This window comes from Megalops cyprinoides, chromosome 16, assembly GCF_013368585.1.
Source record: "Megalops cyprinoides isolate fMegCyp1 chromosome 16, fMegCyp1.pri, whole genome shotgun sequence".
NCBI classification, from domain to species: Eukaryota; Metazoa; Chordata; class Actinopteri; order Elopiformes; family Megalopidae; genus Megalops; species Megalops cyprinoides.
In genome coordinates, this window is record NC_050598.1 from 698811 (window position 1) to 842989 (window position 144179).

At 44.0% G+C, this 144179-nt stretch overlaps 5 protein-coding genes and 1 long non-coding RNA gene across 12 annotated transcripts in view; 4 read left to right on the forward strand and 2 right to left on the reverse strand.

The window, feature by feature from the left end:
- Positions 1-1055: 1055 nt before the first annotated feature.
- On the forward strand, positions 1056-15273 carry LOC118791478 (kelch repeat-containing protein). Its single transcript, XM_036548847.1, has 12 exons — positions 1056-1134; positions 1772-1933; positions 2089-2173; positions 8044-8296; positions 8409-8540; positions 8656-8843; positions 9287-9483; positions 9765-9856; positions 10714-10768; positions 12066-12163; positions 12891-12985; positions 14639-15273. The coding sequence occupies exons 1-12, from the start codon at positions 1070-1072 to the stop codon at positions 14774-14776; spliced, it is 1560 nt and encodes a 519-aa protein (XP_036404740.1). The 5' UTR covers positions 1056-1069; the 3' UTR covers positions 14777-15273.
- Positions 15274-16647: 1374 nt separating this feature from the next.
- mark2b (MAP/microtubule affinity-regulating kinase 2b) lies at positions 16648-63964 on the forward strand. 5 transcript variants are annotated; one of them, XM_036548494.1, is made up of 18 exons: positions 16648-16844; positions 35756-35929; positions 40218-40271; positions 42395-42443; positions 43272-43337; positions 43595-43665; positions 43932-43988; positions 45874-46110; positions 46234-46353; positions 46541-46640; positions 47013-47125; positions 47306-47441; positions 47551-47696; positions 47797-47891; positions 51261-51401; positions 55867-56130; positions 61576-61614; positions 62695-63964. In XM_036548494.1, the coding sequence occupies exons 1-18, from the start codon at positions 16797-16799 to the stop codon at positions 63149-63151; spliced, it is 2367 nt and encodes a 788-aa protein (XP_036404387.1). In that variant the 5' UTR covers positions 16648-16796; the 3' UTR covers positions 63152-63964. The 5 variants fall into 5 exon arrangements, with proteins under 5 accessions (XP_036404387.1, XP_036404388.1, XP_036404391.1 ...); XM_036548495.1 differs by having other exon boundaries at positions 61579-61614; XM_036548498.1 differs by lacking the exon at positions 62695-63964 and adding an exon at positions 61957-62167.
- A 2362-nt stretch (positions 63965-66326) lies between these two features.
- On the reverse strand, positions 66327-78572 carry rcor2 (REST corepressor 2). Its single transcript, XM_036548622.1, has 13 exons — positions 78504-78572; positions 77441-77567; positions 76721-76777; positions 71121-71201; positions 70898-70950; positions 70270-70431; positions 69722-69846; positions 69055-69121; positions 68508-68750; positions 68339-68416; positions 68052-68109; positions 67544-67779; positions 66327-67349 (listed from the first exon to the last, which is right to left on the reverse strand). Exons 2-13 carry the CDS (start codon positions 77559-77561, stop codon positions 66996-66998), a joined length of 1635 nt encoding a protein of 544 aa, XP_036404515.1. The 5' UTR covers positions 77562-77567; positions 78504-78572; the 3' UTR covers positions 66327-66995.
- Positions 78573-95466: 16894 nt separating this feature from the next.
- On the reverse strand, positions 95467-105685 carry LOC118791310. The gene is made up of 5 exons (XR_005005538.1): positions 105579-105685; positions 105439-105492; positions 105262-105324; positions 104761-104814; positions 95467-96404 (listed from the first exon to the last, which is right to left on the reverse strand). It is a non-coding gene; the product is annotated as an uncharacterized LOC118791310 (long non-coding RNA).
- Positions 105686-134014: 28329 nt separating this feature from the next.
- On the forward strand, positions 134015-139348 carry naa40 (N-alpha-acetyltransferase 40, NatD catalytic subunit). Of its 2 annotated transcripts, none has more exons than XM_036548804.1 (8): positions 134015-134316; positions 135562-135657; positions 135862-135914; positions 136345-136440; positions 136719-136877; positions 136964-137047; positions 137565-137642; positions 138302-139348. In XM_036548804.1, exons 1-8 carry the CDS (start codon positions 134311-134313, stop codon positions 138444-138446), a joined length of 717 nt encoding a protein of 238 aa, XP_036404697.1. In that variant the 5' UTR covers positions 134015-134310; the 3' UTR covers positions 138447-139348. The 2 variants fall into 2 exon arrangements, with proteins under 2 accessions (XP_036404697.1, XP_036404698.1); XM_036548805.1 differs by having other exon boundaries at positions 134032-134079.
- Positions 139349-139664: 316 nt separating this feature from the next.
- b3gat3 (beta-1,3-glucuronyltransferase 3 (glucuronosyltransferase I)) overlaps positions 139665-144179 on the forward strand; it is a 7634-nt gene continuing 3119 nt past the window's right edge. For both annotated transcript variants that reach the window (XM_036548842.1, XM_036548841.1), the window contains exons 1-4: positions 139665-139823; positions 140477-140628; positions 140759-140927; positions 144082-144179. The exon at positions 144082-144179 is cut by the window's right edge. In XM_036548842.1, coding sequence (XP_036404735.1) covers positions 140547-140628; positions 140759-140927; positions 144082-144179 — 349 coding nt within the window. In that variant the 5' untranslated portion in view covers positions 139665-139823; positions 140477-140546. The remainder of the gene's footprint in view (positions 139824-140476; positions 140629-140758; positions 140928-144081) is intronic.

Sequence of the window (144179 nt, forward strand, 5' to 3'; positions counted from 1 at the left end):
ATGAATATGAGCACTGCATTTATATTTAGTCACTCTGTAGACACTCTTGCCAGAGCAACTCACAAAGAAAACAAAGAGAACAGGCAGGACACAGCTGGCCACATTCCAATGGCTTCAAAGCACAACCTGGTAAAGTGTATGCATGGTTGTACATGATTGCAGCTTACAAATGTTTAACAAAATGATCAGGGGCATCACTATGGTGTGGTGGAAAGGAGCAGGGCTCCTAACCCAAAAGAATACTGTTTCACTTCCCCCCAGGGGCACTGCTGTCATACTCTTGGACACAGTACACAAGAATTGTCCAGGATTGCCTCAGTCCAGCTGTATGAATGGATAACATCTAGCAATTGTATATACATTACTCTGGATAAGGGTGTCTGCTAAGCAACTAAATGCAGCAACTAAATGCTAAGCAACGTCAGGGTGGTAATGGATTGGTATTGTGGTAACGTTGCATTCCCATTCCCACACAAGGCATCTTATTTTACACTCTGTATCAGAATATCCAACATTTAACCTTAAATTGGAGAAGCTCTGAAATTTTATTAAATGAATTTATTCATTGATGAAGTGAGTGACACTGGAGTACCACAAACCTTACACGTGATATTAAACACTGTGTTGTAGATGAAGTATTCAGAAAAAATGTAAAACGACAATTACACTTCATATAAAAAAAGATTTTATACAAATCTACGACGCACTTAAAAGCCCTTCCCCAACATCCTAACTTTATTAAAATGCAGGGAAAAAATCCGAATACATACTTGGTCACAAGACCAACTTTTGGGAAAAGCATAAATTTTGCTCCTTGCTACTACTATATCCCGCCCACTCATTCTCGTCATATGACGCAACTAACCCTTGGTTGATTCGGATTGGCTATCAACCCCTCACTTCTCCACCTATGCGTTGGCGCGGTTTTCGGATCGACGTGACATCGGTTGGCGGGAGATAGACACCAGCAGCACTGATATTACTGGCTAAGATTTAAAGCACAGTATTAACTGGGATTTTAGCGAAATCTCATTTAACCTGAGCTTGCATTGCATTTCAGAGCGAATAGATGATGAACAATTTCAGCATTTTTGTGATCTTCGGAGTAAAGGATTTACCCCTTAGACTAGTAAGGTAAGTCTTAGCCTGCTAGACTGAGTATGCTGGAACAAATGACTAGCTAGCAAATGGCTGTGGCTTCTGATTGTCTAGCTGGCAAGCAAGTTTAAACAACATTCGACTTGTGGGCAATGCATTTTTGTCGTTCAGTTGGTCACAGTGCACTGCTTACTGATTTGCAATAGGATTTTTGTATATTGTATAGAGCTGCCAATCTAGCAAGCTAATACTAGCCTTTGCATATAGACCGTGTGGACAAACAAACTCACTAACTGCTGTCATGTTTTATTGGCTAGAAATTTCAGAAAACTGCAACCAAAATGGCTGACAATAAGTAGAAACAGTATTGCGTGTTATTTTTCCGATTTAGCCAGCTGGCTGGGTTACCAGTTTAGTAGCAAGTCAGCTAGCTCTGCATTAATTATACATAAATGCATACACCGCAGAAGACAATGTAATATGCTAACACATTCCCAGTTATAAGGTAATGAACAGTTTGGGTTACGTAGAACCATGTAGCTTGCTATTCAGGTCGACAATCGCAAAGACGTGACGTAACGACCTTCCAATAATACTGTTTCCGGGTCCATGTCTCTACTGCGCTGAAGTGAGCAAGCAATTACACGCTTTTTGCAATAATTTCCCTCCGCAGAGAGAAGGAGCGTGAACAGTACTCCATTGCAGTACCATCTACTGTCCAGCAGGTGGTGGTGTTTTCTCAGGGGAGATGGGAGAAGCGAACTGGAGTGAGGGTGGAATTGGCGGAACCGGGCAATTGCCCCATCATGATAGGGAATTTAACGCCAAACAAGAAGTCAGTAAACCGGTCTTTTTGGGGGGGGGGGGGCTCCTGGTCTGTTTTTTTTCTCAAATGCATAACTTTATTAAGCAATTATTTATTGTAATTATTATTATTAGTAGTAGGCAATTAAGTGTTAATTCTCACAAAATCTGTTATCCCTCTCTTAGGTGTATTTCGTGGGAAAGCTGGGAGGGAGGAGACACATGGAGCGGTGATTTGACTTTAACAGCAAGTGTGGAGGGAGCAAGTATGGTTAGTACCCTAGGCATGAATGCTTAAATGACAGCCAGCTTGCCCATTAAGCTCTATATTGAATTCTGTCAATTTGAAGTTGTTAAATTAATTTTAATTTTCCAGAGTTTGCCTGCCTCTACGATCTGTGTATGATAAGCAAGCTCATAATGCATTGGTTGTTTAACAGGTCAAAGATGAAGTTACTGATATCCCCAACCCCCAGTCTGTGCTCTCCAAGACGGAACGTACTCCTAACGGTACGCTTCCATTGCAGCGAATTTTGCTTCGCTCTCATTCAGAGGGCAATATCAGAGCGAATCCGGCGAAGCAACTTAATTGAGATGGCGAATCCCCAGCTTTATGCAAATGAGAACCACGTGAGAACCAATCAGTTCAGCATATGATGGGTTTGGTACATGACGTTCTCTAGAGAGGCGGGAGTAACAAAAGTCTGACCAAGATGGCGTAGGCTAAAGGCTACATGGAGCATGAAAACATGTATATGATTAAAAGATGTATAGACAACCATTTGTGTCTACAGCAACACGGGTTTACATGTTACATGAACTTAGTCGGGGCCAGAGCGGTAGAAAAAACTCTCAACGGCTCTGGTCAGCGCAAATTGAAAAAACTGTAGAGCTTCATCTGAGCACCTGAACTTTTGAGCTAGCAGACCGGCTAGCTGCTAACGTTATCTGATGGGCTTGCTAGCAAAGTGTGTGCTACCTACCGCTACGTGAAGTGTTTCTTTACAGTCTGGGATATTCAAAAATCCAAGATGGAGGAGAAGCTGATTACCGCCGTTTCTGGTTTCCCTGTGTTGTTCGACACATCGTTGTCCGACTACAAGGACATTTTAAAGAAGAACGAGGCATGGAAGAAGGTCGCGGAGATTGTTGGTGCTCCCGGTGGGTTTGTTGTCCCTATCGTTTTGAACCATGAGAGGTTGCTATAACGTTAGCTGGGTTACCCATTTTCGTAGCTATCATTGTCAGGCCCACTAAAGTTAAGTTTTTGCAGGCCTGAATAAAGTGGCTGTTGTATCCACTTTGGTGTGTTTGAAGGTTAAAAATAAAAGTTTGCCTTCAGTTTGTGTGTGTGTGTAGCCTATACTTGAGGTTGAAGCAGGCTGCAGAAACCGCATGCTTGTGGGGTGTGTGTGGCCAGAGACATTGGTGTGAGGCACTCGCACACTCAAGGGAAGTTTCCCCAGTTATATGCTGTTTGACTTTCTAACAAAAAAGATACATAATTATCTTTTGTAACCCAGAATATAGTGATGACTCATGAGAGTGGAAGACTTTTCCTGTAGTTATGAGGTTGGCGTATGCACTTGCATTGTATTATGGCATCACACAGTTTAGGTCTCCAGCTTATCATGCACTTCTTATTTGGTGATGAGTTTGTTTTTTTTTTTTTTTTTTTTTTTTTTGGAGGAGACCAAGGAGACAAAATAACTACTGTGAGCACACAGGTGCAGGTATGACAAACTCTGGTGCAGGTTACATATTATTTATTGCTTCTCCCATATGCGTGCTTGTTTACCCATAGAGGACGTGTGCACAAAAAAATGGAAAGGCCTCCGGGACACCTACAAAAAGGAAAAAAAATAAAAGGATCAGTCCAGAACTGGTGCGGGGCTGGCTCACCATAGGCCGTGGAAGTTTTTCACGGTCATGGGTTTCCTAGTGCCCTTCCTGGAGTACAGGGAGACGTCAGGGAACTTCAGCCAGCTCCGCACGGGAGGCAGGGAGGGCAGCTCCATGTAGAGCCAGACAGCATCCCCTCAGGCACCTGTCCATGAAGACAGACCCCCTGGACAGCCAGGATCAACTGGACAGCCAGGCTAGGGATAGTGAGGCAGTGGAGGGTAATTCCCCCCTAGCCTCACAAACCCAACAGGTCCCCCCACCCCCAGGTCCCCCCAGCACCCCCTCTGGTCCACCGCGGAAGAGAGTGAGGAAGGAGTGGTTCAGCTCTTTTGAAGAGAGGATGCTCTCTGCTGTTGAGGGGCTCCCACCTCAATCGGCCCCTCCAGATGAGGATGAGCTGTTTTTTAAAAGTCTCACACCAACGCTCAAAAGGTTGCTATTGGCCAAGCGTTCTGAGCTCAAATTCTGTTTTTATAGAATGGTCTGAGGCTGAAAAGGAGGAAGGTCTACGGTAGTCCCAGATGTCAACACATTAAATGTAAAAATAATAGTTATTAATGAAACTTAAATAAATTAATGGAATTAATAAACACTAATACAAAAATGACTTACTATGATTTACTTGTACTATTACTACCACTAAATGTGCAAATTACTGCTTGTCTGAATACTCTTTCCCATGGACCTTAAACTTAAAGTCCTTACAATGCTTGTGCAACATTTGGAAATCGCTTTTCTGTGCGTAATGGGTGGCTCTTAAAAGAGCCTTTGGTTGCTTTCATAGGCTACACCACATGTTGTTGCCAGGGAACAACGCCCTCTGTGTTGAAATATGCAGAGAATGTCTCCCTGACATGGATGGCAACTTTGGCAGCGTTGTAACTGCAGAGTCGGGGCACATCCTGGAGTGCTGCTGTGCCTTCATCCTGCCCTGACAATGCAGCTGGGCTGCTGGTGGTCCTCCTTCCTGGCAGGCGGATGAAATTGTGATTGTGGAGAATGCAGGTAGCCTTCACACATGCCTCTGCCTTTTGCCGGGCTGACACAGATGATGCACTTGTACATCCTCCACTGGCTGGAGAGGATGCCAAAGGCACAGTCCACAGTTAACCTGGCACTCCGTGGTGAGGTTTGAGCCGGGGAAAGGTCACAGCAGGTTCACCCACAGGGGAAAGGCCTTATCCCCCAAAGTTCCACCGCTGAAGGAAACCTGCAGCAATGGCTCTCCAGTCCTGCTTGGTTGGCACTGGCATGAAGTCATCCACAAGGCAGTCCCATTTTGCCTGACAAACATCTCCGACTATGTTGACCACAGTGGAGTGGCCCACTCGGTAGCTGAAGGTGATTGCTTTAAAGTCGCCAGTGGCAAGGTATCTGTAAAAAAAACAATAATAATAATGACCTGAAGTAATGACAATTATGGATGCTATGTAGGAGTAAATTACGAACTTGCACGATCATGTCATGCTGTAACATGATCGTGCAAAAAAAACCATGCTGTAATTCAGATTTTACAAAGTATACTCACTTAAGGCAAATGGCGAGATGTTCCTCTGGCCCAACAAATTTGTGCATTTGAGTGCTCTCCTGGCAATCCGGGGCCCGACTTGGGTCAGCAGATCACCTAACTGCTCCTTGGTGAGCCTAAAATATTGCTGGAAAAGGCCGTCATCCAAGTGCAGCTCTTGTACAAGTCAATGGTACTCGCCATGGGTCTTGCGGGCCTGACAAATGGGATGAACCCAATATCTGTGGTGACTTCGCCGTCTTCTCCGGCAATAAAGGAGGGTGAGTGCCAATATTCTGCGCAGCCGTTCCATGATAACAATGAAGATGACAAGGGGATTGCAAACCCATTTTTATATCCAAGTATTGCTTCCCGAAAAGAACTCGAAATGAGTGCGAAGTAGCCGCATTGGAACATTTTCTTCTGTGCATTATTCTAGAACATATCGATGTGTGCGGATCATAATTTAATTGGCTTAACAAAATTATTTAAAAAAATTATTAAAATTCCTAACACGAACTGGAAAAGAGCGGGAGGTTACCACATTCGTGCATTTTGTTCAGTGTACTGTTCTAGAACATATTGATGTTTGCACAGTATAATTTAATTGGCTTAAGAAAATCATTGTATTCAGAACATGAACAGCAAAAAACAGGAGGTAAACTGGTGGAGAACATACACAACGCAATGTCTATGCCATTTCATCACAGTTGACTGGTTGACTTCACAAGCTAGCTGAATTGCTTGCTACAATAGCTAGCTAGCTTGCCAGCCGGCTATGTCAATGCACCACAGCTACTAACTTGCTACTAACAGAATAGCCAAACTTGCTTGCTTGCTTTTCGCAACCATGCCCCCCAGAGCGAAAAGTCGTAGTGTGAAATTTGCGCGGTGTTTTGCTGTGGGGAAGCCTAGCGTAAGGTTAAGTGCTGTTCTATTCTTTGAATTGTCACTGAGAATAACCATTGGGTAAATACATGTGTAGAGATAAGGTTAATATCACACTTTTGGTCTGTGTCTGAGAGTGCATTATACAGCGGTATTGTGGTACTGGCAAAGCAGACATTAACATCAGGATCATTATGACGCAGACCTCTTGTCTGAGAGAGTTTGGGGTTCTTGCACTCGTTTAAAATCCTTGGAAATGCTGTCCTGAGACAGAGAAAGTTAGAGAAACCTGACAAACATCCCAGCCATGGGAAGGTTGCCAAAGCCTCCTTTAAAGTTCATTCTTATCATTGAATGGTCATACATACAGTCTGGCAATATCAATGTGCTAATACTTCTAGCAGATTGGTTTGCTCGCTGGTTTTTTGCTGCCGTCTGTGTGTATGTCCCTGCAGATGAAAATGTTTTGTAAATAGTACTTCTCAAAAATGACCCCCCTAACAGTTATCTTCAGAGCAGCCAGATATCATTGGAATGTTACTGTTGCAGCAACATATTTCTCGCAATCTAAACATTAATCTCTGAAATGACATTTATGCCCAAAATGAACATTCATGGAAACTGTAAATTGCATTATAGCATGAGCCCTGGAGTCTGATTGGTTTGGCAGCTTGGAATGTAAGTCTACACAGTTAGGAGTATGATGTGGTGTGACTCGCTGATCTCCTCTTGTTGACCAATAAGAAAGGGTAGAGCTGAATAATGCTGGGCCCTGAAGTAAATGCCAGCAAAGGAGAGGTAAATTAAACATTTTTGAAGAAAGATGTCACCTGATCTGCTCCTGTAATGTTGTGTGTCAAGACACTTCCAGGTTTGGTGGGGGAGGGAGGAGGGCTTGCTGAAATGTTTAGTCTTCTGCACTCAACTTGTATTTGCCTGAGGTATCTGAGTAGTCATTGTCCTGTCAGTCACAATTGTCACTGGCCAACGGCAGGGAAAGGCCAAAACAAAAGAAGTTCAACCATTTTGATTGGATGATCGCTCAGAAAATGTCCTATTATGAGTCAGCCATGCCCAGGGGGGACACATTGTGACACCAAACTAAAATGGGACAATTCTTTTCTGAGAAGTAAGTGGTTACACTATATGGCCAAAAGTACAGGGACTCCATATTAATGCCCATGGTTTTGGAATGGGATGTCCAATAAGCTCATATGGGTGTGATGGTCAGGTGTCCACATTCTTTTGGCCATGTAGTGTATCTTTCAGAAGGTAGGTTACCTGATGAGCTAATGTTTGAAAAGATACTAAGCTGGCTAGTTTGGAAATGTTGACTAAATGTAATGTGGATTAACTGAATTCCTGACCTACATTTGTCAAATTATTATGCTGCACAAATGTATATGTTGGTTAGCAACTTATAACTGTTATATAATATTTTGGATGTTTTGCAATGATCTAGAAACAAATTAAGGAAATGGCAGCATGCAGTCAAAAATGAGATCAGCTCTTTCAATCTGTCTTTTGATAATTTGTAGATGTACCCAGTATGTAAAGATATTAATACCTTATATTTATTCTTTCCGTCAACGCATGGTGAATGACACTTTCTTGTATTGTGTGAATTAAAATGCTTATTAGTAAGAGCTCTGAATGGCAGCTACCTGTTGTGCGCTAGCCTTAGGGACACTTCCTAATATGGTGCCCACCTGCTTTCAGTAATTCCACTTTACTTAGAGCCCCCAAAATGGGAGTGAATCTTTCCCTAGGTGGGACACAGCTTGTATTTTAGCTGAGGCTTATGAGGGTTATCTGTGTCATCCTCTCTCTTGGTGTTGCAGTTGAACGTGGTACCCTCTTCAGTCCGAGAGGTGCAAGGTAGGCGGAAAAGAGGACGGGAGCAGGACCAGGAGTTGAGCGGTAGAGGGCAGGAGAACGTGTGCCCAAATGGATTCCTGTCAGAAAGGGTGACCCCTCGCAGAAGGGTGAGAGGCAGTCACCGTGGCAGTAAGGCACATCTGTTCAACCGCAGCGATGAAGAAGCCAGTGCCTCCCTCCCTCAGAGTAACAAGGCCAAAGCCCCCACACAAACCGGTAACTTTTAGCTCATTCACGTGTGTGTATATCGTGATGTTGATGTTGTTCGTTGTAGCCTTGCATCACTATGCAGTATCTTAGGTTGCTTTTTTTTCCCCTTTTTGGGCAGTCTCAACAGTCAACCCTACAGGTCGCTGGGGTCAAACACTCTCCCCAGTTGATCCCAAGACTGCCATTCTCATTGGAGGACAGGGCTTGAGGATGCAGTTCTGCAAGGACCCCATGTGGAAACTCTGTACTGGTAAGCTGCCAAATGAAGCTGCTTTTGCATCGCATTCAGAGGGTTAGCAGTAGTTTCTGTTTGGAATGATATCTGACCATAGTTGTGGCACGACTCCTCCCATGTTCTCCTCTAGAGGACATGTCATGGATGCCAGCTGAGACGATGGCAGAAGGCCCCACCCCAGAGGCTCGGATTGGCCACACAGCGACCTTTGACCCAGAGTCGAGGCGGATTTTCATCTTTGGAGGCTCCAAGAACAAGAAGTGGTTTAACGATGTCTACATCCTGGACACGCAAAGCTGGCGGTGGACCATGGTTGAGGTCAGCCCATTACCCAACCCATCACAATGAAATGTGACTTTTAATAAAATCAGACTTTATGGATAAGATGAAAGTACCCAGAGATGTGGCCCAGAAGTCAATAATATTGCTCATGCATTTTTTCTGCGTTGCATTCTCATGACCGATCTCTGCTGATTCACTGGTTTGCAGCTGTTGTCTCCCTGAGAGCTGGTGGTTTAAAGAAGGCTGCACAGTAAGCTGTGTCACAGTCTGAAGGGGCTGTAGTCTTACATCATTTTACTACTTTTTACTATGGGTAATGTATTCTTGCACTCTAATATTACAGGATTGTTACTGCTGTGTGTTGTTTGTAGGTATGGTCATGTCAGTGGCCTCTGTGTGGTCAGTATTGTTACTGCTGTAGAGTGACTATGAGTAAATAAAATGGGTAAAATGGACCTCTGCCCTCTCTGTTCCTCCAGGCGCAGGGTAAAGTGCCCCCGCTGGCCTACCACAGCTGCAGCCTCTTTCGGGGGGAGCTGTTCGTGCTTGGAGGGGTGTTCCCATGCCCTCACCCAGAGCCGGATGGCTGCAGCGACTCCGTCTACATCTTCAACCCTGAGATGGCCATCTGGTACAAGCCCATTGTCAATGGTGACCGCCCTGCCCCGCGATCAGGGTGAGAGAGTGACAGATGCCAAGACCGACCGGCTTCCCTCGTTCATTCCCCATTTAACGCATCTGTTCCTTTGCTATTTACATTCATTCATTCATTCACTGTGTTCCATCCTTCCTACAGTCCTTCATTCTGTTTTTTCCCCTCCTTCCTTCTGCTCTTCAGCCTTCCATCATGATTGAAGGAAAAATGTTGAAAGGTGCAGAAGACAGTAAAACTTAATGGCAGTGTGTGTGAAATATCAGGCTTTCCCACTGAGTGTCATGACATCTCTCTTTCTCTAGGCACTCTGCCTGCGTGGTACAGGGGAAGATCTACATATTTGGGGGCTGGGACACGCCTGTGTGCTTTAACGACATGCACGCGCTAGACCTGGGTAAGATGCAAGGGGGGGCAGAGGTGCAAAACTGACCAAGCCCCTTCGTCTTCACTCAGGGCAATTTCGTTTCACACCTCACACATCCATGGGTCGTAGCAGGAAAAGCATCACACCCACAGACAAGAGCATTAGTGACTATCATTCTTTCACAAACAAGTGTAAGACATGGTTAATAACAAATTGCAGCTGTTCTCAAAACCTTGTAATCACAGAATACAGAATAAATGTCTTTGAACTTTAACTGCTATTTGTTTTATTTTTGATTTCTGTTGGTCTCTTTCTTTTTTTCCTACTATCAGTCATTTTATACTGGATCTTTACCGGTGTATTATGCAGCAATGCTCACAATAGAGTAACAATCAGTTCATTTGCTGAGAGACTACAGACTACAGAACCTCTCTAAATTTGGCACTGTATCTACTGATGAAATTGCTGATATGTTGCTTATTGTACGCTGTCCCTTGTAGCTCAAGAAGTAAATTGCTTTATAAATAAATACAGTAGGGTGCAGCATCAGTATGCTGTGTTGGTGTTTGTGCCAGTGTTCTGAACTTTGGCTCAAGCTCGCTTCATTTTGTTATTGATGTGACTCCATCTTGGCTCCTTGTGATTTCTGTTGTAACTATACTTTCCTAAATTGCACTGTAATATTTTAAGTGCTACTTACAGTGTTCCCCTAGGTTTGGATATGCATAGCTTGTTTACCTTTGTAAGATTACATTCACTTCATAGCAGTATGAACTCAAACTTTCTTTCTCTCTTATTCCACTGTTGCCTGTTATGATCTTTAAAGGAATTGGTACCTGTTTGTTTTTTAAACTGTGGTTTAGTGCTGTTTTTCTTTCCCATATTAGGGCTAATGGAGTTTTCAGCAGTGGAGACCAGTGGAGTGCCACCTTTACCTCGAAGGTAAAGCTGCACTTGAGTTTATTACATCATCCATTCCACCAATAAGCATTGTTTCAGCACACACGAGTTGCATTACATTTCAGTCTAATCTCAACACACTGCCCATGCCCACAGTCCACAGTCAACTAAATCATTCACGCAGATCCCTTGGGTCCACAGTGTGTCCAGATTTCACTTGCACTCAAGCACTGAATTCAACTTATTAAATAATGATAATCTGTACTAAAACAATAATTTATCAGCAGTATAGTTGAAGTAAATTCTTCACCAGTCCTGGGGGTTGGGGTGTAGCACTGGGAGCACTGTGAAATCAGTTTCCTTTTCCACAGGAATTGCCTAACACTGTTGACTGGGTGCTGTCTCATTATCATGGTAATAACAGTGAAAACGGGAAGTATCCAAAATTGTTGACCATGTGCCCTGTGTTGTCATGATAACAATGGTGTTAACAAGAAATCAGGAAAGGTTTGTGTGTTCGTTTTGTTATTTGATTCTCTGCATTGTTGTATGAAATGAGTGAAGTGAACAGAAGTTCAGCTGTGGAGAAGCAGCTGTCGTAGTCTTGCAGAGGGCAGTGCTTATAGAAATCAGGGCAACCAGTGACACTGAATTTCATCTGTTCTGCGGAGTCCCTCTTTTTCTTTAAGAAACATCTGAAGACACAGCTCTTCCACTCTCACCTGAGCACCTGAAACACTACCACCTAAAGGAATTTCTCATGTCTCAAAACTCTTTCCTACTAAACTAAAAACAAAAAAAATCTAATGGTTAATGCATTTATCTCTACCAGCTAGCTTGTAATTTGGCCATCCATTGAAATCTGGTCATGCTAATGTTGTTGACTCCTTATGGTTTTTTGCTTGTCTTGTACTCTGTCTCACTTGTAAGTCACTTTGGATAAAAGTGTCTCCCAAATGAATAAATGTAAATCGGAAATGGGGGCGAAATGCTAGCCTGTGTTCATGTTCTTGGTCACTGCTAGACAAAGGGGGTGAAAAGGCTCCACACAATCAAGGGATGGACTGCAAGAGTGAAAGGAGTAGGAGCTCATAGCAGGACTGGCAACCTGAAACGGGTAAATAAACGTGTCTGGCCCCCAGGATAGCTAAGCACACCAAGGTGGGTAGTGGGACAAAAAAAGTCCTGTTGCCTTTAAGGAAACTACAGTGGGTCCCTCATGACAGACACACGGACACACTTCAGTTCTGGAGCAGGTGTGCAACCGTGCTACAGGGATTTAGTGTGCACGTGACACGATGCAGGTGTGTCTTCATGCTTGCTTTCCCCTCTTGTGCAGCTGGCATGCCTGCGCGCTGCTCTCGGCCTCCAAGTTCCTGATCCACGGAGGCTATAACGGGAACAACGCCTTGGCAGATGCTTTCATCTTTGATACGGGTAAGCCATGGGGTCAGAACCAGAGCTGGGTTGATGCTAACAATGCTAATAGCCCAGCACTACACCCTGAACGTTTACATGGGGTTTCCATGGATTAGATGAAGGAAAAAAGTGTAAGGTAAATTTTTTAGTATAGGGTGGCCTTAGAGAAGATTTCATACTCTGAGATGTAAGCACTATGGCAACACAGGCCCCAAAGATGTGCTTCAGTCTTTTCCTTCTGAGACTGAGATAGTGATCTAGTAACTTCACTGATATAGCTAATTAGAAATTAGAAATGTCCCTTATCGTTATCTTGCAATTAGTTTGATTTTGAATTGCTTGCTGATTGACATGTAATCAGTATTCATGTAACTATAGCACATGAATTAATCCCAGACAGTCGTGCCTCTGTTTCCACAGAACTGTGGTTATCTATGTATGACAGTGAGCGAGTTCACATCTAACGCAGGTAACATGGGCAGCCTGAATAGAAAGTGTCGATGGTGCAATGCAGAGATGCTGGGGATGGGAGGGGTGGAACGGCTTAAGCCGAGGCCCAATCCGTGGAAGCTAAAAACAAGAGGGGAAAAAATAGATGAAGAAAATTGAAACGATAGCAGTTTTGGCTCCTGTGGGATTGTGGTATTGGAAGCAAGTGTTAAACTCATCATTCATTTTAGGATCAGTGGACATACAGGTAGGTGATTGGGTGTGAGTAATGAGTGTTTCCCCCACTGTTCTGCAGTCTCCAGCAGCTGGACCATGGTGGTCAACACCCAGCTGTCCTCCGTCCCCCGTGCTGGACACTCCATCATCACAATGTCCAGCTCTTGCACTCAGGTAAGTCTCTGATGGATACCCCTATCCCTGAAAGGCTAAAAACTGTGGGGACCCCTGTCAATTATTTTATATTTCTAGGGAGTGCAGTTAATACTAGAAATGGGAACAGCAGCAGAACCATGGATGTAGAATAATCTGACATGTGGAGAGGTCTGTTGGCATGGCCTGCTCTATACAGAGCAATCCTTCTCTCTGCCAGGCACCGTGAACATTGCCACACTATTTGCTACATTGTGGTTTGTTTTATTAGCTACTTTGCTCGCTAGCCCACAAACTTCAGTATTTGTCATACCTGTCTAGCTCTGTTGTATCAGGTTGTGACAGTCAGAATGGAGGAGTGCTATCATGCTGGTCATTTCACCTTTGTTTCTGTCACTTAATGCAAGTCTGCATGTAATTGTATTTTGTAAGAAAAAAAAAAAACATGCAGCGTGCTATAGATGCACTGTCAGCAGGCAGAGTTGTAGTCAGTTCACATCTGACTGTTTTGTTCTGACCGGTACAGTACTGAAAAGCCAATATGAAAGTATGGCTAGTGCTGTGCTGACAGGGGGTGTTTCAAGGCTGTGATTGGGGCACTCTCTTAGGGTGTGAGATGGCAGTGCTTAAACCGTCTGATCTTTGTATTATTATGGTTTTATCATTTGCAAATGTTCTTATGCAGAGTAGCTTACAAGGCTAATACGACATGACCCGGTAGATGTGCATCACAGCAGAACAAGAGCTCTGTAACATAGCTGGTGATGTAACACTAGAGTGAACACCTGCTGAATGACCCAAAACAATGTTATTAAAAAAATCTAATCATCTTCTGCATACCGCTTCCCTCTCTTGCAGGCACTCTTTACTTCAGCGGTCCCCAACCACCGGGCCGCAGACCGGTACCGGGCCATGGCACATTCGCTACCGGGCCACACGGAAAGGATAAATAATTTATATTTTAAATTTCTTTAATCGGTAAAATAAAATAATATTAAAATAATAATTATATACAATTTTAGGCTATTTGTGCAGTAATTACATTCAACTTGGTGCAGTCTATTGGTCCTTTTTGGACCACACTAATATCTCTCACGCCCACAACAGTTTACAGATTTTGAACTTGAGTAACGCGCGCGCCGCGAGTTCATCACTTGGGCTACTATACGGTCTGCTTGAGCTGTGTCAAAAAGTTGTTAAAATCAAGGCTGAATATCCTGAGGAAAGCACAAAAGCACTGAAAACGTTGCTTCCATTTCCAACATCCTATCTCTGCGAAGCGGGGTTTTCCGCAATGACCGCAACAAAAACGAAATTTACGGAGTAGACTGGACATAAGGAACAGGCATCGGGTTGCAATGTTTTTAGTATATGGTCATTGAGAGAAATATGCACTTAACGTTTATAATAATATCATCACGTTAGACCTACTTAAACTAAAATGTTATGAAAAGCGGCCATACTAAACTTAATTGAAATTCCAGTCGTGTCATGATACTCTCCAACACGCCCCCCGACAGCCGGTCCGGGAAAATGTCTATATGAAACCGGTCTGTGGTGCAAACAAGGTTGGGGACCGCTGCTTTACTTCTCACCTCAGCAGATTGACTTATTTGAATATTTGTGAATAATGCATGTGTTTTTAGATTTTGTATTTTTATTTTGCGTTTTCAGGGTTCACTTGAAGATGGGGACCAGGAAGTGACATCAAAGCCCCCTCCTGAGATGCTGTTCATGTTTGGGGGTGGGGACAATGAGGGAAGCTTCTTTTCCGATCTTGAGACCCTGTCAGTTGACAAGCTGCTGACCTGAGAGATTGCAGACAACCTGCATTCAGCTTCACCTGCTTTCCAGTGAGATGCTAAAAGCATTGAAATAGATTTCACCTTGCAACTTTGACCCCTCTTTCCTTACAGTGGGCTCTGAAGACAAACAGTTAACATACAATTGCAAATCCTAGATTTTGCAAGATTTTGGTTTGGTTGGTAGGCCTAATTGTTTTATATTTTATATATTTATTTTTTGTTCAGGAACACTTACAACACACGGTCTCACATGATCTTACATGAATCAACGCAATCCTTGAAATATGGTGAGGGGGTAAAATGGCGAAATAAAAGAAACTCAAACGTAAGGGAAGTCTATTATCTAACAATGCTCCAAGTTAACACTTTTGTGGCAAGTTTTCTCACTCAGGTAAATAGTGTTCAAATTGTGAGCTCTTGCCCTGAGTGCAGGAAACCTGTTCTTTAAGGTGGAAGGGGAGGAGTTTAATAGTCATGGGATTCTGATTTAGTGTTTTGTTAAAATAATGCAGCATTCTTATTGTACATATAAATGTCTGTTTTAGTTTATCTGTGGTGATGTTTTGTTCTAAGTCGATTTTGACTTTAAACTATTAAACTTTTGTTTTATAACCAGTGGCTGTGGTCGTTTAAACTCATATTCAGACACTCCTCATTTCAAATTTAAGCAAGGAGACAAAGGTAGTGTTGAGAATATATGCGATAAGTAACTACAAAACCTGTGGTACAAGTCCTCCCATTTATTTGAGGACGTAGCCAAGTTGATAGCAAAGGGAGATCAATATTCAGTTACAAAGCTTGACGTAGCGACATGAAGCAATCGCTTGGGGGCAGCAAACATCTCAACAATACCCAGCTTCCGACTAAACCGGGGATAGATCGCTCAACAAGTTAATATTACAGCAAATTTTTCCCCGAACTAGACCGATCTTGGCCGAAAGTAAATTGCGACGGACCCCCCCGCCCCCCGCATATGGCGGTGCCACGGCGGCCATGTTCCCTGCTGCTGTTCCGGTATCTAGCTCCAGCTTAAGTAGCGTTGACTTTAGAGCGCAGTACCGTCTCCCACGCCGATCTGCGACGGTCCTGCTCGGAAGATAACCTTAATGGAAATGGAATATACTGCTTGACTAATTTCATCAACTGCTTTTCAGAAAACACTGGTCGGCCACCGATTCACCCCTTCTTCACTGTAACGTCTGAGCGACCTTACTGGACTCAGCGACGCAGCCAAGAAGACGGCGACTTTTTGGGGTTATCGAGCTACTTTCCCGTCTCGGCTTAATTAGCTAGCCAACTGGCTTTCTAGCTACCTGGCTATCCTTTATTCAACCCTACGGATTTACCGTACTGAAGGCTAGCCAGCAGCCATTGACAAACATCACGGCTGTATGCTTTTATTTTTATTTATTTCTCGAATGGGGGAGGGGAGTTTTTGATTTTCTGTCACGGCTGGCAATGTTTGTTATGTTTTTCTTCCTTGATCGAAGGTCGACTGCGCCTGTTGTGGCCTAAAATATACATCCCCGGGCTCGAGTTGAAGGCCATTAGAAGGAAAGAGGCTCTGTCGTCGCCGGCCCTCTCTGACAACCTCGTCGCCCGCTTGCTAGCTGTGGAATTCCCTTCCTGTCCCAACTAGAGAGGGCAGTCGAGCTGTTTCAAAGTATTCAGAGGACATTCCAAATAGTTCATCCTAGCTAGCTAACCAGCCATCTTACGCCATTATAATTAATTCTAAGTTAGCTGATTATCCACCTAGCTGCTTAGCCAATCTAGCCATATGATTATTTTCACGAACAGTTGAAAAATTGACCCCCTTCCCTTCTGGATACAGACACGTCCCTCTAATGAAGGGTTCAACTTGTTGATCGTTGTGGATGGCTAGCTAGCAGCTAGCTAGCTATTTTACTTTTTCTTTTCGACAGACTTTAGCCACAGATGGAGAGCTAACAACGCTAGCTCTAAATGCGCCTGGGGTTCTGAAAGCTTTTGTGTCCCCCTGTCCCCTTTTTGGTGGATCTTTTAAAATGTCAACCCGGACGCCATTGTTAACAGTCATTGAAAACTCAAGTCAGGTAAGGCTACAGAATGCGAATGAGAGCTGCTAATCCTTGGTTGCTAGCTAACCAACTCTAGGGATTGCTTAACTAGGTAAATAGCTGCTGTTAGCCAGCTAGCCTTCCTCAGGATGCCAGCCTGTCAGGCCTGCTAACCTTCGCTACTTCTAACTACCAGACGTTAATGTTTTCCACTTATATTGTTAATGATAAATTCTGGGAGCTAGGTAGTACTGTTTATAGATATAGCGTGTTAAGTACCGGCTCAGTATCGAACTTAGACCTGCAAGCTACGCAGAAAATGTGTAACTAACTAAAAGGTGTAAGTAACTATTTCTACTTAATAACGAGTAGCTAAAATTTTCGGTACCTGGTTAGGCTACTAACACACCAGTGGCTAACATTAATTGCACATTAACTCCCTTGTCCAGGTGGTTACCCTTTTACGTGATGCTTAAACAGACGGGACTCGCTACTAAACTTTTGTTTTCTGTTTCCAGTGACTGAATTTCTCCTTGAATATTTCTCATCAATTGTAAAGCACTTGATGAGAACTCTGGGTATGTGTAGCTACCGAGTCTAGCGAACGAGTACCTTGAAAATGTTGGTAAAAGTAAGTTCCAGGATCGCGTAGCCAAGTGGACTAATTTATCTAATTGGCTAATAAATTGTTCTTGAAATGGTTACCTATTTTAGACAACCGAAGTGTTGCTAATGGAAGAGATATGACAAATCATGGGTCTATTTTGGAGTTTGTTTCGGGCGCAGTAGCCGAACAAAAAAACTTAAATTTGGGCAGTTAAGCCGTTTCAATTTGTTCTTTTTCCCTCATGTTTTTCATTTTTGAACGTGTATCAGGATAATGCACTGTGTCTCTCCAGGAAAAAGCAAAGGCGCATTGATTGATCCCAGACTTACTTTCAGGAAAGGACGAGTTTTACCATTGGATAGATCGGTGCATATATAGTGTTGATATGGGTTATATGGGTCTATGCATATGTATGCTACAGCCAGCAATGGTAGGTTCAGGAGACCACACCATTCAGAGGGCACGGAGGTCTAGGAGCGTGCAGTGCGTGCACACCAGAGTGTTTCTGTCTTTGTACGATACTGTTAATTAAGTAACCCAGCCTGAATTTCCACCTCCATGCACATACATACACTGTGCGGATGCTAGCAACTTTAAAATAAATAAAAACCATGGGGTTCTACACCCTCGACCGTCGATCATCCCCAGGAGCGCGTTCCCCGCGAATGGGGAAATCCTCTACCACTGTACTCTATCAGTAACGAAAACTTAGGCACGAACAGGATTTGTTCCTGAACCAAAAAGAGCCACGTTTTCTGCACAAAACAATGGAAGATTGTAGTAAGAAGTGAACAGTATCTACGCTCATGCAACAATGATACAGGCATGTAATATGTAAAATAAACGTAAGACTTGCTCCTGTACACGCTTGTGCCGTGGACTGGTTTAGCCGTTTTGTTGGCGTTTGTGTAAGTCTCTTGTCCTCGCTTATAGCTGGTTACCCCTTGAATTAAAGCTGAAAGTCTGCACTTCAGTCACATGTTAATTGCTTCATTTCAAATCCACTGTGGTGGCGTACAGAGCAAAAATCATGAAAATTGTGTCACTGTCCAAATACTTATGGACCTAACTGTAGTTCAGAGGTCTGCTTACGTAGCTTTGTGGAAAGCAAGCTAAATTTTTGTCTTTTGAACCTTTTTTGAACCTCTCTTGGTGTTTTTCATTTGCCTTTGAAATGAGTCATACTCAGAACGTAGCTGGGAATTATAAACATTGTGCACTGTTTGTAAGAATCAGCTCTGCCCAGGGAGATTTGATTATGAAAAGTGGGATTACAAAGGAATGGATAAGTGGATACTCATGTTTTTTTGCTGGGTTTTTCTCTTAATTGAGAAATGTCTTTTAGCTTGATGCGTCAAAAATAGAACAAAGCGTATTTGAATTCACAGTATTGTTATACAGGCTTTTATGAAATAACTTCACTGACTTATTATGAGAATGTCACCGTGCAAACAGCTACCTCTCTAGGCTGTGGAGTCACGGTGGACTCGGTGCCCATTACTCAAAATAAATCAAATCACAAAATACCATTTTGGCGCACAAGTCATATTTTAATGCCTCTGTTCTAGCTTGCACTGTGCAGGGCAGAAAGCACAGACTGTAGAACACAGAATTTCTCAAAGTTTCCAGCCCCAGAGCACCTAAAGGTAGAGCCCAACCGATAAATCGGCGTGCCGATATGAGCTAAATGCAGACAAATCGGTATCGGCGTTTATAACGGCTGATAAATGACAATTAAAAACGAAACGGAGCGACTGAAGATGGATCCTTCAACCATGTTATGAGTGTTGTCGTTGCGTGGTTTGTCCACCAGAGGGCACATTGCAACTGTTGGCAACACACGTGTTTGGAACGCCACAAATCACAACAATCAGCTGACCCAAGCAGAGTAGCCCACGACGCAGTGTTCAGGCCTCTGTGTTCATGGTAAATTGATAATTGTCACTTGAAATACATTACTTAAATAAGAATAAATATCCCCCATCATTTCTCCTCTTAGCCTACACAAGCCTGATAACGTTCATGTCAGCCGTGCCTGGTTTTGCTGCAGTAACGTGAAAGCCGGTACCGTCGGTCAAACATCAAAACAAGCGCGTATGCTAAAACTGGTGCGATTAGAACACTAGATTGGAGAAATTCTAGCTAATCTTAGCTTTGAGGAAACAGCGATTTAATGTTAAAAAATAAAGCAAACGCTAACTGAAAACTATGAGAAGCTTAATAACGCTAATGAAAACATAACGAGCCATGCGTTACATAGCATAAAAAATAAGTTACGTGCGAAAGGGTTAAACAGTCATGTAGTATCAGATGCATTCAACAGCAGTGTTTACTCTAGCTCACTCTATCAGTTTACTGCATAGTTTAAGATGGCATAATTTTTTAAAACAGTTTTTGTATTTTTATACATTTGACTCTTATTTATGAAAACTTTAATATATACATTTTGTCGTGCTTTTGTTCAAAGTACTATTTATGACAATAAAACAAGTTTATTTTTAAACTGCATTATGACATGTTATCTTGGAGAGGATTCTTAAATAACTACACATAACAAATGTTCGGGAAAGTCTTTGTTTATGTTATGTTTCTGGAAAAAAAAGAATATCGGTCGATATATATCATTATCAGATTTTTAAATCCTCAAATATTGAAATCGGTATTAAAAATCCTATATCGGTCGGGCTCTACCTAAAGGGGTGGATGTGTGTTTGCTCAGATCAGTATGAATGGGATAGTGCAGATTTCATGTTTTGATGAAGTGGGCCAGAGCAGTTTGTCAGACTGCTGTGTGTATGTCACCATTGAGGATATGCTGTCCCTTACTTCCTGGCTGTGTTTCCTGTGGTCCTATGGCAGCTTAAATGCATTCTGGCTGCTCAGGTGGCTTTGTCTTCTGCTGGGCATTGCAGCAGATATATATGTGTGATATATGTGTGGGCTGTGCCCATGAGCACCGAGGCTCTAGATAAGAGTGTCTGCTAAATGCCAATAACGTGCAGGGATGTGATTTTTCCGGATCAATCTGGAATTCTGGATTTTCTGACCTAAAAATATGATCCACGAGAATCCATAGATCATGCAGATCCATAAAAAAAAAAAATTGGGTTTGGGGGGGGGGGGGGGTTATGAGCTGCTAGGCTACATATAGAAGTTACGCACGTGACGTCACAGTAGGTGGAGTCACTGTGGGTTACACCCACTGAGTGGCAGAAAGGCAGCGTTAGCGTTCAGCTTGAATGCCTCGAAAACACAAAAAAACACATCTGAAATGGGAAAGTGCTATTGTGCGATTGATTGTACAAATAGATTCAACAAGAAATCGGAGCTCTCTTTTTTCAGACTGCCGAAAGCTAAAGAAAAGAGAAGCAAATGAATCACTGCAATTCGCAGAAACAACTGGAATCCAGGCATTCAAGAACATGTTCTACATGAAAGGGAAGAATTTTTTTTTAATGTTAAATCGCTTTTTCTTCACAGCTAAAATTAGCTAGACTTTTTCCAATCTAGTTTTCTAATTGCACCGGTTTTAGCATATGTGCTAAACAGCTAATCACACCGGTGTGACCGTAAGTGCAAAAGGGTTAAAAGTTTCTACAAAATATGTTGAAATTTTGTTTATTAGCAGAGGTGGACACCCCGGCTTCTGAAAGTAAAAGTCCTGTAGTATTTGTTTTTTGAGGCCTTCTTTTGAATTGAGAGGTTGCATGTTGTGTGTTACTTCTGCTGAGCATATAAAATATAAAAAATATAAAACTAAATTAAAATGATTTTTTTTCTTCCAAATTAATTCTTGTTGTGGGTCATACCTTACCATCCATATGCTATAGTAGAGCCGTGACCAGTTTGGTCCTACGTGTTTGTAAGGACAGAATCTGGACCAGCACTATGGAGCAAACTTGTGGCCCTAGTACATTTCTGGAAAAGGTATGAAATGTCAGTGTGTGTGTGTTTGGGGGGGGGGGGGGGTGGAGACGCAGCCTCACCCGCACCTTGCTCTGTGCTCTGTATATTTTCCTGCTTTTTTCTCCTTTGCCAATCACATGCCTGAATGTGATGTAATGAAAGCTGTGGAGGACCTGCTGTGTTTTGTGATATGTGTGTGTAAGCTATCCTTGGGCACCAACGTGAAAAGTGCAAGTGTTTCGGTTTTTCCTCCTTTTTTCCCAGGGCGTTGTGCCATTATTAACCTCTCCTAAGCCTACATGTTTTACAACATACCATATACTGCGCCTATGCTGAAGTGCAGCACTGTGCTGCTCCGTATCCCTTTCTTCCAGCACGCACAGACTTTGCTTTACGCACTTTGCTCAGCCCACCATGTTCCCTGCGGCACCAGCCCAAGTCTTGGAGAAGGCCGTGCGCATCTCGCAACATTACTGGGACAACAGGGCAGTATCACACCAACATCGTAAGGATATTGTGTGTTCGCTAGTGTTAATGCTTCCCCAAACTGTGGCCTCCCTGCCAGAAATTGGCCCTTCCAGTCAAGCTGGGCGTGGGTGCAGCCAGGAGGGAGGTGGTGTCATGCAGGTGTGCGCCCGCATGTCTGGCCGGTCAATCCCAAAGGCACACCTGCCAACACTGGTCTCAAACTGATTTTCTGTTCTTTTACCTGGGTTTGCCTCCCCCAGCCAAAATCAACCTCCTGTGCTCCTTACTGTACCCATAATGCCCCTGCCCTTCTGTTCATCCTCACTGGTTGTCTTCACACTCATGCACTTCTGATGTGTTACAGTGCAAGTACCTTTTATGCAAATTACACAATAGCGCTTATGTGAATTATGCTGTTTGAAGTATTAACCTTCATCTACCTCCATTGTACTGACCTGTTTGTGCTGAAATGTGTAAATATAGTCAATAACGTTTGATATTGGATGTGGTGATAGGGCTGTGACGGTAATGATTTTTTCTTCCCGCGGTAATAAATCAACAAATTTACCAAGCCCCCCCCCCCCCCGGGGCCGCCCTCCGACCCCCGCGCAACATAAAAAGCCAACCCATAACGTTTGCACATGAACAACTTATTTATTTTTCTGCAAAATTCTCAGGAAAGCTGATTACAACTTAGAAAGTGATTGCAAACTCACAAATATTTTACATTTTAACATTTAACATTTTAATATTTTATTTTTTAATTCACATAGTTCGTAGGCTATACAGTAATGCCATCTGAAGCAGCAAGAAACAGGTAGGCTATATGTAGCTGCATTAAAAGTTTTAATTATTTTTCAAATCAAATGACAAATAAGAAGATGGTAAGGGAACATTAGGCTAATGGTTTTTAAACATACTACATAATTGAACATTCATGATGTCAGTAGGCTATCTACTACAATCACTACTTGTATAAAGTGCTGCAAAAAATCGAAATGTACTCATTCTTTATTTTACGGTCTTTTTATTTTACTTGGCAAACGCAGATGTGCTGAACGGCAAATTTCGTTTTAACCCTTTTGCGCGTACGGTCACACCGGTGTGATTAGCCGTTTATGCTAAAACTGGTGCGATTAGATCACTAGATTGGAGAAATTCTAGCTAATTTTAGCTTTGAGGAAACAGTGATTTAACTCTAAAAATGTAGCAAATGCTAACTGAAATCTATAAGAAACTTAATAATGCAAATGAAAACATAACGAACCATATAAGGTAACACACGCCCTACATACCATAACAAATAAGTTGCATGCGAAAGGGTTAAAATGAAATTTGCTGTTCAGCACATCTGCGTTTTCCACGCTTTTCCGTAATTCAGCCAGGTAAATATCCGCGCTGGAATTACGGAAGGAAGTTGCGGTCAAACTTGATATGATTAATTTGCGTTAAAACATTAATGCGTTAATGCTCGTTGGCGATTAATCTGGAAACTTTAACGCGTTAACATTGACAGCCCTAAAGTAAAAAAATAATTGCAGTGATGCGGTAATGAGCTCAACCCCGCGGTAGGCGTCTCATGACCGCGGTATTGCGATGATGCGGTTATCGTCACAGCCCTATGTGGTGAGTGAAGTTTTATTAATGAGGATCCTTGTTTTTTTTCATTTTCTAGCTTTATTAATAAGGGCTCATTCAATCAAATTCAACTGAAGCTGCTTGAGTGTGATGTAGTACCCATGTTAGGAATGTGTATATGTAGCGGAGCTGAAGTGATTAGCTCGTGTGAGTCCTGCGTAAAGCCTTAGGTAGCGGGTAGCAGGTAGCCGAGTGGTTGCAGCGGCTACGTCACTCCCTCTGAGACCTGGCTAAGTAGCGTTGTTGCCGACAGGCTAACGGCAATTTGCCTTTAGCTCAACTGGCAACGACGCTGGCTTTAAGGGGTTGGCAGCGAGCAGTAAGAACCTCAGTTCGAAACTCGCTCGCTCGCCGACCCACGTAACATCATATTAAACACACAACGCAAGATACCACCCGTTACATATACAGCTATTGGCTAAGGAGCCACACCTCCGAATAGCAGCACTTTAAATACAGGTCTCTGGCTGCTGGGTGGTGGTCAGCTGCTTTGTTTCTAGCTGCCCAGACTGGTATCTGGTTTAAAATAAATTTGTTTTCCTGAGTTTTACTCCTTCCTGCTGTTTCTGTGTGGTTGTCTGTCAAATTTCACCACCTGCTCCCTAAGGAACCCCGTCTGTGACGCTTTTAGGAACAGCTCATGCCTGTGTGAAGAGTCCTCTTCTCTTATATTAGTCACACCTACTTTACCCGGATGTGCTGCTCACTGTGGCAGAGGTGATGCATTTTGAGTACTCTCAATGTAATGCGGTTCCAGATGCAACCACACACCGTATAGCGCCACATGCCAACTTTCTTAATATCTGCGCACACTCTGATTGCAAACTAGCTGATTTCACTGCCGTTTGGCAAGGGTATTTTTTCACTTTAAAGACGGCACAGACCAAACACGCGGAGCGACAGGCTCTTTCAGCATGCAGCCTGGTGAACAAGTGTATGCTGATTCGGGGTCTGTGTAGAATTTGGAATTAACGGTTAATCCTTAGATCAGGGATCCCCAAACCACCATATGTGCACCAGATGTTTAGTGCCGCATGCGTTTTAATCCTGGCTGTTGGGTAGTGTGAACTCTGGGCCCCTGATGTTTAAATGGATTAAATCAGGCGCTTAACACAAGTAGGCCTAAATAATGTGAGCAGCATATGAATATGATGAGGATCCATCTGTGTGGCACCACATGCTGTCCATTAGCCCATTGTATTTTGGGGATCGAATATGCAGATTTTTTTTTTTTTTTAGCTTGCCAGGTAGTTTGAGGTTTGTACCAGCTGTGGCGTAATCGTGTCGGGGGGGGAAGAAGGAGACTGGTTCTTGCTTCTCCATGTACGGTTCAATATTGAAGGACTGAAGTTCCCTGTTAATTGTTGGCTGCCACTAGTGCTGGGTGGTATACCAGTTCATCTGGTATACCGGTTTTAATTTCCTGCACGGTATGAATTTTTCATATACCACCATACTGTAGCATAGCTGAAACAACAGCTGTAACGCTTCAACAGGCAGCAAATGAAATAATATTGTTTGCCGCTTGAAGCGCTACGGAGCGCTGTGCAGAGTGTATTGAGGGGGGACCTCTATTAACTATGCATACCCTTCTTACTAACGGTTATAACTTTATAACACAACAATCAATTTCCCACAACATACTCTCTTTAACAGGGCAAAACACCATGGCGCACAACAATTTGTGACACCATTTGCCGCTGGAGAGCTGGAAACAGGGGAAGTGGAAACACTACCTTTAAATCTATCATTACTTTCAACCTGCCCCCCTTTATCCTTCTTGATTAACAATAAAACAAATCATTCACAGAATAATTGACACCAATGGCGTAATTAGAATAAATGATTATTTTCGTGAAACAGCGCAGATTGTCTGTAGTTTGTGTGCTTGCGAAAGCTACACCATGAGATGTTTAATTAATTAATTAAACAAGGATGGCATTTATCGATTTAAATTACGTTAAATGATCATGACGCATCACATCTTTTGTGAGGTCTGTGTTCTAAACGTTATTGTTCATTGCACTCAACCAAACCTAAATGTGTAAACTTTAGCTCCATTTTGTAATTTGAATTTTGTAACACAAGAAAGCTATAATGTGAAACATCGAAGAGAAAACTTTGGGATTATTTGGCACTTATTTATTCAAAATGCCACCCTTGTTAATCTCATGCTGTAGCTTTCGCAAGAGGACACAAATTTCAGACAATCTGCGGTGTTTTACACTCATAACCATTTATTCTAATTACGCCATTGGTGTCGATTATTCTGTGAATTATTTGTTTTATTGTTAATCAAGGAGTGTAAAGGGGAACAGGTTGAAAGTAATGATAGATTTAAAGGTTTCTGAGTTTCTGTTTCCCCTGTTTCCAGCTCACTCGCCGCCACTGTGTAACACTAATAATTGTACATTTACAAAATTACACCGCCAAACGGCATACTGGGTACAGCTCGCTAGCTAGCCAGGTAGCATAACAGTCTGTTAACAGCTGGGAGAGGCTATGTCGCTACGGTAGATTAAAGAACAGAAAACATGGAGGATGAAGAAAATGAGACTGAAGCTGGAATATTTTATTTGTTAAATGGAGAACCAAGGGAATTGTCACTGATCAACAGCCATTTTAACACTTGACTACCTTGGCTTGAAGGATAACATATTGTGAATTAATACTAAGCTTGTTTCATACTTATGCAATAGAACGTTTGAGAAATACCTCTTTACTTAAACATTTTGAGTATTTTAGGTCGGTTAATGGTGTTTATAGAACTTAAAAGGAAACAATGTTAAAGTTGTTGGCATATCTTTTTTTAAGTTCTGTTTTTACTATGTTGCAGTTTGCACAATAAAAATTGTTTACATTCTGCAACCGTTTCATGCATACTGATTCCTTCATATATTGTGTCATTTTGTGGGGCCAAGCATACCCTATAGTAATCAAAGCCTTCATTATATACATGATGAAATTAAAATGTTTTTATGTTCGATGTACTCCTGACAGTAGAATAAGCCACAAACCTATATAAAGGCCCAGCCGTGTGAAGAAAAGAAGAAAAAAAAAAAACGTGATGCACCGTGGAACCGCCAGAATCTTAAAAAAATACCGTGATACAAATTTTTGGTCATACCGCCCAGCACTAGCTGCCACAGAGGAGTGCCTTATTTGCAGTGACTGGGGAACAGAGTTTGGTCAGGCTCTTGCTTTGTTATTAATGGCTGCATTCTTAAGATACAGGGTGGAGCCAGCACAGTAAACATTTCTAATTATGTAAAGTTAATAAACCAAATTTAGTGCCCATTGCTGTCTAATTAAACTGAGTCCACACCTGAAACGATTGTCACCATAACTGTTTGCTGGTGGAGTTCAGGCCTGATGTAGCAGGTTGGCGTGCATGTGTGTGTCTAAATAGATACTTGGAAGCTGCTGCACTACAGCTGGGGCGGGCTCTGTGTGTTTGAGCAGGGCAAAGATGGCCGAGTGTGTTGACTGCAGAGGCCGCCTGATTGGGACAGTGGAGTGTGGGTGGGCTTCTGCTGTGAGAGGTTTTTGCTTTTTGCACCCTCTCTCAAATTCAACAGGGCAGTGAGACAGAGGATGAGCCTAAGGAGGCAGGCTCCTTTTAAATGGTAATGGTTACCATTAGGTTAGATGGTAATGATCACGGCTGTAAACGATACCCAGAGAGGCCTCTCAGACCCATGCCAGGACCATAGGCAGTTCTGTACCCCTGGAATTCCCTTTTAGAACCGTGCACAAATCTGGCACCAAATAGTCACCCACAACAGTTGGTTGAAGACCGTTGCGGATTTTCCATGTTGTGTCAGTGCGGCGCGCTATCACCAACCTGTGAGTCCAGTTAACTGTCAGGGAGGCCAGTGGGGTTCAAGGGAACATGGTCACGCCGTCTGCAGAGGGGCCCAGTGGGCTGCCTCCCCTGACCAGGTGGGAGTAGAACCTTTGTGGTATTTACACCTCCATACATTACCTGCTGGCTCGCTCCCCTCCTCTATTTACAAGCTATCCTATCTGTCAGTCTGTATGTTTCCTCCTCACCTCCAGTCTGTAGGACTCAGAGCCTCTCCAACACTCTGTGCTACCAAGGTGGGGCTGCCAGCTGCAGAGGGGTGTGTCCCTTTCCTGGTGACAGCGCACCCACTGCTACTCAGGACTATGAGATTGTCCATGGGCTGTTTTTTCTTTGTTTTGTGTTTTAATGATGATTCCCCACCTTCAAAAATGGCATCTGAGGGAACAGAGCAAGATGAAACCCTCTTTCTCTTGCAGAGGAAAAATGTGTAATATAACTAGAAAACATGACAGAAACAAAATAAAAAATGCATGAAATGAAAGTATAGCAGTCTTGTTTAAGATTTTGTGCTGCACAGGGAATTGGAAGTGTAGCAGTTCCTCTTGTGCAAAATACTGTGCTGCACAGAGAAATGGAAGTATAGCTGTGCCTTTTGAGTAAAATGCTGTTTCTGTGTGGGTCAGACAGATTGGGGGGTTCCTGGTGTGCACACACTAGTGCTCATTCTTGTAGCTGCTGTCAGCAAACTGCCAAGCAGGATGGCACCATGGTGTAAGTGTTTGAGCTGCTGTGGAATGCTCCCTTTAGCTGGGGCTTTAGAAGCTCGCTGTTTTGCAAGCATAATCATTTATTCTAATTACACCATTGGTGTTGATTATTCTGTGAATTATTTGTTTTATTGTTAATCAAGGGGAACAGTTTGAAAGTAATGATAGATTTAAAGGTAGTGTTCGGGCTACACTGCTCACAGTACCACTCGGGGCTCCTGGTGCACCAGCTTGGCTCCACGTCTGCATCGAAAAAACTTAACTGGTGGTCGTTTCATGAGAAAAGCTGCTGGTTAGTATGGAGACATTGGTACAACCCTGTTGCTTTGAAGTTTCCCGTCTGCCTTTCACCCAAGTGGGTTTGCAAGTGATTTCTGACAAATTTCAGATATCTCTGCAAGTCATAGCAGTCCACATCTTCATATTTTTCTTCCATGTGAGGGATGAGGGAGACATTTCCCTGTCCTAGGTCATTGAGTCATCGCAGTTTGATAAACTGGAAGCCCTGCAAAGGTGTGCAGAGCCTGAGGGAAAGGTCAAAGTTTAGAGAACTATTGCATAGGACATAACTGGTTACTTTGGTTACTTTTAATTAGGGGTGGGCAATATTTCGAACATACTCGATGTGTTGCGGCTTGTTCTACATGGGAGGTAGTAAATGACTATCGTGAACATCAAGTACAAATTGTCACATAATTTTTTTAAGCCGCAGGGCGTTTCGCTTCTCTCATTCTCTCCTATGGCTCTCTCCTTCTCACCGACACAAAAAGAAAAAACTCACATACTTATGCCACACACACTTGCCCGCCAATCCAGACCACTCTCCTGGGTGAGTGTGCGTGACATATATAGGTGACAGATGTGTTTTTGTATCTGGAGGGAACAGGGAAAGAGCCTGTAGAGAGCGAAAGAAGTGAAGCGCCAAAGCGAGTTTATACATGTTCAGTTCAGAAACGGTAATAGAAGATGGAGGTGGACAAATTGGTTCCGAAAAGAAACAGCACTGGATCCATTGTCTGGCAGTGGTTTGGGTATAGCAAGGAAAAATTTGCAGCAAAACCATTGCCACAAAAAGTAGAAGTACCACAAATTTGTTTCACCATTTGAAATGCCACCCACTACAAAGCGAAGAATGCCTGAAACTCCGCATGTCCATATCTCCACCCACACCAAATAAAACGCCAAAACAACCAGCCCAGAAGCAAATGACTCTGGCACAACACTATCTGATTGGTTACATGTCACGAGTAATAGCCTATCAACACTGAAGGCTACTGTGCCACAGACGGGTAGCCAATGGTCATAATGTAGGTAGCCAATGGTCATAATAACGTAAGCTAATATTGAGTCTTGTAGAGCTAACTTGAATGCGATAGCGAACGTCAAAAGGTTCATTTGTTGATCCATAATTTAGCCAGCTGACTAGCAACAAAAATTGATAGGCTATAACGGTATTTCTTGCGCGTCACTTACCAGGGCTGGTCATACTCTCAGTCTCAACCCACGACTACTAGTAATGTTACTGAAGTGTGTCCTGAAGCTGTCTCTGACTCTGTTTCTTGTAGAGAGGTGCAGGATATTGTTGTTTGAGACTTTAGACATAATGGAACTGCATCTAAGGCCTGTGTTTATCCATACATGGACTCCATAGATGGTGTACAGTTGTCAGAGTTGAATAGTCACTTCTATTTCTGTTGTACATATTCAGCTATAGTAATCATTAGTAATGAAGTAGCCTTTGTTTTAAGATAATGTTGAAAAGTTCTCTTTTAATTAAACATATGCTTAAAGGCATTTCAACAAAGTTTTGTGTTGAAGTTTGTGTTATAAATTTTGACACCAAGATTTCCATTTTTACTGAAAATGTATTTTGGTTCCAAATATCGGTTATCGGTCTCCTTGATTACTAATAAATGGTATCGTATTGCCCCTGAAAAAAACCATATCAGTCAACCCCTAATGTTCTCATTGACTTCTGTGATAAGAAGACATTAGCATTAGATTTTTTTTTAATGGCGTGCATGGTGGGGGTTTGTTTGAGCACGGCCAGAAGCCATTGTTGGAGTTCATTTTCATCTGGGAGGAGTTAAAGGATGGGGACTTCCCTGTATGGTAGGCATCAGCGTGACAGAATATAAGGGATTTATAAGAAGGGGTTAATGATTTTCATATATAGGAGGAGCCAGATGTGGGAGGAGTCAATAGGAGTCTAGTGGTCACACTTTAGCTCTTGAGCAATGCTGAACCCAGGATTAGACTTACTGTTCTTACCAGTTAATAATAATTGGCACTGCAGTACTGCACAATTGTTCTGGTAGACTTTACAGCAGCCTTTTGCAAGGTGGTGTGAAACGAAACAAATAATCCATCAACAGCTTGCTTATGTTGCAGAGTGGGTCAATGGGCGTGCACAGCTGGAAATGGGTCAGCACTGGCTGTGAGCCTCAGACCACAGCTACCTATGGTATTAAGGGCAGGCAAAAGCACACACCTCCTAATTCCTGCTGAAATGAGGAGCCAGCAGAGTTAACTTGGTGCACTTTGGGAGGTTGCGGCTCTTGCCGATTGGGATCTGCTGACACTGCAGCATAATAATGTAGAGAGTCAGCACTGGAGTGTGTGTGCTTGTTTCCTTGTATGTGCATACAGGCATGTGTGTTTGTGTGTGGTGGCATGCACATCTGTGCTGGAGTGTGTGCGTGGGATGGGGGTGGGGGGGCATGCATGGGTGTGCTTGTGGGTACCTATCAGTTTTGGTGTGTGGAATTGGATATAAAGTTTGTGCCTCCAGATACAATCTGGGTGTCTCGCGAGCATAGTGTTTCGCCAGCTTGCAGCCGCCACTGCAAGCTAGCAGGAACAAACAACAACAAAAACGAGAACAGTGCTTTAAAAACAAACTTGTCCACTACACTTTATACAGTGTTAGTCTTTTGTGAAGCCAAATGTTAAGTGACATTGAGTCAATGGCAATGTTAGAAAGTTGCATGCTAATGTTAGCTACTGCTACCAAGGTTACGGTCGCTGGCTAGCTAGCTGTTGGTCAGCTAACATTACCCAAGCAAGCATAGCTACTAACTTCTCACATCAATGATACGAACGTTGAACATAACATTGGTGTGAGAAATAGCTATGCTTGCTTGGGTAATAATAGGTGACCGCCAGCTAGCTAGCCATGTGAGAAACTAGTAGGTCGCTATACAGCTAAGAAATACATTGCTGGCTGGCAACAAGGCGAAACATAAACATAAAAAAAATGTAAAACATAACTCTGGTTTTTCTACTTCTTCTTTTTAGGCAGACAAGATGCTGCAGTAGTTCTGATTTTTTTTAAGAATGGCGGTCACAAAGTTTTAGTTGGTCTTATTGGTCACAGTGATCCCGCCCCCAGCCCCTGATGTAGCGGTTCTTTGTTCTAGACCAGCAAAGTGTTGGTGCTGCTCTCGAACCAGTTTTCCTGGCCCAGAGCCGGTTCTTTGGCCGGTTCTCTGGTTTGAGATCAGGCACCGGCTCCGAACCGGCCCTCAAACTGCCTTGGTGGAAAAGTGGCATATGTGAAACTGTTTAGCAAAGCCATTTGGGTGGAAATTTGGAGTGACAAATGCACAGAAAAGCCCTGCTATAACAGCACCCTGTGGTGTGTGAACAGCTATAAATGAACAACGTCAGGTCTGAGGCTTTAAATTTATCATTTCATTTGATCAATGTTTTGATGGCATTTTTAGAAATCAAGTGCAGATTCTGAGAGTAATCCAAGCACGGAATACAATGTATGTAGTCTTATCAGTATGCATACACTTAAAGCACATGATCCTAAGGTGGAATGAGATGGCGGGCTAAAATATTTTTAATTTCTGACTCTTTGTTGCTTGATACAGAATCCTTACACTGTGTACAGCAGTTCACATATTGCTGGGAATTAAATTTCCAAATTGGAGAATAAAGCTTGGTGACAAGCCCCTTTTAAGTGGGGTTTGGCTGAATAACTGCATTGTGATGTTATCTGTAGTCCTGTTTGGCCCGGAGCAGCGGGTCTCGCTGTGTGACCCCCATTGTTAGTCTGTGCCAGTCCCAGCATGTCGCCACCCGAATGCCAGCCGGCCACTTCCTCTCACTTTTCTCTCAGGCCACTTGAGCTGAAGAGTGCTGAGCTGTGAGGTGCTTTATATGCACAAACACTGCCCTTAGTATCTCTTTGCAAACACTGTAGGAGTATGAAATATAAATACTCCTTAGAGGATCTTTCTTTGAGTAGTAGTACTAATAATGCTCAACTTTACGTTGAATCTTTCATGCAAGATTTTGCAGTCCAAAGTGATTAACAAGACGTGAAAGACAAGAAGAAAAGAGAAACATAATGTAGTAAAACAAATTTAAAAATTGAGCATTTGTATAACAATAATGCTTGTGACCTGATTGAGTATTTGTTAGTATTCCTGCAACATTATGCAAATACTACCCTGAATGTCTTTCTCTATGCCTTGAGCATGTTATGTAAACTCTGCCTTGATCTCAGAATAGTTCTTTGAAGGAACTTTGCTTATTTTGACTATAAACAGCCACAGCCTTAGTTGACTGAGCGCTGCAGGTGGACAGACCTTTAGACCCAATGAAGCATTTGCATCCCTGCCCCTTTCAGAACTTCCTCACAAATTAGCCCAAGCTTCCTGTCACAGTTACTATGAGGAAGAAGCTCTCAAAGCACTGTCTGGCCACAAAGGCGTGTGTGTACGTGTGCGCGTGTGTGCGTGTACGTGCATGTGTATGTGTCCGTACATGTGTGCTAGCATGTGCATGCAGTTTCAGGAGGAGTAGGGACTCATAGTTCTAATAAGGTGGTTGAAGCTTGTGCCATTAAGCCATTATCATTGTTTTAAAACTCCAGTCTGTTTATTTAACCCAGCTCAGTTACACTATATGTTTTCTTCACCTTTGTCCTGGAGAGCTCCGGATCTGCCTGCTGGCCCTTCCTTGAAGTGGCCACATTCTGTGGAGCAGAGGCAGTGGAGCAGGTCCAGTCTGAGGCACATGGTTTGGCATGGTGGCTCTGAAGCCGATATGCTACCAGGGCTTGCAGGTTTTCACCTGGAGTGTGCTCTTCAGCATGCTGTTTAATCTGAACTGCCTCAGCAGTTATTCAACCAGAATAATGCGTGCTGTTTAAGCTGTATAAATTTATTTAGATAAGACTGCCCGTTTAAATAATGTAGTGATGGGTTGTGAAGGTGTTTCTATTCCAGGTGGTCTCTGAAGGTCAGAAGTGACTGGCTCAGTGTAGAGATAATGGAGTAGCTACAGTAACTGCAGAGTTGGACTGTAGAGAAGGTGTGGTGTAGAGACTGTAGAGTAAGTGAGCTGTTGAGGACTGCAGGGCTAAGGTCCTGCTATGCTGGTCCTGCTATGCCAAGGGCTATGCTGACTGTGTTATAAACAGCGCCATAGTAACTTACATTTCTCACTGAGGGAGAAGCCGGCCTGACAGATTTCATGCCTCGCTGGAAAATGACCCCCCCCTCCCTTTCATCCCCCGCACTCGCCCTCTCCCCCTGGGTGACAGCCTGTTTGTACACAGTCCTGGAGAGCATGTGTGAGGGTGTGTGTGCGCAGAGGGATGCAAGGCGGCAGGAGTGGGGTCAGGGCCCTGTGTGAGAGAGCATTGATGTGGGGTTGCTAGCTGCACAGGGATGTATGTGTTTGTGTGCATGCATGCATGCATGCGTGGGTGTGTGTGTGTGTGTGTGTGTGTGTGTGTGTGTGTGTGTATATGAGTGTGTGTGGTATTTGCATATATGGGTGTGTTTTAGAGAGAGAAGGTATTAGTGTATGACTGCAGATATCACTGATTAAACTGTGCATGTTACTGTGTGTGTCTGTGTGTATGTTTAAGGTAGAACAGGGTACCCCTGTCCTACTAAGGTTTCATGATGTGAGATTGCATGTGTCAGCACTGTGAGCCCTCTTGAACAGGAACTAACCAAGAGCTTCCCCCGGGCCGATGAGGTGTCGTTTTACTGGGTCCAGGGCTATGTGTGGAGCTGGGCAAGGGCAAGCTCTGTAGGGTCAACTTAATGAGATCACAGGCAATCGTCAGGGACACATCACATTCCTTGAAGGTTTCTCTCCATGAGTTAAAGGCACGTAACCATACAAAGGAGGCCTGCATCTGTATTTGTAGAAACAGCAGGTGCCTCATGCCTGAACTAGTGCTGTGCGCTATGACCAAAAATTTGTATCACGGTATTTTTTTTAAGATTCTGGCGGTTTCACGGTATATCACGTTTTTTTTTTTTTTTTTTGCATGACTGGACCTTTATATAGGTTTGTGGCTTATTCTACTGTCAGGAGTACATAGAATATAAAAACATTTTAATTTAATTTAATTTAGTTAATTTGTGCTATTGCGAAAGCTACAGCATGAGATTAACAAGAATGGCAGTTTGAATAATTAAGTCGCAAGTGATCCCAAAGCTTTCTCTTAAATGTCTCACATTATGGCATTCTTGTGTTACACAATTCAAATTACAGAACGGAGCTAAATTGAGTTAATAATTTAAATTACTGAGAATAAACTTTTAGGTTAGGTTGAGTGCAATGAACAATAACGTTTGGAACACAGACCTTACAAAAGCTATGATGTGTCATGAGCATTTAACGTAATTTAAATCGATGAATGCCATCCTTGTTAATTAAACAATCTTACATTGTTTTATTGTTAATCAAGGAGGATAAAGGGGAACAGGTTGAAAGTAATGATAGATTTAGAGGTAGTGTTTCTGCTTCCCCTGTTTCCAGCTCACCAGCCACCACTGGTGTTACAAATTGTTTATGTGTCACAAATTGTTGTGTGCCATGGTGTTTTGCCCTGTTAAAGAGAGTAAGTTGTGGGTAATTGATTGTTGTGTTTTTAAGTTATAACCGTTAGTAAGAAGGGTACGCACACTCTGCACAGTGCTCCATAGCACTTCTGGCAGCGAGCAATATTATATAATTTGCTGCCTGTTGAAGCGTTACAGCTGTTGTTTCAGCTATTCTACAGTATGGCGGTATATGAAAAATTAATACCGTACGGGAAATTAAAACCGGTATACCGAATGAACCGGTATAATGCCCAGCACTAGCCTGAACATGTAGGGACAGTAGAGCAGGCTGCAGAGTGAAGGTGGAGAGGTGCATGGCTAGCTGTCCTTCCAGAGTCGAAGGTTGAAAGATTCGCCAGAGATCTGAATCCTTGAAATGACTGTTAATGAGCAGGAAAGCATGCACTCCCTTTTTACTGGGGTGTAGAAATGGATCTTCTCTTCCATCTCTCCCTATTTATCATTCTTTTTCCCTCTCCTTCCTTTCTCTCTGGTTGTCTCTCCATTTTAGTGTCTCCCTCTCTCTCTCTCCCTCCTTCTCTCATACTCTCCCTCTCACTCTTTCCCTATCTCTCTCTCTGCTAGTGTTGTGTTGAGGGTCATAACCCTGTGAAGGCTGCTCTCTCCCCTGTCCTTGGTCCTGTCATCTGTGTGTGGGGATCACTCTCCTTCTGAGTAGCCATCATGACAGCAATATGACTCAGTAGACTGTACTCCTTTTTTTCCTCCACTTAAACCCTAAATTTAGTGTTTTATGGAAAGTGCAGTTCTCAGACGTGCCATGTCATATGCCACCGGTCTTCTCGCAGTGAATGAGTGAATTCTGTGTGAACCTGTTTCTCCCTGTGTCCTGTCCCTTTTTCCCAGTGAGTGACCTGTTTCTCTCCCTCTTTCAGTCTCACTCGGAATCCAAGGCAGGGGATCGTCCCAGCATGCCGCGCTGCCGGAACCCTGTGGCCCCGACAGCTGACGAGGTGCCGCATATTGGCAACTACCGGCTCCTGAAGACCATTGGCAAGGGGAACTTTGCAAAGGTCAAGCTGGCTCGGCATGTGCTGACGGGGAAGGAGGTGAGGGCCATACACTGGGGGCAGAGCAGGCTCAGAGGTCTCTCGCTCCACTCAGTGGAGATAAGCCTTTTACGAGCTTGAAAGATAAAATGACCACTCCTATGACTTACCATTTTTTCCAGTCTGTTTATATTTGCAAGCTCCATTTTCCCAGGGTTCTCCAAATATCCTCACTGCATCTTCAGTTTTCTTATTTTTGACCTTGATCCCTTTGAAAACATATCTACAGTGTTCATCTGGCAAAGCATTAGAGCTGTTGTAGCCTGTTGAAGATGGATTTGGATCTGTCAAAGGGTAACTCGCTACTAGGATAGTCACTCCAGGTGGAATCCATGTCATGTCTGTCCCCAGTGTCAAGTGTTGTCCTTTTACATTACATTTACATTTATTCATTTGGCAGATGCTTTTATCCAAAGTAACTTACAAGTGAGGTACAATACAACACAAGCGAGGCAAGGTACAAACTAGCAGGTACAGCTAACTAGTGTGTTAAACCATTAGATTTTTTTTTAAATTTTATTTTATAATTTAGTAGGAGATAGTTTTAGTGATGAGAAGTTCCTTTAGGGGGGAAGTGTTTCAGGTGCTGAGGTGAGGGCAGAAGAGCTGTGTCTTGAAGACAGAGAGGGACTCAGCAGAACGGATGAGGTGTGGAAGTTCATTCCACCGTCGAGGGATAACGGCGGAGAAAGTCCTGGATAGTGATTTTTATGCCACGATGTGACGGGACCACCAGGCGCCATTCAGTGGCAAAGGGTAGCAGTCAGGAGGGAACATAAGGTTGCAGCAGTGAGTTCAGGTAGGTAGGTGCAATTTTGTTGGTCACCCTGTACGTGAGCATCAAGGCCTTGAACATGATGCGGGCAGCTACAGGGAGCCAGTGAAGTGAGACCAAGCGAGGTGTAACATGAGGCCTTTTTGGTTGGTTGAAAACCAGATGTGCAGCTGTGTTTTGTAGTTTTGTATCAACTGCAGAGGCTTAACAGTGCATGTGTAACGGGTGGTATCTTGCGTTGTGTTTTAATATGATGTTACGTGGGTCGGCGAGCGAGCGAGTTTCGAACTGAGGTTCTTACTGCTCGCTGCCAACCCCTTAAAGCCAGCGTCGTTGCCAGTTGAGCTAAAGGCAAATTGCCGTTAGCCTGTCGGCGACAACGCTACTTAACCAGGTCTCAGGGGGAGTGACGTAGCCGCTGCAGCCACTCGGCTACCTGCTACCCGCTACCTAAGGCTTTACGCAGGACTCACACGAGCTAATCACTTCAGCTCTGCTACACACGCAGCTATGCCAGCCAAGAGAGCATTGCAGTAGTCCAGTCTTGAGATGACCAGTGCCTGGACGAGGAGCTGCGCAGCATACTTGGATATGTAGGGCCTGATGTTGTACAGTGCAAATCTGCATGATCTGGTAGTCGTAGCAATGTAGTCGGTAAATTTTAGCTGGTCATCAATCATTACCCCCAGGTTCCTTGCAGACCTGGAAGGAGTTAGTGTCATTGAGCCTAGCTGAACAGTGATGCCGTGCTGGATCGACAGGCTGGCTGGGATTACTAGGAGCTCAGTCTTGGATATGTTGGGTATGTTCTCCTGACAGCTGTAGGTTGTATAAATGCTGCATTGCATTATTATTGTCATTTAGCAGAAACTCTTATCCAGAGCAAATTACACAGGTTGCTGTTTTTACATATTGTCCATTTATAGAGCTGGATATTTACTGAGGCAGCTCTGGGTTAGGTACCTTACCCAAGGGTACAGTGTAGCATGGTGTATCGTTGTTGTTAAGGAGCAGGATGTGTAACCGAAAGGTTGTCGGTTTGATTCCCCACTGGAGCAGTGCTGCTGTACCCTTGGGTAAGGTACTTACCCCACAGTTGCCTCAGTAAATATCCAGCTATGTAAATGGATAACATTGTTAAAAAGAAACTGTAACTGATGTAATGGGTACAACAGCAGTGCCCCAGCGGAGAATTGAACCACCAACCTTTCGGTTATGACCCCTGCTCATTACTACTATGCTACACTACTACCCCTCTGCTACGCTGCTTGATGTGCTTTGGAAGTTGATCTGGATAAGAGCATCTGCTAAATAACAGTGTAAAACATGATGTGTGAAGGTAATGTCACATCAGTTTTGGTGATGTTCTGAGCTCAGTCCCGGCCTCCTCAGTAGGCACTGTGCATTTCCAGTTGTGTGTGTTCAGAGCTGCTCTTTTGTTGTCATGTATGTGATTTTTTGACGTAATTGCTCATACTTCCACTGCATCAGATGAAAAGAGGCCGGTGTGTTAAGCACATAGATGGAGAAGAGGAGTTTGGAGGGTGCGCAGATACACTACCCAGAATGCACTGCTGCTACTGCTCTCAGCTGCATCATGCTTTTATAGCCAGACTTCCATCTTTCTGCATACTTTACCTGTCTCTCCTCCCTGTCTTCCTCTTTTCCTTCTGGTCTCACACTCTTCCTCACTGTTTACCTCTTCCTTTTCTTCCCTGTCTCTCCTTCCCCCTATTTTTCTTTTTCAAATTCAAATATGCATCACTGGCATGACTGCTGAAAAGACAGTATTTCCAAAGCGATTCACCTTCATAATGTTTGACATTTCGAACTGGAAATAATACAGTAACCAGAGGTGATAATAATTACAAAGAAAATAATGTAATCAGGTGAAAGTAATGGAATGGTAAATGGTGATTCTGAACCTTATTTCCTGTTGTAAGTTTTAGCAGAAGCACAACATGTCATTTCTGGGCAGCCAGGTCAGCCTTTGTCAGCACTTCTCTATGACCAGGCTGTGCTCACTGAGCATTTACATTGTTGGTTTTTTCCTCAGTTTATCAGCCATGGTGGTCAAATAATCTGTCACTGTTTACTTTCCGAGTAGGACGAGATGACATTCAGGTATATTTAGGGTTCTTGTGATGTATTTTTATTTTGTTTTTGTTATAATATCATATAATTATGATACATAACAGTAACAATTTGCTTGGATTTTATGAGTATTGCTGGTCTGAGGCTGAATGGAGTGAGTAGATGTTAGTTCAGTCAGCCTTGACACCCACTGGCTGAGGGGACTTCTTTCTGGGTTCAGCTCTGGTATTTCTGCACTCTTTCTGAGAGTGAGTTAGGGTCACATGGTCACTGGGACATGTATACACATATGTACATAGACTCTCATAGGTGCACATGCGCACACACACACACGCACACACACACACATACACACACATACACACAAACTAGAACCTCTCGTCTGTTGAAAGTGGTTCCTGTAACAGTAAAAGAGCGTTCTGTTGGAAAGATGTGCAGTCCTGTAGTAGGGGGGCACTGAATGTGCAATGCTGTATTCCAGGACCTTCCCACCTGTGGAAGCTGTCAGCTCCGCTCTGCTCTGTGCTTCCCTTTTGTTTTGGTTATTGAGTCTATCAATGTGTGACTGCATGGTGCCTGACATGTGAGGGAGAGGGAGAGAGGGAGAGAGAGCATTGGGGGGGAGAGAGACCAGAGCAGAAAAGGAGGTGAGCTTTAATCAGGTTTGGGCCTAGGTTACAGCACCTGGATTAGCAACTGATGAAATGCACTAATTTAAAGTCCTGTTATTGTTGGCCCACCCTAATCGCTGACATTGTGCTACTGTATTACTGTACCTTTTGTAATGTTTGTTTGCTCCTCAAATGCCCCTGCAAATTTATACAGCCAGCGTTAGGCATTTTCATTTCTGCAGTGTGAACCTAAGCTCTTCAGATCAGCTCCCATCCTCAAGGGACACAGCAGCAATCAGAATCTGAACCCACAGTCTCCTGGTTACATGCCCACTGTGTTGTTGCACCACAGCTGGTCATTGTAATTTCAGTGGATCGTCTATTATGGGATGTATGTATGTGTTGCCTAGAACCATATCTGGATTGTGTGGTGTGTGTGTGTGTGTGTGTGTGTGTGTGTGTGCGTACTGTGCTACAGATGTCAATAAATGTTAAATTGAGAACTCAAGACTTTTTTACAAACCAGCAAGGAGACTGTGCTTTTGTGTGGGTTCATTTGTTTGTGTCTCTGTTAGTGTATGTGTGTGCATTACTCTTGAGTCCAGTCACTTGAAATATCGGAGTGTATTTAATAATTTGTATAGTTGTATTTGTCCTGTATGTTACGTGTGTGTGTGTATATACTTGTGTAGTATGTAATATATAATATGTATAATAAATATATGTATAATATTTATAGCTGACTTTTTCCCCAGTCACTGTATTGGTTTTGTGCTGTTTAATTGGTGCCTTTTAATTTGTCTTCCAGGTGGCGGTGAAAATTATAGACAAGACTCAGCTGAACTCCTCCAGCCTCCAGAAGGTGAGTGTAGAGACTGAGCTATAGTGGAGCTCATTACAGAAGTTTCACACTCCAGGGGGCAAAGAACAGTAATGAATGAATGGTGCCACATGTTGAATAAACAGGCAAATGCATTTACATTAAATCAATGTTGATTTAATATGGACCATTCACACTATACCAGGCAAGTCATTTCACATGTGAACATCTACAGTAAGTACGTAATGATCATAAGCTTTTTTTCTTACTTTTAGTAATCCATGTATTTTCTTATTAATCTAATAATAAAATCTATGGAGAAACTGCCAATATTTCTAGACTGAATAGATGCATGTTTACAGCCAACATGGCAACCAGTGTTGGATCACATAAATTGAACAACATCTCAATGTGTCAATGATAGTAATAATATACTATAAATCTAATGGATTTAAAAAATGATGATAACATTCCGATTTGTGAAGAAAGCGGCTTAATGGCTACCATCACAGAAGGTAGACTATAGTGTGACATGACCACCCCCCAGGTCACCACGTATGCGTCTCATCTCCCATGATGAGTGTTTTGATTCCAGCCCCGCCCTCATGAACACACTGAGCCGGGACTCTGGCATTGTCTGCAGTGCGGATGGAGAGCCTCACTGTTGTGGAGGGGGGTGCATGCTCAAGCCAAGGAAAGGCTTACAGGCGATGGCTGTTAACACTAACACTAATGGATTGAGTGTCTGCCCTGCGTCAAAGAGAGGGAGCGAGATTCAGGCAGGGTTTTCACTGCTCAAGGACAATAAAGATGGCATTTGTCACAAGAGAGGAGGCATGATGGATGTAACGGACCTAAACCCCTAAACGGCTTTTCTGAAAGCGCCCTCCTCCCTACCTCACTGCCTCCACATGCTGACGCATGCAGGGTTATTCATCTCTCCCGGGGCCTCCGGGCCTGCAGGGGGGGCTAATTACAGGAAATGAGGCACAGAGGCTTCCTGTAGTGAGGAGCTGGTGGAGTCACCCACTGCCGTGTACACATTTATACATGGACACATGGAGAGAGGTTCATAAATGACATGCCTACAAACACCAAACTGCATACCCAAACATACTATAGGGATGTAATTGCAGTCCTGTGTGATGTCCCAAAGTTTCACATTTGATGGTTATCGAGACAAGATTCCTCTTCTTGTTAAGGGGACACTGTGGTCTTTTTGGAGGTGTGCGTGTCCCTTTTAAGGATTTTTAGGGGTCTGTAGCTTGTAGCACACTAGCATCACCCTGTTACTGTTACTGTGCACACGTGCACTGTGTAGGCCGGGCAGTGGAAAAACGTCATTTCCAAATGCATTGCTTATCCAAATAATGTTTAGGTAGTGACATGATGAATCTACTCATCCTGTCATTGAGTTGAAACAGTTGTGTTGCATAGCATTGGTGCCTGTTAACATGGGAGGTAGCTGAACAGAGCACTTAACTTTTATTACTTCTTAAAACAAACATCCACACAGAGTTAACTGACCTTGTTATCAACCACCACTTTTCCTCTCCATCTTTTTTTCTAATCTGGAATTAACCCATCCCATCTGTGATGAGCAGAGATTACAGTTTTAAAGAAGTATGTATTACCGTATTAACAGAAAGAAAAGGCTTATGGATTTAACCTATGAAATGTATGTCACTGTAGCCAAATGCTGGGTATACATTTGGTAAGACAAAATATTTTGCTTAGTGCAAAATCTCTTTAACCAACTTATTTCATAATGATGTTTATGTGATTAATTGAAATGATGATAGTGGCCTTTTCTGAGATCCCGCCTTCCAAATCTTACACATTTATTTTTCATGGAATATAAAGCTATTTATTTATTCTCAAGTGAATAATTTAGCTTTGGGAAAGAAAGATTCATGCTTCAGTGCACATGTGTTCACATGCAATTGTACTAACTGGCATGCAGAGATGCACACACAGTGATGCACACACAGGCACTCATCTAGACATGCAGTAGTACTCCTCACTGTGGGAAAGGTTCATCTACACTCTGAAAACACACGCACACACACAGACAGCGTGAGCGTGTTTCAGCCCCTTTCCCAAAGGTTATAGGTTATATGTTACTGACTCTGAATGCTCTCTATCTGTCTATGTGTGTTCTGCAGCTGTTCCGGGAAGTGAGAATCATGAAGATGTTGAATCATCCTAATATTGGTGAGTGTGTGGGTCACATGACTCAGCAAGACCCAGACTGTTCTCCTGTGTGGGGCTTGTGACTCATCATGGCTCCAGCTATTCTTCCTGGGTCGCATTACAGCATGGTTCAGGCTGTTCTCCTGTGTGGGTCACATGACTTGGCATGGCTCAAACTGTTCTCCTGTGTGGGTCACATGACTCAGCATGGCTGTTTTCCTATGTTGCACATCTTATTTTTTGAAAGTCAGGGAAACACTATGGCTCAATTGGCCTGACAGTGGATGTTTAATTTATGCCTTTTTGTGATGGTCTCTTTATTATATATAGTTTGTGCCTCACCACTTTGTGTCAGTCCAAGCTAAAGCTTGCAGTGGAATATATTGTCCTGCCTGCAGTTGGCTGGCCTTATCTGGCAATGTCTCTTCATTAAAGTTAAGATCATGCATATCAAGGCCAGGCTAGTGGTGAGCAGGGGGAGGCTGGGGGCGCATTGCGCAGTCTGGGGAGGAGAGACTGCAGTCCCATCTGAGCCCTTCTTAAGGCAGGGTCACCGGTGCACTGGATTCGTCACATGGAGGTGTGTGCTCATGAAAGGAAGCGTGCATGATGGACAGAAATGGTGAAATGGTGCACTGTCTGCAGCTTGAACAAAGCCTGCACTGAACACTGCAGCACTAAATATTGACCACTAAGTGCTGAACACTGCAATGCTGTCTTTCCGATATTATGAAAGATCTGAGGTTGCCCACCCCAAACTTTTGTTTTCCTTCACCACCCATCAGTGCTCTGATTTGCTTGTATGGTGCAGAATAGCACTAACTGGCCTCTCTGTCTCTCTCCCCGCAGTTAAGTTATTTGAAGTAATAGAGACGGAGAAGACGCTGTACTTGGTGATGGAGTATGCCAGCGGAGGTAAGCGCAGTTCTGGGAGGCTCCTGGCTTATGTTTCCATTGGAAGCGGTTAATTACACTAATCAGACATGTGCATCTCGAGGGGCTGGATAAGAGGCGTGCTTTCCTCTCTGCCGCTGGAGAGAGCTCTGCTCATCCCCCCAGGCTTAGGAAAGGCTTTTGCAGCTGCAGGCCTGTGATTATCGCTGACCATGTCCTCCATCACTCTCACCCTCTCCCTCCTCTGTTCCTGCTTCACCCCTTCCTCTCTCCCTCAGGTGAAGTGTTTGATTACCTCGTTGCTCATGGAAGGATGAAAGAGAAGGAGGCCAGAGCCAAATTCAGACAGGTGAGACTCTGTCTCATCTGTGTGTGTGTGTGTGTGTGTGTGTGTGTGTGTGTGTGTGTGTGTGTGTGTGTGTGTGTGTGTGAGTGTGTGTGTGAGTGTGAAAGGCTCTGCTGCTATTACTTGAATGTGTGATCACATCATATTACCTGTGTGGTTCTAGATCAGAGGCACCGCGTCCTGTGCCAGTGAGACTTCTACTGTCCTGAGGTGTGGTAAACCTCCACCCCTCCACCCTGAGGTATAACTGTCTGCTCTCCTCTCTGCAGATCGTGTCTGCAGTACAGTACTGTCACCAGAAGTGCATTGTCCACAGAGACCTAAAGGTGGGTATACGGAATCTCCTGTTCCTGCAGTCACTACCCCATAAATCATTACTGTGGCTCTTCTAAACCTCGGTTTGCACACACACATAATGAATGCAGAATGTGTGTACCAGCCTTGAAGAACACAGCTCCAGTAACGGTGTACTAGCCTTGCGGTTTTTGAAGGCCAGGGAGAGCTGTGACCTTGGTATCCCTGCAGCGAATGACGCAGGCCACACTGTGCTGGCTGTGAGGCCGGTTGGCAGTTTTCTGAATGGGGCACATTCCAGGCTGCTCCTATTGTTGCGGCAACAGGCGCCCCTGGCCCCTGGCACAAAGCACGTTTCTCAGAGTCTCACAGTCACACTGGATAAGGGCAACTGTCAGATGAGTAGGTGTAAGTGACATCAGGCTCCACCCACTGGAAGGCCTGCTTGCCTCTCTCTGGGGCTGTTAAACAGGGAGTGCTGACTCCCTGCTCACCCTTTAAGTCTGATTGAGTAACATTTTCCAGGTTTATTTGGATCTGGGGAGCATTGCCTGCATCAGACCCTGTTAATATTGCACTGCCCTGCTCCAGTCACACCTAGGCCATGCCCTCTGCAGTCTCAGCCGATTGTCCTCCTCACTGCATTGGCTTGGAGGGCAGGGCATGGATGTGTCCTTCAGTCGGGACCTCCTCATTAAACTCATAGGCACTCAGCTGCCTTTCATTCCCCCCTGTGCGGTGTGATGTCACCAGCAGCAGCGCTGAGCTGGGGTTTCCGTGTGCTCTGATGCCCTGCTGGGGTTATAATGCATAGGAATAAATAGCATCTCACAGGACAGTGATCCTCCCCTGTAACAAAGGCAAGGATACTGGATGTGAACAGCATGGAGCTGTGTTCAGTGTTGGAACTTTAGAATCATCCTGTTTACAAGGTCTAATGGGGAAGATTTAGCACTACCATCACTGCTATTACTATCACTGTTCATTATAATCACACGATAGTCTATGAAATGGGCTGGTACAGGAATGCTTCTCATTATTTCAGAAGATGCTGTTTCTGACTCATTAGTTCTGTGTCTCTCTTTGTGAGACTGTGTCTCTCTATCCCGTTAAAAACCCTGTCAGTTTGTCTAACTCTCTACTGTTACAATCGAAAGCAACACTGTCAGTTGATGGCCTTTGGTCTTAAGAAAGACCTAACATCTTTCTCCATTTTCATGTGGTGGATGTCAGTTTCGTTCACAATTTTGAATTTAAATGCTTCTCTGTCATTTAAAAAGGAAGATAATCTGTTATTTTAAAATGAGGTAGGGATGACACAAGGGGCAATTTAAATTGTAGAACAGCATCTCTCGTGTCTATGTTAATTTCTGTACAATGTATGGGGTCACTGTCCATAGCAACCCTTCAGCCTCAACCAATCAGAGTTTGGCTGACATTTGACATGTCTACAAGTCATGTAGACTACAGTTGACTATATTGGCCACTTTTGTTGTTGCCAAGACTTAGTAAAAGAAGTGGTGAAGAGGAGAAGACAGAAATAGGAAAGTTTCATGGTATCCCAGTGTGTTTTATTTGAACTAGTCACAATTTATGGAGTCCACTTCCTCTTTGGTGATCACTACTTGTTAGTATCCACTGTGAATACAAGGGACATCTCTATTGTTGTTGAAGTCTTTATGATAAATGATGAAGAACAACTTTAAGCATTGATTTTACAGTTTATTTATTTGGAAGCCAAGTACACCTGTTGCCTCGGTGGCCTACATGAAATGGTATTTAAGCATGAAATGTTTTCCTGTCTGTGATTTTGCAAGACAAGTATGATATTATAAAATCTTCCTCCCCCCTCTTCTCTTCTCTTCTCTTCTCTTCTCTTCTCTTCTCTTTTCCCTCCATCTGCCCATCACTTTCCAGGCAGAGAACCTCCTCCTGGACGCTGACATGAACATTAAGATCGCTGACTTTGGCTTCAGCAATGAGTTCACACTGGGCAGCAAGCTGGACACATTCTGCGGCAGCCCACCCTACGCCGCGCCCGAGCTCTTCCAGGGGAAGAAGTACGACGGGCCCGAGGTGGACGTCTGGAGCCTGGGGGTCATCCTCTACACACTGGTCAGCGGCTCGCTGCCCTTTGATGGGCAGAACCTGAAGGTGAGGAGGGGGTTAGCAGGGGATGGGCAGGTTGGAAGGGAGAATCAGAAATTTAAAACTAGCTCTATCTCCTTGCTGCTTTTTTCTTTTTGGTTTCATTGATACTCCTCTTCTTCCCCCCAGGAACTGCGTGAGCGAGTATTGAGGGGCAAGTACAGGATTCCCTTCTACATGTCCACAGATTGCGAGAACCTGCTCAAGAAGTTCCTCATCCTCAACCCATCTAAGAGGGGCAGCCTAGAGGTTCGTGCCCTGGCCTGCTCTGCACTCTGATATTGCTGTCTTACTGTTTCCCATCTCACCTGCTGTGCATTCTGATATCACTGTCTAACTGTTTCCCATCTCACCTGCACTGCTCTGGCTGGCTGTTTATCATCTTACCTTCTCTCTCTGTTCCCCCCCACCCTCCGTGTTCCTTACTGGCAAGCAGCAGATAATGAAGGATGGTTGGATGAACGTGGGTCACGAGGACGAGGAACTTAAGCCTTATGTGGAGCCGCAGCCCGACTACAAGGACCCCAAGAGGACAGGTGAGCTGTGTAGGCGGAGTAGGGTGGGCTAGGGGGCAGACATGCCGAAGGCTCTCCTGTGAGGGGGTGTTGGGTAGGGGCATTTAGAGACGAGCAGCATGGTGTTCTCTCTTCACTGTAGTGTTGTGTGTTTCACAGTCCAGCTTCATTTAGTGATGGCTTAGTGAGGGTTTGTCAATTACTCAGTGGGTCCTATTCACACCAATGCCAGATCTGCTGCATACCTTCAGCACAATGCTGCAGCCAAGCTGTAATGTCAGCCTCCTCTCTGTTATCAAGGCCTACCTGGGACTCTGCAAATGTGTGTGTTGTGTGTGCATGTGTGGGTACTGTGTGTTGTTTTGTGTGTGATCATGTCTCTGTCCTCCTCAGATGTGATGCTGCAGATGGGCTACATGCTGGAGGAAATCCAAGACTCTCTCGTCAACCAAAAATACAACGAGGTCATGGCTACGTATCTACTGCTGGACTACAGGAACTCAGAGGTACGGTATAACACGCACAATACTCTCTCACTCAGATGCACATTCACATACAAACGCACAAAGATGCATGCATAGCCGATTATACTGTCCTTCTCCTGGGTCCTGTGCCTGTCAGTGACTCTCTGTGCTTGGCAGTGAGTCTCTGCACTTTGTTGCCTGTTTGCACTTCTTACCATTCAGCTGGATGAGGGCGTCAAACTATCGATAAAGCCACGTCCTGGAAGCGACCTCACAAACAGCAGTGTCCAATCCCCTCCTCATAAGGTACAACGGAGTGTCTCGTCAAATCAGAAGCCCCGAAGAACCACAGAGCAAGGTAAGGAAAAGAGAGAAAGCATTCCTGCAAAATCATAGATGCTTTAAACAAATGAAGCTTTTTCTCTAAAGTGAACCATGCCCTCTGTGCCCCTTTATATTGCTCTCAGGCTCTTCCTACTCCAAGCGCTTGCAGGGGGACAGCAAGCATGCCCCAGAGGATCCTGGGAGGAAAGGCTCAGGTAGCTCAGCCAAAGTGCCCCCCAGCCCCCTGGCTTCAGTCGACCGAAAAAAGACTACCCCGACCCCCTCTACTGTGAGTGCCACTACTCAAGCTGCGCAAACAAATCCCCCTGCCGCTGGGGCTTACATTTGGCAATCCCCACTCACACCCCCGCCGGTCTTCTGAATTACAGAACAGCATCCTGTCTACCGGCACATGTCGGAGCCGAAACTCACCCCTCACAGAGAGAGCCACGCTGGGACAGGGTGTGCAGAACGGCAAGGACAGGTATGCATCGACTCTCATCTCAGGCTTGGCGGAAAAAACCGACCAAGTTCAGCCGCTGTCCTTAACGTGGTTCAAACGCAGCGGTGTCTGCATGCCTGTTCTCCAGCTGTGCCTCGCACACTGGCTCTGCCCACAAGCATGCTGCTGCGTGTCTGAAGTTGGATCACAGCCACACAGCACTTGGCTCAGACAGGCCCGCCAAATGCACAGCCAGCTGGGGCCCAGGGATGTGGAATCTGATTGCCCGGATCAGTGGCAACTATTGGACTGAGATTAATGAGCTGCCATTCCAGCCGGGACTCAAAGTAGAATCATGCACATGCATATAAACATGCACACACATGCGGGCACGCACATGAACAGACATACGCACACAGATACATATGCACACACATACACACACTGGTACGCACACATACATGACCATACACATATATACATACACAGGCAGAAAAACTCTTGGAGACAAACACAAACACAATTGTTACTGATAGTGGCAGACAGATTCTCTAATCTTAATCAGGGGTTTGTGGCGCACATACAGATGGCATGGAGACTAACAAGAGAAACATCATGTGGGACAGGAAATAGAATAATGGGAACAGCCAAATTGAGGCTGAGCCATAGCCTACCGTAGATCACCAGCACACTGCTGGCACAACACGGCCTGTGCCACACCAAATCTCCAGCACCAGGTTTACAACACCTTCTCACTTGCTGTGCTCACTTTGGCAATTGATTTGGTTGTAAGGGTCAGTTTTGCACACAGACACAATCACACATACACAGGCATACACGCACACATGAGCAAACACACACGCTTGCTTTGTCTCTGTACAGGGAAGGGCCTTGAGATTGCAAGAACTTTCCATAGCTCTGTTGCTCTCTTTCTCATTCACGCATAGACATGCACAGGAACCAAGCACCTTCCCCGTAATAACACACCCCAACGCTCTCCCCCATCATCTCTACTACTCTGAGCTTCCTCTTCTCCATTCCTCCCTCCCTTCCCCTAACCAGCACAAACTCTTCTCACCTGCACCGTTCTATATTTACCCACTCGCAATCCACCTCTTTCACAGGGGTGGGGGGTGGGGGGGGGTCTCTGATCACACATTAACACCTCTGTATTTATGGGCACTAAAAGAAAGCTTTGGGGGGGCTGGGGGACCCCGCACTGCCCCTTGCTGGCACTGCTCTGCCTGTAATCAAGTAGTAATGTAGAGGGCTACAGTCACTGTAGCTGTTACACTGCGACAGAGCATCATGCTGAGCAGTGCGTGTAATATGGGCGTTCCTTAGTCCAAAGTTAGACTGTATAGAGTATCAAGGTGGGTACGTCATCACTGGTTCTTCGCAGTAGAAGTAGTAAATTCCCTATGGAAAATTACAGTGGGCTTCGCACAGTATCCATCTTTACTCAAGATCGGATTCATTTTAGAGCTGGGAATTTCCTGAATTAACCTTTTCGGTGTGAGGATTTATTTGGGCTCATCGAATTTTTGTAGTTCGTTTTGTAGTCCACTTTTCGAACAACATATCCATTAGAGCAATGCAGGGGGAACATCCTGACAAATCAGATACCACCATCTCATCTGGGCATTCTGGGATCTCCACATGCCCTGATTTATAATGGATTTTGCCTCGCTGAAAACTTCTGGTCTCATCCTTAAAGAAGGGGAGAATATGGCTAAGTGACACCATTGCTGCTAACGATAAGCTTGCTATTGCTGATAGTGATGACTGCTAAAGACGGGCTTGCAAGGTAGCTACTATAGCAATAGCTGATAGCGATGATTAACCACACTCTAGCTAGCAAGGTCGGAGAGCGGGAATGAGAAAGTTCCGTGGCTTCATGGGACGTGTAGTTGTTAGCCTGTGGTTGTACTGGCATATAAGATAAAAAATTAAATTAAGTAAAATTTAGCTCGAAACAATTAAAATAAACAATATAAGTCGCAAGTTGGGATCACATTATATAATCCGGAAATCGATGGTAAGCCATAAATCGCTAGAAGTACTTTAAAAGTGCATTTTAAAAAATGTTTCTGACTAAAATCAATGGGGAATTTCATTTCCGACACCAGTGTGATGTAGCCACCTGGGTACTCTATAGGTGTGTGTATGTGTGTGTGTGTTTGTGTGTGTATATATGTAAAAATTGTGTGGCCATTTTATATATAATATAAAGTAATGCATATCTACATGCCTGTGTATGTGTTTGTTGTGAATTGTGCACACAGGGCACACACGGGGCTGCAGAGGCTTGCTCATAATGGCACTGTTCGTTTACAGAAGGACAGCTCTGCTGTCATGAGGATGTGCTTAAAACATCCAATCCGCTGGAGGGTGCTGGTGCGATCCGCTGACCTCTGCAGCAGGCCTGTGTGTGCCCAGTCACCTTGTCCCCGGTGACTGCTCCTAAGGTTCAGATCATGCTACGTGAACGTGATGCCCGCTTGCGGAGTGCATTGAACATGTTTGCCTGTCTGCGCCATTTTAATGCACGATCTGTGTAATTTGATGTTGGTTTGTTGGTTGGTTCAGCTGCTTTTCTGTCTCCAAGTAGTTTTCACAACCTAGCCTGATGGAATGTGCCATTTTCCATGTGACAAGCAGGCCATGTTAACCCTCTGCTTCCAACCCTCTGTTTCTGCCCTTTGTTAGTTTGTTTTTTTGTTTCATTGTTGTGATGAAGATGTTGAATCATTAACCAAGGCTGCTGTGTTTGTGTGGTGTCCTTCCTTTCCTCCTCTTCCTCCTCCTCTCTGTCTCTGCCACTCCTCTCATTCTTCAGCCCCTGAGTGTCCTTGTGTGTATGTAGCTCTAACACATTAAAGAGATTAAGCAGGTTTGTGATGGAAACGTGAACTGTTAACTCTGTTGGAAGAGTTTTGCTTGTTTTGATAGGCTTACTGTTTCAGGTCCCAACAGGAAGTAGATAGTGTTTTATTTTACCAATTCAGGCTGCATAATTCCTGCAGGCTTTGTTTTTTTTTGCTGTGTACTGTGTGTGTGTGTGTGTGTGTGTGTGTGTGTGTGTGTGTGTGTGTGTGTGTTTTGGGTCAGTCCTCGTGCTGTGCCTCCTCTTCTGTGTTCTGTGTGCAGCTTATCTGTCACTAGCAGGTGCTGTGGGTCATTCCTTTTTCTGGCTAGGTGCATGGTTTGGTACAGAGTGTAATTCTGGTGTATGGGTGCCGACCAGGGGCTGAGTGGGTTGTACTGGCTTTTGAGTGTTGTGTGTGGTTCTGCATTTCTATGGGCCTCCCTCTCTCTGTGTCCTCTTATCGTTGTGTAGCTTCTAACCTATGGCCCCACCCCCCTACCCTGCTTGTGTGTGGGGGGTGGTTATTGGTTTTCTCCTCTCAGCCTCAACACCCCTGGGTCCCGTGCCTCCACCGCTTCAGCTGCTGCTGTCCTCACCTCCTCCTCCTCCCGACCCCGTCACCACAAGTCCCTGTCCTCCTCCGCTCACCCCAGCCCCCCCAACCTCCATGCACCCCGCGGAAGGCAAGTGCTGCAGGCGCAGTGAGAGCAGATGTAGGGGGAAGGGCAGAGATAACACAGCTCTGGGAGGGGAGGGGGAGGGGGAGGAGTGGAGATAGCACAGCTCTGGGAGGGGGAGGGAGAGGGGCGGAGATAGCATAGCTCTGGGAGGGGGAGGGGGGAGGGGCGGAGATAGCACAGCTCTGGGAGGGGAGGGGTGCAGTGAGAGTGAGGAGGGAACATGGAGGGAGGAATGTAGTGGGTAGTTAGGAGTGTGAATGTAGGTGGGGAAAGGTGGGGAAAACAGTAGTGGAATAATAGCAGTAATGGTAATGATAGCAACAACTGTGGTAGCAGCTGTGACTCTCAGGAGAACCAGAGCATTTGATGGCGACCAAGCAGAGAGCTACGGTTTGAAACCCACCAGCCCCTGACACATGCCCCTTTCCCCCCTTGACCCCCTAGTCCCAAATAGCCCCAATACCCCCAGTACCTCCCACCTCTACCCAAACCTGTCTTCATCTTCATTCATTTATTTAACACTGTCCCACTCCATTCCCAAATTACCCAACATCTGTGCCACCAACACTGCACTAATGACAGACATTTTAACAGGGAAACACACTTTATACTCCCACCCTAACAGGGAAACACACTCTTCATTCCCAGCCTAATGAGGAAACGCACTCTTCATTGTCAGCCTAACAGGGAAACACACTCTACATTCCCTGCCTAAGAGAGAGACCACTTCAGACTCGCTCTAATCCACTCCAGGTTTTGCACACCTCTCACCATATGGCTCCTATATTGCAGAAAGAACAAGGAGACAACTGTCAGTGGAGGAACCAGCTCTGCTGCACTACTGTTTCCCAACCACAGATTGCTGGGTATCAGTTGCATTACTGGAAGTCCAAATATATTTGTGTCTGAAATAATTTACGATCACAGTAATAGGGCCGGTTTTGCTCTGGAAATGTCTAGCAAACCCACTGCAATGTAATTGCGCTTGTAGAAAGACACAGGCCTCTGTGTTCAGTGAATGTTTGTATACTGCACACATTTTAAGTGGCATTAAACTGAGGGAGAGTGTAATTGCCGTGACACAGTAAATAAATAAACCGCATAATGCGGCCTTTTGTCTGTGTTCTGAAAATGCGTATGCACAGCTTGCAGCAGAGCGAGGTCCGAGGCTCGGGCACAGACTCATGTCATGGCTGCCTCTCCTGCTGTTTGCCTGATCACTAATGGGCCAGGTAACGCAGAGAGGCCGGAGGAGCCATGGATCCAGGCTTATTGTGTTATCTGAAGGCCACATGAAGTTAATGATTTTAGACTGGAAAAAGGCTTGTGCAGCACAAATACAGAAGAATTTGAATTTGAAGAATCATGTAGTGACCCTGTCATACATAAATGTTTAACCTTCCAGTGTGAAATCCTTTACAAGATGTTCTCCATTTTTAAAAATGTGTGTTTCTGCAGAAACTGTATAGTTTGCCTCTCAATTGGAGTAAAAATAATGGGGCTTATTATTTTTATAAGTGAAAACTCAAAAAAGGGTCACAGATATTTTCAGACTTCTGGTCAGACAGCTGTCTGTTGATTAGGCTGTGGGTCATGTTCATCTGAAATGTATTGCCTGTTTTCTTTTTTTAACCAAAAACTCTTTAAACAAAAAAACACTTTTTTGTCAGTCAACAATGTGCTTGTCGTCCACGTAAAGTGACATTATTTTGAAAGTCCTGTACAGTCTTATGTTTTGAAAAAATAGGTGGTAAATTTAACACGACAGCTGATTTGTGCACAGCCTCCACTGGGATTTCAGCGTTACTCCAGTGTCCATATTTGATGGCCTTGGCTTACCTCAAAAGGACGAGCACCTTGTGAACCAATCAGAACTCCCTGGGGCCGGATGTAATGTGCTTTTTTGGTTGTGGAGAAAAAGTTCTTATGTTTAAGTCAAGCAAGTTGCTTTGGGCAAAATTGTAGTTTGTATTTACTGAGATTCTGCCCCATTATTTTTTTTTTGGTGACTTGAGAAATTGTCCAACAGTTTGGATTTGAAAATGATGGGAAGCTTTGCAAAATGCTAATGGTTTTCCTAATTTGCAAAGGTGGTGAATGACAGTGTTGCCTAGGCTAGCTGTGTTTCCTTTATGGACGGAACGATGGTTTAAGGCTGGTCTGTTGCATGCAGTGAGCTTGGGCTCTTCAGACGCTGGTTGGAGACCCCAGACAGAAGGTATTGCAGCCAACACATAGCCTTTAGACTATTAATATGACATGTGTCCCTCCTACTGTATGCCTACCACTGTACCTGTGCCATATATACAGATAAGGAGGTATATATGACTTTATATATATACATACATATGCAGCCTGTGCATTGACGTGATTCTCACGTTTATGTACCACATCCATGCAACTCTGTGAAAAGTCTCAATTGGGAAAAATGGTGTGGATGAGTAAGTATGGTATTGGAATGATGGATGTTAGTAAAGCGAAGTTGTACTGACATGCTGGTATGTGTGTGATCACATGCAGTATGGCGGTATGGACAGACAGGAGAGGGTTTCACAGGGCTGCAAATGGTAAATGGATCACATTGGGTGCATGGGACCCATGTAGGGATACGTGTATATATATGTGTATACTTGTGTTTGTGTTGGTCCTCACCTCTCAGTGTGCGGCTTATAGAGAGGGAGTGTGCTGTGCTGTGTGTGGGTGTGGTGTGGATCTCTGCTCTGTCCAGTGCAGTGGCACCTTTTCATGGCACGTGCCTCCCTGCCCCCCAGCATGGTCACACCCCCCGGGTCTCTTGTGGCAGAGGTGTGGTCCAGCCCTTCCCTAACACTAAGCCTTGGTGCTGTTGTCAGGGGTAATGGGCATCAGAAAGTCACCAAAGCAGAACGATCGGGGCTCCACTGGACAGCTGCTACCTAATGTTTCCTTTACGTCCATGCTTGCACACCAATGATCATCATTTTCCTGTTAAAATTTGATTTTGCTCTCCCTTTTTTTTTTTTGCACTACACACAACATAGTATGCTCCACACAAACTGTCTTTACCCTTGTGAACTTGTTGAGCCCTTGAACCTGTTAAAGACAACATGATTGGCCCTTTTCACACATACCCACACTCCCTGTCCACTTCAGATGTGATGTCATCTTCACCCTGTGCCCCCTAGTGCTCCCCTCTCATGGTACTGTAAAGTAATAACAGCCCCTCAGTCACTGGCTCCTGACCAGCTGGTGTCATGTACGTCTGCATCAGTTGCAGTCTGCCCCACCTGTAAACCTGTGTGCTGCAGTCCTACATGCTACATATCAGTGCTATTGCTATCGTTACTGTTACTGTTTACTGCCATTGTTAGTACACGTGTGGTGGTGTCACTGTCACTTTGCGTTAGTCCTTGTGCTTTTTTCATGAGTGAGGTGTTTTCACAAATAATTATGTATTTTCAAATGTTTAACCTTCAAAGGTAAGTAAAATTTCAGCTGTTAATGGTGTCTTGTAGTTGTTCAATGTAAAGGCATACAGAAAATAGCTATTATTTTGTGGTATTTATCCAGGGTACTGATTCAGTAGCCTACAGACACAGAGCTGCTGCTAACTACAATTCAGCTGACCTATTTCAGATGAGATTCTTAGGTTATGCTCAGATTGATCGAGCAGTTGAACTGTTCAGGTGAACAGCTCATTAGAGACTATCTGAAGGTATGAAATTTCAATACATGATTTCAAAGTCTGCAAAATCATTCTGTATTTGCAGATTAGCAGTTTTATTTATTATGTATACCTGTCAGTCTTCATCTAAATGGATCAGCTGCTGATGCTGTCGGTGAGTAAGGGGGTAGAAAATTGCAATGTCTGGTGAGTGACCCTGCTGGCAGTGGTGCTGTGAGATTACACCAGTGTGTGATGGATTAGCTGGGCAGATGCCCTGCTTCGTGGGAGATTTTCAACAGTATGCAGGAATCACAGTAAAGAGTTCTGTATGCTCAAGCTGTACGGATTTACCAGCCATGACAGACAAGCTTATCAGCTTTTATTTAACTACCAAGAGCTTTGTCCGGCCTGGACATTGAAACAGGTTTATTTCTTTTTAAGTTTATTGATTTGTTTTCTGGTCTGATTGGTCTTCCTATTATAATATGAACTTGCACCTCCTTTCATGACATCGCTCATCTGAACTCTTCCCTTCACTCCTTGTGATCTCACATATGGGTTGACACCACGGAACAGCTCCCACCCACGGGGCGTTATGCCCTCCCCCTCCCTGGGGCTTTTGTCTCATACCGCCTGGTCCCCCATGGTGCATTATCCCTTCACATCCCAGATTTTGAAATGGAGCCAGCCGGTCCATCTTTACTGTGGTTGCTGTGTTAGAGTGGGGATCTACAGCAAAGTGTGGGTGGATCGCATGCATGTTCCTACATTGACATATTCTCCTTCTCCTCCTCTCTGTGTAAAAATGGTCTTTTCAAACAGCATTGCTCCTCAGAGAGTGCCAGGGGCGTCTCCCTCTGCCCACAACATCAGCAGCGCCACTGTGACGGACCGAACCAACTTCCCCCGGGGGGTGGCCAGCCGCAGCACCTTCCATGCCGGCCAGCAGAGGGCAACGCGGGACCAGCACACCTTGGCCTACAATGGGCCACCCGCCTCCCCCTCCCTGTCCCACGGGAACAGCCAGTCGCGGCGCCCTGGGGCATCCGGCATCTTTAGCAAGTTCACCTCCAAGTTTGTGCGCAGGTGAGAAAGGAGAGTAGTGGAGGAGGGTGAGGAGGAGAGAGGTGGAGGTTTGGGAAAAGGAGTAGAGGGGAATGTGTAAAAGGATTGGGATAAATGAAAGGAGGGTGAGTGAACGTGAGAGAGCCTCTGATGCAGCCTGCGGTCAAAGCCTGCTCACAACCTTCAACACCTGTCATCTGAAGAAGAGGACACTGAACACTGCTGCACTTTAGAGGGCTCGTCTGTTGTTCCCTTTTCTGTCTGGTTTTCTGGCCTTCTGATATGCCCTAGTGTGTTGGTGATATGAAAGAGGCCATTAGCGCCCTATGAAAACTCCTCCTGCTGTAATCTGGCCTAGCAGGACAGAGCCATTCATTCATGAGGAATATCGATCCTCATACCGCTCACTCCACAGCTCTTTGGTTCTGTCCAAGCGGATTTGGCCTGCTCTGCTCCAAAAGATTAGTGGAATTAACAGCAGCCGGAGGAGTGGATTGTGGGTAACAGTTGCTCTTGGGTCCTGGATGTTTCGCAGTTTGGAATTGAGGAATCGAGGTTAATCCCTTGAGCCATCAGGGCTCAGAGACACCCACGCAGTGCCTTTAATGATGGATGCTTAGCGGAGGCTCAGTCGGAATCTGCCCCACCTCATCCAGTGTAGGGAAGAGCTGCCGCATTCCCCTGTTTCAGTCACACTCAGTGCTGGAGTGTGCGCTTTGGGAACAGAATGGGGAGCTTAATGTCATGCATGTGCTTCTGACACAGGCTGTGACTACAGTGACTGCAGTATAGCACACAGCCCTTTGACACGATGCACAGCATCTTGCCGCCTTCATACAGGGTTGCACAGCACAGAGATGGTTGTCATGTGTCCACAGAGGTTCCTAGATGGGTTGCTAGGAGCATGCACCAGTCAGTGCAGTGAGGCCTGGCATTTTGGTGGCCACTTCATAGACCCAACCAGTCTGTTTCCCTGGGTTTTATTTTCAGAAGCTCACACGGTCCTTGTGGAGAACTTGTGGAAACCAACCTGAGATCTGAGCTTTCTTTCAGTGTGAGAGAGATTAAGCATTGTTTGAGAATTCATTGTTATAGAATTCAAGCCATTGTTTGAGATTTCAACTCTAGGTGCACTTCAACACCACAACTTCCCTCACAAGACAGGCATGCAATAATAGAGGCACCTGAAGAACTTCCTTGGTAATGTTACATTGAGACCCCACAGGAGTGATGCAACAGAATACAGACACACACACGGGTTGGGTGTGATCGGGGCTAACATTGGTTGTGGGTTGGTGTATGGAGGTGTGGGGTTGAATGAATCGGAGTCCTGTCTGACCAAAACCAGGTTAGGGCACAGGGCAACATCTCAAGGCTTCACATGGCAATTGGTCAGAGGAGATCTCATCCACATTCTAAAAGAACCACAGCCTGTGGTATCAGCCAACAGTTCCTCAAGCCTATGAAGCATAACAGCCACCATCAAACTGACATGTCACCAACAGTTTGCAATTCATTCCCTTTTCACTATGATTCAGTAAACCAGTCATCAGATAGAACAGCTAAGAACATGAGGTCAGCTCTCCGGAAACAGACAGATGGTAGTATTTATATTATAAATCAAGAGAGAGCATTGGTTGGGGATGCAAAGCGCAAAGCTAATATTAGTTTGCCACACAGTTGTGTTTCTGAGTGGGTTCTCCTCACTCCTGAGCTCACCATTGCAGTCCATGGTGATTCGCAGTGTTGCTGCCCCATCACAGGGGCCCTGGGGGCCCCAAATAAACTGAAGTGTGCAATTCATTTAATGATCAAATCCAATTGGCCACTCTGAGTTTGGAAAGAGCTGGTCCCTCAGAGAGAGGGAGAGAGAGCGAGAAAGCTGGTCTCTCAGAGAGAGAGAGCGAGAGAGAGAGAGAGAAATATAGAGAACTGGTTCCTCAGAGAGAACGAGAGAAATAGAGAGCTGGTCCCTCAGAGAGAGTGTTCGGTGTACTTGGATGCAAGATGTGCTCTTAGAGCTGTAAGGGGACAAGAGAGGAGAGGAAGGAAGGTGAGTGGGGGGTGTGTTTGTACATCCCACAAAGTACTGGGATTTGAGTCACAGCAGGTATGAATTTCACTGACTACCATGCACCAGAATGCATGGATACAAAACTGCCTTACACACACAAACACACACACTGGATTCCCACTAGGCAGAGAGGATGTTAGTTGCGGGGCTGACTTATAGATATCCTGCATTTCCTCAGTGTTCCATCCCCTCTGTGCTGAGACCTCTGCTCCTAAACCCAGGGGGGATCTCCACCCTCAGCGCACCTCTTGGTGAGTTACCATGGTTACCCCCAGAGGTATCGCTTTTCCATGCGATTAAAAATAAATACATGTGCCAGGACCAACTTGGGGTGCCATGGTGGAGTGGGTGCCTTACAGGAGCAACTTCCAGGGGATCGCATTCCCTTACCCTGGCAGTCGCGGCAGGCAGACCACTCCTGCTCCTCAGGGCCCCTGTTGCAAACAGCAACCTACTGCCACGTGCATGCAATCACTTGGTCACTTAACATGAGAATAACACTTAATGAAAATGGACGACACCCTGTGTCGCATGCGCCTGACCTCTGCTTGGTTGCTTGGTTGGAATAGAGTGGATGCACATACATTATTCACATGACACAACAAAAGTTGTGTAAACTGTAGTGTAAGCTTATAGTGCAACCTTTCGACAGAGCCTTTTAAAAACTTTAAAAACAGCACTGTTGGTGCTGTTACATAGTTGCTTCATGTAGCTGCTTCAGTTCAGCATGTCTGTGTGGTTGTACACTGTCATAACATTACATTACTGTCATTTAGCAGATGCTCTTATCCAGAACGACTTACATCATTTACAGTTTTTACAATGTCATCCATTTGTACAGTTGGATATCAACTGATGCTGTTGTGGGTTAAGTACCTTTCCCAAGGGAAAGCAGCAGTGCCCCAGTGGGGAATTGAACCAACAGCCTTTTGGTTACGTGTCCTGCTCCTTCACCACTATGTTACACTGCCGCCACTGTCAGAGCAACGTTTTAAACTACAGCCAACGTAGTTGAATACTGTCAGGCTGACTATGGCCAACTAGAAGAGGGTCTGGAATCAGGGTCAAAAGCGGGTGAACTGACCTCATACATTCCTGTTTTGTCACACACTCACACTCACCATAACACACTATCACATAGCACAGAGTTAAGTGAGCATGTTGGAATGCAGTATGTGCAGCTGTTTTGTTGCTGTGGACATCCATAAAACAGTGGATTTGATGCCAGTGTACCCCCCCCCCCTTTTTCAGGATTTAATGATTTAATCCTCCATGGGGCTGTGGTCAGTTTCATAGCATAATGTTGGATATATGTATCAAGTACAGAAGTGATAGGAATTTTTTTTAACCCCGTCCATAGCAGACTCCCTGCAGTACGTTGGATCAGCACTTTAATAGATTCACTCTAAAGCAGCGTTTCCCAAACCTCTCCTGGAGGACCCTTTGTCATGCATGTTTAGATCTCTCCTTGCTCCGAAGTAGCTTGCCGGCTCAGCACAGCTCCTTGCAGTCCTGGCTGGGCCCTCTCAGCTTCTAATATCAGTGCAGATAGTGGCAGTGCTTCAGGGAAGACGGATAACCCCCACAACACGTTTTCAGGACCCCCTCTTCTGTCTCAAAGATCCCCTAACCCACTGAATTTTAACTGAACCCAAAAGCATGCTCCCCACTGCCCCCGAAAAGTCCTGACTGACTTGGGACACTCAGGGGCAGGGGGGTCACCACTTGGGCTGCCCATGGCTGCCCTTAGTATCAGGGAGCAGATTGATACTGTAAAAGCCTTATGAGAACAACAGATGTTCTGGCAGGTTTGGCTGTCGGTCCTGCAGAGAATAAAGATCTATCCCTCCTCCATGTCTGAAGTAACATTCTCCTGGAGGTTAATGGGTTAATAAAGCCCCTTATGTGTGAGCATCATCTTTACTGGTAAAATACATGACAGTTTGTGTTTCCAGGACAGGAAGTAGAAAGGTACTGCACTATGAATTACAATACAGTATAGTTCTGCCTTCAGATACAGACAGCAGAGGGCATCATGGTTGTACTGTGTTCCCTCAAAAGCTTAGTCACTGAGCGCCCCCTGGTGGCTGTTTCCCATTCTGTTTTACTTCACCATGCACATTTAACAAATTGCTGTTTGTTGCAGATTTTCAGCCTTTTAGTTGGAAACCATAAAGTGGTTAAACATTAAGTGGCCATTCCAGTAAGTTATACTTTTCTGATCAAAGCTGTTTGAATGGAGCCCAGTGAATGCTGTGTGTTGCATGATAGATGTTTGTGAAATCTGACATCAAAATGCAGTAGCATTCCAGGCAACCTAAACTCAAACCTTAGCTAAACCCAACCTAAAAGGAAAGAAGTAGACTAATGCTGAGTGCATGGATGCTAAAAATAGCTGGATTACAAAAATCCTGGAGCAGACTGACGTCGTCCTCATTTTTCCCTGTTTTGTCAGTAGCTTATTCCCTGAGAGTCCCCATAACAGCAGTCACACAGGACTGCTGCAGTGTATGTCCCCACAGTGATGTTAGAGCGCTGGCAAGTGGACTGTGGCTGGAGGTGGTTCTGGAATTGTTATGAACATATATCCATCTGTCTGTGGGTGTGTATGTATGATATAGCAGGTGTGTGTATGTGTGCTGTATAAGAAGTGAGTTTTTGTGTGTATGTCTGTACTATGGTGTGAGTCAATGAGTGAGTCAGTCAGTGAGTGTGTGTGTGTGTGTGTGTGTGTGTGTGTGTGTGTGTAGGGCTGTACCATGATGTGTGTATGTGTGTGTGTGTGTGTGTAGGGCTCTACTGTGGTGTGCATGAGTGTGCAGGGGAGAGGTGGAGCCTGCAGTGGTAATGGGGTTGTGCCTGAGCTCAGGGTCTCTGAGGCTCCTCTAGCTCCACTCCATTCTGTTTATTTGCTATTACTGTCTGGTAATATATCTGGTGCTAATATATCCCTGTCACTTTCATCCATGTTACCTTTGACATGCCATTCAGTTGACCTCCTACCTGCTGTAAGATAAATATCAGCAAGTAATTTGCAGTAATTCTACTTGCCTTGATGAAATGGATCTGTCTGCTTTTTTGCGGTGAATTCAGGCAGAATTTGTGCTTATGTCTGTTGCTATGGAGATATGGCACACTGGAGCACTACATTGTGGGCCATGTAGTTCCCCAGCCAGTTCTGCACTAGCTTTTATGGTACGTGCACACATTTCCTAATGAAACACGCACTTGATGAGTGGAGTAAAGAACAGATCAAACAAATTGAATGTGGAACTGGAGGCATGGAGGGTTGCTTCACCTCACTGTTGGTGGAAAAGCCTCACTAGTGCCTCGTTAGTGCAGTGAGAGGAGCTTAACGTGAGAGACTAAACCCATGCCATTTTTTTTTCGAGGAGCCCGTATGAGGGAGAGGGTCGGGAGGAAGGGAACAGGTGAGAAACGCCATACAACCGAGCTGACCCATAATTCCCTCAATTCTTTAATCACCTCATGAGCAGATTCAACAAGGATGTCATGATTGGGGTTGGAATGGTTTTTAATTGGGTAATAACTGTGGTAATATCAAATCTTTGTGGTAATCAACAAAGTTGTGGTTGTATGAATATTACAAGGTCTATTGTGTGATCAGCTGTGTGTGTGTGTGTGTGTGTGTGTGTGTGTGTGTGTGTGTGTGTGTGTGTGTGTGTGCGCGTGTGTGTGTGTGATGGTTGAGACTGAGTGCAAGGTGTGCTGGAGTCAGAAGGCATCTCAGACCCCCTCTCCCCTCCCCCTAGCTCCAGGTCAGGCCCCCTCTTCCCCATGCCACAGAGGTAAACTCCAGCAGGAGGTCTCTTTCTCCTGAGCAGTGGAGTTTCTGCCTCAACATCTGCAGAGCTAGAAGCCCAGCTGGATAGCTTTCCAGGGTGTCACCTGCCCTGCTCTCCACCCTTAAAGGTGGCTGTAGCTCTCACAGCTGTATGCACCTCACACTGCCCTGCTATTTCTGTTTCTGTATGAGTCTGTGTGTCTGTGTCTGTCTGTGCGTGTATGTATGTGTGTGGTAGATATGTTTCTGAGTGAGGGTGTTTAACAGAATCTGTGCAAGTGCCTGATTGCACATTTACTGTTCTGATGCATGTAAAGGAAGAAAAAGCTTACATGAATGCATGTAAAGCTTTTTGCTCCAGCTGTGAAATGTGCTATGTTGGGGTCATCTCAGGTCCTCAGAGTATGTTGGTCTGTTTGCAGTCTGGGTTCTGTTTGAATGAGTGGGGGGTGCAGTTTCATCTGAAGCACAAATCTTTTACAATCTGGACTACACCTGTCCTACTTTCTGTCACAAGCCCTGTATTTCCTTCTATTCCTGCTTTTTCTACCCCCTTCTCCTTCACTTCTCTGTACCCCCCCATACCTATCCCCCCGATGTGCCCTTTCACAACCTAATTCCCCACCTCCCTATGCTGTCTTTTCCTCTTCCCCTCTTTCTCTCTTCCTGTGCAGACCCATATTGATCTCTCTCTCTCCCTGTGCAGACCCATGCTGAGCAGTGCAGTCGATAAGTCTGAGAAGGGCCCGGGCAGCGTGCTGGGCTCCACTGGTGACGAGAATAAGGACTCTCTGTCCTCATCCTCCTCGGTGCCGGGTGGGACGCCGCCACAGCCCCTGCACCATGGCGCCAAGGACTCGAAGCCGCGCTCGTTGCGCTTCACCTGGAGCATGAAGACAACGTCGTCCATGGAGCCTGGCGAGATGATGAAGGAGATCCGCAAGGTGCTGGACTCCAACAGCTGCGAGTACGAGCTACGCGAGCGCTTCATGCTGCTGTGTATGGCAGGCAACCCGGCCCGTGACGACTTTGTGCAGTGGGAGATGGAGGTGTGCAAGCTGCCCCGCCTTTCCCTCAATGGCGTGCGCTTCAAGCGCATCTCCGGCACCTCCATTGCCTTTAAGAACATCGCCTCCAAGATAGCCAATGAGCTGAAACTGTGAGGGGAGGGGTGGGGCGGGGTTGGTTCAGGGAGGTGAGAATGAAGGAAAAGGAGTTCAATTTTGATGAGGAATGAGGAAAGGTAGAAGAGGTGGAGGTATGCTAACTCTTCATTGGGGGGGTAACAGCATGTAGGAGAGGAGTACACATGGGGAGTTTATGGGGACGGGGATGTTCTTGTTTCTGTTTTTCTGCAACCCCCCCCCCCCCCCCCCCCCCCCCAGTTTTTCCATTTACAGTAAACCGAGGAGTCTTCTTTTTTGTACCAAGCTCCAATCACTGCTAAAGATGACACCCCACCCCTCCCCCTGGGCCAAAACTATGCTGAAACACCACATGCTTTGTCTCTCAGCAGATAGCAGATTTTAATCTGCGGTTCACTGATGACATCTGCCCTGTCCTCTTTTACCCAGTGTAAAATCTACAGCAGAGGTACCTTTGCAGTTTAATTCATTAAGGGCCGATTATGTATTCATTGGTTCATTGTAATTGGTATTGAGTTGCAGTGCTGCACTGGACTGGGTCTGTTTGGTTGCCTTTCTGAAGACAAATGAGAATCTATAGAAGGGTACATTTTCCTGTTCTGTTAGATTGTATCTTGCCTTTGTACAGAGAATGTTAAACAGAAAGTGCCTCCCAACCCTTCCTAAAAAAAGATAAATACAGGTATAAATGTTCAATTATCTATAAATATATGAAAATATTTATCACTGGAAAAGATAGGATTTTCTTTTTCTCTTTAACATTTTGAGAATTAGCTGACTTGAGCCAGCTGACATCTCTGCTCAATTCTCCTTCAGTTCAGGGGGAAAGAGGAGTATGATGTTGAACCGCAAACACGGTCGCAACCTAATCATCATTATTATGATTATTATCACTGTTCTTTTTAATAGGAATATTTAATATGGCATGTGGGGGTGAACTTTTTTTATATTTTCAACAGAAAGGCTGTTGGGCCTCACAGGCATATCTTTCACCATGATTGTATGAGGGCAGTCAAAGTCATAACTGTAAGAGTAATAATGATGATCCTGATTGACTACTGCTCACTCATTGTGTCGTTTAGTACAGATTCTTTTTGGCGTTATGTTGTTGTTGACCTAAAACAAACATACTGTTTTGGTTTGGCACTGCCTAAAGTAGTGAACATCTTTCTGGCTTTGCAGGCTCCATCTATCCAAATGCAGGCTCCATCTATCCAAATGCAGGCATTAAACCCCAATGGAGGGTCGAGGTCCAAGTCACTACAAGTCTGGCCAACCCCTCCCTCCCTCCTGTGCGCAGACATTCGAGCGCCATCTTGAAAGGAGATGTGTTGTAGCATTAAATTATAGTTGTACATTTCTCCCTGCAGTAAGCCCAGCAGCCTTAATAACCCATGGAGTAGTTTGTGGCATTGGTGTGAAACTCCAGAAGCCGTGGGCGAGTGACAGTCACTCAGCGTCATGGAGCAGTTTGCAGTAACTCTCTGAGTGAGTGTACAGTGTGCTCTTGCAGGGGTTCTAGGGGACCGCCCTTCAGTGTATTCATGTAGGACACCATGTAATTCAGAGAGCAGTGCTTTTGAAATGGACCACAGTACTATACCATAACTTGTATCTTTTTTTGTTTTTGTCTTTATTTTAAACTTGAACCAAATGCTGAAAGAGTCCCATCTCTCACAAAAGCCATTAGTCACATGGCTTGTCTAAGTTGCAAAGCACTGAATTTCTTTGGTTTTTGGTTTTCTGCTCACGTTGTGTGTGTGGATGGAGGTTCAGTTTATCATTCACACATTTGCACGCATTTTTAGAGAGGAGGGCTAACTCCCACTTCTCAGCTATGCGAGATCCACATCCAGGTTTTACCAGTATAGCAAGAGCTTTTTCTTCCTTTTAGTTCAAAGTCGTTGTGATCGCGTGCATGTGGGGTCACGAACACTGATGACTGTACCAGAGGAGAGGTTTGGATGCCTGCCTTCATAATCTTACTGTAAACTGGACTGGGAGTCCGGCATTGTGATGTCAGTGCTGTGCTCTGACTGGCCATCTGTGTACAGGCAGGTACACCCGTCTGTGCACTGGCCAATGCACTCCTGAGAAGGCTCCGTGTCTCCTATCTTACAAACCATGACCAACGAGTGGTCGGGTGTGCTGTCTGCACTTTCAGTCCTCCAAGCCTTTAATGCAGGGTTTTATTAAGAGCCAGACTGAGTTGTCTGTCTGTGAGCTTGTGCACTTGGTTGAAGGTGTGGAGCTTCAGCTCAGCTGTGTGGACTAGAGTCAGACACCCTGCTGTACAGTGTCCGCCATTGCTGTTCTAAACCCTTAAATGTTCAGTAACCATGCTCAGCTTGAAGACGGCAGCAGGGTGGAGGGGTTGGGGGGGGGCGGGGGAGGGTGCTGCGGAGTTGACCTATAGTGCAATTGAACAGTTTTGGGGACACCTGTGCACACCTGTACATTTTTATCTTTGAGATTTTTTTTTTCTGTTTTAAGTATGTAATATCTGTTGTTCTTTCAGATGATTGTTTAAGGTGCTGGGAATCGGATTATTGTGTTTCTTCTCTTCAGGGTTGATTTTTTTCATGTTGTTTTACATTGCTGTAATTTACGATGATTTTTGTGTCATAGACCGTGCAAGTGGTGGGATGGGAGGTGACAACTGAAATGTAATTATTTTTGTTTTGTTTTTTTGTGGAAAGAGAAATGATCAATTCAATAATAATAGTAATAAAAATAAAAAGGCATTAAATTTGAAACTAGTTTGTGTTTATTGTGTACTGAAACTGGGCTGAACTTCCAGCATATTAAATGTCCTTACACTATTACCCAATCAGGCTGTATCAATGGCTACCCGCAGCCTTTGATTGGTCTGTTTTGGCTACAGCTGTCTCCATGCTGATGATTAACCAATGGCAAATTCAAGGTTCTTATTGCTTTTGCTCAAAAATCTGTGCAGTTTTTCTGTATTTAATGGGCTTGTTTCTTTAATGTATGTTGATGGGGCACCTCTCCCATAAAACCATAAGCCTAAAACATCTACTCTGCACAGGACAGAAAACCAACTCGCCTCAGTTGTGTTGACAGAACTCAGATCCAAGCAGGATTGACTTAATGAAGCACTGTTCACAATCTCACCTCAGTTTTGACACAAACATCTCTTTATTCAAAAAAAAAAAGTCAAAATCATGTCCAGTTTGTCACATCACACACAGAGAGAAAAGGGAAAAAAAACTCCTGTTTACTCTTTCAAGTGTTGTTTTATGCTTAGTGTTTGGTTGATGTCAGTGTTTTCAAGTATTTTCTGTCTAGTGCCTATGCTTGCTTCTTCTATACCACTGTCCTACCCCTACCTAAAGGCATCTAAAGCCTAAAGTTTCTTGATATCCTGCAGTGAGCTTGAAAGTGCTCTGTCTCATGGGGAAACACTGGGATTCCCGTCACTCTGGGTCAGGTGAAAGAGCAATGAAGCTCCTGCCTCTAAGGAGACCAGCCTCTATCTGTATTCCACAGTTGGAATGGTTCTTACATTGCCATGGAGACAAGCAGGGGACAGCAGAAGTCTTGTCATGACATCCACTGTATTCTCCTGATTTATTTTTTTGATGGCAAGGGATGAGAATGGGAGGGGGTGAGGAGAAGGGTCTCAAAGGTGGCTGCGATGAGTATAGCCACAGTTGCCATGGAGGCATTGGCAGAGCACGCCCATGTGCTGTCAGCCCTCGGAGCACCTTTGGCGGCTGAACCTCTTGTCTTGGACGGCTTGAGTAGGAGCGGAAGGTGATGATGCTGGTTGGGTTGTCTGCAGGCAATGAGGAAAGCAGGCTCCCGCCATGAGGTCCCTGTTCTCTAGCAGCGCGTCACCTCAGTGAGAGTGGGGGGCCTCCACTTTCAGGCCCACCAGAGATGGCGGCAGCTGGCTTGACGCAGACAAGGGGATGGAATTCCGGAGCGCCCCCTGGTGCAGGGAGGAGGTGACCATGGGGCGGATGAGTGGTGGAGGGGGGTGGTTGTGGGGGGTGTGTGTTTGCAAGGGGCGGGTCTGCAGTGGCGGGGGCTGGCGGAGCAGGCTTGGGGGGGCCAGGGGTGGGGTCGGGCGCAGGAGTGGGGGTGGCTGGGACAGCAGGGGAGGGACCTGGCTGGCAGCGGTACTGCTGATGGTGCCAGCACTGTTTGGACGGGGCGTCCCACTTTGGGAGGGCACTCCTGTGTTAGGCACCTGATTGGATAAGGGAAATGGAGACGGTGTTTCAATTTGTTTCTTTTTTTAGAATTAGTTTCACCACACCTGTGATTTAAACAGCTTATTCCCAGTGTTAGCTGTCCACACCTTTACATGTGTACTCCCACCACCACAAATACTCTCTACCTCCGCTACCTCCACTACCCCCGTCTCCCTCTCCCTCTCCTCACCTCATCCTCCTCCATGCCCATGGTTGTCTCTCCCCCTGTCCCAGCCAGGTGTATCATGTCCTCCGAGGTCCCAACATGCCCCTGAAGCACTTCATGTTCCGCCTGCCACTCGCGGAGCACCTCCTCCAGGTTGAAGCGGCGGCGGTAACTGATGAAGAAGGTGCTGACCTGGGTAACCGTCTTGTTCCCAATCACCTCAGCAATGGCCGCCAGGTCCCTGCCATACCGCCTGATGGCTGGGGAGGGACAGCACAGGAGCACATCTCACTGATCACAGTTCAGTTTGTCTCATCAACACCTCACAAATCAAGAATATCTGTTGATAGATGAATTTCTGAATGACATTGTACATTTAAAGTTTCCCTCCCTAACAGCTGAAAATCCAGATCACATACTTGTGAAACATCCAATCAGATTCAGAGTAGAGGCTGACAAAGTAACTACAACCTGAAGGACACGCCCAGAGCTGAACTGGAACAGCAGACCCTGTATTCAGACAGTGTCTTACCCTGCACAGCCAGGAGCTGCTCCTCTGTGGTCCAGCGAGAGTTGATCTTGGGGGTTGGCTGCAGAAACAGAAATTAAAGTGTGTCTTACTTTTTTACAATCACAATTATGAAAATTATACCAGAGATATTTTCAAATATCGCAGTCATAATCTGCCATCGACCAAAAGAGCTATGATGAGCCAGGCTGGTTCCATCTCTATGGTGGGAAAGGGGTATAATGAGCCAGCCTGGTTCCAGCTCTACAGTGTGAAGGAGGTGTAAGTATTTTGTCAGCATGTCAGCGTGCCTCAGTGGGGCGCATCCCTTCGATTCCTTCCTCCAAGCTGTTCTTCAAACTGCTGTTCACCTGCTTCACACTCTGCACCTGAGATGGAGCAGAGAGAATTCTCAACATGCTGACCCAAACCAAACCGCTACAGAACCACTGCACTGCTGGGCGATCTGAGTCAGGCTACCTGTCTCTTGAGTGACACCAGCTGGATGTCCAGCTGTCGTATGGAGAGGGCACCAGTGTCAGGGGAGGCAGACAGGGCAGCGATGTCCTCCTGGTGGAGGTGCATGCCCTTTGGGGGGTGATGGCGAGCTCGCAAGGGGTGGTGCCGATATTGTGCACCCTGGTTGTCCTTACGGACAGGACCGGACCTTGCTGAACATCCTCTTTCCTCCGGGCCTCCCACACTCACGCTCTGCTTTGGAACCTGCAAGAAGGGGCGCATGCAGGCAGACACACACACACACACACACACACACACAGACACACATGCACCTTAACGGCTTGAACCGGGGTGTTTAAAAATTAACACAGTCGTTACTGTGACGAGTACATGCAGATAAGGTGAGCCCCTGAGCCCCATGTAGCCTAGTGCAAACACCATAGACCAAATATTTTTACAATCACATAACTGAATCTAAAATTCCTGGGGCATTTCTTCAATGTATGGGATTTTCAGTGCTGACACTTGAGCAGGAATACACAGGTGACGTGCAGCTTTGTCTGTTCACCTCTTTCTTGGCATCGATCTCAAAGTCACTGTCGCTGCCCACGTCCCCTTCTTCCATCTCATCATTGCTGGAAAATCATTCCAAACCATTCAATTAGAGTGAGCTCCTATTCCTGCTCGTCCATCCTGACCTCCCTCCCAATACTCTCATTAGTTCTCCCCCTCCCTGTGTCCAGACCCTCTCACTCCAGGACCGCTACAATCTCACCTCCTGGGTTCTCCATCTTTACCTCTCCCTCCTGCCCGCCCTCTGTTTTATCCAGCAGTTCCTCTATATACATCTTTCCTCAACTGTCACTGTTCTGTCTCTCTCTCCCTCTATCTCTGCTTCTCAATTCAATTTTCAATTTGAATTTAAAAGTGCTCTATTGACAGACAAATTGCTGTGTTGCCAAAGCACTAAGATGAACAATACAGTAATTAATCAAACAATCATATGCATTGAGAAAACATACATACAGGTTAAAGTGATATAAATTAAACAATACTCAACCCTACATAGTACTATAAATTGATCAATTAATTATTACAATTAATATACACATTTCAATTTACCATTTGTGCTGTAGCACAAGACACTCACTGATCTCTCTTTCCCCCACCTGTTATCCCTCCCTCTCATTTGTCTCTCTCTTTCCCACTCTCCCTCCCTTCTCTCAATCCTCTACCTGTCGTCTCTCTCTCTCTTGCTGAGCAGGTGTCGGGCCTGCCTGTCCATCACACTGGTGCGTGTGCGCGTCTTCTTCCAGGAGTAGTAGTACTTTACCAGGCTGGAGATCGGTTTGTCAGGCAGCTGTGAGACAGGCACAGAATCAATCATTTCCACAGCATCACCTAATCAACAGCACCACTGCTTCTCTATTCATCTCCATTAAACATATTTAACTCACTCAGTTCCACAGTCTTAACTGAGCAACAGCTCCACTGCTTCTCCATTCACTTCTATTGAATATGAATATATTTATCCTTTACACAGGAAGTTAAACTGACTCATCTTTTAAAGTGACAAACCTTGGAGAGAAGGCCTAGAGAGAAATTGAGATTGTGTGGCCAATAAACAGTAAGGAGATGATCAGGTGGCCAGATATACAGCAGTGAGATGGACAGGGAATCTCATAGTTAAGGGACAAACATTAATGAGGTTAGGCAGCTGTGATTAGGGCCTTATTGATGTCTTGTTTCAGTGCTACAGTCAGAGACAGTAACGGCTCCTCACCATCTGCTGGATGCGGTGGAAGCTTTTGCCGTGGAAGCTGAAGGCCTGCTCAAACAGCACCTTGTCCTCCACACTCCAGTCTTCAGGGAAGGGTGTGAAGTTGGCCAGGTCAGCCAGTGCCTTCTCCACATCGTGCTTGTGCCACAGGAGCATGCCCAGAGCCTGGAGATGGAGGGAGAGGGGGCGGGGCACGCTCAGACTGGGCTCTCCATTGCGCGCACACCCCCCAGGTCAAGGGCCAATGTGTGTCGTCCTAAATATGCTCTTCAGTTGGGGATAACCGTGACAAAGTGCTCCACCTTCATAACCTCATAACTCATCGTGAAGGTGTGCTCAACAAGCTTATGATAAGTTATACTAAAAAGCCTTACTGCTAATAATGTAATGATCGTTGGCGCTACCTGATCTTCATTGCCTTCTTAACACCAGTAAGGGCTGGTACTTCCTCTTTCAATTCAACTGAACTCTGCATCATCACAGCACTTACAAAGGAAGCATACAGGTTCGTCTGTGCCATGCTGTTATTAAATGATTGTATGAGCTTGAAAAGGGTTCTACTGGGGAGCAGAGAGCAGAGATGAATGGGCAGTTCTGTCGTCAAATATCGTATTTCAGAGAATGCTGGTACCTGTTCCATGTTATAGCCATGCTTCTCCTTTGCCATCAGAATGTATTCATCCACTGCCAAAAAGAGGGTAGGGATGTGAAAGATATTCACTGGTTTTCCAGATATTCACTTTATGTCAACAGTTTGACTTTCAGTTTCCCTTGCCCCTGAGTTTTTTTGTTGAGTTTCAAACAACAGCTCAGAGAAATGGAGGGTCAGAGAGGGAGGAAGTGGAGGTGCTTACGCTTGGCATCAGATACAAGGATGTTGGGAGACCAGACAAGCATGCCCTTGTGGTCCTTTTCACTGTAGCGTGCTGGGCTGTCTGTGGACACAGTTACATCTGCTCAAATCACACAGGCAGTCACAGTGCGAAAGCATCCTGATGTTAGCACTTTCACATCCTGTATCCTTTACACTACCAAAACATTACATACAAGTAACAGTTGTGCACTATTGCTAAAGCATGTCTGAATTTCCAATACTTTCTGCAAAGGAAAATGGATTAATATTATGACACATAATATATGATGCATTGCTGTTATGTAAAACAGTATGTGTGTAAGTGTACTCAAAGAAATCCGTTCAAAGAAATAGTTCAAAGAAATTTTTCCAAAAGCAATTTTGCAAGCTAATTATTTACAGATTAATTCTCTGGCCGTGCTGATGCAGCACAGCCCTCGTTTGCCACATCCTACTCGTGTACGGTCAGTGTGTTCATGACCGCTCCAACCTCCAACACCAGCACAAAGAATTCTGCTTTTTACTGAAAAAAGAAACTGAAAATATTTTGCTTCTGAAAAGGCAGACACCAGGGACAAAATCTAATGTGTGCAGGCAAGAGGACAATGACAGACATCACAATGTAAGCTGTGTAAATAAGAGTGTGAGTGTGTGTGCGCTGCTGTAATCTTTTGCTATGACTTTTAGCAACAGGCCTTTCTCAAACAGCATTTGTGTGCTTTTCTGTCTGGTTTTGTATATACAGGTGATACAGCATTCCAACTTCAGGAGATTTCTTGTGGTTTTCTGTGCTGCAGTTTTTGAAGTTAAACAATTTTATATTATGTAGTAAGGACATATTGGGTACCTACTTTTACCAAGCAAGCAGTCGCTTGTAGCCATTCTGAATTCTAAATCCATTTGAGGACAATAACTTCATCCCATCTTAAATTTATGAACTCAATTATACTTAATGTTTCAGCTTTAATCATAGTATGGCTCACCAGCCTATGAAAGTATCTGTAACTTTCTGAGTGAAAATTGCCTCTTAATGTCAGACTGAAATTTACCTTTGACTAAGTTGCACTTTATTAGTTCTTTTAAAATGTAAAAGCCTCAGTCAAATCCCCCTGAACCCTCCTGAAAAGATCAAGTATCTTAAGTGTTTCTTCATAACTCAGATGTCTGATACCTGGAACCATTCTTGTTGCCCTTCTCTGTACTTTTCCAATAGCTACAATGTCCTGTTATACTGTGGTGCCCAGGACTGGACACAATACTGTATGAATTAATAAATCCTCCTTCGATTTGTAATGAAGATCTTTTCCCTTTGTGAACCCTTCAGGGATTGTCATTATTTTGTATAAAATATTAAAGTAAACTTATAAAATCTAATTTTCTAAACCCCAATAGACATTCCAAATAAAGAACACAAACTATATATACACACTGATGAGCCAAAACATTATGACCACTCACAGGTGAACTGAATAACATTGATCATCTGCAAACAAGGGCACAGGTCAGGGTCTGGGTAGATTAGATGGTAAGCGAGCAATCAGTTCTCGTAGTCAACGTGTTGGATGCAGGAGAAATGGATAGGAGTAAAGACCTGAGTGACTTTCACAAGGGCCAAATTGTTATGGCCAGACGACTCGGGCAGAGCATCTTTGAAATGGCAAGGCTTGTGGGGTGCTCCCAGTCAGCAGTGGTGAGTACCTACTAACAGTGGTCTGAGGAGGGACAAACCACAAACCGGTGACAGGGTGTTGGGCGCCCAAGGCTCACTAATGCACAAGGGCAACGAAGGCCATCCCATCTGGTCCAAACCAACCAAGGTCTACTGTGGCACAAGTCACAGAAAATTTTAATGATGGTTACGGGAGGAATGTGTCACAACACACAGTGCATCGCACCCTGCTGCGTATGGGCCTGCATAGCCGCAGACCGTTTAGAGTGCCCATGATGACCCCGTCCACCATAGAAAGCGCCTAAAATGGGCCCATGAGCGTCGGAACTGGACCTTGGAGCAGTGGAAGAAGGTCACCTGGTCCGATAAGTCCCATTTTCATTTAGATCACGTGGATGGCCATGTACACGTGTGCCGTTTACCTGGGGAATTGATGGCACCAGGATGCACTGTGGGGAGACGACAAGAGGGAGTGTGATGCTCTGGGCAATGTTCTGCTGGGAAACCCTGGGTTCGGCCATTCATGTGGATGTCAATTTGACACGTACCACCTACCTAAACATCGTTGCAGACCAGGTACACCCCTTCATGGCCATAGTATTCCCTGATGGCAGTGGCCTCTTTCAGCAGGATAATGCACCCTGCCACACTGCACACATTGTTTGGGAATGGTTTGAGGAACATGATGAAGTGTTCTAGGTGTTGCCCTGGCCTCCAAATTCTCCAGATCTCAATCCGATTGAGCATCTGTGGGATGTGCTGGACCGACAAGTCCAATCTACAGTGGCTCCACCTTGCAACTTACAGGACTTGAAGGATCTGCTGCTAATGTTTTGGTGCCAGACACCACAGGACACCTTCAGGGGTCTTGCAGAGTCAATGCCTCAGCAGGTCGGCACTGTTTTGGTGGCACACAGAGGACCAACAGCATATTAGGCAGATGATCATAATGTTTTGGCTCATCAGTGTATATAATATATACAGTATATGTTAGGGATGGGAAGATTCACCGATTCGCATCGGTGCACCGGCATAACAGTTCACAGTGCGATTTCCCCAATTAAAAAAGTGTGCACCGGATACAATCTGGGATGAACTCAGGATGCATCATTTCTAATATCTTTGCATTGGTAAAATCCGATTTATGGATAATTATATATAATTATTAGTAGAGGCCCTATGCCTTTATTATTTAGAGATGTGACCAATAATTTGTGACCAATAATTTTATATTTAGATTGATTCCTCCTCTCTAAACTGTTTCTCAAGTGTGCTCTCTCATCTCCACTGCTGTCAGTGGCCAAGTCAAGTCTCTCGGCAAAGTCTCGCACGAGTTGGAGGCGTATCCGGGTGAATCACAGATTATCATGGAGGAGGAAGAGCTACACGTTCCACCGAATTGCTACAAATCAAATGTTTGGTGACACTTTGGATTTCTCAAGAGATGGACAATTTGACAAGACACATGCAATTTGCAAAATAAGCCGTTCTGCTATAAAGTAAAGGCAGCACAAATAACTTAAGTAAATGGCACTTTTTAGTTAATCTATGACTTGCTGTCTGCTTAAGAAGAACCAAAGAAATAAAATCAAACTATCTGTACCATACTGAATTGCATAGCATCATATTCTTTTTACATCGCATCGTATCACGTTGAATCAAATCATGTCGAATCGCACTGCATCGCAATAGGGGTGAATCATATCGTATCGCATTAGTAGTTGCTTCATATGTATCTTTAATGTGTCGGATTGTTGGCAATGCATCGAGATGTGTATCGCATCTCAGTGCCTCAGTGATGGAGATGCACATCCCTAGTCTATGTATGTATTATTTATATATTATATATATATACATATACATTTATATATTATTTATATATTATATATATACATATACATTTATATATTATTTATATATTATATATATATATATATACATATACATTGTTTATTTAACAAAAGTGGTAAATGTAACAAAAAAAGTGTGTGAAAGTGTGCAAAAATGCATGAACCAGCACGAACTAGCAGCGACAACTTCAATTAAATGTCTCCTAAAGCTAATCAGTCTTTGACATCTGCTTTGAGGAATATTTGCCCAATCCACCTTACAGAACTCAGCCAATTGAGTGAGGTTTGGCATGAACTGCCCTCATCAGGTCCTGCCACAGCAGCTTTTCATGGTAAAAATTAAAAAAAAAAAAATCTATATTTGCACAAGGGGTTCACACACTTTCAAGCAGCACTGTATATTGCAGCATACCTGCCTGTGTTTTTTATGGTTTTGGCACTATCTAGATCCAGCCAGACTTGTGTCAGCTGTTACACCCAAGTCTTTTTCCACATTGCAGAGACACTAGTTTTGTACTGCAAAAAAATATCACGTCTTATGTTGTTACTTCCCATATGTAGGACTTAATGTTTGGCCTCATTCCGGATTCCTTTAATCACCTTGGTAGCTTCCAAATTCTTCACTTCACCTCTGAATTTAGGGTCAGAAAATTTAACAATTTTGATTCCAATGACCTTATCAAGGTCATTTATGTAAATACATAATAGCAGATTTCCTAACACCAATCCCTGAGGGATCCCACTTCCCATAATTCCTTGCTCAGAGGAGATTCCTCTTCTTACAGGGCTAGTGAATTGTAACCTTTAAACAGCTCCCTAGCAAGTTATAAATCATAGTTTAGCTATGACACAAGAGCAATTTGGCCAGTATTAATCAGAAGCAAAACAAGATAACTTTCTAGCTTGACTGGAGTACAGTACAATACCAGTTAGTATCATTGGTCATCTTCAACAGCTTTAACCAAAATCAAGTCAGCTTATTTTGCAGTTTTCACACTGAACAGTTACCAGGTTACTTTACTAGTATTCTATTTGCCAGAAACAGTAACTTCAAGTATAATGTGATCTGATATCACCATGACATATTTTATTGGGGATACCACATATCAGCCTGCGTTGCAAACATTTATATTCACTTTGCCAAGTTTTATCTGTATATCCTAAAAATGGTAGTGGACAAAATTTATTCTTACCTTTAGTATGATAACTTGAGAGTTGAATTGCTTGGCTGCATCACAAATTAATGAAACTAATATTGTAGTGAGAATATCACATTCTTGTGTGAACCAAAATTCTATACAATAAATATTACCTCAAAACTGTGGAAACTAGCTGCAAAGTACATATATACACAATAAACCAGTTTTCTGGTTAAGCAGCAAATTATATAGACACCTAGCTGTCTTGCTATTCACCAAGAACAGCTTAACCAGGAATCAGTTTTAATTTCTAGCTCCATACTCTTTGACCTAACTACAGTTTTAGATAACATTTGTTAAGGTTTTGATGAAGTCCATAGTGCCTATGTGTACCACACTGCGCTTCTACACCACAATCACGTGGTTACCGTGAAGCCTCTTCATTAACCAGCTTGCCTGTTGTCATCACCAGTTAGCCAACCAGATTACCTCCCTAGCATCGCACACCTTCTGTGTGTTGGACCTGCCTCTTTCTTCTAGCAAGACACATAGGTGGAGAGCATGGCTAACTGCTAGCTCCCCGTACTGCCTCCATGACAAACTCCCTGTCACTGCCAGTAGTGTATTGCTAAAGTTGCCCTTATGCCACCTTCGTTTCCAGCTTACCATCAGGTTCCAAGCAATTTCACCCACCCTACAACAGTTTACCATTCAAAATTTGCTTTACAGAAGAGACTGTGAACATACAATCCTGAGATATGTTTCACATCTAGACTAATTACACTGTCTCTCTCTCATACAGACCCATGTACTCATAGACACAGGACAGAAAGTCTTCACAGAGCCATCCTGTTCTCTCTCCCCATGTACCCCTTAGCCTCCCCTTTCCCATGTCTGCCTCCCCATTTGAATCCCAGCACCCTCCTCCCTGCCCCTTTCATACCAGGCTTGAACTCTGGGATCTGGGCCTGGTATTCCCCTCCAACCCGAATCATGCTGTCTGTGGAGAGAGAAAGAGAGAGAAGGGAGGAAGATGCGTTACTCTGAGGAAACCTCCACATCTCGCATATGGGAGAGATACAGAGATGGAGGAGAGCCCTTCTCTGGGATCAGGAAACCAGTTCCCAAGCTTTTCTGCATTTTATTTCCCTCAGCTCAGTACTTTGCGCCAGCTTCAATTGCAATGATGCACTATAACTAGTGACTGATGGACTGAATGAGTGAAAGGAAATGGACAAGGTAGGAGAAATCGTAGGAGTATGAGAGAGAAGACAGGGGTAAGAGGAGGAGAGACACAGGGAGTAACACTGGCTGGAGAAGTGAAGGTGTGTGGGTGGCAGTGATGGAGAAGTAGAAGAGACAAGGAGAAGAGATGAAGCGAGAGGAATGTATAGGAAAGGGATGAGGGGATGATGCAAAGGGAGAAGGAGAGAGGAATGTGGGAGAGGGATGAGGAGGTGATGCAGAGGGGGGAGGAGAAAGGAGTCTGTGGGAGAGGGATGACGGAGTGATGCAGAGGGAGGAGGACAGGAGGACTGTGCAGTGTTAAGTAGCCCAGGCAGCAGCAGGACCAGTGTACTGGCGCAGCCGAAAGTGTCAGCACTCTGCTGCAAGCCAGGATGGTGGCGGCAGGCCCCAGCCTCGTACTCGTGTGGATGTTTACCGTGAGAGTGCTCATCCTCACTGCTCTCCTCCTCTGAATGCTGGCGGTTGCCATTGGTGACCGTTTTGGCTCTACTGCGGGACAGCACACCAGACCCCGACCACTCCATCACTGACGGCATGTCTCCCTGTCAGCACACCACACATTACCACATTCCCTCATCAGGCACACTAATCCTGGATCAGCCACAGAGCACAGTCACTCCTGCAGCTGGACAACCCTGCACTTTGAACAAACTGAGGTAAAGCACTCTGTTCCATCTTAACTTAAGGAAGTGGGTTTTGAATCCACAATCTTCGTGTTGGCTGTCATATTTCAGCAACAGACTTATCCCTCCAAAGTGCTCCACGGAGCGTCAGATGATCGTTCCTATCAGTGGCAATAAAACTGTTCAACACCTCCCCTTTCTGCCATGGGGAGATCACCATTTGATCCCCCAGTGCAACAATTCATTGCAATCAAGTATGAAACCCCTCATGTGCAATACGTGCAAGCAGCACACTATGGACATTACCAGAATTCTGCAACTGTCACTTTAACAGTGCAGTTTGCAGTTGCAGTATATATTGTTCTATTTATTGTCATACATTTATTTATTGTCCTATGTTTTATGTTTATTTTATGTTGTGTATCTCACATGCTTGATTGTTGGCAAGCCAATTTCCCTTTTATATCAATAAAGTATTATCTATCTCAGTTCACAACATATAATATCAGCTGTCGTATCCATAAAAGTTACCCTACTACTGCAAGTGCCAACTGAACACACAAACGTAACTGTCTTTAAAAACAGGTCCACACACTTCTCGCACAATGCAGAACAAACGGACATACAAAAGTGACGTCACGAAAAATTCTCAAGGGCATCATTCACACAAAACACAGAGAACCAGAGTGGCAAGCGCGAGGCACTATGCAACATACACATACTACAACACGGGTAATATGCACATCAAAGCCTGCCGCTTTGTCTTCCCCGCTTATCCAGTTACTATCTGTCGCTCCTCTGTCGACTTTTAACTTTAAACTTTATCCAATCATTTCTTCTTCCAACCACACTTACCTGGGACGATCAAGTTATCTTGGGTTGGTGAGCGTTAAAGTCAGACAGATATTTTTCCTATATATTGTGATATCACCACAGCGGGTCGTGTTGTTCATTGTCATTCAAACTCAAATTTAGCTAAAGACATTCGTCCATGTTACCATTCGGCTTCAAGACTTTTTCCTATATTCTGTCGCTGAACCGATTGATCGGGCACTACCTAGTAGCATTCAATCAAAGCCAAGGAAACTTACTCCAACCTCACTTATTTTCAGACCGAAAACAAAAATCGTTGATTGGCTTAAATATCAAAGTTGAACGCATTTTTGCGCACTCGCCGAGATATCGCTGACTTTGCTTCTCAGTTGTTTCCGGATTTATGAACTCTTGGGTAGGATACGCATTTGCACTGATGTATTTAACCCAGTGGATCTCTCGCGTATTTTGCCATTAGCTCACAATATCTTCTATGTTTAAGATAAATTAACTCGGAGCCTTTGTATACTTTCCAAGGTGGTACTCTCACACACGAATGTTAACCGAACTCCGGCATCACGTCCCGTCAGTTGGTTTGCTCTTTGTTAAAATATGTTAGTAGCTATTGTTTGCCATCAGATGAAAAGAAAAGATACTGGTTGGTATTATTATGCATTACATTAATGTATTGTTATGAGACATTGTGTTTATTGTTATTATTGCTTGGATATAAGGTTGGACAATAACCACCTCAAGCGACCACATGTAAGGTTTCAAAAATTTGTCAAATCCCTTTCATACAATTAGCCAGATAGTGTGCCTCACTGCACACAACGCTCCATGGTCATATTTGTTTCCTTACGTGAGTTTTAATTTCATTTTTCTAGATTGAAGGGGAGACGTGAAAATGTAACAACTTTTTGAAGTAAATAAATGTGCGACAGTAATTCTGCATAATGGCCACGTAGCCAGTGTTACTGAATAGCCTACAAAAGTTAAACGTCAGTATTCACACAGGGGCAACAAAGGGGTAGTTTGCAAGCAGGCGAGGTACCCCTATATGCAAATGCATTGTTTGGTGAATATTGCAAACACTTCAGTTGAAAAGTAAACTTCTGACTGAATGCTCTTGAGTTAGCCTACCATCGGCATTGCAAATATTGAAACATAGTAAACTACTTGCCAGGTCCAATTCTCTTGCCAGCCGCTACTTCTGCTCCTCACACCTTTCTTTCTTCAGTTATCTCCATTTCCACCTCTCTTTCCCACGACACCCAGTCCGTCGTTTCTCTCAAATAAAGATAACTAGCAACCTTGGTAAGAGGAAATACTTAGCTAACTACCTAAAACAGCGAAAGAGCAATCCAGCGTGGGCTTCAGCCGACGTGCCCAGTAAAAAAGCTTAAGCCAATATCTTAGTACTTAGAGATCACCTTTCTGTTCTTTCCAGTCTCCTTCGTTTCTTCCACCAACGACAGTCGGTCAAGTTTGGCTCCTTTTGTTTATTCACGCAAGTACTAGTGCTGTTATGAAAACATTTTCGGTGCAGTTAGCTGGACGCTACAGCAATAGCTGGGCTAGCAAGCCATCAGCGAGCAAGTTCGTTTTCTGAACTTATCAAGTTAGCTCCTTCGGTGATCGGATAATATCTGGTCCTCAAAACTGCACAGCGGCCTTTGAAAGCACAATAGGGGCTCGTATATATGCACAAGCTAGCGCTCACACACAGCTCCCGTATAAAGAAACACGGCTGCATAAAGTGCGCGTGCCGGCTGGCCTCACCACACCCCGCTTTCGCACACAGATGTCGCCCCCACCGCCTGCTCGCCTGTCTCCTCAACCAACTTGTATATCAAAAAAGTAGTCCGTGCCCCCCCCCCAGAAAACCGCTTGCCATAAAAGACATCATTTTATGGCTAGGAGCTACTTTCCAGGATAAACGCGAAGGGATTCATCAACAGCGCATCGCGGTGCTGAGGTCGTCCAGACTTGGTTAATATATGCAAGTAGGCAGAGAAAAGACGGTGGGAGAACTGTTATATTGTGCTTTCATCAGTCCTTCGCAAATAGTGTTTGAGCTTTACTTCGCATTGACGTTACATTCGGTTTAAAATGTACATATTTATAAAACAAGCAGATTTATGGTAGACATGGTATTCTTAACCAAACAATTTGTCGAATGTATCTATCGTGGCTGTCTGGTTATTGATTATAAAATGTTACAGAAGATAGGGGAATGGAATGTGGGTTTTCTGAATAATTACAGACACATGGTTTACTGACCTTGCAGAGTGCACAGAGAGTAGACTACCACATAACATCACAAACATTGTTATTCTGAAGACATAATACGCAGTGCTTGCTCCGTAATACTCCCTAAATCCCAATTTCCCCTGAACCTTCCTCTTCTTTGATTCACACCTATACTTCTCCATCTTATCCCCTTATATTTTTGTTCCCTGCACCTCCATCCTCCCTCCTCATTCTGATTGTCTTGCCTTCCTGCTCTTATCTTCCAACCTCCATCACCTCTCAGAACCGCCACGCCCTCTCTGCTTCCACCACAGTCCCTCTAAAACACTGCCTCCGTCTCCTCAGCAGATACCCTGCTTGGCAGGCCCACAGTACCAATCCATCCAAATCTCTCTGCTTATGAAAGCACTACATCACATTGCTTCTGCAGTTGTTGCAGGTGGACACTTACCATCCATGAAGAAGGGGATGCATGCGTGCACACAGGCACACGCTTGTGTTTGTCAGCGATCCAGTTTTGTCTTTTGTTTATTAGAGGTGTTTACTTCAAAATGACAATGACGCTGCCTGTCATTTTGTTTCAGAATATTATGTATCTCATAAAATTGTGTTTAATACACAGGCATAAGTCATTTTCAGGTCATGATTTTAGTCAGCATTAGCTTCAGATTATTGACACTGCTATGGACCGGTGCGTGAAAATGAACAGTCGCAACTGCTGCTGTTCACCCTGCTAAGAACTCCCCTCCACCCAAATGCCCCACCTCCTCGTTGAGAGACAGATTATACGAAGACAAAGAGTACGTGGAGGGGCTTTCGGTGATCTGTGTGTGTGCGCGAGCGCAGGCGATGTAAACGCGAATACCTTTGTATTCGAGTTTACAAGCGAGTGCCTTTGTAGCAAACCTCGTATGGCTCGACGAGCTGTGCTTGCGGTGTTGTAAAGAAACACTTCACACCATGCGGAATGCTGATCTGCCGGATTTAATCTCCACTTCAGCATTAGTGCAACTGCATTACTAATATGAACACAAAAGACTACCATACCATAATAATACAATATTAGGATTATAATCATTGTTATAATTATGAACATTATCTAAGGTTACTGGCACTAATACAGCAATGTAGAAATGTTCTATCGCCTAGCGATATAGCGATACATCCTAGCCTAGCAACATAGTAATAATTTATAATACTATTCATAATAATAACTGTAATATAAAATTATACACTTAGCAATATAAATCACACGTATTATAGCTGAGTATGGAATGTATCGCGTGATCGCATAGTGGCATATTACAGTTGCAAAGTGACTGTTCTAAATAACAGACGTGTTCGTATTACAACACAGATTGCGAACAATTTGTACAGACAAATGAGACATCACACTTTTAATTAACCAATATAATTTAAAAAAAAACTAGCATACCTGATACAACATGGGGCATCATGTTTATCATCTATTCTGCACATGTACTTGTTGAATCTGCTCTCCTTTCGTGTTAAACAATACAACGCAGCTAATACGCTAACTGCGTTGTCAACTGATAATTGCTAACTCGAAAAATGAGTTACATTAATTAACTTGACAAAATAACGTTAACTCCAACTGGAAGAGGATTGTTACAACACTCATACATACAGAAACTAACAACTTATGAAAATACTCAGAAACAGCAAGCTTCAAATATAACTGCAAGCAGCAATTCCGGGGTCCAAGCCCAAATAAGCTAATTGCCTGGGGGTCTTGAATTTCATGCGGTAAAAGTCTGTGATGAAGGTTTTCACAAGCCAGTGTTAAGAAGACTTTAATGCTCATTTGCCTATCAATTAGTAAATGACGCAAATGATTGGCTTGTGGCGGCTATGTTTTTTGATATAGTAACTTTTCCTTCATAAATTAGACAGAAGTCAGTATAAGGGTTTTACATACCAAGTTTTGTGCCGATCAGCACATTGGTTGAGAAGCACATGAGTATTAAATGTCAAAAAACTCATTATGTCACCATTGATACATAGCTCTGGTGTTATTTGACGTAGCGACTATTCCTGCGCAGTTTAGATAGAGCATACCCAAAGGCCCGACACATGGCAATTTTGCATCAATTGAAGTTACGGTTCATGAGAAGATTTTTAAGTATATTTTCCACATATTAAAAATTGGGTTAAAAATGGGCGTGTTGTGGAGTCTGTTTTTTGACGGATCACGTTCAAATTTGGAATGTCCTATCAGTGAGGCCTTGTCATTGTGCAGAGGAAATTTCAGAATGACTGATGCAACGGTGAATGATATTGGCTAATTTGCATATTAATTAGGAAATGAGGCAAATTGATTGGCTTGTGAAGGCCATGTTTTTTTGATGTAGCAGCTTTCGTGCAAATCGGACCAACCGTTCAGGAGATGTCATTTTTGCGGAAATCATAATTATGTAAATTAGCTCAAAATCCAATATGGCGGACTTGAAAGGTCCATGAGGCAAAGTTGTTCCTTGTGATGAGGGGAACCTGTATACCAAGTTTCGTGACTTTTTGTCAAATGGTTCAAGTGGGCTGAGCTTTTGAAAATGGCGATTTCAATCCAAGATGGCTGCCAGGTCATGTGACCTATGGACGCCATATTGCAGTGCTTTGTTCAGGAGATGACCCTCTACTATGCTACCAATTGTGGTGACTTTTTGATGCACAGTTTTGGTTTTATGGCCAAGATTGCAAAAGCGGCAGAATAATAATAATAATCCAAGTAAAAACAAGAGGGTTCCAGCACCTTCAGTGCTTGGACCCCTAATAATAATAATCCAAGTAAAAACAAGACAACATGTGACCATCTTTGTTTTGACCGTGGAGGCAGGGCTCTGATCATGCTTCCCAACGTTCTATTAAAACGCTCAACATTGCCATTCCCCATCAGATGGTATGCGGTGGTCCTGGATTTCTTTACCCCGCAATGTCCATCAGTTCTTGAATCAACTGGCTTTCGAAATTGGCGCCTTGGTCTGAATGAAGCCTTCAGGAAACCCGCACACACAAAAGTATAGGTCCCACAGCTGGCATGCAACTTGTTTTGCCGACTGGTCGTGACATGGGTAAGCATGAGCCATCTTAGTAAAATGGTCTGTGACAACAAGAACATCCACACTCTTCCCATTCATATCTTCTGCAGACCAAAAGTCTACACAGACTAGTTCTAGCAGCGCTGTAGTTTTGATGACTTCAAGGAGGGCCCTTCCCTCAGGTCTGGGCGTCTTGCTGACAACACAGTGCTTGCAGGACTTCACATATTCAACAAACATCTTGTTCCATGTCAACCCAAAAAAATCTCTGCCTTATCAGATACAAAGTTCTATTCTGTCCCTGATGACCCGCTTCATCGTGTACACCCCGCAGAGCATGCTTGACCAGGGAAGTGGCAACAACATACTGGTACCTCTTCTTCCCAGTCAATGGATCCTGACTCACCCTGTACAACACTCCATCCAACAGCTTCAGTTTGTCCCACTGCTTTAATGTTTTTAGGACCTTAGGTGTCTCATTAGTTTTCTCTCTTCTTGAGGGTCTCTGGCCCTGTGCAACCTAGTGGAGGACTACAATGTACAATCTTCTCCCTGATTGTCTTTAAGATCCGTCAAAGAAAATGCAGGTAAAACACTCTCACCTGGTGGTATCAGTTTCTGGACATTGTGTTGAAGCCAGGTCACAGCTCTTCCTTTGGGATCCATTTCCCATTGAATCTGCCCATCCAAAACTGCAGCCACCTCCTCATTATCACGTGAGCGAATCTCCAATTTAAAAGGTAGGCCCATGCTGCACAGTCTCTTGACAGTTAGCGCTCAGCCTGAAGGCATCTTGTGTGATGTTTCCTATGATCTGTTGTGCTTCCTCAAGCAAAACACTGTAGGGGTCTGTCACTAACCTCTGACTAACACGTTCCTTGACAAATGGCTGTCTACTAAGAACATCTGCAACCACATTTTTACTGCCTGGTATGTAGTGGTGTTCAAAACGATTCTTTTTAGTGATTCATTCCTTTTGTTCAGTTCAATAAAATGATTCGAATCTTTGACTAACTGATTTTTTCATTTCCATATCTGGTCGGGCGGCATACACAAATCTGTAAATAGTTTCATTGCATTTTAAAAGTTACTCTACATTGTTCCAAACATCATGTCCATTATTAGCCTGCTCTGCGGCAAAACAGCACATGTGAAAACCAAATGTCAATGAAATTAATAATAATTAAGTCATAATATTCATTATGTGAAGCTGCATCTTATTATTCAAATAATCATACAGCCGCAAAGTATACATTGTCTTTAGGAAGGTAATAGAACCCCACATTTTAATGCGTATAATAGCCTAAGTACATGTCATTTGCTAAAACTAAAAAAAAGCACTGAGGGAAAAAAAGAGCCACGCTTATATCCGAAGAGAAAAACTTCGTTTTACAAGTTTTGAACTGAGCCCAAACATTTTAATATACTTGTACGCCTAGTCAGTGATGTCATATTTTTATTTGTTGTTAATGTAGACATAGTACGCTACAAATGTGATGCATAGGTTTATGCATCATATTTCTGTTTTGTTTTGTAGCCTACTATGGTGATTTGTCAATATTTATTAAGGATTTTATTAACGTTAAAAGGAAATGTGATATGTCAACATTAAATGAGTAGTAGCCTACGTAAAATTGCAGTTGTGATAAACAACTGCAATACATTGTGCACATCTAAAATATGCTACTGCTAAAAATATAAATATAAAATAATATTCCAGATAGATGAGCAAAATAATATTTAATATTTTTAATTCCTATTGTGCTGTCAGTGAAGTGCATACTGTCTCTTTAAGAGTTAGTTGCCTATTGATGATGTCATCAGCACCTCATTTTTCTGTTCAGGAAGTGTTTAGTTAAGGGAAAAAGTTAGAAAAGGCTTCAGAAGTTCTGGTCACGACAATTCTCTTTGTCTGTTATGTTTCATGTTCCTGGATGCACAGTCGGTATGTTTGTGTTGTTAATAAAGCCTTGAGTGACATTTCATGTTTTAATGTGAGTTTATGATATATGTGTTGGTTAGTATGTGCAGGATAAGATAATCCATTGTCATAGTTAAAACACTTAAAATGGTTAAACACTGATTTTAGTTAATTGTCAAAGCACAGGTTAAAATGGCAAGTAAGTTGCACACTTAAAACGAACTCAGGTCTCATTTCATGGTTGTTTTATTGATATATACAGGAATTCATGTGTTTATTATGTTGTATCTTCCTACAGTTTTACCCGCTTCCAGTACACCATTAAACAGAGTTCACCGAGTACTCTCTCCAGCGTGGTGATTTGGAGGAGGAGTTATCTATCTGTCAGCTTGTGCAGGGCGTACAAGGGTGGCAGAATAGTAAAACGACTGCTTCCTAACGGGCTGAAATACAGCAGAGCAGGTCAGTGTCATCTCTTCAGAACAGTGCGAAGCAGGCTCCCACAACATTATGGAAGAACATAAGTCACGATCCCCAAACAGCCTAATTACCCGGTCTGGTGGGTCAGTAACATCTAAGCGCTCTTGCGCCTCCTCTGCCAGCTCAGCAGCTGCTGTAGCCCTTGCAGAGGCTAAAGAGGCCAAAGCCAAAGCAAAATATGCAGAAAAGGAAATGCAGATTAAAATGCAAAAAGCACGTTTGGATGCAGAGAAAGTATGCTTAGACGCACAACTTGATGTCCTAAATGCTGAAAAAACAGCAGCAGCAGCGGTTGCAAAGGCTGAAGCATTGGCGGCAGCTCTTGTGTGCAGCAAAGAATCCATCTGTGAGTCAAAAAGTGATGTAGGATTCAGTTTTCATGATTCTGCTCAACGAACGAATGATTATGTACAAGAGCAAGCCAGACTACAGACTGATGCTCAGGCAGATCCAGTAATGATATCAGAAGAGTCGTTGCCACCACTACAATCTGTGTTATATGAAGACTCTTGGCCACAGCCACCACCACCGCCAGTGCTATCCCAAGTGCGGGGTCTAGATATAGACAGCAGCTTTCCCCATAGCTGGCAATCTGAAAGGGCCACCGTTGATGTTGAAACACGTTTCCCCAGTAGTCACGCAGCCAACATAAACAGGCGTGTAACGTACCCTGATGCAAACGTCGCTGGGCCATCACGGATCACAGAGTATTCAGGCTTTAGAGAGCAGAAGCACAATGTTTATTTTGGCCACGCCAGACCACCTGAAAACCACGGTCACTTACCTGCAGATACTCACCACCATGGTGTGACTCAGCCATTAGCCTCAGCGCCGACGCCGCAGTTTCAGACTTACCCACAGGTCAAGCCATACCCGCCTTCACCAGCAACAGGTGCCCAGCTTCCTGTCAGCACCCCACAGGCGTGCCATAGAGACAATCTGAATATATCTGATCTTGTTAGGTTTATGGCACGTAGAGAAGTTATCGCCACAGGCCTTCTGCAGTTTGACGATTGCCCAGAAAATTATAGGGCTTGGAAAGCGTCATTCTTAAACACCACAATAGGCCTCAACCTCTCAGTTGAAGAAGAAATGGATCTGTTAGTTAAGTGGTTAGGTGCAGAGTCAAGAGAACAAGCGAAACGGATAAGAGCAGTGCATGTCCATAACCCAGAACAGGGACTTCGGATGATCTGGCAGCGTCTTGACGAATGCTTCGGAGCACCTGAGGTCATCGAAAGTGCACTACTCAAGAGAGTTGACAGCTTCCCTAAGATTTCAAACAAAGACTGGAAGAAATTGAGAGAACTGGGAGACTTGTTGATGGAGCTTCAGGCAGCAAAATCAGAGGGAGTGCTTACTGGTCTCGCCTGTTTGGATACAGCGCGGGGCATAACCAGCATAGTTCAAAAACTGCCCTTCAGTCTACAAGAGAGATGGATGATGTTAGGCTACACGTTCAAAAGGCAGCATGGGGTTTCCTTTCCTCCTTTCTCTGTTTTTGTTGATTTCATATCAGATCAAGCAAAGATGCGCAACGACCCCAGTTTTCTCCTCCCTCTCCATGCGGACTACACAAAGCCAGAACACCCCAGAAACGCAAACAGAACATCTGTCTCAGTCCACAAAACGGATGTCTCTACGGATAAAACATCAAATGAAGATGTGCAGAAGGCCAACATTGATCCAGTGAAGCTGTGTCCAATTCATAGGAAGCCTCACCCCCTACACAAATGCCTTGGGTTTAGGGAAAAGTCTCTGGAAGAAAGGAAGGCCTTTCTAAAGCAGAATGGTATTTGCTTTAAATGTGTGGCATCAACCACGCACCTAGCAAGGAATTGTGAAAAGTCTATAAAATGTAACGAGTGTGGTAGTGAAAGACATCACTCTGCCCTACACCCAGGACCTGCCCCTGTAAAGGCCCTTGCCCCTCCTGAAGATCATGGCGGGGAGAGAAGTGATTCTTCCAAGGAAGAAGTGTCAGCCAATTGCACTGAAGTCTGTGGGGGTAATCTGAGCGGTAAAACCTGTTCAAAGATTTGTCTTGTCAAAGTTTTCCCGACTGGTCATCAGGATAATGCAATCAAAGTGTATGCTGTCATCAATGACCAGAGTAATCGTTCTCTGGTTAGATCAGAATTCTTTGATGTTTTCAAGTTAGACGGCCACAGTTCTCCTTACCGTCTGAAAACCTGCGCAGGTGTAGCGGACACAAACGGGAGACGAGCTCACGGCTTTCAAGTAAGTTCCATAGACGGACAAGTCACTCTTTCTCTTCCAACCTTAATAGAGTGCAACAATATTCCGAATAACCGGTCGGAGATCCCCACACCACAAGCTGCTCTTCATCACCCACACTTACAGCCTATAGCAGGACAGATCCCAGAGCTCGATCATGGCGCTCCAATCATGATGTTGCTTGGCAGAGACATCATCAGAATACATAAGGTGAGAAGACAGATAAATGGACCACACGACGCGCTATATGCCCAAAAACTGGACCTTGGATGGGTCCTAGTGGGTGACGTTTGCTTGGGCAGAGTCCATAAGCCACCTCATGTTAATGTCTTCTTCACCAACACTCTAGAGCACGGGAGGCAGTCACTCTTCAAACCATGCCCTAATACTTATCAGGTGAAGGAGAGCATCTGTCAAGTGAGGGCCCCAGGAACGTACACTACTGTCTCAGCCGAGAAACCAGCACGAGACAAGTGTAGATTTCACAGGGAGGACGACATCTTCAAGATAATGGAAAATGATGAAAAACTAGCCCTTTCCATCGAAGACCTGACTTTCCTCCACATCATGAGGAAAGGCTTCTACAAAAATCAAGAGAACAGTTGGGTAGCTCCCCTCCCCTTCAGGCCTCAGAGGCGGCCTCTACCAAATAACAGAGAGCAGGCCTTGAATCGCTTCAGGTCCTTAGAGTGGTCTTTCTCAAGGAAACCTGACATGAAGGAACACTTCTTTGGCTTTATGAAAAAGATACTGGAGCAAGACCATGCCGAAGTGGCCCCTCCGCTCAAGAAGCATGAGGAATGCTGGTAGTTACCTCTGTTCGGGGTCTACCACCCGAGAAAGCCAGGCCAGATCAGGGTGGTCTTTGATTCAAGCTGTCAGTATGATGGCGTGTCGCTCAATGATGCACTCCTGACTGGTCCTGATCTCAACAACAGCCTCCTTGGAGTGCTTATGCGCTTCAGGAAAGAAGCAGTAGCTGTAACTACAGACATACAGCAGATGTTCCACTGCTTCCTTGTCAGGCCACAAGACAGGAACTTTCTCCGATTCTTCTGGTATCAGGGTAATGACGAAAGAAAGAATGTCATTGAGTTCAGGATGAAAGTCCATGTCTTTGGCAATAGCCCCTCCCCTGCTGTTGCGATTTATAGTCTCAGACAAGCGGCAAGAGAGGGCGAGGCAGAGTATGGTGCAGACGCCCGAGAATTTGTCGAGAGGGATTTCTATGTCGATGACGGGTTAAAATCGTTACCTACAGCTGCGGCTGCAATCGACCTCCTCAAAAGAACGCAAGAGATGCTGGCTTGTTCCAATCTGAGGTTGCATAAGATCACCTCGAACTGCAGAGAAGTCATGAGTGCCTTCCCTACAGAAGATCATGCCAGTGGTCTGAGAGACTTAGTCCTGGGCAGTGACACACTGCCAGTTCAACGCACCCTTGGAGTCGCCTGGGACCTTAAGAGTGACACATTTACTTTCCAGGTGTCAAACGATAGGAAGCCATTCACCCGCCGTGGAGTCTTGTCTACCGTGAATGGCTTATTTGATCCTCTTGGGTTCGCTGCCCCAGTCATCATTCAAGGCAAGGCTTTACTTAGAGGTCTTACGGCAGACTCTCAAGACTGGGATGCGCCTTTACCCCTTGAAAAGCAAGAACTGTGGGAACAGTGGAGAGATTCCCTCCAAGATCTCCAAGAGCTTCACATCCCCAGACCTTACACCCAGGCTTCCCCTTCTGCTGCCCTAAATCGAGAGCTTTGCATCTTCTCAGATGCCTCTGTCTTAGCAATAGGTGCAGTGGCATATCTGAAGATCTTGAACTCAGATGGGAATCATCAGGCAGGTTTCATTCTTGGGAAAGCCAAGCTTGCCCCACGTCCAGGCTTGACTATTCCCCGCCTTGAACTCTGCGCTGCTGTTTTGGCTGTGAATGTGGCTGAGCTCATAAGATCAGAGATGGACATTGAATTCGACAAGGTGACCTTCTTCACACACAGCAAAATAGTCCTTGGCTACATCAACAATGAAAAACGCAGGTTTTATGTGTTTGTGAATAATAGAGTTCAGAGAATAAGGAGAAGCACTCGGCCACAACAGTGGCGTTATGTGCCAAGCAGCCAGAATCCTGCTGACCTGGCGTCAAGATCTGTCTCTGCAACCCACCTCAGGGACACAACATGGCTTACAGGCCCAGCATTCTTGACCTGGCCAGATCAGGCACCTTGCAGTGCAGACAAATTTGACTTGGTGGGCCCTGATGAAGATGCAGATGTGCGTCCCGAAGTAATGGCACTCAGCACTACAGCCAAAGAACATCACCTTGGTATCGGACGCTTTGAGCGTTTTTCCACCTGGAACTCACTACTCCGGAGTGTTGCATGTCTGATACACATTACCCGCTCTTTCAAAAAAGATCCACCCAAGGATTCAAGACATTGTAAAGGTTGGCATTGCTGTGCTGCAGCCAATGCTGTGGATGAGCTTGCAAGAGCCAAGAACGCCATCATCAAAGCTGTTCAGGAAGAGGCTTATGCAAGAGAAATTCGGTGCATTAGAAATGGTGAGAACATCCGTAAGGATTGCCCCCTCCTTCCCCTGAATCCTGTTATAGGTGAGGATGGCCTCCTGAGAGTTGGGGGACGCATTTCTCAAGCAAGCATTGGACCTGATGAGAAGAATCCCATCATAATCCCTAGGCGACATCACCTTGCAGTTTTGATAGTGAGACATTATCATGAGCAAACTCAACATCAGGGGCGGCATTTAACTGAAGGTGCTGTACGTATGGCAGGTTACTGGATTGTGGGAGCTAAAAGATGCATATGCTCTCTCATCTTCAGATGTGTTACTTGCCGAAGGCTCCGCAGAAGATGTGAAGTCCAGAAAATGTCAGACTTGCTCATGGACAGAGTCAGCATTGAACCTCCATTTACGTATGTGGGTGTAGACGTGTTTGGGCCCTGGACCATCTCCACCCGCCGCACCAGAGGGGGCCATGCCAATGATAAGAGATGGGCGGTACTATTCACCTGCCTATGCATCAGAGCAATCCACATCGAGATCATAGAGAGCATGAACACATCTTGCTTCATAAATGCCATGAGACGCTTCATCGCTATCCGTGGTCCAGTGAAGCAGATACGCTCTGATCGAGGGACCAATTTTGTAGGAGCATGCGAAGAGTTGTGCATTCCTTCCAACGTGGATGAGAACAGAGTGTCTAAGTTTCTTTCGGAACAAGGATGCTCTTGGATGTTTAACCCGCCCCATGCCTCACATATGGGGGGTGCATGGGAGCGGATGATTGGGATTACACGGAGAATTCTGGACTCTATGATGCTTCAGATGGGACCCTCAAGAGTTACTCACGAAGTTCTTACCACATTGATGGCTGAGGTGACCGCCATTGTAAATTCTAGGCCTCTGATTCCTGTCTCCACGGATCCGGAAGACCCGTTCATTCTGACACCCACAACTCTACTCACACAGAAGTCTGGTCCATGTCCTGTTCCTCCAGGCGAATTTGACGGTACTGACCTCTACAGACGCCAATGGAAACAAGTACAAAGCCTGGCAAGTACCTTTTGGGACAGGTGGCAGAAACAATACCTGTCTACTCTTCAACCGAGAAGAAAGTGGCAAGCAGATAAGCAGAACATCACAGAAGGGACTGTAGTGCTTATGAAAGACTGTCAATCCAAACGGAATGACTGGCCTTTAGGTCGCATCACTAAAGTATTCCCAAGTGAAGATGGAAAAATCCGCAAGGTGGAGATCAAGGTTGCAGACAAAGAAGGGATGAAGTTGTTCCTAAGACCTATAACTCAAGTAGTGACACTCCTCCCTGCTGAGTAATGATAGGACAGCTTTCTTATTTGTGTTCATAACTGCCAAGTTAGTGGTATCCTAGGATACCAGGCGGGGAGTGTGCTGTCAGTGAAGTGCATACTGTCTCTTTAAGAGTTAGTCACCTATTGATGATATCATCAGCACCTCATTTTTCTGTTCAGGAAGTGTTTAGTTAAGGGAAAAAGTTAGAAAAGGCTTCAGAAGTTCTGGTCACGACAATTCTCTTTGTCTGTTACGTTTCATGTTCCTGGATGCACAGTCGGTATGTTTGTGTTGTTAATAAAGCCTTGAGTGACATTTCATGTTTTAATGTGAGTTTATGATATATGTGTTGGTTAGTATGTGCAGGATAAGATAATCCATTGTCATAGTTAAAACACTTAAAATGGTTAAACACTGATTTTAGTTAATTGTCAAAGCACAGGTTAAAATGGCAAGTAAGTTGCACACTTAAAACGAACTCAGGTCTCATTTCATGGTTGTTTTATTGATATATACAGGAATTCATGTGTTTATTATGTTGTATCTTCCTACAGTTTTACCCGCTTCCAGTACACCATTAAACAGAGTTCACCGAGTACTCTCTCCAGCGTGGTGATTTGGAGGAGGAGTTATCTATCTGTCAGCTTGTGCAGGGCGTACAAGGGTGGCAGAATACCTATAATAATGTCATGGAAGCGCTCTGATTCCTTTTGCATCATCACAGTCAATGGCGGATGTAGCTCAAGCCTGCTGTACTGAGAACTAGCGATTCTGGCAACACACAGTCACCAGGTCTTCATAGTTCAACTGGTGAACTGAGGAACTTGTCAGCATAATCAGTGAATCTTCGTAGTCACCGGGTCCTTTGAGTCCGAAGGAACTGGTGAACTGAGGAACTTGTCAGCATAATCAGTGAATCTTCGTAGTCACCGGGTCCTTTGAGTCCGAAGGAACTGGTGAACTGAGGAACTTGTCAACAGTTCATCAGTTCAGTAGGGGGAGTTCAGAGTCTTCGTAGTCACTGGATCTTTTGCATTGTCCCACATCGTCAGCTGTGCCAAGATGGCCAGTGGGAGGTGCTTCAAGAGTTTTAGTATTTCAGCCATTGGCTAGTTGTCATCATGAACGTACTGCTGATACAGTTTTGTGATAGGCTGCTTCGTGGACAGACTGCATATCTAATATCCACTGGAGGGAGAGTTATAGCTGCTATGTCAGCTAATCAGCGAGCATGTTTGCAAAGAGGAAGAAACGAATCTTTTAGACTAGGCATTCAGTACACTCAGTTCACCTCAAAGATTCGTTCAAAAGGATTTGTTTGTTCACAAACTGCACATCACTACTGGTATGGTAAGTTGTACGGCGAGCCCCCACCCCGCAAAAGTGTGTGCCCGGGAGGTGGATCCCCTGGTTGAGAGGGAGGTATATTATATTATGTATAATATTGGCATTTAGCAGACGGTCTTTTCCAGAGCGACTTACATAGGTGACACCGCAAACCAGCAACTGTGTGTGAGAGTCCCCAGCATGAGGTGGAGAGGGAAGAGGGCGGACCAGCTGTTGAACTTTGTTTCCCTCAGAGAGACCCCGCAGAGCCGGCACAAGCTGCTAGCGAGAAGATGACGTGGGTCGCTGCCGGAGCCGCCAGCCTGTCCACAGGAGCGACATGGAGGGCTTTGTCTTTGTGCGTTTAGTTACTTTTTATTTTGGGACATAGGCAAGGCCCGGCACGGTGGCACGGGCTGAGCTACATACCCCCCTTATATCTCCTTTTGTGTTCTGTGTGTGTCTTGCATGGTGTGCGTGCGCGTGTGTGTGCATGTGTGGAGACTCCCCCACGGCAGTAAAACTTCCCCCCCGGTGTGGTAAAAGCGTTTCTCTCTCTCCCTGTGCCCGGGTGGCAGGGGCACCTGATCACGGAGTATACTGCAGTGGGGCACGTATGTGGAAGGCTATTGTGTGGTGTGTGGGTTGTAGTGTTTGGGGTTGCGTACCCGCTCATCTGGGTCCGGGAAGGGGAGGACAGGAGTAGGTAGCAGGGCCCCCCAATAGAGTCCAGACCCTTCTCAGCAGGGCAGGGGAAGGAGAACAGCTGCAGGTGGCAAACGTATTAGTGTCTTTATGTTTTTATTAATTTTTGTGTATCTTTTTTTTCCCATTTGCAAAATAAAGAGTGTTGTATTTTATGAGTCACCTTGTCCTGGTGGAGGCCAACCAGAGCTGGGTGAAAGTGGTGGCACAGTCCTCACCCCACTGGAACGCCTGGCCTTTCTGGGTCGGGCTGGCGGGCTTCACCGGGTCGGTGGAAACCCCTGCGGCGCTGACTGCCCCAGGAAGGACATCTTCCGCCGGAACAGGTGGTACTTCTTGGGGTGAAGGCACTGGCCAGCCCAGTAGATGGCACAGAAGACGTCCCTCAGGTTGGCCAGGGCACCCTTGAAGTCCGCAGCATGGATGAGGAGGTTGTCCAGGTAGACGACGCAGCGGCTCCGGGGGATGTCAGCCAGGACCCTCTCCATCATGCGCGCGAAGGTGGCCGGGGCATTACAGAGGCAAAAGGGCATGACCCGGAACTGCCACAGCCCCTAGCCGATGGAGTGGCCCAGGGGCTACTGGAGGGCTTGATGATGCCCGCCTCCGCCATCTCCTTAACCTTTTGTTCTGCCACAGCCCGCTTGGCAAGGGGTAGGCGACGGGGGCGGAGGTGAATGGGACGTGCATCACCAGTGTCGATGTCTTGTTGCACCAGGCTGGTGTGCATGCAGTCCTCGTCCCTGGCCACAAAGATGTCAGCAAACTGCTCCAGTAGCTCCCGCAGCTTATGCTTCTGGTCTGCCTCGAGGCCCCCACGACTCCATTGATACCGGTCGTAGACAGCCTGTCTGGTCCTGGTCAGGGATTGGAGTGGCGGTGATGACGTGGGGACCCCATTTGTGGCTGGCAGCGGCGTGGGGGACTTCCTGGCTGGCACCGGTGACGGGGCAGACCCTCCGGCTGGTGGCAGCAGCAGGTGGACCTCCTGGCTGGCAGCGGCAACGGGGAGGTAGGTCGCAGCCCCTCTTTGCCGGTGGTGCAGAGTGCCACAGCTTCCAAACCCAGGTGGAGCGTAGCTCTGGGTACGTCCACTGCGGCCTCCCACTTGGCCAGCAGGTCCAGCCCAATGATGCAAGGGTCCTGGATGTTGGCTAGCCAAAACCAATGGTTGATGCTGTGGCTAGTGATGGACACCTGGAGCAACCTTTCCTCTTGCATCTTTGCGCGTTCGCTGGTGACCATGGGCGGACCAGAGAAATGGTGGACCCCGTATCCACCAGGGCTTGGCATGGGGTGCCATTGAGGTTGCAGTCCAGGTACAGCCCATGTGTCTGGCCCAGCTGGCAAAGCCACAGCAGTGACTTGGCGAGGGAAGGAGGGTTGTTGGCGGGTGGCAGTTCCCCCATTGTGCCACCCTGCTTCAGTTTAATGGCGGCTGAGATGCTGTGCTCTGTGAGGTCGGCGCCTGGCAGTGATGTGCAATGTGGCCCGGCTCTCCGCACTGATAGCACCCCCCTGCCGATTGCCCAGCCACTCTTCTGGTTCCCCGCAGAGGTCATTGTGGCGGTGTGGTGGTGGCCTGGCAAGTCACTTCTTCCTCGCCGCTCCCTTCGTAATCTGCCTGCCGCACTTGGTGCCTCATGCTGGGGGGGCGGACGATCTCCCATGCGCAGCACATGCTCAACCAGCTCTGCCTCGAGTAGGGCTGCCATCAGGGTCCCTGGCATGAGCAGGCGGATGTGCCCTCGGAGTCATTCTGGCTGGACCCCCGGACGAAGGCCTGGAGAGTGAACTCTTCCTGCGTCGTGGCATCAAAAGTTGGGTGCCCACGCCGGCCGTACAGGCAGAGGTCCGCAGCGTAGACACACAGGCTCTCTCCCTCTTCCCTCCGGCAGCCAACTACCTTGTCACTGGCGTCATCAGCGTGTGCACAAAACAGTGCTGTATTGCCATCTCAATGGCCAGTTGAGTCGCTCCTCTGGCTGGAGGCCCATGAGGATCTGCAGCGCTCTGCCTTCCAATGCGAGAGCGACCTGGACCACCGTCTCTTGCATGTTCTAAGTTCAGTCAATGTAGCATAGTTATGGAGCAGGAATCGTAACTAAAGGGTCGCTGGTTCGATCCCCACTGTGTGTGAGAGAGATAGAGAGAGAGAGAGAAAGAGAGGTGGGTTGAGAGAGAGAGGGAGAGAGAGGAGGAGACATGCTTCACACCAGGTCCTGAATTTCATTCAGTCTTTTGTTGCTTTTAAAATGAGACAAACTTTTTTTTTACATTTTTTAAACTAATAAAATATCATAGTAAACAGAATTAGGCCATTTTTTTTTCTTTTTTTTGGAAAAAAAAGAACAAAGAACAAATACTCTACACCAAGCCAAAAGCTAATTGCTAACTGGAGCTACAACGACTACTAGAATATACTTAAATTCTTAAAAATAATAATTATAAAAATACTTCACCAAAGTTAGCCAATTAGCCAAGTTAGCCAAGCTTTGTGCTGTAAAAGCAGTGTTCTAAAAGTGGCAGTTAGTGTGAGGGGAAAGTGACAGTTTAAAAGTAACCATTTGAAATGGATACATTGGTGAGTGAAGCTGGGCAGCAACACCCCCTCCCCCTCTGCACTGAGCCACAGTACCCACCAGAGCTCAAGAGTGAGACTGCCAGGAAACAATACAAGCAGTAATTTATGAGGGACAGACCAGAGACTGTCATTACTAATAGGTACCACCATGGGAATATCAGCAACCTCTGATCTGATGAACCTTTTCGACAGATGAACCTATACTGCTTGGCACACAGCTATGTAAACACTACCATTCCACCAAAAAAAGTGGCATTTGCAATGGCTGGAAGATACAAATTTGTGAAGCTGATGACCCCGACAGCATCATGACAATGGTCAGCTTATACAAAAACGGGACAGTCATGATACAGGGCAACCTAAGGGACTTCCAGAAAGATTTCTTGGCCGTAAAAGAACTGGCAAAAAAGAAAAGTCCACTCTTCAAGTAAGTGAGCCCTCACTAAATCACATAGGCACTGCTCACACCTTCAGCACTCCAGCAGAGGAGGTCTCACCCTCTGAGGAGAGTGAGCCCCCCATCTCTGATTTTGCACTCTCCCTCCAGCTCCAGAGCACAGCGACAGAAATGAAGGACAATTTTACTCAGCTGGAGATAGAACTGGCGCAGCTGAGGGAACTGGTGCTCACACAGCTGTGTGCTAAACACAATACCCAGGCCTTACGAGAACAAATAAGGGAAATTAAAAAAGACCATGAGAACTCCCGGACAACACTGATAAAGGAGCTTCACAGAGACAGGAAGATATATAAAGGAGAACTGGCTGCACTAACAGAGGAGGTAAGACAGCTACAGCAGGACAGGGAGACATACTAGAGGGAGTTACCCACGCTGATGGAAGAACTGCAGGACAGAGAGAGGACAGTGCAGGACCTGAGGGAGCAGCTAAGGCCACACCATGAAGCCACACCAGCACGGTCAGCCCAGCCCTAAGCCAAAGCCCAGACATTTCCCCCCACGACACAGCCCACTCAGACTAGGCCCACCCCCTCCACTCTGCAGCCCAGTGCCAGCCCAGCAGCAGCTCCAGCAACCAGGCGGACTGAGCTATGCCCAGGCCGACTGCAGACCAGCAGTCCCTGCCCCCAGTGAGCTGACAAACATTCAGCACATGCTGAGCCTTATCTGCTCCCACCTCATGGGAAAGGTAATGTGGTAAGGAGCCAGAGAACATATATGTCAAAATGTTAAGAATGGTAAGTTGTTTGTGTTCAGATAAAACTATTTTGTATGATTAACCACCTTTAGATTCCGTTCAGGCTGCATGAAAATAATGATGTTATATATTTGTAATAATAATAGGCCTAATCATCATTATTATTCCCCGTTATTACTTTACTGAACATAATTTTCTCATAAACAGAGTTTGTCTCATCTTAAAAAAGGACAAATGTCAAAATCTGCAATAAGAAAATGAAATCACTTAGTATTTCTATGTGGAACATCCAGGGCCTAATCTCTTCAACATTTGGTCTGAAGAGCAGAAACCCTGACTTTATTCAACAAATTAAAGACATACTAATCTTACAGGAAGCATGGTGTAAAACAGGTAGAGTCACTGGTTGTCCCTCAGGCTGCAAGGAGCTCGTAGTACCCTCAGTCAAATTAAACAAAGTCACGCAAGGCAGGGGACTCAGGGGGTATATTAATTTGGTTTAAATCAAATCTAGTACAATCAATAGAAATGGTCAAAAATGGGGAATTCCATATCTGGTTAAAAATTAAGGAAGGAACCACCTCCACAAAAAGTATTATTTTCCTATGTGCCATTTACATCCCTTCCTCAGAATCTCCTAATTCTAATGAATATATGTTCAATTATTTAGAACAGGAGATCTGCCATTTCCAGGCCCAGGGAAATGTGCTGATCTGCGGAGATCTGAATACCAGGACCGGAGAGGAACCGGACTTCATCACCACAGATGGAGATAACCACATCAGCCAGAACCACCTTAATCTCCCCATTTATTCTCACAGGAATAACTATGACAGATACACCAACAATAATGAAAAACATTTCTTGCAGCTCTGTCGAGGACTGGGTCTGTACATTGTCAATGGTAAGTTAAGAGGGGAGTCTTATAGGAGATACACAGCTCACCTCTTGGCAACAGCACTGTTGATTATGCGACCACAGATATAGATCCATTCTCTTTCAGAACCTTCAGGGACAGGCCTCTAACCCTTCTGTCTGATCACAGTCAAATTACTGTGTATCCGAAAAGGACGGAAGCTAACAACACCTACACACATCCCAGTAAGCTGTACAACATTCAAAAATCTTATAGATGGGCCCAAAATAGCACAGAAGAGTACCAGAAAGCAATTCAAAATCAAGAAATACAATCACTCTTAGATAACTTTCTGGTCACCACATACCCTCACAATAAACAAGGAACAGATCTGTCAGTACTACACATAAATTACATTTTTGAAAAATTGGCCTTAATATCCAATCTGAAATTATCAAAAAATAAACCAAAAAATGTGAAACAAGAAAAATGGTTTGATACTGATTGTAAAACCGTAAAAACTCAGAACACTATCTAATCAAAAACACAAACAACCAGATAACCAGGATCTGCACCTCAGTTATTGTGAAACTCTGAAACAATACAAGCAAACCTAATAGATAAACACATCAACCAAAACAAGAGCAAAATATTTGCTTGCTTTATCGATTCCCAAAAAGCTTTTGATTCAATCTGGCAAGATGGTTGAATGTAGAAACTTGAATGTATAAACATTTAGAAAGTGGTGTAGGGGGTAAAACCTATGATGTAATCAAATCAATGTACACAGAAAATAAATGTGCAATTAAAATTGGAAACAAACAAAATTCTTCACTCAGGGGCTTGGGGTGTTCAACATTTACATAAACGAATTGGCCACAATGTTGGAAACATCAGCAGTACCTGGACTCGCTCTACTTGATAAGGAGATTAACTTTTGCTCTATGCAGACAATCTGGTTCTGTTGTCACCCACCAAACAGGTGCATGTCCCAGAGGAAGTTGTGGCTGTCCAGAAGGTTAATGTTTTGGCATAGAGCTGATGAGATCCGCCCCCAGTAACTGAATTTAATTCCAATAAGTAACTAGTATCATGTTCAATTTCTCACATTTATAACAAACCATGAATTTCATGAAAATAGGTTCAGAATTAAACGAGTTACAGTTGAGCTTGTAGAGAAGTCTGCATCTCTCAATACATATTGTATTTGTTTACCAGATACCTCATTGACCGCTTCAATATGGCGCCCACGCAGACGCATAGCTGTGACATACAGCAGTGGTCAATGAGGTATCTACGTTTCTATATCTATGGGTCTGACGTGTAGCCATCATCTTCTGTGATGAGCTCATTGCTGTGATTTGATTAGACTAACGTTATTAGGTAGGTGAAAGATAACTTTTTGCTTAAAATTCTGCCACAAAGCAAGCACTTCGGAACGACGACTCTTAGTTGCTTTGCTTATACCATTTTATACTACTAGTGAGCTAACTACTCACTGCGAAGTAACTTAGCCAGCTAAAGTTTTGCACCCTCAAACTAGCCCAATATTAGCTAGCCATAACCATTCCCTTCCATTAGGACAGCAAGCAACATAGCTAGCAAGCTAACCCTCTAACCCTTTTCCACCCCTTCTTACCTCCCTTTACCACCCCTTACCTTGATGACCTCCCTGGGGGGTTTTGGACAGAGGCAGCAGCACCTGTACGACCACTGAAGTTTAGGTGGAGAAAGAGGGATGGGGATGGCAACATGCTGTGCCAGAGGCCAAGAGTCACACCGAATCAATTGAGACATGGTTAGTTTCATATTCTAGATATTTTAAATGTTAAATTGTTTCAGTCCTTAATGTTAGTGCAGGCCATTGCCAGGGATTACATGCATCACTGTAAATGTACTACAGTTCTATGGGGTTTTAAACAAATTAACCATTGTATTCTGTTAAAAAGTCTGCAGAGTCCCCACAGGTTTGGGTTCAGACTGACCACAGTGATATAATTTACATATTTCTGGGAAAATTACAATAATTTTGGTTCATTGTGTTATAAATCACACAATGTGTGTTCAATATTCTTCAACATTTTAGGCTTAATTACACCAGTTCAGACCCATGTGTCCTCATCTTTAATAGCATCTTTGTGATCTCAAATCCTGAAAAATAAGAAAATGCTTTTTTTGGTCCTAGCATGATTTGGCTCACATAGGTAGCATGAAAAAATGCTTTGATATAGGTGGTCTGTGGTGTACGAACCTCTTCAAAATCTGAAGCATATATTTGATGTTGAAGATCCAAAAAAAGAGAAATAGAAAAACTGTACAATTAGGTTCTCCATTTCTCAACAAATATTAGCCAGTCAGTCAGTCATCAGTCTGACCCAAAACATCATCTATGAATGTAGATTGTGTACAGGTATTTTGAAAACAAATATAAGGGTTATACATATAAATGCTGCTTTAAGAGGGTGTTGCTGGTTTTTGCATTACTGCTGAGCACTGTTGTAAGATTGATCCCCCCTCTCACTCTAGTTTAGAGGCGACTCCAGAGGTTGTTCTTGAGACTGCTGCACAGACAGTCACTGCTGGTATGTAATTTATTGTATATGTACTGTGTATAATGTCTTCTACCTTTGTGTCTGCAAAATTAACTCTTGGACTAAAAAAAAGTCTCAAAACCATGCTTTATGAGGATATGTTTCTCCCTGAATGAATTAATTTTTGTGTTTTTTTTTGAGATATGAGGTTTTGAAGCTGTTGATCAGCAATTGCAAAGCATCATTCACAATGTTATCCAACACTGTGTTACAATATAAATTCCATGTTTTTGGCTAGTTTGTATGCAAATGATCAAACAGTGGGCAAAAAAAATCTTAGGCCTCTTATAGACACTCCATGTATTTCTTTTACAATTGCAACAGAATGTCTTCTGCAAGATCTGCAGCAGTCCTTCAGTGGGTCTGATGATGAGCTAGAAGTAGCAGCAGCAGACCAAAGAACTCCTCTGACTTCCCTGGATTGGAGCACTCGTAGTGCTCTCTTTTCTGAGAGATGGAGGGCAAAGAGACATCGCCTTGTTAATAGCATGCTGGCACAGGGGAATGTGGCAACAAACTGCAGCCAGTGTGGGAACAACTGGGCGGCTGTCAGATGCCGAGACTGCCTGTGCTGAATGCAACATCAGCAGGCACAACAAAACCTACGTCCTCCACAACCAGGGTGCCATGTGTGCTGGTTTCTTTCAGCCATTGCCTCCAACCAGTTGTGCTGTGGATAAGGCTCTTACACATTGTGGTAAGTTACAGACTGCTTTATGTGTGTATATATATATATATATATATATATATATATATATATGTGCTAATGATGAATTATCCTAATTCACATGTGTAATGTCTTTCAGTGTGACTTTTGCCTATCGAGATGCAGAGGTGGATGATCTTATATGAAGTGGCTACTGGCCCGCCACTCTCAACTTTGCAACAATTTATCGGGCAGACTTATTTTATACTTTTGCGTACATGAAGATGGCATCACCAGGGACGTCCTGTCAGGCATTTCTACGAATGTTTGAGAAGTGGACTGTTCACTTTGGCCGCGTCAGTATTTCTTTCTTCATTCTACAGCATCATAAATTTGTTGGTGTTTTTATATTAAAAGTTCTTTGTTAAAAAAATTGTATTGTGCTGTTATTTTTTTCTTTTAATATACTGGGAAGATCTCAGACCGTTTTAAAAAAAAAGCCTTTTTGAATGGGCGGCAGTTCAATATGAAATCGATTCTGCAAGGAGGAGCAATTTAGCTGTCCTGCCTGCACCCCGGCAATGCTTGCGGTCTCTTTTGTTGTTTTTTTTTTTTAGATCTGAGGAGAGGGCCAACTTTGACAGTGTCTTCATTGCTAATGATGAAGATGTGACCAGATTTATGGATCACATACACAGCAAAACCAAACATGTAATTGCAGACTTGCACTTCTATCTGAATATCTAAAGTAAATAACATAATTCAGTCTGTCAATACTGCCATGTATTGTGATATCCACCTGTATACTTAATTGCTCAAAAAATCTACTAACGCTGATCTGTTCCTTGTCCTCAAAAAGTCATGTAGAATTGACAACAGTAATGACTGTTGATGAGATCATTTGTTGGTTGTGATTTTCTACAATGTAGGTCACTGGAAGCGGCATGTGTGGTGGGGAGTGATCGGCAGCCAGAGAGACTTCGCACAGATCCTGCAGTAAGGTGGATGAGGAGGGACTGGAGCTGGCAGTCTGCAGGCACGGTGTCTTGCTGGCTGACCTTAATAAGGGCGTGTAGCGAAGGGCGAGAGCAGTCACCCCAGTACCAACCATGCAACTTTGACCGCAGTCAGAGCGCATACTCAACTGTAGTGACAGCACTCACAGGGCGAAGGGCACAGGTCACAGGGCGAAATATCTGCATACCCCATGTTTTTACAGGACCAGGTGGTGTCCAAGCATGACATCACCTTCATTTGTATGGACGTTGCCTGCAAATACTGGCCATACCCACAAAGAGTTTGTACTGGCTGTCCAGAGCTCCAGTCCCTTCAGAACTGGAGGCCCTTCCTGTTGGTTTTACATGCTAAAGCCCATGACTTCAAATGTGACGGTGTAGTGCAGGGGTGTCCAAACCTCTCCTGGAGGGCCACTTGTCCTGCATGTTTTAGATCTCTCCCTGCTCCAACACAGCTGATTCAAATGATCAACTCGTTATGAACTCCTGAAGCTGCTGAATAACAAACTGATCATTTGAATCAGCTGTGTTGGAGCAGGGAGAGATGTAAAACATGCAGGACAAGTGACCCTCCAGGAGAGGTTTGGACACCCCTGGTGTAGTGCACAACATTGCTATCAAATGACATGCAATCCTATAAATATCAGTACGGCGGCTTCTTAACCAGCTTTGTTTTTTCGCTGTCCATGTGCTCATGTTTACGGTTTTCCCCTGTGTTCCAGCCCTGCCCTGTTCTCCGCCCTGTCTCTGCCCACCTGTGCCTGATCACCTGCATCTCATCCCCTCCTGACAATAAATGATCTTTAACCATCATCAGAATCAGAATAGACTTTGTCATTGTCATATACCAGAGTAACATATCTACTTCTGTCAAGGAGGTTATGTTTTCACCTGTCTGTATGTGTTTGTTTGTAAGCAGGATTACTCATAAGGTTCCCCACTAATTTACATAGAACTTGGTGGAAGGGTGGGGCATGGGCCAGGGAAGAACCTAGTAGGCAGTTTGAATTTTGATTAGGCTTTAGCTGAATTAAAGGGGACTGTTGGGCCTTGCTGGAGGTATCACTGTACCAAATGCCCTTGATGTTCAGGTTTGTGTCCCTCTGTCCAGGTGAAATGGAATGCAGCAAATCAAGATGGTGCTGGTTCTGGTTCCACACTAGGGGAGGAAGTGGAACAGTGTAATGCTTTTCCCTCTAGGACAGCAGTCACCTCTAAGCACATACCAAAAGCAGATGCTATATAATTGTACCTTTGGATACAGAATGAATGACATTACAATTGTGACCTGGTGGAACTAACAGTCAAAGGTCTTGGCTCTAGGGTACTCGGCTACTCCACCTGGGGACTTCACCCCAAGAAATGCTTACGGCTTATATTCCTAAGATATAATACGGAGACAAGAGGGTTCTCGCATGCAGCTAAGCTAGCAAAGACGACAGACGTAGTATTTCAGTTGAATGCAAAAGTTTAACAAATTAAAAATATAGGCCTGCCTTATTGCTACAAACTCTTAAACAGGTGGGAAGGTAATAAGGGCAAACAATGCCGCCAGAGGACAGGGTAATGGCTGCCACCAGAGATAAAATGTTGAAAAATGATAGGGGACGAGTAGGCTGATGGCCGAGGTGGTTACCTTTTCTGGGAAGGGGAGAGACCAACACACCACGCGTGCCCTTGTTCCTGGTGCCTGTTAACACACACACGCACAGCAAATAGTGAAGTGCACTTTACCACTACGACACTGAAGGAGGGGACCGAGGTCCAGCGACCCACCCTGCAGACCAGCAGCTACACTCCCTGATAACTATGTGGGGGGGGGGGCAACCAGTTGGTTAAGGACTAAATACAAATGATATAAAATGCTGAGCACAAATAGTAAAATCACGCACAACGAGTGGCCAGACACACCAACTCAAGCCACTTACATTAAAACCTCGCAAGGCAAAAGCTAAACTAAGATTACGGGAGGCAAAGCAGCAGTAGCAAATTTTCCTAAAGAGGTAAAAAAAAAAAAAGAAAAAAATATTCATCATAGTCGCGCATTCACACAGCAGTACCGAGTACACAACACACATTACCCCCGATTACCGCGAGCTGCACACACGAGAAGAGGCAACCCTAGTTTAAATTTTACCTCTACGTGCCTTCCGGTTAGCGTGAGCGAGACTGGTCCCTACTCGGCGTCTCCAGCACAGACCTAAATTAAAACATCGCCGTTACACACACGCATATTTAAAATACAGCATCACTTGTTTGCAACATGGATTTTAACGAAGGTACGGGTGCAACAGATTGAATAAAACGCAAATACCTTCAGTGAAGCACATACACACACCACAGGACGCGTTTGTATACCCACGAATACCTGTTACCAAACAATTCAATTTTAGACACACGCGTGAGCACAGCAATGATCTAACGGTGATTGAAAACCAAACAGGGAGCACATACCTTTCAGCATCGATAGCATTACACACCGGAAAGCAGTGAACCAAGGGACTCGAACTGCCGTTCCTGACGAATCGGCCATTTAAATACAAAAAGGGACCTTGGCTAATTAGTGGTTAGCCACCCGAGTGCTACTTGGGGGGCGTAGCCAAGAAGGGAAGGAGCTACGGTGGCTGAGAGGCAAAAGGGTAACTCTGCCGGTTACACTATAATTACAAGGGAATTTTTGCAGAAAGGATGCAATGACACCCTGACACTTCTGTCCATAAGATGGAACCAGCAGAAATGGTAAAACCTGGCTAAATTACTTTCCCAGAGATACCATAAGGTAGACAGAAACAAGTGAGTTGATATAAATTGAGAAGAGTAGGGGTCCCAGTACTGAACCCTGTGGAACTCCTGTAGTGAGAGGGGTGGGTGCAGAGGTGGAACCTTTCCAGTAGATCTGGGAGGATCTACCAGTCAGGTAGGACTTGAACCAAGGGAGGGCTGTCCCAGAGATGCCCATCTCTGACAGCTTTGATATTAGTGTCTGGTGGTTGACTGTGTCGAAAACAGCGGAGAGATCGAGGAGGGTGAGGACAGATGACAGGTCAGAGGCTCTAGCAGTGTGGAGAGCCTCTAACACTGCCAGGAGTGCGGTTTCCATTGAGTGGCCAGCTCTGAAACCTGACTGATGGGGGTCCAGGAGGTTGTTCCTGAGAAGAAAAGGGGACAGTTGGTTAAGTACTGCACGTTCCAGGGTTTTGGATAGAAATGAGCGGAGAGATACCGGTCGGTAGCTCGTAACACCTGATGGGTCAGTTGATGGTTTCTTCAGGAGTGGTGTGACCAGAGCTTTCTTGAGGTCTGTGGGGACAATACCAGAGATTAGTGAGGTGTTGATGAATGAGGAGAGAAATGGGGTGATCTCACCGGATATAGATTGGAGCAGAGTAGAGGGGATGGGGTCCAGAAGTCAGGTTGCAGCATGGTGGTCTGAGTCAGAGTACAACAGCCTCGTTCCACCCGAGCAAGCAGTGTGCATGGATCGTATCCTGGACACAGAACATCCCTGGCCTTGGCAAATTACACAAAGTGGTACGCATTTTATGTACTGTGTGTATTCTTCCACATGGGTGTTCTGGTGTGCATGCTTGCATACTGGCAAAGTATGCATATGAATGAGAAAAATTATCTCTGAAGCTACATACTTTGTGCAGTGGTCTTAATCGTCCATATCAATGTATTACAGGCTCTGTTGATTTCAGCACGGCTCAGAAGGCTTCAAGAGGAGAAGAAGATCCTTGTGAAAGAGATGAAGCAGCACTGGGATTCTCTCAAGGTCCATGCCAGTGTCTTGTCTGAGTTGTCTCTCCATCAGAGTGAAGACACCCTGCAAAGTAAATGTGCACTTCTATTTGAAGTTTTATATAATATGTTTCACCAAGCTATGTTTGAGTTGTAAAAGACTTGTTGCTTACCTGTACAGTGACACATTTTGTCCCTTCTTAAGGACATCTAACAGAGAATGCGAGGAAAGGTCTCACCTGCCTCATCCGCAGAAGGCAGGGGGAAATGAGACAGCTGCAGAGGCATGCAAGGAAGTTCTACCTGCATGTCCTGTCATCAGCAGATGACAGTCATGTTTTGGACACAACTGAGAGCTCAGATGAATTTGAGATTAGCTCTGAAAGTTCAGGGTCAGATGTTGATGCAGTGTAATGTAACTGTCCTCATGCTATTTCATTGCACCTGATAGAATGTAACTGGTTCAAACCTGTTTAAATTGCATTTTGTTTGCATTACATTTTGTATTAACGTTTCCACACACACACTGTGCAATACCCATCTGACTGTTAGAGACAGCCAACCACATTTAGGGTTCAAAGGGATGTCCCCAGTAGCTGACCCATTGGGTGTCCCCAAGACATCCAGGTGTGATATGCACATCCTGATGGGAATGTTCACACCTGCCATTTGGTATACCGCAGACAAGGTACTTAAACCCCCACTTGTGGCCATTATGTTGAAGATCTGTGAAGACTCGCATGTCGCTGCTCCCATGCGAGTCTCCCTTTGTGCATTGAAATAAATCTTTTCAATTGAAAAGTGGTCATCAGTGTGTTACTTCGCCGGTCCCGACTTGGTTCCATGAAGGGAGAAAATTCCCAACACACCTGTGCTGTAAATGTTTGATTAAATTGCGTCTGAAGAGATCACTGAATAAATTATACTTGCAAACAGTCTTTTTATTTATGTAAAGATTGAAACAATTACATTCCAAGGGGGCACTATAGGCTCTGTGAGAGTGAGAGGTGTTATTTCACTTTTCTCCAATATTCTCCATCACAGTTAGATGTTCTATGCCAAATTTCATTGTTCTATGACATGTGCCTGTGCACAAGGGAGCTACGCATCTGGCTCTCACTTATGTTGGACCTCTCATTGCGGCGACTCATAATCTACAGTTTCGGCCCGATCGAACTTTCCTAGCTCGCGTGGCAACCTTCCATATGTGAACACAACCAGCATTTCTAGGGGTCGCTATGGGCCGCCCATGGTAGCCAGCCACCTGAAACTCGAGGGATCGCTTTGGCCTCCTGGGGTGCTTTTGCATGCCAAGTTTTGTGGTCCTCGGACATTCGGGTGCTGACATCATGTTTGGCCTCTGACCTCTGGCCTCTGACCTCCTGTGTCTGTTAGAGTCTTCTAGGGCCTATTTCAGTTCAGAGCACCAGACAAAAATGGGCAGGGGGACGCGCTTTTCAGATATGTGGTAGAGGGTCCAATATGCTCCCATGCATATACTTTGGGCTGTCTGCGTTCATCTTTTCTCTCAGGAGATGCAGTCAAACATTGGAATTTCAATGTTTGACTGAAAAAATTTCAATGGAACGGTCACAAAGACTTTCCAGGACAAGGGAAGCAAAAGAGCTACGGTTCCCACTACGGTTCCCCTACGGTACGGCTCTGTTGAATTTATACAAAGTTTTTTTAATGTTTATTGTAGGCAATGTAAGTCAATGACAGGGACATTACATAATTCATTTTGATGTCAAGTCTAACTAAACTGAGCTTTTTCTTACCTACTTGACTTCAAGTTTAAGGAAAATGATGTTTTATCTAAGTCAATATTATGCTTTTCTTGACAAAATTTTTAAGCATGATGCTTTTTCAACTTAAGAATGACATCAAATTTAATAGAAATGATGCTTTTCTTCACGTAAGAATGACATCAAGTTTCATATGAAATGATGCTTTTCCTCGTACACATATCATGACACTTTGTGTTTTCCTACCACTAAGACACATTTACCAAATTTATAGCCTAGTTGACATCATTCTTAGATTGTGTTAAAATGCGGATACGTTCAAGCACCACAAAGGATCATGGCTGATGTAGTTTATGAGCCTTCTTTTAGTCAATGTAAAAATAAATATATAAATATTGCTGGCAATATTTACTTAAAAGAGACTTAAAAAAAACTAATAACAAAGACCAAAGAAACACGAACGCTTGTACATATTGTTCCAGTACTACACAGCACAGCAAGTTACCATCAACCTACTTGTTTCATGGTGTTATGTTACTACCAGCTGTGCCATAACCTGTTTTCATCTTGGCCTTTGTCATGGCTTAGAGAGCAAAATGGATGAAAAAGCAAATAAGAGTGTGACACATAAAAACACACAATCATGATGAGCTAAGTTACATTTTGGGCAAAAGACTGTCTCAATTCAGCTAGCAAGCTAGATAGCATGCTTTAGCTATAACAGTAATGCTACATTTTAGCTACATTTTAAATGTGTTACACGTTAATATACCTCAGAATTAATACTACTGCATCTCTAAACGTAACAAAAACCTGTTTGCCCGAATTGCTCATTTTGTAGTTTACATTTCATTTCAAGTACATGCTCAAAATCTGCACCCTGTCTTTCTTATCTCCTTCAAGTACCAAGTAGCAGATGTACCAGAGATTTTCGCAGAGAATGACAACACTTTTGGCGCTCGCGCTGCTTGATTAATTCATTTGAAACGATTGTGCTGTAAACATAATCGAATCGAACATTATCGTAGCTTACATATCAGAGGAGGCTCGTCCATTGAGGAGGACCATCCTCCCTAAAATTTCAGAGAAAACTAAACTTCCAAGAGAAAAATAAATACACATAAATTTAACAGATTAATCTGTTAAAATACTGATAATATTACTATTTTAACACTTCAAAGTCACAAAAACCGTCTCCCTGTGTCAAAATACCGACACCACCCCCGACTGCATTTGAAAATTACTGTACGGAGGTCCGACCTCCCCAAGCCTCCATTGATGTCCATTATAAATGGTTGTTACCCCAGCGGTTTGAGTCCTGGCTTTTAACATGAGGGTGAATGGCAGTAAGGGAGGATGAACCTCCCTTTGGGCAGATCTAACCAGAGGCTAACTATTTATAATTTTTGTGCTGTAGTATTGTACAGGATGACGTTTAAATAGCGTGATGTTGATTTTGTTGAAGACTTCTGATGTTCTCATCAAAACTGAAGAAGTACATGTTTGTTATGGAAACCTTTTTCTCATAAATAGGGTCTGATTTGTCATAAATTCACCACTGTACGATAACACACAATACGATACAAGTTGTTTTATTAAATTCAAAAAATATTTTGACATACTGTATATCTGAGGTCGGTAGATCAGGAACATGAAGGGCAAAAACTCATCCATAGCCCATCTCCTAACAAATGCATACACTCAAAAAATAATTTGTTGGATTTACTTAATCCAGTTTTGTCAACAATTTCCACGAAACTGAGTTGAGTAGCATCCAAATAGTATTATTTAGTAAAAACAATTAAAGTGACTTAAATTAATCTTACACTGATGTATGTATGTAAGTAATGATTATAACATTTTGTGAGTTTGGATTTAAGCAAAATGCTCACACAGAACTTAAGAATCTGCCTGATTTTGCTTGGGATGTGGTAGTGTTCCAAGGCCTTGTTGATGAGGTTATGGGGCATAGACCCATATGCATTGGCAAGATCTAACCAGACAACTATTAGGTTGCCCTTGCTCCTCTTGGCCTCCTGGATCAGATGGCTGAGTATGGTGGTGTGCTCCATGCACCCAGAGAACCCTGGGATCCCTCCCTTCTGGACTGAGGTGTCTACATAGCCATTCTCCGTCATGTAGGTTGTCATCTGCCTTGCCAAGATCGAGAGGAAAATCTTGGCTTCTACATTCAGTAGAGAGATGGTACGAAATTGGCTGATCTCAGAAGATCCCTTCTCTTTTGGCACAAAGCGGCCCTCTGCCACCTTCCAGGTTGCTAGTATATTGCCCTTTGCCCAGATTTTCCTGAGGAGCTTCCACAGTCTGCGTAGCAAACGTGGGCATTTCTTGTAGACCTTGTAGGGCAGGCCACTTGGTCCAGGGGCTGATGCTGTTCTGGCCCTCTTTACCACCTCCTCAACTTCCTTCCGGGATGGCTCTCTGATATCCAGGTCTTTTGAGGGGGGTGCTGCACTGCTGATCTTTGGATGGCTGCCAAGATCTTTGTCCCTGTGTGTGTCGCAGTGGGCTGTCCTAAGGAATTCCTCAACCTCTTCTTTAGAGCTGGTCAATATGCCCGATCTGGCTTCCCCCAGCAAGGCCCTGGTGAACCTGTAGGGGTCCTTACTAAACTGCGCTCTCTTGACCTCTCTATCCTTCCTCAGCTTCCGCACTCGCTCCGCCTTCCTCAGCCTGCGAAGCCGGTCTCGGAGCCCAGATGTTAGGGCTTTAATCCCCCCTTTCTCCTCCTCTGAAGTGTTCCTGAACTGCCTGGTGAGGATCTTGATTTCTTTCCTCAGTCTTCGTATCTCCTTCTCCCTTCGATTCAATCTGCTTCTCCTTTGGGCTGGTGGTCATCCTCTCCTCTGTGCCAAACCGCTCCCTTGCCATGTTGTAGGTAATTGCAGTCATCGTGTTGATTTTCCGTTCCACTGTCCCTGCCAGAGCAACTTCAAGGATCTTGTCCAGATCCTCATCCAACTGTTGCCATTCCTTTTTGCTACTCATCCTTGGCCATTTTACCCTCTCTTTTGCAGGTTGGAGTTGTTGGGAGGCATTAGAGTGGTCCGTCATGTGGTTCTGGGGCAAAGCCGTTACCAAGAGATCTTCAGTACTTTGGGGTGCTTCCTGCCTGAGGATCTCCTGCGTCTGATGTGGTGTTGCCACCCTGCGCTGCAACGAAGTTGCCTCTTCTCCACACTTGGTCAAGGCTTGATGTATCTTCAGCCCCTTGAGCCCCCCAAGTTTATGCAAATGTCCACATGAAGATCATGCAAGATGTTTTTTGCATATGTATAAATGCAATTCCTTGATAACAGCATGTTAGTATATTTGTGTGCATGTAGACACACTTAACCAAACACATCCAAAGAGCAATACAAGCAGAACACTTTTAGGAGAACAGATCAGATCCAGGTCTCCATAATCCCCCTTATTTTAAGTAACCATAAAAAACATAAAGGATTGCTCACTAACCTGTCTTTATCCACAAGGTGCTGTATCTGTATTTGCTTTCCTGTATGAAAATCAGGACTCATATACTGTATTCACCTGGAGGATGTCAAAGCCTCTTCTTCATTGTTTAATAAATGTTTCTTTTTTGCATCATTTTAGACTGCAGAAAATGTTCAAAGCAGCAGATATCCTACTATGACCGAATTACAGACAGAAGAGTAAAGGAGGTAAGATGTTGAAACTGACTGAGAGAGTGAAATAGTAATGCATTTAACAGTAGTTGCTGAAATGGCTAACACTTGTTTTTGACTGTGTGTGTGTGTGTGTGTGTGTGTGTTCATGTGCACGTGTGTGTAGGGAAGAGAAGAGGTAAAGGTCAGCTGGCTGCCTTGTGCCTCATGGTAAAAATTCAGCACTTTGGTCAGCTTTGGCTGTTTTTAAATGTGCTTGTGAAGGAGCAGCCCTTCACCCCACCCCAACAGGCTGAATGTTAATTGTTTAATTGTTTGTGTGAAACAGGTTTCGTCTTGATTATTTAATGATGGTTTAATTGTTTTGTTAATTGTCTTGTCTGTCTGAGAACCAGTTACTGGTCACATCTGGCCTAATTAGGCTTGTATATATACAGGTGTGTGGCCAGGTTCAGATGGTTGGAAGCTGCTTTGTGTGCTGGTGGATGTAGACTGGGTCTCCTGTGTTTGTGTGTGGGTTTTTTGTTTTTTTTTTTAAAATAAATTACTGTTTTCTATAAGTTCTACTCCTTCTGTTAATTTATGTGTAGAGGATCGGCCAGCATCAGCCAGTGCTTTATAAATAAATTTACTTACTTCCTTACTAGTTTAGTACCAGGCTTCTGCAAAACTGACTGTAAGTCATTTGTTGTTTTATGATAGCCCATTCATATAAAATAATCTTGTGGTAAATGCAGTGATCTTACAGTTGTTTGCATTCATGGTGTTTTTCAGTGGGAAAACTTAGGAAGACACCTGGGACCCTGCCAGAAATTTCAATTACATTTAATATTTTTTTTTGTCAATATATAAAAATAAAGATTTGTTTGTCAGATCTCAGTTTTGCATTTTTATAATTGTCTTTGTCAATTTATAATTAATGTTTCCTTCATACATGTAGTCTCCTTTAGTGTTTCTAATCTGCAAGTTACTGCAAAACTTCCAATAAATGCTGAGGCGTTTATTTGCTTTCATTACTTAACTTTACCGGCATTTATTGGAGACTGCGATAACAAGAAACCTGCGTTTATTTCACCTAAAGCCTTCTGCAAGGCTTCTGCAAGTTATTGGTAGCTGAACTGACCAGGAAAATTCACCTTGTCATTGCAACCTATGGGAGAGCACAGTCTGTAAGACTAGCAGTATCACTGTGAATTTAGGCTACCATGATCTGAAAGACAGCTTGTTTTGTTCATTTATGTTTAATCTAATTTGTGACACGCATAAGGCAAATTGAGTTTACTAAAACAACCTCACTTAGCCTCATGTAAAAAATTATTTGTTTGTGTTATTTTGTTTTTAGCCACAAAAAATAAATAGGACTACTGTAAGCATTTTAACCCACTCATCTTTTTTTTATTTGAGGCAGGAGTTTATTTCACTGAAAGGGTCACGCATTCTGGCGATTTTAAGAGGCCTGTGTTTATTGGAGACTCGGCTATTATTGGAAGTTTTATGGTATATGTTATAAGAAAGCAAATCTATACATAGGGGTGTGGTAGAAGTGTAGATACTAGGGATCAGACAATAAATCAAAATTCGGTATTTCGCGATCCAAAAATATTACGATCTATTTTGTAAGTCAGAAAATGATATCGCAATATTTGCTGCTTTGTATTGTACCCTGGTATTTAACCACAAACAAAATGATCTGGGATCAACTTACAACCACCAAAATCTCTGTTGCAATTACACACTTTAGACAACAGAGGGCCAAAAAATCGCCGTTTTGTATGCAACAGGGTATACAGCCTGAACAGCTAGATTACTAGAACTTGAAAATGGCTGCAGGCGGTAATCAACCATCTGAGATCGAGAACGCTCCAGCTATGCTGAAATCACGTGTGGCAATACTTCGGCTTTCCAGTGAAGTACGGAAACAACGAACGAGTTGTTGACAAAAGAGAAGTTTGTAAGTTGTGCAAGGCGATAAATCCCTACACAGCAGCCAACACCTTCAACATGACTTTTCATCTTCAACAGTACCATAAAGAGCAGATTAAAATTAAAAAGAAATTGCCATTGGGTCAAACAACTTTACAGGAGTCATTTGCTACAGCTTTACCTCCAACAAGCCAAAGAGCTACAGAAATAACCAAAGCAATTGGCAAATTCATAGCTGGTGACTTGCAGCTGTTTTCTGTTGTCGAAAACGATGGCTTTAGGCTTTTGCTCAAAACACTGGAGCCGAAATACCAAATTCCGTCACAAAAACACTTTTCTAGTGTTGTCATTCCAGATCTCTACAAAGACACAAGAGATCATGTTGTGAATAGCTTTAAAGAAGCTAATTGTATTTCAATTACTACAGACGGGTGGACAAGCCGTGCCACACAGGACTATATCACCATCACAGCGCATATCATACGTCAGTGGTTCCCAACTGGGGGTACACGTACCCCTAGGGGTACTTGAGCAGCTTTCAGGGGGTACATGGAAAGATTGGGGATTACGATTTATTTCCAAAACGATAAGAAAATACTCCAAGTCATTTTATAATCCCATTGCTAAAATGGTACGTGCGCACTGCAACTAGTCCCCCCCAGCAGGTGTCAACTATTACACTACTCTGTGAAGTGGTCACGTTCAGCTCAAAAGTGCGCGCAAACGAACTAGCTAGCAAACATGGATAAATGGCTCAAACGTCCAGTTGCTGTTGTTCCGGATTCAGGTTTAGGGGAGCCTGGAGACAAAAGGAGAAAAGAGGCCAAGCCGGCAGTTCAGTGAAAAATATATTTTCTACGGATTTACTTGTACGTCCGCGGATCCACTGTAGTCACAGTGGTTTCTTTGCGGCAAAGTCCTGACAAATAATTCAATGAAGCAAGCCCATCTACAGTGGCACCAGAGCACCAAACACTCAGTCTTGGTAAAACCGAGGACTTGGCTGAAACTATGATTGATAAGAAAGCGGCCAACGCACTCAAGACAGTTCCATTATCAAACAACACAGTGTCCCGTCGGATCGATGATATGGCCATTAATATTGTTGGGCAAGTGGTGGATAAAATGAAGCAAGGAGGTCAGTTCGCTTTGCAGTTGGATGAAATGACAGATGTCATCAGCTCCTGGCCTTTGTGCGCTATAAAGACATGTCGGACATAAATGGGTATATTTTGTTTTGCAAGAAGCTTATAGGAAAGACAAATGGCGAGGACATTTTTCAGGTTATAGGCAGCTTTTCAAAGACAACAATCTGGACTGGAAATCCTGCAGTCACATTTGTACAGATGGCACGGCAGCAATGATGAGGAGAGTGCGTGGGCTACTTGGCAGTGGCGGAACTAGTTTTATACAGGGGGTGGCCAAGGCACGACAGAAAATTAGTGTGTAACCCTAACCTGGCATCTAAGGAGCATGAATGAATCCTATGATTGCTGATCATAGTTCTTCAATGTGGCAGATAGTGCGGTCCACAAGGGTTACTTCACTAGAGTTCTTTAACATACTATGAATAGCCAGTGTCTCTACCTCGGAACTGCAGCTCAATTTCTTTCTCACACACACACACACACACACATACACACACACACTGTACTGTACTGGAGAGACTTGGGTCTCTCTGTTTTCATGAATATATAATCTGGGTCTATAAGTGTTGAACATCCAAAATATTTTCAGAAAATAAAGCTCAAGCACCAAGGAGATAAGATAGCATTTGTGTATGACAAAATTTGCATAGTTTATTTATGCAAGTAAATTTACAAAAAAAAAAAAAAAAAAAAAAAAACACTGAAATTTGACATACCAGGTATGACCAACTTGTACAGACCTCTCTGATCCACCCAAGTCAAACAATATGTTTTTTTCTGTCTGACTGAAAACACAAGATATGCCTGCACAAAATATTATCCAGCAGAAATGGACTTGAAAAAGAATAATAATTTTGGTGCCCACCAATATTACAAACTTAAACAATGTTCCCTGTAATTATTGCAAGGTTGTTTTTATTCAAAATAATTTCTCAACAACAGCCCCTATTTAACATATAGTAAGTGCATTTTTGTTTGTTACTCAAGCTTACATATATTTTCCAGGCTTTGTTGCATATGTGACTTTGTTGTCCTGTTAGTTACATATGCAACAAAATGGCATTTACTTTTCAAGCTCTATTTCTCAGCCAATTTACACTGAATTGTAAAAATAAGATGGTTACATCTAAGCATCCAATTACACACATTTTAGTCCAATCTCAATCTTAATTACAAATCATCATTATCATAACTGTACCTTAAAATCAACTACCACCCTAAGTTACTAGTTAGATCATGACTAGCCCTGCTCTTCAGTAAGTAGCTATAATTTCTTACACTTTTACGATAGCAAACAGGCTATCTACAAATTGTGGTAATCTTTTGAGTAACGTTAACAGATTGCTAATAACAATTGTTTGTTTTGAGTTCAAGTACGAAAATCTACCTGAGTTAATGGATTTCAAATTGCTAAATGTTAATGTCGGGCGGTGGTTTGGGCAGCCCGGGGAGTTGCGTGTGGGCCTGGCGCAGCATTAATTCAATAATGGAATAACGAGTGAGTAACGACAGGCACCTGAGAGCGGAGCTTTGCTGCCTTTTAAAAGGTAGTGAGTTGGGGTGGAAAGGGAGACAGCCGCCTGGAGAAAGCAGCAGGAGTGCGTGGGGGAAGCGCTCTGTCTTGGTGCCGGTTAAGTTGCTTTCTTGGTTATTTCCTTTTTCTTTTGGTATTAGTTATGGGGTTTTTTGTCGTTCGGTTTTTGTCTTGGCGTTTGTGTGCGCGCAGGACTCAAGCAGGGCGGAGCGTCGCCGGAGCAGAGAGCTACTGAGACCGTTTGAACTTAGTACTGAGGTGATTATTTCCTGAAAGAGTACTTGCACCCCCCTTGCGGCAGTGTTTGAGGACGCAGAGTGGGCTGCGCATCTGGCATATCTTGCTGATGTGTTCATCAAACTTAATCACTTCACCTATCACTTCAAGTCAAGGACTCACATATCCTTAACATGTATGACAAAGTGAATGGATTCATAAAGAAGGTCAAATTATGGGAGAGGATGGAGATGTGAGCTGTTTCCCACTGCTTGATGCCCATCTTGTCACCACTGATGTTCACAGAAGTCCTGTGGTGAAAATGGTGAAAGCACATCTGTCCAAACTCAACACTGATTTCAACCAGTACTTCCATGATACTGAAGCAAAGTCAGAAAAACTGGACTGGGTGAGGAACCCATTCAGTGTGAATGAAAGCAGCATCAGCCTTCCTGCAAGACTGCAGGAAAATCTGATGGATTTGTCCTCTGACCGTGGGCTAAAGATGGCACATGCTGAAAAGTCATTGACAGAGTTTTGGTGTGATGTTGAAAAGGAATATTCTGAGCTGGGAAAACGTGCATCGAATGAACTTTTGCCTTTTGGATCTACTTATGTGTGAAGTGACCGTCTCAGCTTTGACTCGCATCAAAACCAAGCAGGCTGAATGTGGAGAACAGCCTGGTAACAGCTGTTGCCACTCTGCTCCCACTATCAAAGCTTATGAAAGACAAACAAGCTCAAGTGTCTCATTAAAGCTCAGGTGACTGATGAAAAGGAGCTGAAACTGCTACTGAGTGAGTCTGAATATTACTTTTTCACTCACAATAAGTGTAAATGTGTTCGTATTAAAGGGGAGTCATTCAAAAGATTCATTTAATAATCAGTTATGTTAGATACTAAAAGTTTAATATGAGTTTAATACAACAAATTTAGGAGAATCAACACACAGTGAGGGGGTACTATTGGCATGGCAAAACTAGCACACCTGATACAACATGGGGCATCATGTTTATCATCTATTCTGCACATGCACTTGTTGAAACTGCTCTCCTTTCCTGTTAAACAATACAATGCAGTTAATACGCTAATTGTGTGGTCACCTGCTAATTGCTAACTCGTAAAATGAGTTATATTAATTCACTTGACAGAATAACGTTAACTCCATTTGGAAGAGGACTGATACAACATTCATACATACAGAAACTAACAACTGATGAAAATACTCTGAAACAGCAAGTTTCAACTATTTAATTGGAGAGCAAAAAAAACTGTCTTACCACTTCAGCATTAGTGCAACTGAAGGATTACTTTTAAATTGTGCCCCAACAACTGCAGGATGCCATTATTTAAAGAGAAACTATATAAATTAGAGTTACTAACAAATAGGTAATTTTGGGAAGGGTCACTAACATATTAAAATATAACTCAGCAACACCTTGCGTGCGCACCGTGCAATGAAAAGAGCTGAACACAGGTCATGGACACTTTTCAGTGTCAAGTGCAACACTTCAGGAATTGTCACGAGAAATTGTGCTCTAATTCTTAGTACGTTACACAGATTAATTCACGGTTATTTACTATGGTGCTATTTGTCCGAGGAACTTCCTTCCTCTCTGCAACACAATCGAAAGTGGCCGTCTGGTGGACACTAAGAGTACTACACAAAGAGGTCACTGTATTCAAACCTTTTACCATATATATACAGTATATGGGTGTAATCTCTCGCAGGCCCAAACTAATGCAAGGGCCTCCTGTTCGGTTTGTGAATATCTTCGTTCACAGTCTGATAGGCTCCTGCTTACATAACATTGGTACCATTTCTCATTGTTGTTCTTGTACTAGGACTGCACCTATGCCAACTGGTCCTGTGTCTGGTACGACCTTGGTGGGAGCATCTTTGTTGAAATATGCCAGAGTGCCAGTCTCAACTAGTTTTTCCTTAAGCACTCAAAATGCTTGTTTCTGTGGCTCTCCACGTCCTTGTATTTCTGTGAACTCTGCCTCCATGTTACATTTTCCCATCCCTATTTGGCATTTGAACACACTTTTTACTGGTAGGGGCACCTTGGAAGTAGGGGTACAAGGGTTTAACTGCCTTGGAGGAGACACATTTTATCTTTCTCTTTAAGCATTTCATGTGCCCTCATCCACTATGTTACCTGATGCGCTTAAGTCAATTAGAATAAGTAGATTTACTCCACCAACCTTAAATATAACCCTCTCTGTGTTTGAGTCATCTTCAATCACAAATACATCTCTGTCTTGACCCCCGATTCAACACATTTCAGTCTGTCCGCCGTTACCTTTTGACTTGCACATCTTAGCAAAGTGGTCTTTTGCATTGCGTTTTCTACATGCTTGTCCCCTCGCTGAGCAGGCTGGGTCCTTGGCAATGTGATCTCCATGCCCACATCTGAAACACACTTTATCAGATTTCTCTTTTCCATCCCCCCGAGATTTTTGTTTGTTTCTCTGGAATTTTCCCTCTTTCCTGTAAATGCAGTTCACTGCACCTCTTCCCTCAGCACTGCCATTGTCGCTCACCTTCACCGCCACCATCTGCGTCCCCACTCTCTCACACTGTGCCACTATCTCCAGAGCGCGTGCCAACGTCAGCCTTGGCTCCTCCAACAACTTTCTTCGTACATAATCCGACATGCATCTGCTTAGCACCACATTTCTTATTGCTCTCGCTCGCTACCTGCTGCTCCTCACCTGTTGCTCGTTCCCCGCACTTCCTGTTGCTCGTTCCCCGAACGCCAGACGCAAGACGCCGATCGGTTAGGACCCAGCCAGGACCCAAACCCAGAGTACTCGCCGACACTACTTTTCGACACCCTCGCAAAAACTACGTAAGTAGCCACTAGTTACGTACGATGGCTTCTCGCAGCTCTGTTTCTCCAATCCTTAGCTCCCCTCCCTCTCGCTGTCTCCCCTGCTCCGTGTGTAACATGTTTAGTTATTCCTTCTTCGCCATTACTACCAACTTCACCTGTGTTAAATGCGAGCTTAACGCTAGGTTGACGGAGAAGGTAGCAGAATTAGAAGCACGCATCCGCACCTTATACGAGATTAAAGCTAGTGAAAAGTTTATCGAATCCTTTTCAGTACCGGATGCGTCAATTAGCCTTTCCCCTAGTTCAACCCCGGCAGAGCCTTCGCAGCAAGGCGAGTGGGTTACGGTTCGGGAAAATAGACGCAAGCGCAAGCCCCCGGTGCACCACCAACCCTCGGTTCACGTTTCCAACAGGTTCTCCCCCCTCAGTAACACACCTGCTGAGAAACCTGTTAAAAGAGCACTGATTATTGGCGATTCTATTCTTAGAAACGTGAACGTAGAGATACCAACGACCATAGTCAATTGCATTCCTGGAGCCAGAGCTTCCGACATTGAAGCCAATTTGAAAGTGCTGGCTAAAGCTAAAGGTAAAAGTAAAGCGTAACAAAATTAACTATTAAATCGGTGTGCAGGATTGCCAAACAAATGTCGGATTCAGTAATTTTCTCTGGCCCCATCCCCATGCGGCGCGGTGACGAAATCTATAGCAGATTAACGTCACTTAATCGTTGGTTGTCTGAATGGTGCCCCTCTAACAACGTGGGTTTTATAGATAATTGGCACAAGTTTTGGGGGAGGCCTGGTCTTTTAAAACGAGATGGCATCCACCCCTCGAGGGAGGGTGCAGCTATCATCTCTAGTAACATGGGTCATAGTTTGAATTCCACTAAACCTTGACTTATCAGGGCCAAGGCCAGGCAGCAGACTTTCTGTCCTACACAGATGTCTGCTTTTTCCCTGGAACCACCACTTAAAAATCCCATAGAGACAGTGTCTGTTCCACGACCCTCCGTCCCAAACTTCTTAAAAACATCAAGTAGGGGCATTTGTGCTGATAATTTGATAAAAATTAAGTCTGACAAACCTGAAAGTACTACCTGTAGACAAATGGTCCTTAAGATTGGGTTAATAAATATCAGATCGCTACAACCTAAAGCTTTATTAATAAACGAATTGATTACTGATCACCAATTTGATATCTTATGCCTGACTGAAACATGGCTTAAACCTAATGACTTTGTTGCTCTCAACGAATCAACTCCCCCCAGTTATTGTAATCACCAGGTCCCTCGACCTACTGGTAGAGGTGGCAGCGTTGCTGCTGTACACAGCTCCAAACTCTGTGCCACCGTTAAACCTGGCTATAACTTCCATTCATTTGAACTATTAGTACTTAGCTTTGCACATCCTGACAAGACTGCATTTCAGCTATTTATCCTTGTTATAGTTTACAGGCCACCTGGCCCTTACAGTGTTTTCTTATCGGAATTTGCCAATTTTCTATCTGACCTGGCTGTCAATATAGAAAAAGCTGTAATAGTAGGCGACTTTAATGTCCATATGGATAATGAACATGACCCGTTCAGAACAGCATTTTTGTCCATCATCGAATCCATTGGACTCTATCAAGCTGTGGACAAACCCACACATTACCGCAACATTAACCAGGTGGAAATCATGCCACACAATCCTGTGTTATCCGACCACTATCTCATCTTTCAATTTACCACTAACGTGCTTCAAATACTTGGAGCCTAGATTTTCTTCCAGGCGCACGTTTTGCTCTCTTACAGCAAATGCCTTTATCGACGAGCTCCCTACATCATACTACCTGCACAACGAAATCTCCTCTAGTTTATGTTCAAACCCCTGCTCAACTGAAATTAATCTACTCGCGGACAGAATCGACTCTACTTTGCGTAAAACTCTAGATGCCGTTGCTCCCCTCAAAAGGAAGAAAATCACAGACAAGAAGCTAGCACCTTGGTATAACGACCATACTCGTGCTCTCAAACAAGCCACGCGAAAACTCGAAAGAAAATGGCGCTCCACCAAATTACAGGTTTTTCTCCTGGCGTGGAAGGAAAGTCTCCTAAATTACAAGCATGCCCTCACAGCTACCAGATCCAAATATTTCTCTACTCTTATTGAGAGAAACAATGACAATCCTAGGTACCTGTTTAGCACTATCGCCAGATTAACCAAGAGTCCTGCATCAGTTAACCCTACCATACCAGCAATTTATAGTAGCAGTGACTTCATGAACTTCTTTGATAGTAAAATCTCAAAGATAAGAGACACAATACAAAAATTCTCATCAACTTCTGGTTCCTGCCTGGCCAGTCCCATTCCAGATTATGTAGGCATGTCTATTAGGCCCGCCTCGCGCTTTGACTCTTTTATACCCATTGAATTTGGCGACTTTTCTTCTCTTCTCAATTCATCTAATAACTCTACCAGCCAACTTGACCCCATACCAACTGGCTTCCTAAAACAGCTATTGCCTGCAATTGGCACACCACTATTAAATCTTATCAATGCCTCTCTTATGTCTGGACACGTACCTCAACCCTTCAAAGTAGCAGTTATCAAGCCTATTCTGAAAAAGCCTAATCCTGATCCCAATGACCTGTTGAACTATAGGCCCATCTCGAACCTTCCATTCCTCTTGAAAATTCTGGAAAAAGCAGTATCAAAGCAACTCTGTGCCTTTTTACACTCTAACAACATTTTGGAAGTTTTCCAGTCCGGATTTAGATCTCACCACAGTACGGAAACCGCTCTCCTGAAAGTGCCCAACGACCTTCTACTCTCCTGTGACAATGGCTGTATCTCTCTTCTTGTGCTACTAGACCTAAGTGTAGCCTTTGATACCATCGATCATTGTATCCTCCTTGACCGCCTCGAAAACCTGGTTGGCATAAGTGGACAGGCCCTATCTTGGTTTAGGTCTTATCTATCAGAACGATATCAGTTTGACTCCATCAACAACGAATCCTCCGCTCGTTCCAGAGTAAGATATGGTATACCTCAAGGATCTGTGCTTGGACCTCTGCTCTTCTCGTTATACATGCTGCCTCTTGGCGATATCATCCGTAAACATGACATTAATTTCCACTGTTACGCGGATGACACTCAGTTATACATATCAGTCAAACCCGATGTCCCTCTGAATATTTCAAACATGGAGGCCTGCCTAACAGATGTAAAGAATTGGATGGCCCGAAACTTTCTCCTCCTCAACCCGGACAAAACCGAAATATTGGTCATATGCCAAAATTCAATCAGGAGCAAACTCACTCATTTTACACTGGACCTTGATGGTGTCTCCCTTGCCCCGAGTGCAGCCATCAAAGACCTTGGTGTTATTGATCCCGAGCTCTCCTTTGAAACTCACATAACTAACACCTCTAGGACTGCCTTCTTCCATCTGAGAAATATTGCTAAAATCAGGAAAATCGTATCAATTAACGATGCTGAAAAACTAATCCATGCCTTTGTAACATCCAGATTAGACTACTGTAATGCCCTCTTGTCAGGATGTGCAAACGTCTCATTAAAACCCCTTCAGCTGGTGCAAAATGCAGCTGCTTGAATCTTAACTAAAACTAAACGCTTTGAGCACATCACCCCAGTTCTGGCCTCTCTCCATTGGCTACCTATTAAATACCGGATCATTTTTAAAATACTCTTACTCACATTTAAGGCTTTAAATGGGCTTGCCCCCCCCCCCTATCTTAAGGACCTTCTTCATCCATATCTTCCGCAGAGAGCCCTTCGTTCCCAAAATGCCGGGCTTCTCACCATTCCAAGAGTGGGCAAAACTACTGTAGGCGGTAGAGCCTTTTCCCATCAAGCCCCTCTCCTGTGGAACAGCTTACCCTCTGAGATTCGGGGAACAGACTCTCTCTCCACCTTTAAGTCTAGGCTCAAAACATATCTATATAGTAAATCCTTCAGCTGAGGGACATGGCCTGGTGCTGGCGTGGATCATAGAGTCTCTGGTGGACTAAGTGGTCATTGCTTTCATGGACCCTGTGCCGTGATCTGGTGTTGACTGTCTTAGGGTCGCCCTCATGACTATGCCGGTCCCTTGCCTCCCGTCCCCTAGGTATGCTGCCATAATGTTAGCCTGCCGGGGTCTTTCCTTGTTGCACACCTTTTTCTCTGCCCCTCCTCTCCTGCCTCTCTGTTCTACATCCCTGCCATTCTTATCATCCACTAACCACTGTTTTCTGTTTGCTTCCTATTCCCTGCTCCGGGCTCCTGTCCGGAGCTGTAGCCCAAGCGCCTCATCCCGTTTTCCAGTCCTGCTACCTTGCTGCCCTGCCCATCAAAGCCAACTGCATTCCAAGACCCGGACATCCTAGGAGACATTCTTATAATTACTCTACTGTTAACTACTATTGTTCTATCTGCCCAGTGCCGGCCAGAAGCAGATGGGCCCCCCCCATGAGCCCGATTCTGCTCAAGGTTTCTTCCTGATAGGGAGTTTTTGCTTGCCACTGTTGCCTTAGGCTTGCTCTCAGGGGGTCTCAGGCCTGGGAACAATGTAAAGCTGCTTCGTGACAACTTGTGTTGTAAAAAGCGCTAACAAATAAAAATGAATTGAATTGAATTATTTGATTATCAATGTCCACATCAAATGCACAGTCCCTAGCAGCCTGGCGTAATCTAGTTACAGACTGCTGCACTGTTTCCCCCAGTTTCTGTGTTGTTTAGTAGAAAACTTGGCGCGTGAACACGGTGTTCACTTGCGGTACAAAATAGGCATTCAGTGCTACGACTGCCGCACCTTAATCAGCTGGTCCTCCGGTGTTGGGCAGAGTTGAAAAATATCCTGTACTTCAGTACCTGCGTGATGTAGAAGTAAAGCCTGTCCTCTTTGTCTCACCTAAGCTTCCACGTCATCAGACAGAATCAAGCCTTTTCCATCTGCGTACAGTTCAAATGCCATTAGCCACCTTGTCCATCGTGGTCCTAGCGTGGCAGGCTCATTGTAGCAATCGAATTTCAGCATGGAGTTGTTCATCTTTCTCGACTACCTTAACTTTACAGATCTAATTATAATTGGAAATTGTCATCCTCGTCACCATTGTTTGATATTAACAGGATATGACACAAATTGAATCCTCCAGTCCGGAATAGACACTTCAACGACCAATTTTATTGAACACTACTCTCTATACACGCGTGCCCTCACAACTCTCATGGACAGCACTGTTCCCCTGCTAATTATGTCATCAGTATGTGACATCCCCCCCTTACTTGGGATTAAACTCCAAAACTCTGTTTTATACAAAACTTGCAAAACTTAACAAAAACATTCCCATACCTGAGTGTTGCTCTTAAACATTTTTTCCATTGCTAGATTTCTGAACAGCCCTCATCTTATTATAGAACAAACAAACAAAACATTTTAAGTGTCCATCCTTAGCCTTGGCAGGCTGTTTCCTTTTAGTGTTGGTTTACTTTAATGATAAAGCCTGTCAGTCTCTGTGGCAGTTTGATTGCCCAAGAAACAATGTAGTCTTTTCGGGGATGCGGTCACAAAATTAGCAATTTCTTTCACTGTATCAACTGCATTACGAACAAAGGGACGATTGACAGAGTGCACAATTGCCACATTCAAAGCATGATTTTTGCAATGCGCATAATGTGCAGCCAGGTGCAGTTCTTGGGTGCATATCTGCACTCCCTGAATCTTTCCACTCATGTTCCCAGCCCTGTCGTAGCCCTGCCCTACTAGTTTATCAGGATTTAGGTCAAGTCACTTGAGATGGTCCAAATCAGTTCTGTTCATGCCTCTCCAGTTGTATTTGTTGTGGCCACAATGCCCAAACAGTCCTCTCGTACAGAGTACTGATCACTGGTATCCACATAATGCACAACTAATGCCACTTGTTCTGAATTACTAATGTCGGCAGTCTCGTCAATGAGAACAGAGAAAAATTTAGCACACTTGCTAGCTGCAAGTACTCTCTGAGAGCTGCATCGCCTTTTGCTCTGTACTTCAAATGAGCGTTGAAATTGCTATGACTATCCGTGTGACCTTGGATTGGCAAATTTTTCTTTCCCAAAAACTGCAATTAAGTCTACAATGGCCTTCAAATATAACCTGGTGCGCTCAATAGTGTGTTTATGGGAGCGATTCAATGCAACAATGATCGGCTGCTGTTTGCCATCACATACACACAAAAATTCTGCTGCACGTTTCTGGGCACTCAAATGTAAAGGTGATAAGTGTTTGGATACAATCTTTTTGGCATTGTTCCAATCATTGAGCGGTTTGTTCCAGAAAATGTCGCCATGAGAAAATAAAATGCAAACTATACAGAACATGCCATTCTTCACTTTGCTATATGTTAAGGTGGGGTACACGTTAGGGCTGAACGATTAATCGATTTCAATTCGAAACAATGTGATTAGCAAATCGCAAAGGCTGTGATTGCCCAAGGGTACAGCAGCAGTGTCCTAGTGGGGATTGAACCGGCAACCTTTTGGTTACAAGTCCTGCTCCTTAACCACTATGCTACACTGCCACCCGTGGTTGTGAAAAAAACAAATACGGTTGTGCCTCAAGTGCCTCAAGTTTCCAGCAGATCATTGCTTACCAAGTAGCATTGTGATAGTGGGAAAAATGGCATCAGAACTAAGTGAAAGTGTCAGAAGTCAAATTATTCTAAGCAAAGAGGGGCTTTCTCAGCATCAAATCATGGCTAGACTAAAGGTTTCTAAGGGGGGAGTGCATGGAACTCTGAAAGGCTTTGCAAAAACTGGATCAGTTGTATCCAAAGCATGATCAGGCAGGCCAAAAGTGACCACACCATCAGAAGATCAATACATCAAGCTTAGTTCCCTGAGAGATAGAAAAGCAACTTCATCACAGATATAGGATTTGCTAAATAAAGAACACAAGACTCCAGTCAGCAAAAGTACTGTCAAAAGAAAGCTGCCTTGTAGTGGTCTCAGAGGACAAGTAGCAGTTTCTAAACCACTTCTCAGGAGGGGAAACAAAGCCAAACACTTGGGGTGGGCTAAGAAATACCAGCATTTCACAGTGGATGACTGGAAAAAGTCCTGTTTACTGATGAATCCAAATTTGAGATTTATGGCAGTAACAGAAGGGTGTGTGTGTAAGGAGACGAATAGGAGAGAGAATGATACCACAGTGTACCAAACCGACAGTGAAACGTGGTGGTTGGAATATTCAAATCTGGGGGTGGTTTGCCTACTCTGGAGTTGGACACCTCCACCAAATTGACTACATCCTGATCAAGGAGAAGTACCACTCCATTCTTCAGAGACATGCTATACCCTCTGATTTGCATCTTTGTGGAGAAGGATTCATACTGCAGAAGACCCCAAACACGCCTCAAAGCTTTGTAAGAACTACTTGAAGACCAAAGAAGACCAAGGAGTCCTGACTGAAATGAACTTTCCTCCACAGTCACCTGACCTCAACCCCATTGAACATTTATGGGGGCACTTCAAGACTGAGAAAGCCAAGCATTCTTTGACATCACCAGAAGCTCTTTGGAACATTGATAACATGGGTCATCAGGTTTTGCACAAACTTGTGGCGTCCATGCCAGCTTGAGTGCATGCTGTCATTAAAGCAAAAGGGGGGCATACCAAATATTAAGATATTCTGAAATTCATGTACATTTTTCAAAGTTTCAACTTGTCACTCAAATTGTTAAGCTGATATTATCATTTGTAATGAATCATTTGTATTTTGACTAGTGGTCTCAGACTTTTGGACCCCGATGTGTATATATTTATATAGGCTATATAAATATGTGTATGTAATATTTATGCAGGTGCAACCCAACAGGCACAAAACCTATTTGGCAGCAACTGAAGATGAAATATAAAAATATAGCTCAAATAGTTAAGGTATAATTTCATTACAAGCAATTGTGATGTTGTTTAGCCTAATTAAACAGCATATTAAACAGCAAATATGCTCAGTGTCACCATTGGCGGCAAAAAAAAAAAAAAAAAGAATTTGAGAGAGCTGAACTGAGAGCATGTCCTCGATGTGTCATATGAATGATATGAGGGCTGAGAATATTGTTCAGATAAATGAGCGATTGTGCAGAAAAACAGAAACACTCAAACAGAATCATTAGGGAATGATAAAACATCCAAGCAGGGTTGATCACTCTCTCCCGACGAAGATTTCTGCGGAACATTTGTGCTTCAATATCAATTGGCTCTTCAAGAAAAGGACACACCATGTCTGACACCTCCTTCAGTCTGCATGCTTCAGCTAAAGAGGAGGAGAAACTCAGGGTTAGTTGAAGAAAACCTGCCAGTGAGCAGGTTAGCTTCACGGAGTATGTTGCCGTAGTAACTGACTCAGAGTTAAGCTGAACTGGCTTTGTGAAACCGAAAACATTTCCTTCAACTCTGAGTCAACTAACTTTGAGTTTTCACTAAACCCGCTTTCTGAAACAGGGCCCTGTCCTCTTGTTTTTGTTTTTGTTTATAGAGTTGTCTGCCATCGATTATGTCGATGCCAACGCGGAGCTACTGCCACCACTGGACTGCAGCTCGCCCACACCGTCTTGTAGTTCTGGAGCTCAAAGCTCCGCATCTTCATCACAACAGGCCAGATGGGGTAAGATTTGTTGTGCTGGGTAGGCCTATATAGTAGTCTGTCACACCAGACACTATGCAAACATTGAGATATATGTATGTTACGATCAGGCTCTGACAGTATTTATTTTTCTTCACCTACCACTGTGGCAGGTAGCTGGACGTTCAGTTCAGTTCTTTTTGTCTGGCACCTCTGAATCCATGGGGAAAGCCTTAGAAATACTAACAAATGAAAAAAGTGAAATGTGTGCGAGAATGATAGAAATAATTATTTGCAATGGCATGACTACATAATGAAGATCTTAATTGTTATTGTTCTTGTATACAGGAAAAAGAAAGTGAGACAACAATGTGGAGCTGCAATATCTGGAGAAGGCAGATGAGAGGTTCTTGGAGCACAGCAAGGACATGAATGATGCCTTGCTGCAGAAAATGGAGGCAGACTTTGGTTTGGCTCATGGGGTGCATGGTGGCGGTGATGGAGGCTCAGTCCCACAAATGACTGTACATCAGACACACTAAAGTGTTTCAAGTTTTTTTTATTGTTGAAAAGTTTGAGATTGCACACGTTTACTGCACAGCACTCTACACTTTAACATTTTTTGTGACTTTTGTATTTTGTGTATTTTACTGTATTTATTGTTTTTCCAAAATAAACCGGTTTCCTGAATAGACATGTCTGCTTCAGTATGCTTAGTTAACAGAGAAACATATAATACAACTTATGACAGTTTAGATGTCTTCGAACACAAAAACAGAACAGGTAGGCTTACAAAACTGGCAGTGGTGCTGTCCCCTCTGTTAAAGTAGTTCATTAACGCAGCTCTAATGTCAGCCCCTTCTGGATTACCATGCTCAGGTAATGCCTGAACAGGAGGGTGATTGTTTACATGCCTGTCTGAGTGCTCTTCAGTGAAATTGTTGCCATGTTCCTCACAAATGTTATGAAGCACACAGCAGGTCAGCGCCATTTTTTTTGCTAAGATCCAGTTTGCAGTAATTTCTTTTTAGGAGGCACCCCCATCATCCTTTTAATCTCCCAAAAGCCATTTCCACAACTGATTGTGCACTGCTCAGCCTGTAAATGTAGGTGTGTTGTTCAGGGGTCAGTCTGCCAGTGTCAGAAAAGGGCTTCATGAGCTAATTCTGCATGGAGTAAGCCGGGTCACCCATCAGGTAATGTCCAACATCTCAGCCAAAGATGGTCACTTTGTTTTGCTATGGTAATTCCCTGTCACTTATAGTGCTGACCGATAAATCGTATTTTCATCGTCATCGCGATATGAACATGCGCGATAAACACATCGCAAAAGACTGCCTGAAACGCGATGAATAAGAAAAATCATTTTATTTATACGCGCCATGCATTCACACTGAGCATGCGACCATCTGACCCATCACTGAGCCACCCAATTTGGGGCCCGCCCTTTGTTTTTGCTCGCTATACGATTCTGCCTTCACGTTCTTCCGGGTAAGATGACGCTCCCCTTAAAACTGATGTTCCACCAATGAGCGGAAAGGGGCAGGGGCGTAGTGAGCGCTGGTTGAACAGGGAAAAAATGTACTAAAGAAGCGTGTCTTTGTGATAAAGTACAGTCGGCCTTTTCGACAGGGTTGCCAGTCTGATTTCAAGTGACGTCACATAAAAAGCTGAAATTGTGTTTACACGCTATCAAAACCGATTCTCGACAAGGTTCGCTTTGGGAAAAGCACTAAAGCACCACTCTGCCAAGTGTTTACTTACAATAAGCTGCTAACTGCGTGGAAACAAATCATGGCTATTTCTGCACAGCAACTAGTGTTGAAATTGAAGTGGCAAAATGCATGTTTTATTTTGTTAAGTTGACACGATCTCAGTAAGGAAACCAAACTATTGCCGTTTCAGTCACACAAGTCAGTGCGAAATCACTACCAATTAGGAAAAATAATTATGCCCAGCCCGGGTTAGCGGATTTTGTTGTATTTCCGACCAATAATCTGTTGTTGGTGTTATTAGTAAGCCAACGTTACTATAAAACGAAATTACCAAATCGTTCCGAGTGACCCTGTGAATGAGAAGATAATTTTCGTTAATACGTTTTGATATTGTGGCTCATTAGCTACCATATGGGGGCATTTTGTGATGATGTGTAACTTAAACGTTGCTCAATGTAAACTTAATATCCAATATTGATTTGTTATTCAGTGTTGTCACTATGATGTTTAACTATATTTTTGTCAATTTTTCAAGCTGAAGTCAAATTTCCACTCTGGATTACAAAGGTGGACAATTTAATTTAATTTTCAACTTAATTTTCTTCTAATTAAAACAAAATCTAAACAAAAAATCCTCTCTGCCTCATACTGACAACTCAGTTGGCTCTTCATGAACAAATTCCACTTCATCTGTGTTTGTGAGAGAACTGAGGTAATAGGAGACTAAAACAAGCTTACACACACCCACAGCTCACAGTATTATCAGATCAGTTACTAACAGTGGAAGTGGGGAAAAATAGGCTCAGGATCCAGTATATATCAAAGTATATATCTGCTAAATAAATAAATGTAAATGTAAATGTTGATCATGGCTTTGGTCTCCTTGTGTGGATCCACAGCAGAGCAGATTTTGAGGCAGTATGTGGTATCTTGGCAACCTACAGCAGAGGGTCACCAGCGAAAAAGGAGCAATGTGGGAGCCTGAAGGCCCCTATTCAGATAACCTTTCATACAGTGAATGAGAACACAGACCTGGGTCAGTGACCACACAGTTCCTCTCAATGTTGTTCGAATGGCTGCTTATGACTAGGCAACACAAATCCAACTTGCGAAACACATAGTACAATCTACATAAAAATGGGCTTCAAGTGACTTGGAAGATGATTGTCTTGAGTATATACGGAGGCCCATAGGCCAGGTTCGTAACTGGTCATGTCACCTGCCAGAAATGACCGGGAGCCCACAGCAATAGGAAAAACTGCCTTCGTTCCATTGAAGAAAGGGGGGTGGGGGGGTCAGCCAAGATTTCCTTGTCTCACTACTCTCAGACACCCTGCAATTCATCAAGTCCCTGCAAATTGCTCTGATGACCTTGGTGGCTGGTATGATGGGTTTTTAATCTAAACTGAAATATTAGGATAGTATCAACATTTGGATACAGTCCATTATTATTGGAGTTTATGAAAGAAATATAGGAACTTCTCATAATCCAAATTAGCTTCTAATTTATGGTGTGATATCAAACAAAAACTTTAAATATGATGCCACTTTGCAATTATCAAAGCACTGACACATTTGCCATGAAGGAAAAAACAAACCACCATCAAAAACAATAAAGCTGCCTGGCCTTTGAAAAGAAATGTTGAAACGTGGTCTTTATACTGTTGCCTACTGTATATGTCAGTGTATATTATATTTACACTAAAAAATGAGTGTGAAACAAGATTAAATATAGCTGCAAGCAGCAATGAAGGGGCCAAGCACCACAGGGCCACCAGGTAGACAACTAATCAGAACAACTCCTGAACAAGACATCAGTCCATCACAGGGTGAACAGACACATTGAAACCCACTCTTACACTCACACCTATGGGCAATATAGCATGTCCAATTGACATTACCTGAATGTGCTTGGACTGTGGTAGAAAAACAGAATACCCAGAGGAAAGCCACATGAACACAGGGACAAGGTACAAACTGAATGCAGATGCACCACAAACTTGAAACCTCCATATTGTTAGGCAGTACTGCTACCCATTTGCACCACCATACTTCCCCCACCAGAAAATGCAGTGTGCCTTCTTGGGACATTGCAATAAGTGCCAATGCTGTTGGAGGAGTGCAAGTTTTGGGTATTTGAAAAAATCCAAAATTGTGTGAAAAATGGCAGAGGACTTACCGTATTAGCTGAATATAATAAGATGTCCCTGATTTGAAAAGGACTCCCCATTTTTCAACACCTTTTTTTGGTAAAAGACTTTTTGAAGATCAAATCTTATTTTTTAAAGAAATCATTTCATTTGATATCAATTTAATGAAACACACTGAATAAAACAAGGTGCGCTGATATATTTTCTACATCTTTTGGATGAAATTGCCACATTTAAATAAAAATAAAATAGTCTACTGGGATTTCTAATACCACTCAACAATCGCCATCTGCTGTTCTTAATGTATAATGACATTAAAAAGTCTGGTCGTCCCAAGTAAGACAACCCCACTTTTCAGATGTAATTTCTGAAGTAGGAAAAAAAAACCCTGTCTTACATTCAGGCCAATATGGAAAGTCCAAGTGTTTCTTCAACAGTATTTAGTGTATTAGTTGTGGCAATAAGTCAAAAGGTGCAGGACATGTGCCTATTTTAAGTGCTACAAACTGATTGTATCTTAGCAGCCATGCCATTTGGACATTGAACTATGTGTTCATTTTCCAGTTAGGACCTGATATGTAATTATGTAATGACCTACAAAAAAAATTGGTCGCAATATCTGCTTTTCTTTGTGTGGATGTCCGTTAGAACATTAAAATCTAAGTACATGAACACATAGGTGTTTAAACCTGTTTTCAGTATAGCACCACAAAGTGGCCAAATTTCACTAAACTTGCTGTGTGGCACCCAGGCCTAATTGTAAGCATGTGTATCGACTTTGATGCCAATGAACAAAAGCATTGCAGAGATAAGGCCACTCTTCCTTAATGGCGACTTCACGGGCAAATTTGTGGGTACACTACGGCCACATTGTTCAACCTGGCAACTATCCTTTAATAACTGTTAAAGACAATGGTCCAAAGAGGTAATACACAAAACCTCATTGTGCCATAACTGTAGGAGGAGGTGGTTAAATGTGTTTTTGACTAAATCAAAGATGGATGAAACACAAAATGGCTGATGTGGAGGTTTCATAAGTTCCCAGATAGAATCCTTAACTTTGATGAAGCACAAGAAATTTAATTGAGATATCTGCTTTTCTGCCAGAGTAATGGGTATTTTAATGATTTTAATGGTATAGCGCCCCCCTGCCATAGACTCCCAGAGGAGAAAGTATAATAATAATAGTGAAAAATTCTAACAATTACAATAGGTGCCTAGCACCTTCGGTGCTTGGCCCCTAATAATAGGAAAAATTCTAACAATTACAATAGGTGGCCAGCACCTTCGGTGCTTGGCCCCTAATTATTACTGGTCTCAAATGTGATGCCATTGATGACAGATTTAATTTTTCTACCGCAAGGGGAAGCGCGAGCAGCCCAGGCCTGACCCTTGCAGTTGTGACGTCATTTCCACGAGACTATAGAGGAACTGATCTCCGTTCAAATGGTGGACGGTGCGATAGAAAGAAGGAAGAAAGAGAGAGAGAGAGAGAGAGAGAGAGAGAGAGAGAGAGAGAGAGAGAGAGAGAGAGAGAGAGAGAGAGAGAGAGAGAGAGAGAGAGAGAGAGAGAGAGAGAGAGAGATGAGAGAGAGAGAGAGAGGGGGGGGGGGGGGGGGGGGGGGGGGGGGAGGAAGGAGGCGAGAGTAGAATCTAGAGAGACGAATTTGTGCTTCCTGTGCTTGGCGTCAATGTGGCAGAAAATGAAAGGTGTTTAGTTTAGTATGAATTTAAACTCCATTTGTTATTTTGTAGTTTGCTAGTTAATTGATTCATTTACTATCTGTTTTCTGATTATAGCTAGGTAGCTAGCTCCTGTTTTTATTTTCCACAATAACCCCCCTCACACGAAACATATCTGAAAATTCGTAGCTGTGTTCATAACAACTGTAGAGCTAGCTAGATAGTTTCTTGAAGGTGGTCGTTTAAATACAGGACAATATGGGGGTGAGTTTGTCCGTCCGTCTGTATGTTTGTGTGAACAAAGAGCGCGCGCTTAGCCGCTAGCCCGCGTGAGCGTGTATTTTTGATTGCACACACGAGTGCAGGCGCAGAAGCCAGTACGACACTAGTGTAACCCCTTTGTCTCTTCCGAGTCCGGTCGCCTTTATTCACCCCTTTACAACCCTGTCTTGGCGTAACGTCTGTTCTTTTGAAAGCTTTGTTTTTGGTGTTGGTAATTATTGAGCGTTCTCATTAATGTAGATATTCGTTTTAGCGGAGGTAGCAAACGAGCTACTTTTGGCGATATGGTTATTTTATTGCGGTAGCGAGCGTGTTAGTCTTGACATGGTTTCATTGAAATAAAGTTAGAAAATGGGAGCATTTCAAGCACGCGCAGGAGCTATGTTATATGTCAGAGCTGTATACCTTTCTATATTATACCAATAAAGCCGGGATACGATGAACCCCGGCCGTGCCTAAAGTAAAAGCGACGCTTGTTTGGGACAAAGCAGGCTCGCTGCTGGGGACTCTTAGTTCCACACTTCCGCCGAGCTCGGCTCACCTGCACGTGCTCCTCGCCAGTCCCCGAACTTCGTTACTGTGAAGTCAGGGCAGCTGCTAAGGGTTTGCTATGAATACTATACATCCAGAATATGTAGTAACATGAAAGTTATTCTGTTTCCCACCAAGTCTGCTAGAGTGCTGCAACCACATTGGCCTTTCCCAGTTGTATTGGGCAGATATTTTGCCACATATGATCAACATTGTGTCAACATATGGGCCTCAGCAGCAGCTATTCTGCTGCATGTGGTTTTTCAGTTCATACCACTTAGAAATATGCATTTGTTCTGAAGTCATGTAGTTGTGATGAAGCACTATGTGTGTGTAAACTGACTGCACCCCACCCCCACCCCTACACCTACACCTGTACACCATAACAACCACAGGCAACACCTGCTACATCTCTCTTTCAGGCTGACCACCAACTGTCCTGTAGTGTGTTTATATATATATATATGTGTGTGAAACCTAGTGAACAGAGGCTTGTTTCAGATTTTGAACCTTTGTGTCCACCCTTTTTTATTTTTAAACAATCTTTTCTACAGCTAAAGTGACCTCTTTAATGAAGTGTCATTCTATCATGAACAAATATATGGTTTCTTTATTCCTGACATGGAATCTACAGGGAGAAATTTAGAACTGTACAAGACAGAATATATAATATGCATATATTCCCCCGTCCTGCAGAGGAAGTCAAATCGTGGGAAGGAGAAAAAGCAGAAACGCCTGGAGGAGCGCGCTGCCATGGATGCTGTTTGCGCCAAGGTTGAGGCTGCCAACAAGGTGTGAGAGGGGCGACCTGCCACTTTCTGATGCTAAGTAACATGACTGTACACCTGGATTTACCAATGCCTTTGAGAATATCCACATTGCATTAGCTTCTTTTTTCTTTTGAGCAGGAAAATGTACAAGGAAAAATACAGAAATCTAATATAAAATAGAACAAAATAGCAAAAAATGATGGGTTGATTTTTGTTTACTTTCCAGCTTGAGGATCCTCTGGCAGCTTTCCCCGTGTTCAAAAAGTATGACAGAAACGGGTAAGCCACCCCCGTTCTTGCATGTGGTGCATTTAGTACATATTCAGGGTGCCCACAGTCCTGGAAAATGGTGCAAAACTGCCATAATCTAAAGATAAACTAGAAAAAGTTCATTCCTACTTTCTGAGAAAGAGTGATGTCCATATCCAGCTTAATTAAATCATTGTCTTGATATGAGCTGCTGTCACATCCATAACTGTGAGTCTGCTGATATTGCTAACAAATGTCTTCAGTGTCCGCTTCCAAAGGTGTGATTCATAAGCTGTGTCCATGCACACCATCTGGTTTGATCATGATGTCTCAAAGAATTTCACCCAACAGTTTTGTTTTCAGAGTAGCTCAGTTTCACAGGAATTTAACTGTTACAGAAGATAGATAGATCTGGAAGCACCTTTAAGGTCCCATCTGTGACAGCTTCCTCTCTCCCCAGGTTGAACCTACAGATTGAGTGCAAGCGGGTGTCAGCCCTAAACCCCAGTACAGTGGAGTGGGCGTACGAGCTGACGAGAGCCAACATGCAGATACTGTAAGCCCAGGACACTGATGATGGGCTGATGTTAGCCCTGATTCAGCCTCACATACATTTGGCCTGTGATTTTACATTGTTTTCAAGTTTCCATCACTGCGAGCTGTACCAAGCTACACAAAGTTGCTCTAGGACTGAATGAAAGTTTTGTTTCTGTAATGATCTTGTGTAGGTTATGGAGGTTTCCCAGGATGAAGCCACTGTTAGACCTGTCACTGCATGGGTGTGTCTGGTTTCCCCATGCTGGGGGAATGACCCTTGTGTTCCCCTTTCCACAGCTATGAGCAGAGCGAGTGGGGCTGGAAGGAAAGGGAGAAGAGGGAGGAGATGACAGATGAGAGGGCATGGTACCTCCTGGTCTGTGATGCAGACTCCACCCCCATTGCCTTCTCCCACTTCCGATTCGACGTGGAGTGTGGGGAGGAGGTGCTCTACTGGTAAGACCAGCCACAGGACGAGGGCGAGTAATCACTGCAGCTAGTTGTCTGGTGAGATGGTAGTAACACGTGTATGTGTGTTTTAGCTATGAAGTGCAGTTGGAGAGCAGAGTAAGAAGGAAAGGTCTGGGCAAATTCCTCATCCAGATTCTCCAGCTCATCGCCAACAGGTATGATGCCTGTTCAGCTGTCTCAAATAGAGTGGAATTGTATGTGTGTGTGTGTGTGTGTGTGTATGTGCGCACGCGCAGTTAGTGGCCTTAGAGAAAAGGTGTGTGTAGAGGGGGTTCTGGTGCATAAGGCCTGGAACGTTGCTGGTTTTACTCCATCTGGGCTCTTAATTACACTGTTGGCTTGTTTTTATGCTACATTCATTTGGTGTAAAAAATCTGTCTCACATTATTGAGCACTCTGATTGAACAAAACAAAGAAATATGCGTGGCATTCCAGGACCAGAGCTACATAACGTGCATGTGCTTAGCGTTCGGACTATACTACAGCGTGCCATAATGCAGAACGGTGACCTATGGGCCTGAAGGGCTTAGGTGCAGTTTGGACATGGCTCTTGAACCCCTGAGTTCTAGTTAAAGCCCGCACTGGTCTGCAAGGTTCTGAATGTGTGCGTTGTAAAAGGGTCTGCAAAATGAATGGTTAAAAATGGTTCCCACTGTTGTCTGTCCATTGCAGCACACAGATGAAGAAGGTGATGTTGACTGTATTCAAACACAACCGTGGTGCGTACGAGTTCTTCAGGGAGGCCTTACAGTGAGTCTGCTTCATATAAACCTCACTGCCAGCACAACATGTCCACTTTCACTAAACTCCTCATACCAAACAGTTACACATTTTGTAACTGTTACAAAGGTACATGGCATGTGGTGTAGTGATGAGGAGAAGGGCTCGTAACCGCAAGGTTGCAGGTTTGATTCCCTGCTCGGGCACTGTTGCTGTACCCTTGGGCAAGGTACTTAACCCAGAGTTTTCTCAGTAAATATCCAGCTGTGTAAATAGGTAACATTTAAAGTTATAACCTAGGTAAGCTGGATAAGGGCATCTGATAAATGACAATCATGTAATATAATGTATATGCATATGTACAGTGGATTTTGAGATTTTTGTTAAATAGCTTTTTCATGTTACATATAATTAAGTCTGGGGGAAAAAGGCATACATGAATTTCCCCTTTGCACATATCTAAATAAAATATTTTTGTACAGTGTAGTGTCAGTTTACCTGTGGAATTCAAAAATCTCATTGAGATTCCTTTTAATACTGCATTGAAGCACACTTATGTGATTGGCAGTTTAGCTGCTTGTACAGGTACAATTACACACACACGCTCCCCTTGCTTTGCTGCTGTTCCTCTCCTGCTCCTGTTTAGAGACTGCACTGGTGGTGGTTAGCACACCTTCCCTCTTCCTCAGGTTTCAGATTGACGACAGTTCGCCCAGCATGTCGGGCTGTTGCGGGGATGACTGCTCCTATGAGATCCTGAGTCGGCGGACCAAATTTGGAGAGGCCACGGGGCATGGGCATAGCGGGGGCCACTGTGGGGGGTGCTGCCACTGAAGGACAAACGCCCTCCCCACTCCAACACCACAATCCCAGTCCTGTCCTAGTCCTCTCCAGTCCCTCCACCTCAGTGGCCCTAACCTTTGTCCCACCTGCTGGAATATGCACACCAGTCCTTAAACCTCGACCTTGTTTTTCTCACTGCTTTCACAGAAAGCAGACGGCAGTACGTTTCCTGCTGCAAGCCAGCCTGAGCTACAGGTTCTCCCAGACCACCTCTTGTAAATAGAAGCTCCTCAGTCAAGACCTGGGTTTTCAGATTTCAGAACGTTTTTCCTATAGAAATAGTTTTGTATTCTTTGCAGTGATTAAATCTGGGAATGGATCAAACTTCAACTACAGGAGGTTTATCGCCACTTCTGTGTACACTCCATTCAGGTTTCTGTAGTGCTTGTAATATGAAAAAGGACATGTTGACTCATAATTATTTTGGTACATTTTAAGGATAAAATACTAATATAGAATTTTGCATTATTTACAGCTAGATGTCACAGTAGTCTGTTGTGTCAGGTCATTCAACTACAAGATGTGCGTTTTCTGTCAGAGAAGGAGATGTGTCATTTCTGTGGGGTGGAATTTTAAGGGGGTTGGACAGTGGGGGAAGGGGGTCAGACTAATATTTCCTCAAAATAGAAATCTTCATTTAAAATTGTTGATATATTTTAAATCTCACCTTGCTTTCATGGTGAGATTTAAAATAGGTGAAATCTTCCTCCAACCCTCCTCCATATCATATTTATATCTACCAAGTCCTCTGGTCTTCAATGTATATAGTCTATTCATTTGATTTTCTGTTGCAGGCGCATAACATGCTATGGAAATGTTTAAAGTGACAAAATGGTGAAGAAATGATTGTTGAGGTCTTTGTTTTACCTCTATTCTTGCTATAAGGCAGGGAACCAGTGACATTTTTTTTGCTTTGTTGATGTTTTATTTGTATGTTACAAAATAAACTTGGTCATCTTCTAATTTTATTGATTTTCCCTAGAAATGTACATTAATGGTATCCCACAAACGCTGCGGCAATTGTGTGCGTCATTTTAAACGTATGTTTTGTATGTGCGTGTGTTTTTTGTCATTAGCAAATCGACCGGTGCTTACAGGCGTGTGTAGTCTCAATATTCCCAGTTAGAACTGAATACGGAACTTTAGGCGATTCGTGTTCACGTAGTCGGGGAAGGTTTTGAGGTGGGCACACAGAAGCCGGAAGCTGTTGGTATGGATTTGGAAGATGTGAAGAATGAAGTGCTTCATTCGTGTTTCGTTTTAGAAACGAGTGGTAGGAATGTGAGTGTGTGGATGTCGTCTTGACTGAAGACAAAGTCGAGAAATGGTATTCCAAGGATTATGTGCATTCTCGACTCCATAAACTCGGTAAGAAGCATACATTGAACTATGAAGAGAAGAAATGTCGGTAGTTTGTTGGCTAGTTAGTCGGCTGCTGTTATTATGAATTGCTAGCTAACAGCCAGTGAGTGAGATGGTTTGCAGTGCAGCAGTGAACAATTACCAGAATAGTTACGTCACTATTTCATCTCCTTATTGCATGCACCTGTGATGAATTGGTGTGTGTGTGGCTAGTTAACTGGATACCTAGTATTGTAAATTAGTTGAAGTTGGACAATCGTACGCTTTTGAATCAGATTCGTCATCGTTTTCCTTAAAATACCCCTCTTTCACAGCAGCTATAGATGCTGCTTACGGTACCTGAAAACTATTAATTCATGGACACAAGGCGGTCCACTTGCACGTTCTGTAATACATCTTGACCAGGGCATGTCAACTGTTAGCTTGGTAGATAGCTGCATAATTTCAACGATCTTAACACATAATGGTAAAATGACAGAACGAACCGGTGACAAAAGAACCCTTGTATGAATTCTACCACCCAGAAATAAAATGCGGCATAAACAGGATCTTTCCCGATGTCGGATTTTGTTCATTACCTGCACAGTCACCGTTTATGGATTATTTTGTTGGATTAGGCTTCATTATCTTTGGACACCCATAGCTGTGTTTTTTTCTAGGACCAGAAGGGATGATATGCGTGGTACTGAGGACATGACACAGAATGTAATGCCTGTCTGCTGAGCCACGATGAGGCTAAAACTAAAGACCGTCTTCGTCCTTTACTTCACGGTTTCTCTGCTTGGGTTAATCTACGCATTGATGCAGCTGGGTAAGGATATTCGCTTGCTTCCCGTCATTATTACGTTTAGTCACGCCAGTTGTAGTAAAGGTTAGCGACGTTGCACCAGTGTGTTACGGTCAATGCGTGATAGTCTGTCTGAATCGTGTCTGTCCGTCAGGTCAGCGCTGTGACTGCACCGAGCACGACGCGGCGCGAGATCGGACCATCTCGCGCCTGCGAGGAGAGTTGCACAGCCTGCGAGAACAAATGAAGAAACCCGAACCCACCAACCCCCCAAAGCCAGCTCTGCCCCCCACCATCCACGTCATCACGCCCACTTACACCAGGTAACGTTGGAGTGTACTCGCTGCATATGACCGCAGCTCCAGGGGGACTGCCTGCTGGAAGCTAACAACTGCCAAAAGGTTTCTACGTAGATTTATGTGGCACAAAGCTATAACACTGATTGCTGATGTTGCTGCAGAAACATGACCGAAGCCTTATGTAGCAGGTGGATTGTTTCTCCATGGCAATCAGAAATCAGTGACACTGTACTGTTTAGGCCTGCAGGATATGAGGAAAATCTGCGATGTGCGATAACATTGTTCAATATTGCGATGACGATATGACTTAAAATAAATAAATATAATCATAAATAAATACTGAAGTGTGCATATTAGCTATACAGTTGCTACGTCTTTCTGCTTTAATAGGTACACTGCTAACACAGACCCCAAACATTGAATAGTCTTTGCCCACTGAATAAAGAAATTAAATATATTATTTTGAACATGCTTTTATTGAACAAATTGCACATGAATACTAATACTAATAATCAATTAAACAGAAGATTAATTTACACACGACATTATAACTATAAGAAATTATAGTTTAATTTCCCCTGTTCCCTTTAAAATATTTTCTTCTAAACCAGAGGAGCCCAAATTCTTTCGTATGAAGGGCTAAAAATGAATCTGGGTGGAGGGTCGCGGGCCAAAAATAAATGTCGATGTTATGTGAAGTTACATTACATTAAAATATATTTCATAGAAAATTAACACTCTAAATCTAAAATAGAATGTCAAAATAATAAAAACACTACTCTTTAACAGTAATGTTATTAATTTTATTAATTTGCAGAGATGATTGTCAAAAACATAAAACATCCATATGCTTCTTTTTGAGAGCCTAAAAGCATAAAAAAGACACCTTTCTGACAGAAAGTGCATGCAACTCAAGGTGCTTTAGAAAATTAAGTTGAAAACAGCTCTATTGTCCACCTTTGTAATGAAGAGTGGAAATTTGACTTCAGCTTGAAAAATTGACAAAAATATAAAGTTAAACATCGTAGTGACAACACTGAATAATAAATCAATATTGGATGTTAAGTTTACGTTGAGCAACGTTTAAGTTACACATCATCACAAAATGCCCCCATATGGTAGCTAATGAGCCACAATATCAAAACGTATTAATGAAAATCATCTTCTCATTCACAGGGTCACTCGGAACGATTTGGTAATTTCGTTTTATAGTAACGTTGGCTTACTAATAACACCAACAGATTATTGGTCGGAAATACAACAAAATCCGCTAACCCGGGCTGCCAGGTTTGGCATAATTATTTTTCCTACTTGGTAGTGATTTCGCACTGACTTGTGTGACTGAAACGGCAATAGTTTGGTTTCCTTACTGAGATTGTGTCAACTTAAAATAAAAACATGCATTTTAGCCATCAATTTCAACACTCGTTCCTGTGCAGAAATAGCCACGATTTGTTTCCACGGTTAGCAGCTTATTGTAAGTAAACACTTGGCAGAGTGGTGTTTTAGTGCTTTTTCCAAAGCGAACCTTGTCGAGAATCAGTTTTGATAGCGTGTAAACACAATTTCAGCTTTTTATGTGACGTCACTTGAAATCAGACTGGCAACCCTGTCGAAAAGGCCGACTGTACTTTATCACAAAGACACGCTTCTTTAGTACATTTTTTCCTATTCCACCAACGTTCACTACGCCCCTGCCCCTTTCCGCTCATTGGTGGAACATCAGTTTTAAGGGGAGCGTCATCTTACCCGGAAGAACGTGGCGGCGGAAGCGTATAGCGAGCAAAAACAAAGGGTGGGCCCCAAATTGGGTGGCTCAGTGATGGGTCAGATGGTCGCATGCTTAGTGTGAATGCATGGTGCGTGTAAATAAAATGATTTTTCTTATCGCGTTTCAGGCAGTCTTTTGCAATGTGTTTATTGCGCATGTTCATATCGTGATGACGATGAAAATACAATTTATCGGTCAGCACTAGTACTGTTCTCATTTGATGTACTCCCAGTGAGCATATCAAACTAAACAACCAGCTAAACTCTCTTCAGCACTAAGTCCCCCAAGGAACAGGCAGGTTTAAAGCCAAAAAGTGAAAAACGGTGACACACAGCAACTGTATCAATAAACATTAGATGAAATTAAGTTCTCATTGTTTTGCAACATAATGCATTTTCCAATGTAAGCAAGTATTGTAGATTTTATAGATTTTTCCCTTTATCTGGAAACAGAATATGGGTAATAGATAGTAGCTATGCTAACAAATATCAATCAAGCAACAGCAATTACAGGTGGTATCGGTTAATATCCATTCATATCAATTATGGAAGCTAGCCTACAACAGCAAACTCAAGTAAAGGTTGTAAGTGATTACATATCGACAAATACCAATATGTTTACAAACATGTGATACTGATGATACTGATAATGCCACTTTGAGGGTTATAAAGAAAAGATTTGGTTGAGATTGTCTGAACATGCAAATTATCTGTACCCATGGATGCAGTAACATAATACTGGAAACACTTCCTGGATGAACTGACACAGGAAGTTGGATAATTCTTCATTACAAAGGTCACCACTAGGTGGTGCTAAAGGCACTAATTGAACTTGAAAGAGTTCCAAAACAGAGACAACAATTACTGTAGCTAAAGAGCTACATTTAGATTTTTTTTTCATTTATACATTTTTGTCTATTTAATAACTTTTTAAAATGTTTTCCCCCTTCATGCAACCCTCTTTTGGAATCAGCAGTTATGTACAGTAGTAAGATCACTTCAACAAACTCTACTCACACAGGATAACTTAGGACAGATGAACGCAAATCCTCTGATGCACATGCACATGGCCAATGGCTGTTTTTCACACTATAAGTCACATGGCGTACTACAGTGAACTGGGAACTGATAGGAGGATAGGCACTACACTGCTTACATCATATGAGCAACTTGTGGGTGTCTGATAAATGGTGTGGGGCATAAGAGCAGTGAGATGACCACCCCCTGCCCGACCTATGCAAACCTATCCCCAGTGGAGCAAAGTTTGTACCACCACTGTGGACTCCCAATCATTATCAGCAGATGACACAGCTAGGATTGAACTGCAGCCACACTGTGTCTGCAGTCCACAGTGCTGCTCCATACCACTGCTCTGTGTGGTAGCTCCTCCCCCTTCCCCCTCCCCCAGGCTAGTCCAGAAGGCGGAGCTGACCCGCCTGTCCCAGACGCTCCTGCACGTGCGCCAGCTCCACTGGATTCTGGTGGAGGACTCCCCCCACAAGACGG

Coding starts and splice junctions, on each gene's coding strand:
- LOC118791478 (XM_036548847.1), top strand. CDS start 1,070: ATGATGAACAATTTCAGCATTTTTGTGATCTTCGGAGTAAAGGATTTA. Junction 1,135..1,771: donor TTACCCCTTAGACTAGTAAG/GTAAGTCTTAGC, acceptor TTCCCTCCGCAG/AGAGAAGGAGCGTGAACAGT. Junction 9,484..9,764: donor CGCCCTGCCCCGCGATCAGG/GTGAGAGAGTGA, acceptor CTCTTTCTCTAG/GCACTCTGCCTGCGTGGTAC.
- mark2b (XM_036548494.1), top strand. CDS start 16,797: ATGTCAACCCGGACGCCATTGTTAACAGTCATTGAAAACTCAAGTCAG. Junction 46,641..47,012: donor CAAGGACCCCAAGAGGACAG/GTGAGCTGTGTA, acceptor TGTCCTCCTCAG/ATGTGATGCTGCAGATGGGC. Junction 47,892..51,260: donor GTGCAGAACGGCAAGGACAG/GTATGCATCGAC, acceptor TTCTCCTCTCAG/CCTCAACACCCCTGGGTCCC.
- rcor2 (XM_036548622.1), bottom strand. CDS start 77,561: ATGCCGTCAGTGATGGAGTGGTCGGGGTCTGGTGTGCTGTCCCGCAGT. Junction 71,202..76,720: donor GATCCCAGAGTTCAAGCCTG/GTATGAAAGGGG, acceptor CTGTGTCCACAG/ACAGCCCAGCACGCTACAGT. Junction 68,417..68,507: donor TGGTGTCACTCAAGAGACAG/GTAGCCTGACTC, acceptor GCTCCATCTCAG/GTGCAGAGTGTGAAGCAGGT.
- naa40 (XM_036548804.1), top strand. Junction 137,048..137,564: donor CTCCAGCTCATCGCCAACAG/GTATGATGCCTG, acceptor TGTCCATTGCAG/CACACAGATGAAGAAGGTGA. Junction 137,643..138,301: donor TTCTTCAGGGAGGCCTTACA/GTGAGTCTGCTT, acceptor CCTCTTCCTCAG/GTTTCAGATTGACGACAGTT.